Genomic DNA, 144179 nt, shown 5'->3' with positions numbered 1-144179 from the left:
TTATGTAAAGGGGAAGAGAAGTCAAGGAGTTCTGTGGAACCAAATTGTCCTCTCAGAACTAAAACATAGAAATGTCTATGGTTTGGGAAAGATGTATTCCAAGCTTCACAAGTACATTTTCAAATAAAATAACTCCCCGTAGACTAGCCAGGGAATTTTTTTTAAATAATTACTTATACAACAATTAAAAAATAGATCTGCAGGTAGTACCTTGAGGCACTGTGACAAAGACATCAGTCTGAGTTAGAAAACTTTCCGAGAAAGCGGTAAAGATGCCCACAGTTTGTTCCCAGCCCTCATGTCTGTGCATCTGGTCCAGATTCCTGATTTGTGTTCCTGTTCCTCAGACGGAAAGCTTGTCCTGAAGCTCACCTAATTGGATAGGGTTCTAACAACCTCACTTGCCCTTCTTTTCCACAGCCTGGGTCCACTTGCTAAGATCCTGCTTAAAATCTGGCAGACTTCCTAGCAGTCCTCCCTGATGCTGCCAACCACCTAAGTCAGAGAAGTAGGAGTGTTCTTTCTAAACAAACGTTAGTGCTGCTTAGCGAAGGGGGCTGCAGCTCAGTGAGCTTACAGGAGCCTAGCCCCTACATACTTCAGTCAAGATTATTGCCAAACCTAACTGAATGGCAACACTGACTTCATGTTCTGTCATAGCATCCTCTTCTTTCCTTCACACAATTAACCAGAATTTGGATTCTGTATTTAGTGTGTGTCTCTCTCACAGACTTATGTCCCTCTGTTACGCATGGCGGGTTCCCGATCTCCCTTTGTACCTGTTCAGCTTCATGGGCTGTGACCTGAGCAGTGGCACAGGGCCCACCTCTCAGGAGCACCCCACATGTGGTTTACTGCTCTGCTGCCAGCCCTTTGATTTTTTCAAAACAATTTTGCCTTTGAACCTGGGCTTTGTAAACAAGGTCTGATGGGGCAGTGGGACATGGACACGAGCAGCAGTGTGGACATATGCAGGCTCAGGCCCCGGGAGCCTCACAGGTAGGGCCAGGCACCGAGCGATTGGCATGCGGCCCAGCACATTCTCACAGGTCTCGGGGCAGTCTGGGGGAGCTGGGGAGCGCAGACGATGGCAGTGACAGTGGCTACAGCAGCAGAAACAGCAGCGGCAGTGGCACCGCCATGGCTGAGAGGAGGGGCTCTTCGAGGAAGCAGCATGGGGACTCATGGTGGGAGGCTGGCCGGGGAGCCACCACCCCTTCCCCCACTGGGCAGCAGCTGTGCCGGTATTAACTCCCCAGACTGCACCGTGACCGCAGCCGCTGATACTTGGGCAGTAAGCTTTGTCAGGAAATTATTACAGAATAAAAGCATGGACATGGACATGGACATTGCATGTGTCGATTACTCAGGAAGTAAATGACTCAGAGAATTATTAGAATTCTTCAGTTTAGAATCTCCAGCTTTGAAAACAGACACAATATTGAAAAGCAAATATCTACAAGCTTAGAAGTAGAAATTCAGTGTGATTGTTGCATTTAAGAAAAAAGTACATTGTTGTTATAGGAAGCTTTGAATGAACTAATTTTAACATGGAAGATAATTTTATAATTAAATTTCCCTTATAAGTGAAGATAACAATAGAATGCAGAAACAGGTGTTTTGAATTCTAAACAAATCATGAAGCTGCTTTTGATCTCTCGTATAGTAAGTTACAAGAAATGTCAGAGAAAACTTTATAATACCATTGTATAAATTTATATTTAAAATTAAATTCAGATGACACAAAAGTGATTTGTATGAGGAGTTAAATCTCTTTAGAAATATTGTTGCCAAAGAATCATTGACTCTATAATGTAGTGAAATGTAAATGTAATACTGTAATGTAGTACTTCAACATAATTTATCAGAAATTCAGCCTAACCTATAAAATTTGTCACAACCTATAAAATAAGATGCATCAGAAAAATATTTAACCTCAAAATTAAAAATTATCGAAAATTATGTGACCTTGCATTTGACAAGAGCACTGATATAGTTTTCAGTTATATCATTTGAAAATGAAATTGTCAAAAGGATATATTTTGATGGCTTAACAAAAAAAATTGGCAGAAAATGTGAATAACCTTGTATAAATTTAGATACTATTTTTAAAGTTTTATTTATTGTGCTATATAAAATTATGACAGTTAAATATTATTTTTGCTAGTTTTGTGTTTATGTTGGTATTCATGCATCACTATTTACCCCATTACTTTATATTAATAAAATATTTTTAAAGGTAACAGCTTTCTATTTTAGTATCTTTAATGGCACTTTTCCCCTGCTTTTTTTTTTAATATGTTCTGTTAATCAACATACATTACATCACTAGTTTTTGATGTAGTGTTCCATGATTCATTGTTTGCATATAACACCCAGTGCTCCATTCAATAAGTGCCCACTTTAATACCCATCACCTGGCTAACCCATCCCCCACCCCCCTCCCCTCTAGAACCCTCAGTTTGTTTCTCAGAGTCCATAGTTTCTCATGGTTCATCACCCCCTCCGATTCCCCCCCTTCTTTCTTCCCCTCCTGCTATCTTCTTTTTTGTTGTTGTTGAACAAGAGGTCCACATTTTCATTTTGCCTTGAGCCCTGCAATCTCTGCATCCAACCCTGTTGTGAACAGTATGATTTCAGTTCCGTACCCTTTCTCCTCTTCCTCACCTCCCCTCTCAGAGCTCTCCTAGCCAGTCTCACTCCTTGTCCCTCCTAATCCTGCACATTCATGGTTCATTCCTGCCTTCTTGCCTACCAGTCATTTGAGTCACATTTGTTATTCCAGTTATAACAGCATATTTGCAATCATTTTGAAGACTTATTTTTGCTAACTCCTTCACATATATTACCTAATTAATTGTCACCATTACTCTGTGGGATAGGAATTTTAGCTTAATTTTATAGACAGGAAAGTAGAGGCTTATAGTGATTAAATGTTTTTTAATGTCACACAGCTCATTGGAGTTTGAAATCTCGTAAAATGGTGGGAACATCAGATTCCAAGTTCTTTGTTTCTTGTATGAGACAGGACTGCAGTGGCTCATAAGTGGTGATCTGTTGCTTCCAGGGTCCTTTGCTTTATGGAGTCCCTCTCCTGAGACTTTCATTGTCCTTTTAATGTCGCCCATGACTCCAGAAATGCTCTTGTCCCATTCACTGAGATCCAACTAGTTCCATCTGAAATATTTTTCCCACCTTTTTCATTGAGTAAATGTCTTTTATTTTCCATGACACAGCTCAAATATGCACCTCCTTTTTTCAGTCTTGCCTGATTCCCTCTCCCTCACCAGGTAGAATGACCACACCCTTCCCAACCACACAGTCTTCTCTCAGAGCCTGTGCACTGCCAATATGCTTAAACAGTGACTTATTGGTCTCCAGTATGGGACGATTGGGCTGTCACAGATAACAAGTGTATCTTAATTTGCCTTCATCTTGCCAGCACTTAGCCCAGTTCACTCAATGAATAAATGATGAACAAATGAGCCAATAATAAAAGGGAGAAATATTCTACCTTATACTGGCGAATTATTACTACTGCCATATCAATTTAGTAGTTATCAGTTTTTAGTCCTAACTACTGTTTATGTAAGTCAGTTTATACCTCACAACAATGCCATATTCATGAAATCGTTATTTCTTTCAACACAGCTCAAGAGGTTAAGTTCATTGTCCACTTTCAGCCAGCTACTAAAAGATAGAGCTGTAATTTGAACTCAGAGTCTTCAATTCTGAAGCCTGTGCTCTAAAGAAGATGTGTTTGGGGAGGGTATATGCTATGGTGAGCGCTGTGAATTGTGTAAGACTGTTGAATCACAGACCTGTACCTCTGAAACAAATACTACATTATACGTTAACAAAAAGAAGAAGATAGTAGGAAGGGTAAAATGAAGGGGGGGAAATGGGAGGGCAAGATGAACCATGAGAGGCTATGGACACTGAGAAACAGAGGGCTCTAGAGGGGAGTGGGGGGGATGGGTTAGCCTGGTGATGGGTATTAAAGAGGGCACCTATTGAATGGAGCACTGGGTGTTATATGCAAACAATGCATCATGGAATACTACATCAAAAACGAATGATGTAATTAATGTAGGTGATTAACATAACAATAAAATAAAACTAAAAAAAGAAGATGTGTTTCCTCATACTCTGCGTTTATTAAAGCACTTGTCTTACATAATGCAGCCTTTCATTTAGGTTAGCCCTCTGTCTTAGGAAATAGACTGAAGTTCCCTGGAACTGAAAATCTGTATCGGTATCTCCTTCCTATGCCCAGTTAGAAGTCACCTCTCCCATCCAACCCCTAATGATTTTGCCTGGATCCAAGCTTGCACATTTTTTATTTTTTCTTTGATTCTGTCCATACTGTTGTGGAGTCTTAGCACATAAGGAGAGGAGTGGGAGGCCAGCACCTTTCTCAGTAGGTCCATTCAGGTTCTTGGCAGCAGGCATCTTCCTGGCAAATAGAAACCTGGCCTGGCATACTCAGAGGTCTGGGAACTCAGTAGTTTCACAACACCCATGCTTTCCCTGGTTCCTTCCTGACAGTTTGTATTCCCTCTTTGGGACATGTACAGTAGACAGAAAATAGCCGAAACTTGGTCTGCCTAATTTAAATTTTAGATATATAATTGTTTCAGAAAATCTAAAATTTATATTGGGCTGGGGCGTCTGGTGGCTCAGTCGATTAAGCGTCTGCCTTCAGCTCAGGTCATGATCCCAGGACCCTGGGATCGAGCACCGCGTCAGGCTCCCTGCTCAGTGGGGAGCCCACTTCTCCCTCTCCTTCTGCCCCTCCCCTCCTGCTCATGCTCATGCTTTCTCTTTCTCTCAAATAAATAGAATCTTAAAAAAATTTATATTGGGCCGAATAAGAGATGTAGAAGGAACAGAGAAGGAAAGATAGAAAGTCTAGTCTCTCTGCCAAAAGATTTCAAATTTGTAATTGAAATGACCACTGTAGCTAGTTTCTTATAAAATCTTTTTCTATGACATTTTATTTGAATTTGATATTTGGTAGTAAATCTTTTTTTTAATGCTGAATTAGTTAAGTATTGTATTTAAGGAAGCTTCTCAAAGGACGAATCATCTACAGTTCTCTTAATGTTTATGAGATACTAATAAAAGGTAAATTTGCAATTAGGGCTATATTTTATATGAATTTAAATACAAGACTAATATTTATGTGTAGTGAGAGCAATTCTTCCTTTGGAATGGTAAATCTTTCTTTTTTTTTTTTCCACAGGACAGCTGATCCTCTATAGTACCCTCCATCATTTGTCAGATTTAACAACCCAGAGTAAATAGCTTTCTGAAAAGTAACTACAGGTCCATCTTGTTGATCCCAATTTGTCAAATGTTGCAATGAAGAAAGTGCTAAGCCTTTAGGAAGGGTGTGAAGAGATTTGTAATTTATCTAAAACTCTAGACCAAGACTCAGAAATAGATATTCTATCTTGCGTCTATATAGTTCCTCTTGACCTAAGAGTGGGATTTCTTACGTCATATTCTATGATACAATTGAAATTTTAAAGTCTTCTGTCTTTCTGATATTATTTTTCATTGAAGATACATTGAGGAATTTTCTTAATGTTCATGTCACCTTTTTGAGGCATCAAAGGTATAGAAAGGGTAAAATATATTATACTATACCATACATTTAAAGTTTATAGCAAAGGCAAGATTGGTGTTCAGAAATGTTTGGCAACCAAATTCACTTTATAGCAAATAATGGGAGCAAGAGTGATTGAGGATCCAGTGACCATAGAAAATGTCTACATAATGCTGGATGATGGCTAGATAACAATATTTAAATTCAGTCAAGATGTGGATGTTTTTATATATTCTCAAATAAGAAACAACTCTTAGTAAGCTGATCTGACTGACATATTTTCTAATTTCAGTTATAATCATTTGATAACTTGAGACCTTTCTTAGGCAGTTATTGCTTCCTGTTAAAAGGAAGAACATGTGCTTACATGTGCTCACATGTATATGTGAATCATATCTGTCATGCAGTTTCTTAATAGATGACCAGGTATCATCTTTCTGATACCTTCATTTATTTCCCCAGCAAAGCCAAAGCAACTAAGGTTCAGTAGATTATTTTTCACAACAAAACTCTAAACTCTAAACTGTAGCATTGGCCACTTTCTATACATATTAAGCCAAGCTCACCCCTACTATATACACTGGCTACTATGTACATGCTAAGGGGATAAGGATTGAAAGTAGGGCAGTACTGAGCAGAGAAACCAATAGTATGTGAAGCTGGATATAACACTGTTTACAAAATACAGAAAACTGCAGCTGAATTAATAGAAAGCAAATTTGTTTTATAGCGATCTCCTTCATGTATACATCATGGGTCTAGTTAGATTCTATGTCACCACTCAACCTCTTCTCAGTAGTGTCTGTAAAACCTCAGGGACTGTTTCCTTTATTCAACCTCTTATTCAAAAATTAAAAATCATTCTATAGACCAGGTGCATAAGGAAATGGAGAGCATAAAAATGGAGACCACAAATTTTGCATATAAAACAGACTTATAGCAGAAGAGAGAAGGTAGGACTACAAAGAAAGCAAAATTGGAAAGAACAATTATAGTGCCGTAGTTTTTTAGGTGAGAGAGAGATCATCTCTTGGATGATAGTGGTGGATTGAAAATAGGATGTGAAGACAATAGAATTTTAAAACTGATGTGATGAATGTGAAAGAGAGTAATTGGATTAAATGCTTGTTACAAAATTATGAGAGCACATTTAAAATAAGATAGCTTGCAATTATAATCAGTAAATATATGACTATCTCAAAAGCCTAGGATTGTAGATAATAATGCTGTAGTGTATACTTAAAGTTTTTTTACCATTCCCACCCCCGAAACTCCCCTCTGGTAACCATCAGTTTGTCCTCTATAGTTAAGAATCTGTTTCTTGGTTTGTCTCTCTCTTTTTTTTCTCCTTTGCTCATTTGTTTTGTTTCTTAAATTCCACATTGAGTGAGATCATATGGTATTTTCTTTCTCTGACTTATTTCACTTAGCATTATACTCTCTAGTTCTATCCATGTTGTCGCAAATGTCAAGATATTTCATTCTTTTTTATGGCTAATATTCCATTGTATATATACCACATCTTCTTTAGCCATTCATCTATAGATAGACACTTGGGCTGCTTCGGTAGTTTGGCTATTGTAAATAATGCTGCAGTAAACATCAGGGTGCATGTATCCCTTTGAATTAGTGTTTTGTATTTTAGAGGTAAATACCCAATAATGCAATTACTAGATCATAAGGTAGTTCTATTTTTAATTTTTTGAGGAACCTTCATACTGTTTTCCACAGTGACTGCACCAGTTTGCATCCCCACCAACAATGCACAGTGGTTCCTTTTCCTTCACATCCTTGCCAACACTTGTTGTGTTTCTTGTGTTGTTGATTTTAGCCATTCTGACAGGTGTGAGGTGATATCTCCTTGCAGTTTTGATTTGCATTTCCCCTATGATGAGTGATGTTGAGCATCTTTTCATGTGTCTGTTGGCCCTCTGGATGTCTTCATTGGAGAGATGTCTATTCATGTCTTCTGTCCATTTTTAATTGGATTATTTGTTTTTTGGTATTGAGTTGTATAGGGTTTTTATATATTTTGGATACTAACTCCTTATTGGATAAGTTATTTGCAAATATCTTCTCCCATTCTGTAAGTTGCCTTTTAGTTTTATTGTTTCCTTCACTATGCAGAAACCAGAAACTTTTTATTTTGATGCAGTCCCAATAGTTTATTTTTGCTTTTATTTCCCTTGCCTCAGGAGACCTATCTAGGAAAATGTTGCTATGGCCAATTTTAAAGACATTACTGCTTGTGCTCTCTTCTGGGATTTTTATGGTTTCAGGTCTCACATTTAAGTCTTTAATCCATTTTGAGTTCATTTTTGTGTAGGGTGAAAGAAAGTGGCAGTTTCATTCTTTTGCATGTAGCTGTCCAGTTTTCCTAACGCTATTTGTTGAAGAGACGGTCTTTTTCCCTTTGTATATTCGTTCCTCCTTTGTTGAAGATTAACTGGCCTTATAATTTGTGGGTTTATTTCTGAGTTTTTTGTCCTATTCCATTGATATGTGTCTGTGTTTATGCCAGTATCATACTCTTCTAGTTACTACCACTTTGTAATATAACTTGAAATCTGGAATTGGTTTACATCCAGTTTTGTTGTTCTTTTGCTTTGTCTATTCCAGGTCTTTTGTGGTTCCATACAAATTTTAGGGTTGGTGGTTCTAGCTCTGTGAAAAATTCTCTGGGCATTTTGATAGGGATCACATTAAATCTGTAGGTTGCTTTGAGTAGTATAGACATTTTAACAATATTTGTTCTTCAAACTCATGAGCATGGAATGTCTTTCCATTTCTTTTTTTTTTTTAAGATTTTATTTATTTATTTATTTGAGAGAGAGAGTGAGAAACAGCACGAGAGGGGAGAGGGTCAGAAGGAGAAGCAGGCTCTCCACTGAGCCAGGAGCCCGATGTGGGACTCGATCCCAGGACTCCAGGATCATGACCTGAGCTGAAGGCAGTCACTTAACCAACTGAGCCACCCAGGCGCCCTATGTCTTTCTATTTCTTTGTGTTGTCTTGAATTTCTTTCATCAATATTATATAGTTTTCAGAGTACCAGTCTTTCACCTTTTGGTTAAGTTTATTCCCAGGTATTCTGGTATTTTGGTTTTTTTTGTACAGTTGTAATTGAGGTTGTTTGTTTTTTTTTTTTAAAGATTTTATTTATTTGAGAGAGAGAGAGAGCACATGAGGGGGGGAGGGTCAGAGGGAGAAGCAGACTCCCTGCCGAGCAGGGAGCCCAGAGGTTGTTTTCTTAATTTCACTTTCAGCTATTAGTGTATATTTCATTATTAGTGTTTAGGAATGCAACAGATTTTTGTGCATTGATTTTATAGCCTCTGACTTTACTGAATTCATTTATCAGTTTTGGTAGTTTTTTTGGTGGGATCTTTAGGATTTTCTATATATGGTATCATGTCATCTGCAAATAGTGAGGGTTTTACTTCTTCCTTACCAATTTGGATGCCTTTTTTTCTTTATGTTGTCTGATTACTGTGGCTAGAAATTCCAGTACTCTGTTGAATAAAAGTGGTGAAAGTGGACATCCCACTGAACATCCCAGTGGACTGTAGAGGAAAACCTTTGTTTTTCACCATTGAGTATGAGGTTGGCTGTCGGTGTTTCATATAAGGCCTTTATTATGTTGAGGTGTGTTCCCTCTAGATCTATTTTGCAGAGTGTTTTTAGCATGAATGGATGTTGTACTTTGTAAACTTGAAATTCTTAAAGGAGTAATCTTAAGTGTTCTCACCACCCACACACACATACACACACACACACAGTAACTATGTGAGGCAATGGATAGGTTAATTAACTTCATTGTGATAATCATTTCACAATATGTAAACGTATCAAAACATCACATTATACAACTTAAACAATTTTATTTGCCAATTAACCTCAATAAAGTTGAGAGAAAAAAATAAACCCAGAAGTGGGAATGGGAAAGAGCAAAAATTGAGAGTGATTCAGAGGTGGGGACTGACAAAACATGAGTGGATATAAGTCAAGGAACAAAAATTCTTAGGTGCTATCAGGTGGTATCAGTTGAACTGAAGAGACATGAGGTACAGCCTGGCAGGGAGAATGAGTTTGCCTAGAAGAGATGTGATGGCTTTGGGGAAAATGGAATAGACAAAGTATTGTGATCACATGCAGATGGAGAACAGGTTCTGTGATGGTGATGGAGTGGGGAAGTAGAAGGTAATAAAGTTATTGTTAGAAGGTAGCCCTCACATTTCCCAGGAATAGAGAGGTAACTCATTTTGCAGAAGTAAAAATTACAGTAGGAACACTTTTCATGCATCTCTCAAAAGAGGGGCAGCAACTTCCTTGGCGGTAAGGTCAGGAAAGAAGCCTTTGTGGCTCAGCCCCATCCAGGGGACTCTACTTCAGTCGGTCATCAGGAAGCAGGAATTTTTGTTTTCTCTATATGGGAGCCTTCCTATCTGGGTAGGTAGGCTTTAATTCATGAACAAAAGCAGTAGGAACCTCATTACACCCAAGCCTAAGCTATATTCTCCAATTCAGCACCAACCATCATAAAGCATCATCTCTCTCATACCTTCCTAAATTTCTCAATTGATTCTGAACTTGGGTGGAAGCAGGATGTAATTGTTACCACCCCCAATTCTAAGAGCCATGATGAAGAAAACTTTTGAAGTGGAGAAATTGTGAACATCTGATGATATTCAAGGTGTGGCCAGCAAATGATCTGATAAAGAAAAAGGTCACTGAGTATGAGGAAGTCAAGAATCTATATACTGAGTTAGTAATATTGTAAGTTGTTAGCATGATGCTCAAGTCCCTAAGGAAGATTTCAGGAATTAGATAGATAAGGAAATACAGGAGCATATCATCTAGGACAGAAAAAAACAATAAAATGTTGGTGAGGGTGTGAAATAATGATAGATACCATACACTTGTGTTGAGAATGTAAATTGATACCATATGGTTTGGTGTTATCTGTAAAACTTTAGATGTGCATATCCTATGATTTTACAATTCTGCTCCTAGGTATCTACCTTCAAGAAACAACCACACATTAAGACAAAATACATGTTCAAATATGTTCATAGTTTTGTTAGCAATAGTAAAAACAAATTGTCGAAAACTGCTCCCATAGATTGTAGTGGAATATTATACAGTAATATAGTGGAATATCATATCACAATAAAAGTGACCAATCCTCAACTAAACAGCATAGTTCTGAACCAAAGAAGCAAGGCAAAGAAGTATTTAAAGTATAACTCATTTAAAAAGTCAAAAACAAGGCAAAGAAGTATTTAAAGTATAACTCATTTAAAAAGTCAATATAATCTATATTATTTATCAAATCATTCTTGACTTTTGTTTTTCTTCATCCCTGTCTTATGGGCTTCTCAGCATTTTTTGAGAAAGTTATAAATTTACAGATTATAATTCAAGCTATCTCATTTTAAATGTGTTATCATTATTTAATCTATTATCACAAAAAAAATCATACAAAAACCCCCGCATAGCTGAGATAGAGAATCACTTTGTAGTGATAGAAAAACAATGAAAGGAAACAAAGATGATGAGAGTAACAATATTCCAACAATTTTGTTGTTTATGTCTAAAATTGTTAAGTGACTTCACCAAGATTACTCAGCTGAAATAGAACTAAAACTTGAATGCAGGTTTTTTCACTCCAGATCACTGGTTCTCAAACTTTAGTAAGCAATCTAATCACTTGGAGATCTCATTCAAACTCAGAATGTTGGGCTCATCCCCAGAGTTTCTGCTTCAGTAGGGCCTGAGATTCTGAACTCCTAACATGTTACCAGGTAATGCTGATTCTGAGGAGGACTAACTGGTTTAGATAATGAGAATAATAAGAGTTATCTTACAGGATACCACACATACACATTTAAAAGATGAATAATTTCAAATATGTACAACAGTTAACATAGTGCTAGGCACGTAATATTCACATCATAAATGTCACTTTTTATTATTATTACTGTTCCTCTAGAAGAAACTCTTAGTGAACAATGGGTTCACCTTGAATGGTCATGTGAAAGTCCCACATGGTATTCCACCTTCCTCCCTTTTTCCACTGCATCCTCCCAGGCTTTTCATCTTTTTACATGTAGATGGGCTTTTTTCCTCCTTGAACTTCTCATTCTTCAGAGGAGAATCTAAGAGATTTGTAAACTGCTCTTTACTACTAGAAATTGCCTTCCATGAAATATCTTTGACATTTTGCCGTTAAACACCACCTTCCCAGCAGGACTGATGAAAAGAACAAAAGGATTGAAAGGGTCAGAGCCCCATTCTGTTGCATTAAAATGAGAATCTGATGAAGTCACAGCCAAGCTAAAAATTCTTCAGTGGCTCCTTCCCAAGAGGAAGACTCAATCTTCCCTGTGACCTGCCCTTGCCAACTTGTTCTACTTCCTCACACATCCCTCTCCTGCTTCCCAGCCCTTCTTAGGCTCACTGAAGCTTCTGAACCTAGGAGTCCCTCCTACTTCAGGCTCTTTCTCACCTTGTTCCCTCTGACATGATCACTTTATCTTTCATCCACATGCCTGTTTATTTCCTACTCATCCTTCCACATCCGTTCAACAATTATTTCCTCAGGAAAGCCTTTTCTAATATTCCAGATTAGTTCAAATCACTGTTTATGCTCTGGAGCACCTTCATCTTTGATTTCAGAGCATTTATCATCATTTGTAATAGTATATTTTTGTATATGATGATTTGATTACTATTTGATTCCCTCACTACAACAATATTTAATGGAATTTTCTGTGATAATGGAAATCTTTTATAATATTAAACACTTAAAATGTGAGTAATGGGACTGAAGAACTGAAGTTTTAGTTTTATCTAATTTTAATATCCATAAGTGGCTAATAGCTACCATGTTAGACATCAGAGTGCTAGACTGTAAGCTCATACAGAAAGGAATCCTAACTGCATTGCTCATTTCTGTATTCCCAGCTTCTATCACAGTGTCTGATAAATGATATGATCTCAGTAAATATTTGTGAAGTGAATGATCTAATGGCCATATATTTAAATACTATAAAAGAGTTGGACGTCTTTTTTTTTCTTCTTCCATTAGAATAATTCCCTCTGTTTTGTTTTTTTCTTTTAAGAAGTTAAAACAAACAGGGACGCCTGGGTGGCTCAGTCGGTTGAGCGGCTGCCTTCGGTCCAGGTCATGGTCCCAGGGTTTTGGGATTGAGTCCTACATTGGGCTCCTTGATGAACAGGGAGCCTGCTTCTCCCTCTCTCTCCCTCTGCTTGTGCTCTCTCTGTCAAATAAATAAAATCTTAAAAAAAAAAAATTAAACATTGGTGACACTAAGAAATGCTTTTTGTGGAAATTCTGAATTGTTTAAACCTTGCAAGAGGGAAGTATGGCTTATATATAGGTAATATCTATTGCTTCAGTCCACTGAGAACACATTTTAAGATTCTTTGTAATTTAAAAAAGTTATTTTATTTGCAACTATTGTTTTTCTCTTGGTTAGAATTTTCTTCCAAGTAGTTCTTATTTCTCATTTACTCAGAGCATTTCATAGGTTTGAGCTATCATTTGACAATTTAACATAATTTCTTCTTTATGAACACACGATGTTAAAGTAGAAAATAGCCATATGATTATAATTTATAAGTAAGAAATACTTTATTTTCTAAATATTATGCCATTTGCCTACATTTCCAAAAATTACCTCAAAGCATTCAATGATAAGGAGCTGTCTTGAATTAAAAATGCCCAGTCTCAATTTTTGAAATTTTACTATATGGATGGCAAAACTTTAGGTAACTACCCAAAGAATCTGAATTAACCCCTGCTGCACACTCAGAGGTTCTCATAACATGGGTTTTGCCTATTCAATGTATTTGTCCATTAGTACAGTTGCCCATCAGGAATGTAGAGTAAAACCTAATGCCTTTATCCCTGTAGGGAGGGTTACCTAATAATCCTACTGTTCCTAACTTCCTTGAAGACTTTGAGGTTCAGGAGGCCAATATTTATTTCACTTTGATGGCAGAGGTTTGTTTTGGCAGGAATTCTAAAGAAATTCTTACTTACCTTCTTGCTTATGACTGTAACTATTTCCTGAGTTTGAGATTAGGGTCATAGGGACTCTGCTACAGACTGTTTATTAAGAGGGCAGGATTGTGTGCAACTGCTTATTATTTTTCTGGGTCTGTACAGTCTATTTAAAGGTCGTCTTCCTTTACTTCCTATAGTAAGTCAGCCAGAAAAAAAAAAGATGATCTTAAATTCTCAAAAATATCCTTTTTTTTTTTTTTTTGTATTTTCTTTGCACTTCTAAAAAAGTGCCCTTCTGTGATAGTATATATTTTATCCATACTTGGCGTCTGTTTTCAGTATATGGACCATAGGAAAGTTGCCACCATGAAAATTAAATATTACAAAATAAGATTAATGTGAAAAGTTCAACCTTAACATCAAGATGTAAGAGATCAGGCAAAGATGTGCAGAATCAAATTGAAGAGAAAGATTTGTTCTGAGTTAGGCAAGAATGGATTATACTCAGTTAAATAGTCATTTTCAATATAAAATATATATATCATCAGTCAGAAGAGGGTAGGTGGGGTAATATCTATGGAAACAAGAAAAAGAAGAATTGCAGAAGCAAATGTTGGCAGTGCCCATTCCAGGGAATTGAACCTTGACATTTCCTTGGCTTGGCATCCCTGTAGGAGGGGAGAACTTGATCACCAAGAAACCACCTGGGTGTTTAAAATGGCTTCATATTTAATTTGCCTCCAGGGAAAAATGTATAGAGAGGCTGGTATGGGTATCTGGCTCTCTTGACAGCTATATTTCTAACAAGTAATAAATGACTTGGCCTACGGTCTGTGCCAACATTAGATTTTTGAGCAGTAAACTTGACAGTCAGTTCTGAACCAAAAACATTTCCCTGGTCAATAGGTGTGCTAGCTTCAGCAAATAAAATACAAAATGCCAGTTACATTTGATTTCAGATAAATAAGGAATAATGTAATGATCTAAAAATGTCTAAAAATCATTTTTCATCTAACTTTCAAAACTGAACAGAGAATCCTGTATTCTGTCTGATAACCCAACTTGGTGAAAATCTGTGTGTATTGCCAACTTGCCTAACTTACAAGTCACCCTCTGGCATCACACTGGTATGAGCTAATATTTGAGGGTGAAGCAATGCCCTGCATTTGATAAGGTTTATGATTCTTTTCCATACATTATCTGATTTGAGCCTCACAATGAATATTTGCCTGTCCTGGCATCCATGACTATCATGTGTTCAATATCATGAGAATAATGAGACCCTCTACTTCTGGTCTACTCTCTTTTCCATCTGACTGCCTATCTTAGTGGATGCCTTATTTCACATCATTTGGTTAGCTGTATGTGTTTCTCTCTTGACTCTCACTTTGAACACTTTCTCCAACATCACTTTCAAAGAGCCAGTCATTTTATTTGCTTCCTAATTAATAAGGAGGTGAATTGATACATAATGCTTTTCATGGGAATATAACACAGAGAAATAGAGGTTCAGAATATGTCCCAAGCAAACTTTTGGTTTGGCAGACATTAGCGTTGGCACCTTTGAGTGTGGTTATTTTCTAATTCAGAAGTCTTTTCATTGCTACCTTTCCCAAAGTACTAAAGATCTGTTGCAACTGTTGTTCCAACTTTTCTTTCCAAACCTTTTTTCAAGACCTTTTCACTCAAGTAACCTAAGGTAAAAAGCACCAAATAATGGGATTAATTAAGTTAAATGAATGCATGTGGGCAGCTTGTAGGGAAGAATGATATGGTACTTTACTATTTAGAGTGGGATCATTTCAATTACTTTGAAAAGACTGGCATTTGATCTTTATGTAAGATGGAAGGTTCTAGGAATGTTTATAAACTTCCTTTAAAAATTATTTAGATCAACAGGTAAACTGTCAAAAGCAGTGAATCCTGTCTGAACAGGGAGCAGGACACAGAAGAGGACAGTATGATTCAGCCTTTTTTTTTTTTTTTTTTTTTTTTTGCACAGAAGTTAAATGAATATGCAGCCAGCAGATCTATTGAGAAGCAAGACTTGTAGCTTCGGTGTCTGAAATCTGTCCCTGATTCTAATGACTCATTTTGTGACTCTGTGCAACTTATTAACTTCTCTTTATTCTAATCTCATCTGCTGGAAAAGAAATTTAATAATACACGATTCACAGGAAGTTATAATCCTGAGTCATTAGTGCAGGAATCTGTAGAGAGAAAATATTGTTAGCTGGTAGAGAGGGAGTGATAAAAGTAATTCTGAAAGGCAACATCTGAAAATCTGGAGACAGTAACAAAATAAACTTATAGTGCCACAGTTATGGTTAAAAAACTAATTTAGAATCAAGAAGTTGAGTCACTGGAGACATATGAAAATGGAGAGGCCCTGTGGGAAGCAGGGACAAATCGAAGCTCTACTGTGCCTTGTGGCATGCTTGTTTCCAGTGCCCCTGTACCCCCTTCCCACGACCACTCTCCTTTTTGCCTTCCCTCTACCTGCCATACACTGCATTCTACTGAGGGATTCTCTCTTTCTCTTTGCCACCCTAAACCTAAAACTTGTTCTGGAATGCTTTTTTGTGCTAAAACAGATATAAAGTAGTAAGTCTTTTACTGGCTGGCAGCAGAATTCCTTCTGAGAAAATAATATTTTTGGTTTAATATTTGAGAAAGAAAGGTGAAGCCTGCAAGAATAGGTACGAAGGAGGCGACTAAAGTATTTGTCAAAGAAATGATGTTGTGAGGCGAAGGAAGCCTGGAGGAGGCTGAGAAGAAGAAAACAGAAGGTGGTGGAAAGCCAGTGTCTGAATTGGTAGCAAGGACAGAGATACTTTTTGTGTGTGTGTGATTTTTTTTAATTATGTTCAGTTAGCCAGCATACAGAGAGACTTTGTAAAAACTTAGCTATCTAATATTCATTCTTAAGCCCTTCACATTTTTGTGTTCTAGAACTAGCCACAGCAACGCGGTTTGTGCTTTTATCTGTGTGTGGAAGTGGAGGAAATGGGTCTGAAATGCAAGCCCAGGTCACAATAAGCAGAAGCTGGACAGCTGGTGAAAAGTGAAATGATAGATTATTTAAATGAACTCCGAGGAAATGGACTTTTGAGGCTAGAGGTGACTGAGAAAAAAACCAAATACTTCACCTCCTCCAGAATATCCAGTGATTTCGACCACAAACAGAAAAGGGTTTCAGCGCATTTTGCTTTCATCTCCACAGACTGGTCTCTTAACAACTCTAGGATTTAATTTGGGCTCTCAAGCCCCTGTCTCGGGTTGTATGACATGGGGCAGAAATCTGGCCACCCTCACCTCCCTCTTGCACTCCCCAGTCTGCCCTCACCTAGCCTGCTTCTAGTGGCAAGACCAGAAAAGGGTTCCTTTGAACTATGAATTGCACAGCTGAAAAAAAAAATGTTCTAAGCAGTTGGAAAGTCATTTATCTAAAGTCTCACTCTTTGGAAAGATATTTCTATTTTAACACAGATCAAATAAAATGATAGGAATTGTGTGGAATAATTTCATGTGCAAGGCTTTCCAGGGATGTGGGGGCAAGTTGGAAAAGTGTTCACAGGGTGGGGCTGTTAGATGGTAAGCTAGGTGAGGAATCCGCAGTGTCAAGCCTGGAATTTGAAGTCCTCCCAGTGGCCCCTGGCGTTCCCTGGAGGAGCGTTTTCTAAATTCTATTTTGGCAGGAAAAGAGAATAGATTTTAAGAAGAAGAACTGTAATTTGAATCCAATTGCTGACCTTTAACACTGTATTCTGCCATCCGAATATTTTAAAGATCTTGAAGCTTAATAAGAAGATTCAAGTATTATTATACTGTCCACTGAAGATAGAGTTGCTACAGCTTACACTGTTTTTTGAAAGAAGTATTATGTTTTGCTGTGGAATGCTAATAATCTCTTAAATAGGAGTAAGAGGTACCAAGAAACTGTTTAGTTCTCTTCAAATAAGAAAAGGTACAATTTTTCACTTAAAAAATTAAGATTTTAGGGGCGCCTAGCTGGTTCAGTTGGTGGAGTGTGCATCTTTTGATCTCAGGGTTGTGGATTTGAGCCCTATGTTGGGTATAGAGAATATTTAAAATCTTTATCAAAAAAATTAAGATTTTATTCCTGTTCCTTCCCTTCCTTCAAACTGCTTTTTAAAAGGCTACTTAACATTCTTAAACTTCTTTTTCAAAGGTGATACTTTTGAGAACTGAGTTCAGGATTCTTAAATTTCTTTTCTATCATTTGGTGCTGGTAGAGATCTCCTCACTTTAAAAAAATGATTTTTAAATGACAGTCTCACAGCTCATTTTTAAATAGCCTCTTTCCATTTCTGCAGAATTGCCTTGGAGTTCAAACAAAATTAGTCACCCAAGGAAAAAAAAAATCACAAGCCATTTTTATGCATTATCCAGAGCAGAAATTTAATTTAATGGCACTGATATAGAAGAACTCCTTCATACAGCAATTTTAAAAGTCAGTTCCTTTACTTTTATGACAGTTAACAAGCTCAGTTTTCTATGCAGATGAAATAATAATGAGTGGTAAATGAATGGTCCTCATATATGTATGGGAATGGGATGCTGGTGGCAAGGGAAGGGGGTAGATGTGATGTCATAGGGAGAAATAATTCTTCCTCCCACCTCCCTGGGATTAGAACAGTCTCCATTACCCCACAGCTTTTTTCTCATCCTCTGCCTTTTGTTTGGAAGGATTTTCCTATGGGACAATGGAGGGTGGCAAAAAGGGAACTTGAAATGGTTTGAAATTTCTTTCAAAGCCCTAACTGGTTATCCCCACCTTACATCTCTTTTTCTCACATTACAGAGAACTTAACCAGGGTATGCTGTTCTGATCCAAGTCCTATGACCCCTTTCTGCCGTGAGGGTCCTTTCTTTGACTCCTACACCTGAGGATAGATCCATTACAGAAGTAGATATATGTGTCTATATATGCATATGCCTCAAGAAGAAAATTTACACTTTTAGAATAAGTGACAATACTGGTCTAAGAGCTCTCTGTTACATTTGATATGATCTCCTCTATGGTTCATAGGACCATATTTCTTCAACAGAACCCCTTTTTATTTGTTTTATTCAATATAATTAATTTACAGTGTTAGGAGTTTCAGATATGCAATATAATGATTCAACAATTCTATATATTACTCAGTGCTCATCACAATAAGTAATCCCCTTATCTATTTCACTCATCCTCCCCCCACCTCCGCCCCACAGTTTCCCCTCTGGCAACCACCAGTTTGTGCTCTGCATTTAAGTCTCTGGTTTGGTTTGTCTCTTTTTCCTTTATGCATTTGTTGTGTTTTTTAAATCCTACATAGAGTGAAATCATATGGTATTTGTCTTTCTCTGACTGACTTATTTCACTTATTATACTCTCGAGGTCCATCTATGTCATCATAAATGGCAAGTCTCAAGTTTTTTTTATGGCTGAGTAATATTCCAGTGTGTGTATGTACATACCTTTTTTATCCATTCTTCTATTGATGGACACTTGGGTTGCTTCCATATCTCTCCTATTATAAATAATGCTGCAAAAAACAGGGGTGCATAAATCATTTTAAATTTATGTTTTTGTTTTGTTTGGGTAAATACCTAGTAGTGGAATTACTGGATTATATGCTAGTTCTGTTTAATTTTTTGAGGAACCTCCATACTGTTTTCCACAGTGGCTGCATCAATTTGCTTTCCCAACAGTGTGAAGGGTTCCTTTTCTCCACATCCTTGCCAACAAACGTTATTTCTTATAGTTTTGATTCTAGCCATTATGACAGGTATGAGGTGGTATCTCACTGTGGTTTTGATTTGCATTTCCCTGATGATTAGTGGTGTTGAGCATCTTTTCATGTGTCTGTTTGCCATCTATAATATGTCTTCTTTGGAAAAATGTCTATTTAGGTTACCTGGCCATTTTTTTTAAAGATTTTATTTATTTATTTGACAGAGAGAGCACAAGTAGGCAGAGTGGCAGGCAGATGGAGAGGGAGAAGCAGGCTCTCTGCTGAACAGGGAGCCGGACGTGGGGCTCGATTCCAAGACCCCAGGATCATGACCTGAGCTGAAGGCAGCCACTTAACCGACTAAGCCACCCAGGTGCCCCTACCTGGCCATTTTTAATAGAATTATTTGTTTTTTGGGTGTTGAGTTATAAAAGGTCCTTATATATTTTGAATATTAACTCCTAATTAGATATATCATTTGCAAATATCTTCTCCCATTCAGTAGGTTGCTTTGTTGTTTTCTGGATGGTTTCTTTTGCTGTGCAAAAGCATTTTATTTTGATGTCATCCCAATAGTTCAATTTTACTTTTGTTTCCCTTGCTTGAGGAACAATTCTAGAAAAATGTTTGCATGGCTGATATCAAAGAATTTACTGCTTATGTCTTCTTCGAGGAGTTTTATGGGTTCAGGTCTCACATACAACTCTTTAATCCATTTTGAGTGTATTTTGGTGTATGATATAAGAAAGTGGTCCAGTTTTCATTCTCCAAGTTGCTATCCAGTTTTCCAAGAACCATTTGTTGAAGAGAGTGTTTTTCCCCATTGTATATTGCCACCTTTGTCATAGAATAATTGACCATAAAAATAGTAGGCTTATTTCTGGGCTCTCTGTTCTATTGATTTATGTGTCTATTTTTGTGCCTGTACCATACTGTTTTGATTCCTATAGCTTTGTAGTATATTTTGTGATCTGGGATTATGATTTGTTCTTTCTCAGATTGCTTTACATATTTGGGGTCTTTTATAGTTCCATACAAATTTTAGTAGTATTTTTTTTAGTTCTTTGAAAAATGTTGTTGATATTATGATAAGGATTGTATTAAATCTGTAGATTGGTATGGTTGGTATGGACATTTTAACAATGTTTGTTCTTCCAATCTAAGGGCATGGACTATCTTTCCATTTGTTTGAGTCATCTTCATCTTCTTTCATCTGTGTTTTATAGTTTTGGAAGTAGAGGTCTTTTACCTCTTTGGTTGAATTTATTCCTATGTGTTTTTATTATTTTTGGTGCAATTGTAAATGTGATTGTTTTATTTTTTTAAGATTTTATTTATTATTTGACAGAGAGAGTGAGCACAAGCAGGGAGAGCAGGAGAGAGAGAAGCAGGGAGCCTGATGCAGGGCTTGATTCCAAAATGCTGGGATCATGACCTAAGCCCAAGTCAGACGCTTAACCAACTGAGTCACCCAGGCTCCCCTGGTTGTTTTCTTAATTTCTCTTTCTGCTACATCATTATTGGTGTAAAGAAATGCAACAGATTTCTGTATATTAATTTTGTGTCCTGTGATTTTACTGAATTCATTTATGAGTTCTAATAGTTTTTGGTGGAGTCTTTGGAGTTTTCTGTATATAGTACCATGTTATCTGCAAATAGTGAAAATTTACTTCTTCCTTACAAATTTGGATACCTTTTATTTTTCTTGTCTGATTGCTGTGGCTAGGATTTCCAGTACTGTGTTGAACAAAAGTGGTGTGAGTGGACATCCACTTCTTGTTTCTGATCTTAGATGAAATGCTCTCAGTTTTTCACAATTGAGCATGCTGTTAGCTATGGTTTTTTCATATATGGTCTTAGATATAGTCTATCTAAATCTTTGTTGAAAGTTTTTTATTATGAATGGATGTTGTACTTTGTCAAATGCTTTTACTGAATCTATTGAGATGATCATCGAGTTTTTATCCTTTCTCTTGTTAATGTGATGTATCATGTTGATTGATTTACAAATATTGAACCACCCTTGTATCCCTGGAATAAATCCCACTTGATCATAGTGGATGATATTTAAAAATATATTGTTGGATTCTACTGGCTAATATTTTGTTGAGGATTTTTGCGTCTTTGTTTATCAAAGATATTGGCCTTTAGTTTTCTTTTTTTGTAGTGCCTTTATCTGATTATGGTATCAGGATCATTCTGGCCTCAGAATGAATTTGGAAGCTTCTCTTCCTCTTCTGTTTCCTGGAGTAGTTTGAGAAGAATGGATAAAAACTCTTCTTTAAATGTTTTGTAGTTTTCACCTGTGAAGCCATCTGGTCCTGGACTTTTGTTTGTTGGTAGTGTTTTGGTTACTGATTGAATTTCCTTGCTTAGGAATTGCTGTTTAAATTTTCTATTTCTTCCTGATTCAGTTTTGGAAGGTTATGTTTCTAGAATTTATGTTATTTCTTCTATGTTGTCCAATTTGTTGGCATGTAATTTTTTATAATATTCTCATAATGCTTTGAACAGGCTTCTGGTTTCATTCATATATTCTCTTGGGGCTTGGGGGGAGATCTTTTTGCTTTTTTTTTTTTTTTGTCTCTATCATTTATTTCTGCCCTAATCTTATAATTTCCTTCCTTCTACTGACTTTGGGCTTTGTTTGTTGTTTTTATAGCTCTGTTAGGTGTAAGGTTAGGTTGTTTGAGATTTTTCTTGTTTCGTGAGGTATTGCTGTAATCTTTCCACTTAGAACAGCTTTTTCTGCATCCCAAAGATCCGGGACTATTGTGTTTTCATTTTAATTTATCTCTTTTTTTTTTTATTTTGTCTTTGATTTCTTGGTTAACTCAGTCATTATTTAATAGCATGTTATTTAGTTTCCCTATATTAATGTTTCTCCAGATTTTTTCTTGTGATTGATTTCAGTTTCATACCATTTTGATAGGAAAAGATGCATGATATGATTTCACTCTTTTGAATTGATTGAGACTTCTTTTCTGGCCTATCATGTGCTCTATTCTGGAGAATGTTCCATGTGCACTTGAAAAGAATGTGTCTTCTGCTGTTTTGAGATGGGATGTTCTAAATATATCTGTTAGGTTCATCTGCTCCAGTGTGTCATTCAAAGCCACTGTTTGTCAATTTTCTGTGTGGATGACCTACATTGATGTAAGTAGGGTGTTAAAGTCCCCTACTATTATTGTATTACTGTCAATTTCTTACCTTGTGTCTGTTAATAGTTGCTTTATGTATTTAGGTGCTCCCATGTTGGGTGCAAAAATATTTACAATTGCTATATCTCATTAGATTGTTCCCTTTATCCTTATGTAATGTCCTTCTTTGTCTCTTATTACAGTCTTTTTTTAAAAGTTTATTTTGTCTTTCTCTGATTGACTTATTTCGCTTAGCATAATACCCTCTAGTTCCATCCACGTCATTGCAAATGGCAAGATTTCGTTGTTGTTTTGTTTTGTTTTGTTTTTGATGGCTGCATAATATTCCATTGTATATATATACCACATCTTCTTTATCTGTTCATCTGCTGATGGACATCTTGGCGATAGACATGGGGGAGGGTATGTGCTATGGTGAGCACTGTGAATTGTGTAAGACTGTTGAATCACAGACCTGTACCTCTGAAGCAAATAATACATTACATATTATAAAAAAAAAGAAGAAGAAGAAGATAGCAGGAAGGGAAAAATAAAGGGGGGGAAATCGGAGGGGGAGATGAACCATGAGAGACTATGGACTCTGAGAAACAAACTGAGGGTTCTAGAGGGGAGAGGGGTGGGGGGATGGGCTAGCCCAGTGATGGGTATTAAAGAGGACACGTATTGAATGGAATGCTGGGTGTTATACACAATCATAGAACACTACATCAAAAACTAATGATGTAATGTATGGTGATTAACATAACATAATAAAATAAAATGTAAAAATATATAAGGTAAAAAAAAGTTTATTTTGTCTGATATAAATATTATTACCCCAGCTTTCTTTTTGCTTCCATTTGCATGGTAAATATTTTTCCATTCCTTCACTTTCATTCTGCATGTGTCTTTAGGTCTGAAGTGAGTCTTGTAGGCACCATATAAATGGATCTTGCTGTTTTATTCATTCAGTCACCCTGTCTTTTGATTGGAGCTTTAGTCCATTCACATTTAAAGTAATTACTGATGTATTATTGCCATTTTGTTACTTCTTTTATGGTTGTTTTGTAGTTCTTTGTTCTTTTCATCCCTTGTCTTTCCTTGTGGCTTGATGGCTTCCTTTAGTAATATGCTTGGATTCCTTCCTCTCTTTTTTGCCTATCATGTTTTTGATTTGTGGTCACCATTAGATTCATATATAATATCCTATGCATATTACAATCTATATGAAGTTGATGGTCGCTTAAGTTTAAACCCATTCTAAAACACTAAATTTTTACTATAGCCCCCCCATGTTATGTATATGATGTCATATTTTACATCCTTTTATTTTATTCCTTGGCTGATTTTCGTAGATATAATTGATTTCCTGCTTTTGTGCTTTAACCTCTGTACTGGTTTTATAAGTAATTAATCTACTACTTTGATTACATTTGTATTTACCTGTGAAAGTTTTTCCTTTCATACTTTTCTTACTCCTGATTATGGCCTTCTCTTTCCACTCTAAGATTTTTCTTTAACATTTCTTATAAGCCTGGTTTAGTGGTGATGAACTCCTCTAACTTTTGTTTGGGAAACTCTTTATCTCTCCTTCTCTGAAAGATATCCTTGCTGGGTAGAGTATTTTGTTGCATGTTTGTTTGTTTCTTTCTTTCAGGACTTTGAATATATCATGCCACTGTCTCTGGCCTGCAAAATTTCTGCTGAAAAATCAGCTGAGAGCCTTATGTGGTTTCCATTATATGTAACTGTTTTCTTTTGCTGCTTTTTAATACTTTTTGCCATTTTAGTTATTATGTGTCTTGGCATGGACTTCCTTGGGTTGATTTTGTTGGAGGCTTTCTGTACCTCCTGGATCTGGATATCTGTTTTCTCCAAATTAGGGAGTTTTCAGCTGTTATTTCTTCAAGTAAATTTTCTGCTCCTTTGTCTCTCTTCTCCTTCTGGGATCCCTATAATGCAAATATTATGCTTGATGATGTCACTGAGTTCCCTTAACTCACTTTCAGTTTTTTTTTTCTTTTTTGCTATTCAGCTTGGTTGATTACTCTGCCCTCCAGCTTCTGATCCATTCTGCTTCCTCTAGTCTACTATTTATTCCCTCTAGTGTATTAATTTCAGTTATTGAGGTCTTCATCTCTGATTGGTTCTTTTTTATATTTCTCTATATCTTTGTTGAAGGTCTCACTGAGATCCTCCAGTCTTTTCTCAAGTCCATTAAATATCTTTATTACTATTGCTTTGAATTCTTTATCAGGTATATGGCATATCTCTGTTTCATTTAGCTCTTTTGATGTGTTTTTGTCCTGTTCTTTCTTTTTTTTTTTTAACTTTTTTTTTTTTTAAGATTTTATTTATTTATTTGACAGAGAGAGAGACACAGCAAGAGAGGGAACACAAGCAGGGGGAGTGGGAAAGGGAGAAGCAGACTTTCCACCGAGCAGGGAGCCCGATGCGGGGCTCGATCCCAGGACCCTGGGATCATGACCTGAGCCGAAGGCAGATGCTTAACGACTGAGCCACCCAGGCGCCCCTGTCCTGTTCTTTCTTTGGGATATATCCCTCAGTCTCTTTTGGTCTGTCTGTGGTTGTTTCTATGTATTAGGAAAGTCAGTTATGTCTCCTGATCTTGAAAGTAGTACCTTATGAAGAAGAGGTCCTGTGCTACCCTGTAGCCCAATGTCCCCTCTTCACTGTAACCAGATGCTTCAGGAGTGTCTCCTGTGTGTGTTTTGTGTACCCTACCATTATGGCTGAGCCTCATTTGCCTTAAGTCCAGTCAGCTGCAATGACCCAATTTGCCTGTTGTGGGATGGGTTTAGAGACTATCTGGGGCCACTGTGGGTTTGTAATTGGGTGATGTCAGACCAGATGCCTGCCCCCAGTCTTTCTTCTGGGGCTGCAGTAGCATCAACCTACAGGGTACTCTCTCTGCCTTGTCCTTTGAAGAGGCTTTTGTTGGTGGAGAGAACTGGCAGTTACCTCAGATCTCTGTCCCCAGTCCCTCTGTTGGGGATGCTGACACACTGATCAGCAAGGCACTTTCTCTGCACTGCCAGTTATAAGATTTGGCTTCTGGGACTGCAAACTGGTATATGGATATACCCCAGGCACTTTTTCAACTGCCGCTTCTATGCTGAATCTCTACAGGGTTGTTTACTATGCTATCTCTTTCAGGGAAGAGACTCAGTTTCCTCTTGCCCTTCAGCTCTCCCAGAGTTAAGATTGCTGATTTTTAAAAGTATCTGAAGTTAAGCCCCATTGGTTTTCAAAGCTAAATGTTATTGATGACTCATCTTCCCAGTGTGAGTCCCCTGTTTCTGGGGTGCCTGAAATGGGATCTGCTTTCCTTTCTCTGTGTTTGTAGCATCCCTCCCATTTGTGGTTAGTCTCATGGGGCATTTGGTTCCCAACCATGTTATCACCCCTCCTACCCTTTTCAGTGTGGCCTCCTCTCTATGATTGATTGTGGAAAGTTTGTTCTGCCAGTCTTCAGGTCATTTTCTGGGTTGGTTTTACTGATGGGGCTGTTATCTAAGTGTATCAATGGGACAAGATGAACTCAGGATCCTCCTACTCCACTATCTTCGCAGAAGTCTAACAGGACACATTAAAATACATATATATATATATATATATATATATATATATATATATATATATATGGAAAATGAAACTATGAATAAAAATATTTGACTTTTGCAGCTCTAAAGAGAGCTGACTCTGGAGGCTGACTGGCCACCCAGTTTACCTCCCATCTAGGCCCAGTTTCTAGGTGTGTGCCCTGGCAAAGTCTCTGAGGTTCAGTTTCCTCATTTGTAAAATGAGATGATAGCATACCATAATGAGAATTAAACAAGTAAATACATTGAAAGTGCTACTTGACAATAATGTTAGCACTAATAATTACTATTTCCCTAGAATTAAGCATGAAATAAACTTTTGGTTTTGATTAATAGACATAGCTACTTACAATTTGCAAGTTATTTCAATATACATTAGTCCATCAGATAGTTGCAAATATTGAGTGGAGGTATTTAGGACTTATGTTTTCATTCCCATTTTATAGAAACCTAAGGTAACCCCCACCCCCAAAAAACCCACATCACATTTAAAATTTAAAATAAATTATTTATAGGATGATTTATACAAAGCAATGGAAATAAGCCAAATATAATCAAGAAAACATAATATTAAAAAAATCCTATTGACATCTTTAAGACAACTACTGTAATAATACTTTTTCAAATGTCTTTGTTAATAATTTTGTGAAAAAGCATAAAGAATTAAAGAAAAAATAAAAATATGAACAATTGCAAATAGAATTTTAGGTAAGAATGTCAAGTATGTGTGTGTGAATACATAGTCACACATATATTCATACACACACACACACACACACACACGAGTTAAACTTTGCCCAGATTGAAACCACAATATAAAGATGCCATACATAGCTACCTACCACAGCCCCCACTGCCCCCTCATCTGAATTAAAACTACTTATCCAATTTTAGATAAAACACTAAATTGATATTTTTGTAAAATGCCTAAGATTAACTGAAGTAAAATCAGAATGCTATGCTATTTTTTAGCAAAACATTATCACTTGAGGAAAATTTCCCAGCTTGTCCTTACATTTTCATAAAGGAAGCTTTGGTAAAACTGCTGATAACTTCTCTTTTTCATGTAAGCAATACACAGCCTTGGGACAGAATGTTAGGAGACCCATTTTGGTCCCAGCCCACATTGCTCTCAGGTGCGGGTCCTGAGGTCTACTGAAAATAGATCCCAGAAGGAAGTGGGTTTTTCTATCTCCCTAACTTGTACTCATGCTAGATGGTCTGGCCTTAATTCTATGTCACATATTCTTCATTGCTCCATTTGAACTTTCATCTGCTTGTTTCTCCCTGGGATTGTTGGCCCTCCAGAGCAGTTAGTCCCATCCCCCCAGACACAAAAGAAAAGGATGCTTTTAACTAATTATTGAAGATATACATACTGCTGTTCTCTCTACCCATGTGATATTCTCCTGAGGGACACTCTTCCTATTCTACCTCCTTCTACCCTCATGTGCTCTACCCTGTCCATCAGGTCTACCATTTCACCATGACTTGGGATTATGAGACGGAATAACAGGAGAGGGGGACCCTGTGACAATGTCTGATATGACAGAATCAGATAGGTTTCTGAGGAGAAGACCACACCAGGAAACCATACCACAATACCACACACATACCATACCACAGTAAGTTCTTCATGAAGGCCATTTAATCTGCACAAGTCACTCTCAGCTCCCTATAGCCTGGGCCTGGAGACTCATTGACTGAGATTGACAAGTAAATGGAAAACTCATCTGTCTTTGAGTACTAGAGGGTTTGATGCCGTCTCTGATTCTAAAAAAAGAAAAAAAAAAGATGGAATAAGTAGCTTAGCTGTCATCAGTATTTTTTTCTGCTCCTTGTTATTGCATCTAATTATCTTGTCTTGGGGCTATTTTAGAAATGAAGGATTATAAGGCTTTTGAAAGTCCATGATTTTAGCCATTAAAATAATAAAAATGGCAGTGTAACAATGGTTACTAATATCAACCGAGTCTCAAAGATGTGAGGTCTTCTGTTCTTTGAGTACATTATTTCATTTATTCTTCATAATACCACCATGGGAATGTTTTTCTCCCATTTTATAGATGAGGACACTGAGGTTAAAGAAGTAAAGTAACTTACAAGGCCAATTATATATTGCTGTATAACAAATGAGCCTAATCTTAGTGGTTTAAACACAACAGTCATTTAATTTGCTCAAACATCTGCCATTTGGGCACTGTGTGGTGCCCATATTTGTTTCAAGCTGGATTGATGCAAAGGTGGGGACGACATGATAGCTGGGGACTAAGGCCTGTGCACTCGTCTGGTGGCTGATGCTACCAGTTGCTTGGGTCTCTTGGCTGGAATGGCCACATGTGATTTCTCCATGAAGCTGTTTGACTTTCTCAGATCATGGCAGCTGGGTCCTAAGAGTGAACATCCCAAGAGATAAGTGGAAGTTGCTAGTTTTAAAAGCCTGGGCCTGGAAACTGGTACAGTGACATTTGCAATAGTATTCTCTTGGTCACAGAGCCTAGATTCAAGGTAATGGAGACAAAGAACTACCACTTAATGAGAGAAATATCAGTGAATTTAGGGGCCATGGTTTAGAACTTGCACACTTACTGGTATCATGCAGCTATAAGTAGAGATGCTGGGACTCAACCTTTCAATTTTATTACTTCAAAGTTCTGGTTCTTAATCATTTTTCTAAATCACCTAAAAGCTAATTTTAGATTAAGGAAGGGGAACACTTAAAACAGAGTTCTGTACTGCTGTCCTGCCTGGGCCCACCTGACCTGCCCAAACAGCAGTGATGACCTACTTTCTCTCTTCCAGAACAACTGATCCTGTTGACCCTACCTGGCCAGCAGGGACATACCCACAAATGTCACTATGCCCTGTCCCTCCAGCCCAGCCCCACTTGCCACCAGTAGCTCCCTCCTGTCCTTCCCCATATATACCTGGAGCCAGAGCCTGCCCCAGCCACCTGGCCTCTGAAGCTGGAGGCAGCTGTACTGGGTGGATGGGGGCCCTGAGCACCTTGCCACTGCTCAGCTTGCTGCTGCAGAATGGTCTTTGATGAGATACTCAGCCCGCCCAAACCAGCTCCTGACACCCCCGATCCGAGCTGAGTTTTGCCCAGCCGCTGACCTGCCCAGTCCACACACCCTTGCCCTCACTTCTTTCTCACCCCTAGTTCTTCCAACTCTGCTTGCTCCCACTGGCTGCATCTTATCCAGTGTTGAGCCTTCTGTTTTGATGACCACACCTTACAGAGCCAACAGGGAGTAGGGCTGCTATATCCTGGGACTGAGCTTGCTATGGAGGTTGGTTTCCCTTTTCCCACCTGAAGCTTCAGGCTGAGGCTGCAGGGTAGGGAGCTCTAAAGCACAACAATATGCATAGTGTAGAAATACTAAGAGCTATAGAGTGGCCAATCCCTCATGTGCAGCCAGGGACTCCACAGGCTCCTGCCATACTTGGATGCACACAGCTCAGGGAGGGAGGGTCCAGTGGAGGTGGTGGCATGCTTCAGCCCACTGGGAGTAGGTTCTTAGACTCTGTTCCATGTATAAATTCTCCAGAGGGTTGCTCCCCTGAGCTCCCCTTTTTTATGAAAGTGAAGACTTAGTCTTACCATGTCCACCCTTGCCAGGGCCATACAAGGTTGGGGAGGAAGAGCCACCACATCCATTGGATCAGGGCCAAGCCATGACCCTGTCTGCCTATCTCTATTAAAGCACTCCCTTGTGAAGGAAAACATTATGTATATATGTATATGTATGTGTGTGTGTGTGTGAGTTCTATGAATGCTTGTATAAAGTATCCCTCCAAAATTACAGCTTAAGCAGATATTGGAGTTAGAGGAGAACTTGATGTGCTTCCTTCTGCCTCCCCTATATTCTACAGACCTGGATGTTCAGGTACCAGTTAGTTACGTGACATGGCCATATTAGCCAGTGGCTGTGCTGGGACCAGAATCCAAGCCCGTGCCTTCTCTACTGTGTCTCCACATGGGTGTACATTACTTCCTTTATCCACTTTGGATATGGGTAACTTTTTATCCAAATAACTACCATCTATGTAGTGCTTTACAATATGATTTGTGCTTTTATCTTTACGATCTTGTCTAGGATGTCTGTCCTAGCCCACTGGGACAAGGCAGGAAGATAGAAGCAGAGACTCTAATGGCCAATTCAGAAAAATCAAACCACTGATTTTCAGGCTTTGCAATATTATGCTAGAAAATAAAGTTATAAATCAAGTGTCAATGAATAGTATAGTGATTAGAAGCTGATAGAAGAAAACTGGCAGTGAGAGAATTGATGTATGGTGAACAAGGCAGACAGAGGTGTCCTAATGTGGTGTGGTTGCTTCAAAATGAATATCCTGGGAGTTGGGATTCTAGTGGCTGCACCCCTGTTAACTATAACCACCAGGTCAGACCCTCAGTAGACTACTCTGAGGTAGGTAAGTTCTGATATCCCTGTATCAATTTCCTAGGGCTGCCAGAATAAATTGGCCCAGACTGGGTGTCGTAAAACAACAGAAATATATACTGTCACAATTTTGGAGGTTAGAAATCTGAAATGAAGATGTCAGCAGGGCCACACTTCCTCCACAGCCTTAAGGGGAGAATCCTTCCTTGCCTCTTCTAGCTTCTGGTGGTTGCTGGTGCCCCTTGGCATTCCTGTATGTCTGAATCCAAATGTCCCTCATCTTAAAAGGACATCAGTTCTTAGATGAAGGTCTGCTCTAATGCAGTATGATCTCATCTTAACTTGATTGCATCTGCAAACGCCCCACTTCTAAATAAGGTTACATCCACATGTTCTGGATAGAATATGAATTTGGAGAGGAATGCTCTTCAACTCAGCACAGCCCCTTTTAGAGAAGTGGAGACTGAGGTCTGGACAGGTTAAGCGGTTTCCCAGATCATTCAGAGGAACAAATTGGAATTTAAAACCGAATCTTCTGATTCAAATTCTGTGTTTCTGCTGTCCCATAAAGTATGAAAGTTTTGTGATGTTATTTGATTCTCCATATAAAGCCTATAAAAAAAATGCTGCAGCATGAGTATTATCTATATTTTCACTAAAAAAGAAAATGACATCCTTGAACTTTCTGCCCCTTTGTTCCCATAGCAACCTGTTATAAGTCTTTCATAAGTGTTATCACTTTACTGTATTTGCCCAATTATTTAACTGTTTCTACTAAAAGCAGAGGAAAAACAGCATTGGTGGTGGCTCTGGCAAATAAGAGGGAGACAAAAGGTCCTGCCTTTGTCACATAGTTTAGATACAAAGCTTGGACTTGAACCCATTCTCAGCAACCTTGACTTCATTTTACATGTCTCCTCAGAGTCCAACTTCCCCAGCTATGCACAGGGCCACTCATCCATAGGTATCATCAGGCACAGTGCCTATAATTGATGAATTTTATAAAGGCCAGCAAAATGTTAGACACCTGGAAAAATATTACCAGCCACAAAATAAAAGAACATTACAAAACTAAATGCAATGCAATATGTATTTTAAATTGTGATAAAATATATGAACAAAATAACTGCAATAATTATTACAAAAATAATTGTGCAAATCAGAATTGATCTAACACTTTGGTGCATTCTAATTTACTTACTATATAATATGGGATAGGTGGGGGGTGTCTCCAACAGTAAGAATGCCTCAGGCCTATAAAGATCCTAAAAAGGCCCTGATGACCACATTAAAATCATTTGATTTTATCCTCATAAATAGGAATCAAAACAACTCCAGATTGTCTGGCATATGAGATGGGAGAGTGTGAACAGCTCTTTTTTTTCTTTTTTTTTTTCTTTCATCACAAGTAAAGCTGCTTCTTCTTCTTATATAACCATCTTACTCAGGCTCAGTAATGCGGCATTTGGTGAGGTCGTCATGTACTATTTGTGGCTCACTTAATCCTAGTGTTCCTCCCGGGGATAAGCCTAACAGAGAGATGCTTCATCTTGGTGTGTTTTCCTGTGAAATTTTTGATCCAATTATCTTTTAATCTTTTGCTGCACAATGTGTTGGGCAAGCAACTTAGCAGCGAGAGCCCTTGTCTATAATGACAATTAACCCAAGAGACAAGATAACTGAAAATATTTGAAATCAAAGACGGTAATTCTAAACAGAAGAAAGCTTTATCATTTTCTTATCTCTCTGTTCCAGATGACACCCAGATAGCTAAAAGAACAACTAGATTTTAAGGATGTTATCAGTTTTCTTAGAATTAATTTTGGTTCCAGCTCCCCCTATATTCCCATCTATGGAATAAAAGTCTTGGTAATCCCTTCAACATGAACATTTTCATTAATGTTCAAAGGCGATCTCTGACATCGATGTGGACAACACAGTTCCATATTGGAGAATCTTAAACTCTAGTTGGCAATGAGAGTTTCTTTTGTTTAACTACAATAAAAGCCAAGGATGTAAGGTGACTCTACACTTTTGTCACAATTTCTTAGCCTTCTATTGACTTTCCATCCTTTCTTTGGGCTAAACTCTTACACCATGATTTCAATTATTCTCTTGCCAATCTCCTCAGCTCCCTCAGCCCTCTGGCCTTCCTCTGTGCAAGCTTCACAAATCCCTGACCTATTTTCATCCCAGGATCTGTCACTTGCTTCTATGGGAAGTCAACTGAGTATTATTCACCGAGATCCCCTGCTGCCCCACAGAGTTACCACTTGCAATCTGCGTTGGGGGATTCCTCCTTCTCTTACCCTTTTATTTATCTTTGGTCAGCAGCCTATCCCAGTTTCAGTGAATCCTCCAAACTTTCTCTTCAAGTCCTCATCCCAACACACACACTCATCAAAAAGCTCAACCACCTCCATATAAGCATTAGGCTTGAGCCACCTCAAGTTTCCTTCCCAATTCCCAGAAATCTCTCTATAGCCACACCTCTCCCTTTAGTCTGAGGAAAAGGTGTCATACCCTTTGACATAAATCTCCCATCTGTGCTCTTCACTGAATCCATCTTCATTTTCTTTCTGTGTCCCAAAACTGAAGCTGCAACGAAGTAGAAGATAGAATTCTTATTTAAAGGATAGTAAGAAAAACAGACAAGAGAACCCACATGGGTAACACAATATATGTCATTTTGCTCTTCTTGCTACAAGAATATCTACTATAGAATACTGGGGCCAGAAAAAAATTTCCAGGGAAGGTGATACCTGAACCAAACCAAACAGGATAACAAAAGTTCTAACCTGGATAAAAAGGAGGAAAAAGACCATCCCATGCAGAGCAAGTCTGTTTTCAGAATCATGAGAACAAAGGAGGGCTAAGCTAAAATTGAGTTACCTAGGTTGAGTGGAAAACAGTGGAATAAGACAAGTACTTAATGATCAGACTCTGAATATGGCATACAGACTAAGAAGCTTGGGTTTTTATGCTGATAGCACTAGGGAGCCATTGAAAGTTTCTAATAATGAGAAGGGCACAATCACATTTGCATTTTAGAAAAAAACATTTGAATGCAATGTAGAAGATTGCCGTGGGATAGGCATAAGGGTTTGAACTAGCAGGAGACCAGTTAATAAATTCACAGTAACCCAGGCCAAGAAAGACAATAGGGTGAACTCTGCATTGCTGCCTTGGAGTGACAGTGGGAGGGGTGCCTTCGTATGACACCAGTACCCTCAAGAGCATCAGACATCCTTAACTACAAAATCTCTGCTATGGATGTAGATGCTGGTCCCCTGGCCTTGTGAAGGTTCAGCAGCAGATTTCACTGCTGAAAACCAGGACAAAAGTAAATAAAAGTTGTAGACCCCACAGAGGAACCAAACTGGGTTTCTAAAACCTATGTGAAGAACTGACAAGATCAGATGTGAGTGTGAGAATGTGTGTGTGTGGGGGGGGGGTAGGTGTGTATGAATGAGGTATAAAGATTAATGGATGGAGTTGAAGTTCCTGCAAAAACGGGCAAAGGCATGGGGAGGAAGGAGTTATAGCAACTAATCTTATATTCATTTACACTTTTTGTTGGAGTGCACCCTCAGAGGAAGCAATGAAGGCATGTCACAGTCTAATCTCCTTGTCAACCTAATCTCCAAGTAGATATAATATATGCTATAAGGAGGAAAACTTGAATTCAGAATGCCCATGGAAAGATGTCACTGGCTAAAGATTTATCTATGATAATAAAACGGAATCTCTGGATATGTAAAACATGACTTCCTACAGATCTTCACCAGAGTTCTACCAGCCTGGGGTATAAAATGCAGATTTTTCACTATTTAAACATCTCCTGCTACGTGAAGTAACCTCAGGAATCTCACTTAGAGACCTCACTTGTTCTAAACCAGAGATACAGGTTTGCTGCAGGGTGAAAGGACATGGCTGACTGCCCTCCAAGTCCCCTCTGTGCCTCCTGATTGCCTAGTCCCTTGATGTTAATAGCAAAGCTTGATACTAGGTAAGATCTGTGAGTCTGATTTCACAATCCAACCCTATGTATTATATCTGAGAAGCACTAGTAAAATAACGATTTACTAATCTTACTATATGCCCAGTTTTACTTAAGGAATGTTTTGTTCAGGGAAAAACAGGTTACACTTAAATTTTCTGGTTTCAAGTCTAGCCTGTTTGACCAAATCAAATGTTTCTTTATCCATTCAGATATTTCTGACTGATTCATCTAATTGAATGTGAATTTTTATCCATGGCATCTCTCAAGCTATCTCCACTAACCTGGACCAGTGAGAGTAGTTCTGCCCTCTTCCCCCAACAAGATAATCTCTGACTTGTTTTCAGTACATTACCAGTACAAACAAAATGTATGTTAGTGCATGCCTTCATCATCTTGTTTCTCATGTCCCAACTGGAAGGAGTCCCGTGGATTAGAGTAAAAATATCTGTAAGAGAACTTGTATGCAAAGCAAGTATAGACACTGCTTTAAATCCGCAAGATAAAGCAAGCAAAGCTATGCTTTCTTCTCTAGGGCAATTTAGGCTAGCAGTAAGGCAATTACTGCCCATAGCAGAAGAAAGCTGTCCCCACAAGTAGGCAGCCTGGGAGCTGTGAATTAACTTTTCAACACCTGAAGCATAAGTTAGAGAAAGTTAATGGCTCTTCTTTGAGAATAATAAGAAAAGCCTGGAGTTAGATGAGGTCCCTTTCTTCACAGTAATTTTGCACATTTTAATAATTAGTATTACATCAATATTTATGGTATCACAATAAAGAGGCTTATTTGGGGGGAAATGTTTGATCATGTGCATATTCTGTTCACAGTTGTCCATGACTAGAGAGAGCTCCACGTCAGGGCAGGGACAGTTTCTCTGCCAAGGCATTCTAAATCAATGCATATTGCCTGGAAGAAATTAGGCCACTTGGGAAGAACTAGCCTTACAACCCTAGACCTAAAATGTGATGCTCATCTTAAACAGCAGGTCATTTCATGGAGTGATGCTATGGCGCCTTTCAAGTACATTTTTAAAGACTAGAGGGTATCTCTGATACTATATCCTTCAGTGGTTTTCAAACATTAGGGCATATTCAGTGTTCATGGTGTTTACTCCCTAACACATGATGAATATACTTCTTTTCTGTGGTGTTCTCTGGTGTTCCTTACAAAAACCCTAAACACTAGACTAACCATGAGAAAAACATTAGAAAAAATGCAGATTGAGAGAGAGTCTTCAAAATATCTGGCCAGTACTCATCAAGAGTTTCAAGATGATGAAAAACAGAAAGACTGAGAAACTGTCATAGACCTGATAAGGGGAAGGAGACATGACAACAAAATGCAGTGTATCTTGAATGGGATTCTGGAGCCAAAAAGGACATGAGTGGAAAAGATAAATTGAATAAAGTGTGGACTTTAGTTAATAGTAACGTTAGTACCAGTGCTGGTTTCTTAGTTGTGACAAATGCACCATAGTAATGCACTATATTAACGAGGGGAGACTGAGTGAGGTGTACATGGGATCTGTTTGTACTATCTTTGTAGCTTTTTTATTAATCTGGAAGTATTGAAAAAATAAGTTTAATGATGCCCATGGAATATCACAGACATTAAATCAGAATCTCTGGGGGTATTGGTATTATTTTAATCTCCCAGGTGATTCTCCTCTGCAGCCAAATTTGGGAATTGCTGATTTAGATAGAAGTCAATAAATGACTTTCCTACTAAATCTAACTTTCACTTTTCACTTTTAGTTTAGGTTAATGAACTCTGTAAAATATTAGTACCAGTCACTTAAAAAGGAAAGTAGAAACAGAATAAATTCATACAGTGGCTTTTAAAGATTACATTCTAGAATAATCATGAGGTCCATATGCATCTCATCTATTCTTTTACACTATCTTTAAAAACTTGTATTGGGGAGAGCTTTCTACCTGGGGAGAATTTTATGACAAACAGAATTTAGGCAATTTAGATAATTGCACAAGAGCCCTCTGTACCTGGAAGGTCATGTGCAAGTGGGAAATATGTCCCTGTGACACATCTATAAAGTCTTTACTCCAAAGCGTAAACTTTTCTTCTACTTCCTGTTAGTTTTCTAAGAAATTAAGGCTCACTTGTAGCATCTGTCTCATTTTCCATCTCCATATTGTGTGGATAAATCTTCCCAATAGGGATACACTAAAAGTAAAAAATAATTCTAACTATGGGTCACTCAAATAAGAGAAACATTTTTACTTCTAGTTAAGAAAAAAAAAAAAAAAGACTTGTTGTATTAGGAGAGCTGATATTGAAAAGACTAGCTATTCAGTTGGCTGTTAGAGCATCTCCCGATAGTCCCTTTAGTAGTGGCTACATGGTTTTTCAGATTCAGCATTTGACCTATGTTGAGTCATGAGGAAAGGGAATTAGTAGCTGGAATTCTTCCAGTGATGTGGCAAATTATTCTGGTCCCTGGCCAGCTAGTGCCAACCAGTTCACTTGGATAGCCCAGTTTTCTGATTTCTGCAGATCTGCAGGATACTTTTGGAAATGGTTCCATTTCACCCCTTCCACACTCTTTGGCTAATCTTTGTAGACTGAATGCCCACTGGCAATTTTGAAGGAGGGATCAAGTCTGCAACTGATGAGACTACAGCTAGTATCAGAAAGTCTGGCATTTGTTGTCTCCACTGTAATTTTTAGTGGCATCACAGGCAAACATAGGAATATAGAAAGGTATATCAGGTATTATGGAATTGCAATATCCAAGGAGTGAGCATTAGGAATACAAGGTACCTTTTTCACATCTAATGTATTTTTTCTCTTGTGAGTGAGTTTCCCATAATCTTTGAAGGCATTTAAAAGTGTTACTACCTGGTTTTAGGAAACATTAATATGACTTAGGCATTCAGAGAGGGAGGGAGGGAAAGAGAAAAAGTCAGCATGTTTTGTATGCAGTAAACTTGTTATTCAGTTTCCATGCCTTATTTAAAACCCAGTCTTAGGGATTCTGTTCCCTTAGCAGGTCATGTGAACATACCTCAACCCTGATGCCAGGCATTATTCACTGGGCTCAGAAGAGGACACCTGGTTCAAGATGACTCACTGATTTTCTCTCCTGGGAATCTGCAATTTGGATCCAGAAGTTCTAGTTAATGTAATAGGAGCTTTTAGTGTGCAGCCTTCCATGTTCAAAACAGAAAGAGGCTAGATCTACAAAGAGGCAAATGCTCAGGAAGATGCTAGCAAGGTACTGAGTGATAGATATGCATGTGAAGGGGATGAGGGAGAAGGAGCAAGAAAACCTGGAGACTTAAAGAGAATGGAGACTAATTTAGGCCCTAACTGCTTGCTTCTTGCAATTCTTGCCCTTAAATTCCATAGATTATCCTTGTATGCTAGTAAAACTTATTTTGCTTGTTTGCTTCTGTGTTTTAATCCAATTTGCACAAGAGTGTTACTCTCAGCAAAATGATTCCCAGGAGAGTATGCATACAACTCGTAAGTAATTGAAGCATTCCTTCCAAACTACAATACCTTTCATATAATTTTTGATACATAAATTTTCTATTCATCGTTCAACATTTATTGTGTACTTAAATTATAATATGTATAACATATGTATATGAAATATGTATATTCATATATATGTATATATATGTGTATATCCATTTTTTTTTTTTTAGGGAACACCCTCAAGACATCCAACTATTAATGCCAATTATGTTCTGCCCATGTTAAAGAACCAACAAAAACTCCCTAGTAATATGTCCTTTGCATAGTGATTAAAAACATGGGCTCTGGTGCCAGACTGACTGAAATATTGGAAGGATTACGTGAGTTAATTTATGTGCAGAACTTGGAACCATTTCCCACATATAAGCATTCAAAACTAGTATAGCTTATTATTATAATGTTCATTATAATTGTAACTATTATAATAATAATAATGGTAACTTTGAATGCTTATTATATATCATTATTAAAAAGTTGATTTAGGGCGCCTGGGTGGCTCAGTTGGTTAAGCGACTGCCTTCGGCTCAGGTCATGATCCTGGAGTCCCGGGATCGAGTCCCGCATCGGGCTCCCTGCTCGGCAGGGAGTCTGCTTCTCCCTCTGACCCTCCTCCCTCTCATGCTCTCTGTCTCTCATTCTCTCTGTCTCAAATAAATAAATAAAATCTTTAAAAAAAAAAAAAGTTGATTTAGTCTCTGGAGAACTTGTTAGAAGAGGGAACTACAAACCTAAAAGAGCAAATCCCCCTTTTCAAGGACCATAAATCTATTTTTATTCAAAAATCAACCAAAATCAAATATAAAAGCACTAAGATTAGAATGAAGGTTTCTTCCACTTGGGAGCCAAATTAATGGTAGAACATGAATTTGAAGAAGGTTGGACAAAATTTAGTTTAAGTGCTGCTTAGAGGTTGTTTGGCAACATGGAAAAAGACATCAGCCAAGACCCTGTGACTCCAAACACCTTGTACTATTTCATAAAAAGTATGAAAGGACTGTTGGTATCCCTTTTGGAAGAAGTCTGAGAACAACGTGGGATCAAGAGTAACTGATATGGCCAGAGACTTGAGAAATATTAATAAGAGCTCAAACCAAATGCCTTCTTGATTATGTGGCCAAAGAAACAAAGACTATAAGAGTATATCCTTTTTCCTATACATCCATCTTAAATTTACTCTCTTAACCAGTAGAATACTTAAGATAACCATGCATCATTATTTAATATGCTCCCTAAAGAGTTTAAGAATGTCTTAGAATAAGTATGGGTAAACTGTTCTATAAACTATCAGACTGTAAATACTTTAAGCTTTGTGAGCCATTGTTTCTCTTTTGCAACTACACATCTTTTCTTGCTGTTATAGCACAGAAGTAGCCATAGACACTTAAGTGAATGAGTTTGGCTGTGTCCTAATAAAACTTTATTTACAAAAACAGGTGATAGATCAGATTTGGCCTATGAGATATTGTTTGTCAGTGCTTGTCTTAGAAGATTTCAACCACTTTTCCCCTACAACTCTCACTCCCTTTAAGTACTTACTTAGAGACTTGGTTGGCACTTCAAAATTGTTTAATCTCTAATGATTGATAGAGCAAGAAAGTCCACACCACTAGAGCATGTATTTAAAGAGGATGAAGGCAAGCAATTGGAATGGTCAGCTTCAGGTCATGTCTCAATAATGGCATGGAAGAGGAGAGACAGGACATGCTATTGCTCAGATTATCATGCATGTGCCACAGTGGTTCTTTAATGAATCTGGGGGTTAGAAAATAGAACTATAACAGATCAAGCAGAGATAGTCCTACTAAGGTAAAACTGGAGGAAGGCAGCATAGGATAAACTCATTGAATAGGGCTAATTGACCAAAGGAAATAGGTCAGTCATAATATAGGGCAGTCACTGGACTGTGAACATCACAATGACAGAGAATATACTTCTTCATATATTTGGGGCCCTAACACAGAGGCTGCACTCAGAAACTGTTTAATAAATGTTCACTGAAGTGTATCAAGGCAACAGGGAATACAATCTAACCATACCAATAGGGGGATCCAGGTGGTGGTCATTAAACACTGTGCCTATATGTGTAAGATGTCTGGCTCAAAAGATGACAACATGAGAACAGAGTCTAGTCCTAGAAAATAGAAATATAAAAGCCAAGCAGAACTTTGTGAAGTAGGAAAGAAGAGAGGAGGAAAAATCCAGGCACTATTCCAGAGTATGTCAACACTGGAAGAGAAAGAGTCATTGGAATTAAGGTGTCTTGGGAAAATATGAGCACTTATGTCCACAGTACTGGATTCCCAATCTGGTTGATAAAAAGGAAACTTAAAGGGGATCCAAAGGAAGTCAAACAAGGAACCCATAGATCTTACTGGAACAATGACTTCTAAGCCTAGAAGAGATTCTTAGCTTCAAAACTCAATGAGGTTGATGATATAGTATCATAAGTCAGGGAAGATGGTTAGGGAAGAATGGAACTTATAAATATGGCTGTTTTATGGATGTAGGCAATAGTTGAAGAGGAAATGTTGAGTTATTAAAACAGAGTGTAATCCATTGAGATCATGAAACTCAGAGTCAAATATCTTGGATTTAAATGTTGACTCTGCCACTTATTGCTCTACCACATTTAGTTGTACTCTTAAGTTATTTAATATATTATCTTCAGTTAGCTTTCCTATAAAATGGGCATAAAAGTAGCACCTACCTCTTAAGATTGCTATAAAAACATAATGAGGGAAATATGCAGAGTACTTTATGTATGGCTATATAGGAACTTCTCAGTAAAGGAAAGACTTTATTAAATAGGAAAAGAAAAAATAGTAGGGATATAGGTCTAGCATTTCCTATATTAGTATTTGTTAAAATATATTTAGATTTCTCAAAGTATAAATCTAGGATTTACATTTTCTTTTCTACATTTTCTTTTTTTTTTTTACATTTTCTTTTCTATTTTGGCAAGAGCCAGAACTCTTGGACTTTGCAAATTTTGCTAAAAGCAATTTCCAGGATAGACTGGGAGCCTCCAGCAAATCAGAACCCAATCTATGGGTTCAGGTTGAAGTTTAGAGACTGCTCTACTGTGAGGTAGACTGGCAAGTTTGCAGCTTGAAGAAAAATACATGAGCTCCAGCACTGCAAGGAAAAACTTTAATTTTTCCTAAAACTTTCTCAGGATCAGCAACTCCTCTGTCCCTTAGATTTTTCCTGAAACCAAGAAATGAGCCAAACAGGAAATAGCTATCCTTAGAAGGCTGTCAACCAGTCTTGTGGGCCTGTTATGATTTTAATCTGAACCTTTGGAGGGGTCAAGAGAACACTAGTGTGGCCTAGTATTCAGTGTATCAGTAGATTCATCAAACAGGACCTTTTACTCTTTTTTTTTTTTTTTAAGATTTATTTATTTGAGAGAATGAGCACATGTGAGACAGGGGAGAGGAGCAGAAGGAGAGAGAGAATCTCCAGTAGACTCCCTGCTGAGCATGGAGCCTGACACAGGACATGGGGCTCGATCCCGCAACCCTGAAATCATGACCTGAGCTGCAGTCAAGAGTTGGCCGCTTTACCAGCTGAACTACCCAGGCGCCCCCAGGAACTTTTATTCTTTATGGTTTTCTGGGGCACAGTGACTTCTCCCAGAAGGCCTGATTTGGATAGAAGATGGAAGAAAACTCAATATAGGGAGAATGTCCTCAGTCTCCCATACCTCCCCAGCCAGAGTGGGCTTCAGAGACTTACTTCAGAAAGTAAGTAACACTAGCAGGTGGCATATTGCCTGATGCCAACTGCCTTTTGGAGAAAATTAAAACCAGAACCCAAGTGCTATGAAACCTTTTCATAAATGGCATGTTCTTTTTTCCACATTTTTCTAGATGTAAGGTGGATTGAGCTTCCAACTGAGCTCTGTTAAACATTTCAAATATGTCTTCATTGTGATTATAAGGCACTTAAAACATCTTCCAGGCTATCTTTGTGATAATATTTAATTCATACCAAATTTAAATATCATCTTTAGTTTCCTGAATTGAGAGGCAAAAAGTTCAAATAAGAAAACAAAACTTTTAGATTCCATGTTCTCTTATTTGAAATGATTGAACATAAGATCCACAGAGCCTCCAGGCATTGCAACACTTAAATTATGCTTTCACCTTGCAGAATCAATATGGTCATTTGTCATTAAACAGTTACTCAGAAGGAAAATATCAACAGCACAAGGACATTTCATTTGAATTTTCTCTTGGACCTCCTACATCAGAATCAATATGAGTATTACTAAAAACTAGTGACAACTTGGCTCCCCCCAAAACTTAGTTAACTAGAAAGTTGGGACTCAGGAATCTGCTCCTTGGCAAAGATTCCTGCAGATTCTTGTATACTATAAAATTTGAGAATCAATGATTTAGGGATTCTGTTCTGACACTAGGTTTAATAGTCAACAATATTTTAAAAGTAAAATTACATAAACTTTCTAATTCATTTTTATCTATAATTTCTGTCACTTCACTGTTTGTTTTATTATATTAAAATATTGCATTACTGGGGCACCTGGGTGGCTCAGTCATTAAGTGTCTGCTTTCGGCTCAGGTCATGATCCCAGAGTCCTGGGATTGAGCCCCCCATCGGGCTCAGTGGGAAGCCTATTTCTCCCTCTTCCGCTCCCCCTGCTTGTGTTCCCTCTCTCACTGTGTCTCTGTCAAATTAATTAATTAATTAATTAATTAATTAATTAATTTTTAAAAATATTGCATTACTAAAGCCAAATAAAAATTTTAATTTTGAACCAAATATGCAAAATTTCAGTATCTTTTTCTATCGGCACCATATATAGTATTAACTGGAAATTTCAAAAAATAATTACCTTGTCTTTCACAAGAAAAAAAGGAAAATTTAATAAAAAGACATGAAACTATTATCAAGCATTGGAAAATAGGAGCCAACGGACTCTTATCTCTCATAAAAGGAGCACAAATGAGGTAAACCCTATAATTTCCCTGGCTTCACTTCAGTAGACTCTTCTAAGAACGCAGTTCTGGGAGGAGGGACTGAAACAGATCAAGGTAGTTTTGTGGAGTTGAGGAAATAGAAATTCAACTGTGAGAAAGTTGAGGCAGAAAGAATTTTCAGGCCAGGGACCTGGAAGGAGTGAGTTATACAGAGGGAGTACCTCAGAAATCTGTATAGAGGTCTACTTGGGTGTGTTGCTAAAGACCAAGTTGTATATACGTAAAGTGAAGTTCAGTGATACCAAGCAACAAACAAACAAGATTATTTACTACACAATTCCTGAGCTCACACAGGGGTAGAAGATACTCATGTTCCAACCAGCCATAGAGTAGAATGCTCAATAAAAATTCAAGGTATTTATCAGAGACCCAGGGGTCAGACCTTAGTAGTAATGCTACACTGGACAAAAGGCTGTTCTAAAACTTTTCTAATAAAGATTAAAATTAACCTAAAAAGATCAAGTTGATTGGCAAGTGATTTACTTGCCTACCAAAATAAACTTATAATTTTTAAATAAAGACAACAAAATTCAATATATGTATATATACAGGTATATATACCTGTGAAAGGGAGGTATATGCAAAATGACCTCCAGAGGCCAAAGGGGCTATAAGACCAAAGCATGACAAGTCCAGCTTGATGAGAAATGGTTTATTAAGGGGACTTGACAGAATCCTGTCTTAGGCAGCTGCAAGATGAGTAGATCTCTGTAACCCCACCTCCCTTAAGACCTGCTTTTATAGCCCTAGAAGCTGGGAGTACATGCTGAGGAACCACCCAGGAAGAGAATGTTTAAGAATAGGTGTGTGTCCTACTCATGTCTCTAGGGAACACCAAGGGTGTTATGCCCTAAGGGTGTACTTAAAGATAGTAGTTAAACAAAAGGAAAGAATGTGGAAAGGGGGAGGGGGTCTGTGCTCAAGAAGCTTTCAAGTCACAGAATGGTCATCTTGGTAGATTTAAGATACTGTTAAGTCTGGTTCACACTATAGATATGATATATATAATCCTATCACAATGGCCAGAATATGATCCAAAATTAATAGAATGTAAAGACTTGGAAAAATGTCATCTATAACCATCTATGTAAAAACAGGCATAGAAATGATAGAAATTAAAGAATTAATAGACAAAGACCTTAAAATTAAATATATGTATATTTATATACATATTACATATATATGTGTGTGTGTGTGTATATATATATAGGAAAAAATAACTGGGTAGACTTAAAAGTAAACTTGTACTTAACACTGAAGAATATATCAGTGAATTTCAAGTCCTAACAATAGAAGCCATCTAAACTGAGGCACACAGGAAGAAAGAAAGAAAACAAAATGTAAAAAGCCTCAATGATTTGTAGAGCAACCTCAAGTGGTCAGACATACATGTCATTTGAGTATAAGAAAACAAAAAACAAGAAAAAAAAAATGAGTGGGCCAAAACAATGTGTAAAAAAATAACAGCTAATTTTTTTTTCAAAGTGATGAAAATTCAAGAAACCAATGAACATTAAGCAAGATAAACAGAGAAATCATACCACTGGAAAACAGTGATAAAGGGAAAACTTCAAAGCAGCTAGAGAAATAAGTCACAATACATATAGCAAAACAAAGATAAGAATGATCTCTGACTTTTCATGAGGAAAAAAAAAAAAGTGTATATCAGTAGACGAAGTTATTACTGACAAAGTTGCTGAAAACAATTATAATTTTACATGTAGTAAAATATCCTTCAAAAGTAAAAGGAAACCAAAAACATTTTTATACAAACAGTACCTAAGAGAATTTGATGTCTGCAGACCTACACTATAAGATGTATTAAAGCTCTTTAGATGGAAACCTGGATCTTCAAATATTGATAAAGAATGTAAGAAATGTTTAAAATGTGCAAAAAATATTTTAAAAAATTCACTTTAAAAATTCTTTAGATTTGAGGCTATAGCATAAGACTTATAACAATGAATTGTAATATATATGGAGGTAAAACATATGGCAGCCATAGCACAAAGAAAAGGAGGGGGAAATGGAGGTATATTGTTGTAAGATTCATACATCATACATGAAGCACTGTAATAATATTTGAATATAGACAATGATATATTAAAGTTGTATATTGTAAATCTTAGAGCAACCACTAAAGAGCAAAATAGAGATACATCTTATACGCCAAGAAAGGACATAAAATTAAATAATAAAAAATCAGAAAAAAAGACAAGGAGAAAAATGAGGAACAGAAGCAACAAGTATAAAACAAATAGAATGATTCTAGACTTAAACACATCCAGATCAAAAAGTAAATATAAACATTCTGTGTAACTCCAAATAAAAGGCAATGATTATGATAGACTGATAAAAGGGCAACTATGTTCTGTTTATAAGAAACACATTTAAAACATACAGCACATATATTTTTAAGTAAAAGGATGAAAAAATATATACAATTTACTAATCATAAGAAAGTGGCGGTGGCTATTGAATATCACAAAAGTAGACTTCAGGACAAGGAATTTGACCGTTCATAAAGACTAATGCTTAATAACAATAAAAGGGTCAATTCATTAAGAACAAAAGTGCTAAATGGTATGTACCTAACACAGAAGCTCCAAAATTTATGAAGCAAATACTCATCAGCTTAAAGGAAAATAGACAAATCCAGAGTTATAGTGTAGAATTTCAACATGTTTCTCAGTAAAACAAGTAGGTAAAGATATCAGTAAGGATATAGATAGTTTGAACATCACTATTCACCCACTGAGCTAATGGACATTTATAGAACACTTCACCCAACAATAGCAGAATAGATATATTTTTCAAGTGTACACAAAACTTTACTAAGATAAGACGTATGATATCATAAAATTATTCTCAATAAATTTTAAAATGATTGAACTTACACAGAATATATTATCTGACTACTGTGGAAATCAATAATAAATTTAAAAAGAGATACCTGAAAAATCCCCAAATACATGGAAATCACTTTTTGGGATGGTGGAAATGTTCTAAACATTTGTCAAACATATTGCCTTATATTTTAAAATGGGTGCATTTTATTGAACACTTACTAATTTGATGAAATATTGACTAAAAGTATACATAAAAAATATTCATTTGACCTTGTTAAAGTGTTACAAAATTTTTATTACTGGCCTCATCTTATAAAGAGATTTATTTGTACTCTACTCATTTCTACCTTCAACATCTGGCTCAAATTTTTCTTATGCTGGAGAAGAATTCTGGAACTTCTACTCCCCACAAGCTTGGGGGCATGCCACTAACCAGTGGAAGTCTTAGGGGAATAGCCATGGAGTAAAGGAATGACCAAAAAACCTCCATGTTTTAAGACATGAAACAAAACCCCAGAACTTTTTACCATTTCTCATATATTAAGCTCTTTTTAATATTTTCCCTTTTCTTTCCATTTTATCATTAATATCTTCTACTGACCTCTTTTACTACTTGTTAATCCTTTTTTCTGATTTAATCTACCTTCAACCCATAGTGAGCTCTTAAATTATTTAGTTTTCATTTCTAGAATTTTCATTTTATTCCTTTTTAAAATAACTCTCCAGTGAATTCTTTATCTTATCAAATGTTTTCTTGAACCTATTAATTGGAGTCCTTTCAAGGTCCATGATTGTTCACTCCCCAAAATAGATCACCTATATGTCTGTTTCTAATATATGTATAAGCATTAATAAAAGGGGGGGGATCAATTGATAGTAACAACAGATCAGTAACTGGCTGCAGCCAAGGGCAGATGGAATAAGAGAACTGACTATAAAGAGGCAAGTGGAAATTTTATTTTATTTTATTTTATTTTTGTGGGTGGGATGATAAAATGTTCTGTATCTTGATTATGGTGGTGGTTACATTTATACATTTTCTTCTGGTCTTGTACTTTTTAGTTATTCACCTAATGTTAGACATTTTATGTAACTACAACTAAGCTACTCATCCGTACATGCATTCATTCTTGCATTTATTCCAGCAATATTAAGAGCTTACTACATGCCAGTCCTTTCATTAGGGACCCAGCAATAAACAAGACAGATACAGCTTCTGCCTCATAGAACTTTCATTCCTTGATGGTCTTCTATTTCCCATAGTTCTTTGGGCCTCCAGGTTTTCTCACTCGTTTGTTTACATAAAATGCCATGCGGTTTCTATCTGTATATCAAATTATAGACACTTATTCAAAGTCAATTTTATGCCACAGCCTAAATGAATCCTTCCTGTGCTTGAAGTAATCTCAATCTAGTCTGAACTCTCATGTTAAATTATTTGTTCCTCTAATGCTATTTGTGCAATCTATCTTGCATTATTAATGAGGTAGCCTATCTGACTAGACTTCCAATTCTTTAGGTGCAAGAATCTTGTCTTACTCTTCTGTGTACTTCAGTATTTAGAAAAGTGCCTGGGTCATAGTAAATAGATATTGATTAAATGAATGAGTACATAAGTATGTCATTGTAACGTGTATAAAATCATGGTCTGCATTTTCATATTTTCTACTTAGTAATTCACCAGATTCTCCACTTCTAATTATTGAGTTTGAGTCACTTATAACCCTACCATGTCTAATTCTAGCTTGCAGCTTCTATGATACTCTATGCTCACAAACCAGATAATCAAGCTTATTAAGGACTGTGTATTAAATAAATGTAATTAGACACTCAGAGAGAGTGTAATGACTTTTCATACATTAAAGCATGGCTTGAGAGTTTGGGTTTTAAATCTAATAGTTCGGAAGGACTATTTTGTCAAAATTCACATTTGGGGCTACATTTTGAAGAATAGGCAGTGGTTTCCAGAAGTCTGACCTCCATAAAAATAGGGTACTGCATTGCTAGAAAAATTATTCCTTTTGTAGAAAATGGTCATTCTAACACTGGATATGTGTGCTCTCTGACAAATGAGTTCTAGTGTTCAGGACTCAGAACCAGACAGCTGTCACAGCACCACTGAGGATTCCTCTAAATTGCAGCAGATGGTGCTACTTATTTGGCCATCTAATGCTATTCTGAAGTATCAGTTGGCCAACTGCTGTGGTGGAGGTATGAAAATAGGAGATTTATTTAGAGCCAGAGGATGCAAGCACAAATGTTTTGGGATGCAGAATTTAAAATGATACAGAAAAATTGTATACAACAAACTGCCGAGCTGGCTCTATTAGAGGGTGTGGCTATAAAGCCCCACCCTCAAATGAAAGCAGTCATGGAAAATACAACTTCTTTGGTCAGCTGTACTATAATCTCTTCCATGCCCTTTTCCCCTGAGACACACTCATGCTCACAGGCATACTCACACATGCACACAAACAGAGCACATGTATTTCTACACATACAGTTGCTAATCAGTCTGACATTTAAATTTAATGCCTCTTAGGAACCAGCTGGGTCACCTGTGGCTACTCTGGAAATATGCACAGCATGTGTCAGTGGCCTACATCAGAAGTGAGAGCCTTTCTCAGCTCGGGCTTTAAGGTAGCAGCTGCAGTCCTATGTAGCTTTTTCACAGCACACAACAATCTGGGCTTTCTGCATTACAGGGATATCAAATATTCTGGTCATGCCTTTAGTCATCTCCATAGCAGCTATGGCTCACTCCTTACTGGAATTACATCTAGTTAAACAACACTCTGCTTAATTTTTTTAACTCTAATTTATATTATTAACTATATATAAAGTCTAAAGATAACTTATAATAACTATTAAATAGAATACTAGTGCATTGTAAATTCTTTTTGTAAAGTCAATAAATTTCTACTATGCATATAGTGAATTTCTTGAGAAAAATGAACTAATTATTCAACTAAACAGCAATTTAAATTGGTATACTATGTTACCTGAAAGGATGTAACTTATACACAGAAAACTTAGAGATTATTTCCAGGCATATGTATTGGAGACCCAACATATATGTGGGACATGAACTGGAACTACAAAAATGCAAATCAAAATGGCAGATTAAAATAAATTTAAGTAAATCAGTGGATCAGTTGTGCATGGTTTATCAAGAAAAGTGAGACTGTCGTGGATGAAAAAGCCTTTAAAACACAAAAAGAGTACCTAACCATGGAGAAGAGGAAGGCCCCCAAACTGATCAAGATCAAAGGCAACTAGGAACTCCCAGGGAGGATGGCAGAGTAGGAGGATCCTGAGCTCACCTTATCCCATGGACACACTGAGATAACAGCCACATCACTGTGACTAACCCAGAAAGCTACTTGAAGACTGGCAGAAAACTTTCCACAGTTAACTGTAGAGAGAAGACCACATCAAAAAGGGTAGGAGGGACAGAGACACAGTTGGGAACCAAACCCCTATCAAGACTAACCACAAATGGGAGGGGCACCACAAGGACAGAGAAGCAGGAGGATCAGACCCTGCACCAGGCCCTCTAGGTATGGGGGGCCTGCACTGAGAGCATTTGACTTTGAAAACCAGTGAGTCTTAACCACAAGTATTTACAGTTATCAGGGCTTAGCTTGGGTACTTTAAAAATCAGGGGGCTAGGCTCTGAGAGAGCCATAGAAAACTGAGTCCCTGTCCTTAAAGAGCCAGTATAACAAATAACCTGCCTGAGATACAGCATGGAAATAGCAATTTGAGAAGCATCTGGGTTATGCTGAAGGTGATTTATTTACTAATCTCAGAATGTGCGCTGGAAGAGCAGGAAGCTTTAGGAGACTTCTCCAAGAACAAAAGTGCTTGTGGGCACCATTTCTCCCCCATCCCTATCCTAGATAGCTGGACACTTGCAGGAACCAATAATTCACCTATTTTCCTAGCACTGCATGTCCCACCTCCATGCTCTCCTGTGGATATGCCCACTTGGCTCTCATCCCTCCAAAGCAGCCCCTGCCCCCCCCCCACACCCAGCAAACAACTCCAGCAGGGACCTGAGCCACTTCAAAGTGACTCCTGCCCCTGGGAGAGGGGAGGATAACCACATATACCAATGTGCCCATAGTCCCAGGAACAGAACCTTTAGTCAGTACAGTGAGTACCCTGCTGATCAATCTGACTGGGTCAGGCATCTGGTATGGCTGCCTGCATAGCCCACCAAGGAAAGCCTCTTAAAATACAAGGCAAGCAGAGTGCCCTGAAAGTTGGTGTGACTACAGTCCCAACAGATGGATTAAGGGCAAGCATCTGGTGTGACTGCTGACATTGCCCAATGTACAGCAACTGTGGCAGCCCCAGACTGGCACCTTAACAGCATAGGGACAGAGTCGTGCCCAGTGTACCCACAACAGATAAAGTGGGCCATTGCAGCCGACTGGACTGAAGGCAAATGAAGCTTAGCTACAATAGTAGGATACACATGACCTACATGGGAGACACCTATGAAGTACTTGGTTCTGGTGAACACAGGACAATAAATAGTAGACTAGAGGAAGCAGAACAGATCAGTGATCTGGAAGACAAAGTAATGGAATGCAACCAAGATGAACAGAAAAAAGAATAATACAAAATAAAAATAGGTTAAGGGAACTCAGCAACATCATCAAGCATAGTAACATTTGCATTCTAAGAATCCCAGAAGGGGAAGAGAGAGAGAAGAGGGCAGAAAAATTCATTTGAAGAAATAATGGCTGAAAACTGACCTATCCTGGGAAAGAAAACAGTATAGAGATCCAGGAGGCAGAGAGAGCCCCCAACAAATTAACCCAAGGAGGTCCACACCAAGACACATAATAATTACAATGGCAAAAAGTAGTGATAAAGAGAGAATGTTAAGATCAGCAAAACAGTGACATACAAGGGAAACCACATAAGGCTCTCAGCTAATTTTTCAGCAGAAATTTTGCAGGCCAGAAGAAAGTGGCATGATATATTCAAACAAAACAAAATAATCAAAAACGCAGGAATGTTAAAGGGAAATCTTGGAGTGAAAGAAAAGGCTACAATCAGGAGTAAGAAAATTACAAAGAAAAAAATTCATAAGTAAATACAAACATAATCAAAGTAGTAGAATAATCACTTATAAAACTAATACAGAGGTTAAAGCACAAAAGCAGTAAAATCACTTACACTGACAAAAACCAGTCAAGGGTTCACAAAATAAAAGGATGTAAAGTATGACATCATATACATAAAACGAAGTGGAGGAGTAAAAGGGGTTTTAGAAGGGGTCCAAATTTAAATGACCATCAACTTAATATAGACAACTATATGCATAAAATGTTGCATGTTAACCACAAAACAAAAACGTATAATAGACACAAAACAAATGTTAACCACAAAACAAAACACAAAACAAATGTTAACCACAAAACAAAAACGTATAATAGACACACAAAAAATAGAAATCCAAGCATGTCATTAAAGAAAGCTATCAAACTACAAGGGAAGAGAGCAAGAGAAAAATAAAGGAACAGAGAAGAACTATAAAAGCAACCATAAAACAAGTAACAAACAGAGGACATTGCACTAGTAGGGCACTACAGGACTTCTTCTTCATAAGGCCACTACTTTTAAGATTAGGAGACATGACTTTCCTAATACATAGAGACAAACACAGAGTTAGACAAAATGAGGAGACAGAGAAATATTTTCTAAATGAAAGAACATGACAAAACCACAACAAAAGAGCTAAATGAAACAAAGATGAGCAATGTGCTTGATACAGAATTCAAATTAATGTCATAAAGATACTCACTAGCCTTGAGAAAGGAGTGGAGGCAATAAGTACATGCCTATCAATAATTACTTTAAATGTGAATGGACTAAAGCTCCAATCAAAGGCACAGGGTGGCTGAATGTATAACAAAGCAGAATACAAACGAACAAATATTGTTGAAATGTACATGCTACCCAAAGCAATCTACAGATTTAATAGGATCCCTATCAAAATACAAACAGCATTTTTCACAGAAATAAAACAAATAATGCTAAAATTTATATGGAACCACAAAAGACCCTAAATGGACAAAGCAATCTTGAGAAAGAAGAACAAGGCTGAAGGTGTCATAATCCCAGATTTCAAGATATACTACAAAACTGTAGTTTCAAAACAGTAAGGTACTGGCACAAAAATAGACACATCACTGGAACAAAATAGTGCAGGAATAAACTCATATGGTCAATTAATCTTTGAAAAAGGAGGTAAGAATATATGATCAGGAAAAGAATATACAATGGGGAAGCTGGACCACTTTTTTACATCACATACAAAATAAATTCAAAATGGATTAAAGATCTTAATGTAGGATCTAAAACCTTAAAACTCTTAGAAGAAAGCATAGGCAATAATTTCTTTGACATCAGCCATAGGAACATTTTTCTAGATATGTCTTCTCAGGCAATGGAAACAAAAACAAAACTTAACTATTGGGACTGACTACACCAAAATAAAGAGCTTTTGCACAGCAAAGAAAACCATCAACCAAACAAAAGGGCAACCTATTGTATGGGAGAAAATATTTGCAAATGATATAATCCACTAAAGGGTTAATATCTAAAATATATGAAGAACTCATATAACTCAACAACCACCCCCCCCATAGTAATCTGATTAAAAATGGGCAGAGACCTGAATAGACATTTTTCCAAAAAAGCCATACAAATGGCCAGCAGACACATTAAGGTGCTTAATATCACAAATCATCAGGGAAATACACATCAAAACCACAATGAGATATTACCTAACACCTGTCAAAATGTCTAGAATCAAAATGAAAAGAAATAATTAGTATTAGTGAGGACATGGAGAAAAGGAACCCTTGCACATTGTTGGTAGGAATGCAAGCTGGTGTAGTCACTGTGAAAAACAGTATGTAGATTCCTCAAAAAATTAAAATTAGAATTACCATATGATCCAGTAATTCCTCCACTGGATATTTATCCAAAGAAAATGAAAGCACAAATTTGAAAAGATACATGTACCCCTATGTTCATTGCAATATTTTTTTACAATAATCATGATATGGAAACAACTCAAATATCTATCCGTAGATGAAAGCATAAAAAAGATTAGTATATATACACAATGGAATATTACTCAGCCATCAAAAAAGAATGAGATCTTGCCATTTGCAACAACACAGCTGGATCTACAGGGTATAATGCTAAGTGAAATAAGTCCGAGCAAGACAAATACTATAGGATGTCATTTACCTGTGGAATTTTAGAAAGAAAGAAAGACAAAAAACAGACTCTTAAATACAGAGAACAGACTGGTGGTTGCCGGAGGAGAAGTGGGCAGGAGGATGAATGAATTAGATAAAGGGGACTACTGATCTTGATGAGCACTGAGTATTGTATAGAATTGCTGTATCATATTCATACCTGAAACTAATATAACACTGTATGTTAGTTGTACTTCAATAAAACAGATCAAAAGCAACTAAAAATTGAAATTGCTTTAAGTATGTACATACACGGGCTCCCTGCTCAGCAGGGGGTCTGCTTCTCCCTCTGCCCTCTTCCCTCTCGTGCTCTCTGTCTCTCATTCTCTCTCTCAAAAAAAAAAAAAAAAAAGTATGTACATACATATATACATACATAAACTCTTGCAATAAAAATGAGAATTGTCCTAGCAGGACCTTGTAGCATTAAATGGGTAAAACTTTTTAAATGAAAAAAACAGGGGTGACTATCAGCTACAGAATAGATGGAGAGAAGACACCCATACAGAGTGCCCTGGGAACCAGTGAGCTAGAAGCAGATAGGCCTGTGAATGCTTTTCTCCTTGTAGTAGAAAATATTATCAAGGATCTCTCTACCAAATTATCTTTCCAGTAGGTTCTAAATCCTTGAAATGCCTGTAAGAAAATTTAGGAGTAAAAGTGTCTTCCATACTATTAGGACAGTAAGAGCCAGCAGAAATAACAGACTCCAAGCTATTGGCATTTATCAACACAGTTTCTTGTCTGACAGCTACAGTCACAACTGATGTCCTTTTGTACCAGGTTAACTCTTTGCCCTGACTTGAGATTTATGGCTCAAATTGTTTAAATCCTATTAATTTCTTTTCGTGAAAAAATCTATTGCTGACTTGCTTACTGACTTATTTCCTGACTGGCTGGTTCAACTTCCACCCCATCTCCTATCCTTGCTACCATCCCTTCTACCAACTCTCATAAGGTGAATTAGGCCTGATACATAATTTGCCATTTACATTTCAAGCTTGTGAACTATACCTGTGTTGTAGCCCATTTCACACTATCTGGAAGACACGCTATAGACACAGATCCAAAATGATAAAATTGTAACATACTTAGGTCAAAATTGACAAACCAGACTTAGAGAATCTGTATTATAATGGTTAATATTTATGGAGTAAGTACTAAGTGATAGGGTCTGTTTTAACTTCACATGCTCACATTACTTAATTTTCTAACAGCTCTTTGATTTAAGTAGTAATTAACCTCATTTTACTAATGAGGGAGCTGAGGAACAAAGAGATTAAATAATATACCTACTAATATACCTACTACTGCTAAAAAATGGCAGAACTAGTATTTGAACCTAGGCAGTTTGGAGTCAGAGCACCTCCTATTAACTATTATGTTGTATGGGATCTTCTTGAGAAATGAAAAACATTAAGAAAAAGAATCATGGTGGTATTAAGACAGTGTATAAGTTATCATTGCAAATTACAATCTTCAAGAATATCTTTAGAGAAGAGCTTAGCCAAGGGCTTAGCTTGGCTGAGGGCTCGCGTGGGTGCATGTTGGATACACTCACCATCCTGAGAGGACCCGGAAGAGCAGACTGGTTCTGGAGGCCCCGGGGTCCTCGGGAAGTGCACTTGCTGGCTTACTGAGGTCGCCTGGAATTCCAGTGGGATACCATGGGCTGATCTGAAGGAATTACTCACTAAGCAAGGGACGCTCAACTGCTAAATGAGCCTCACGTGTTAGAAGAACAGAAAGAGTGGTCTCCATGCCCTACGTGGGGCTTGAACTCATGACCCTGAGATCAAGAGTTGGATACTCTACTAACTGAGCCAGCCAGAGATCTGCATGGGGAAAGATTTGTTCATGCAGAGAAAAAGAATAGAAATGGCCACACCATAGGAGTGCCCAAAGTGGGACACACTAGAGTCGCCAAGATACCAGAGGAAATGCTACAGTTTCTACAGGAAATTGAAGAAAAGAATAGCAGCAACTCTATGAACAGAAAAGCGACCACTTTCTGGAAGGTAGGACATACAGAGAAGTGAATACCAGGCAATATACAGGAACATAGACTGCTGGGGGAGGGAGCCTCCGTCAGCTGGCTACCAGCAGCGGAGTATAAAATGGGAACTTTTAGAAGTCTGCTCCACTTAGGGACATCACTCCAGTGGCTAAGCAGGGGGTGGAACCCTCACTGGGACAGTGTGATCTCAGGACCTCGGGGTCACAGAAAGACCGGGGGTGCCTGAGTGTGGCAGAGCGCCCTGGTATTGGAGCAGGGAAGCGGCTGCAAAGACAGAGCCGAGGAGTGGGCTCTCAGCTCGGGGTTGCCATAAACCATGATCCACGGCACAGTAAGGCCACTGCTCTTCCAGCAGGGACCCAACAAGTGGCAGATCTGGGGAGACTCCCCTTCCTCCCCGGGGAGAAGCAGCGTGGGAGTGCACCACAGGAATCTGCTGGGTTTGGAGACTCCAAATGGGGTCATGTGCCAGAGATAGAAACTCGTCCACAGGCCGGGTGAGCACGGAAGATTCTTTAGTCTTTCAAAGTTAATTTTTTAAATTTTTTTTCAATTTTTTTTGAATTTTTCTTTTTCCCTTTTTTAACCAACATCTTATCAAATCCTTTTTTTAAATCTTTTTTAATTTTAATTTTTAGAGTCATATTCTATCCCTTCATTGTAGTTAACCTTATTTTTTGTATATATATGTTTTTCTCTCTTTAAAATTTTGGGATACAGTTTCTTCTAACACACCAAAATATACCCTAAATTTCTAGTGTATGGCTTTGTTCTAGTCTCCTGCCTAATTACATTCTCTCCTTTTTAAAAAAAAAAAAAAAATTCTTTTTTCAACCAACTTCTTATCAATTTCTTTTATAAAATCATTTATAATTTTCATCTTTACAGTCATATTCCATCCCTTCGTTGTATTTACCCTTATTTTTGTACATATATAAGTTTTTCTTTCTTTAAAACTTTGGGAGGCACTTTCTTCTAATAGACCAAAATATGCCCAGAATCTAGTGTGTGGCTCTGCTCTATTCACCAGCCTGATCATATTCTATTTTTTTTCTTTCCCTTTCTTTTCCCCCCAGTTTCAGGTCTCTTCTGATTGTTTAGTGTATATTCTTCTGGTGTCATTGTTACCCTGTTAGCATTTTGTTCTCTCATTCATCTATTCTCCTCTGGACAAAATGACAAGATGGAAAAATTCACCTCAAAAAAACAAGAGGCAATACCAACTGCCAGGGACCTGATCAATACAGACCTTAGTAAGATGTTGTAACAAGAGTTCAGAATGACGGTTATCAAGATACTAGCTGGGCTTGAAAAAAGCATGGAAGATAGTAGAGAGTCCCTTTCTGGAGAAATAAAAAAGAACTAAAATCTAACCAAGTCAAAATCAAAAAGGCTATTAATGCACTACAATAAAAAAATGGAGGCTCTAACTGCAGGATAAATGAGGCAGAAGAGAGAATTAGTGATAGAGAAAACCAAATGATGGAGAATAAAGAAGCTGTGAAAAAGAGAGATAAACAATTACTGGATCACGAGGGCAGAATTTGAGAGATAAGTGATACCATAAAGTGAAACAATATTAGAATAATTGGGATCTAAGAAGAAGAAAGAGAGAGGGGCAGAAGGTATGTTGGAGCAAATTATAGCAGAGAACTTCCCTAATTTGGGGAAGGAAACAGGCATCAAAATCCAGGAGGCACAGAGAACCCCCCCTCAAAAGCAATAAAAATAGGTCAACACCCCGACATCTAATAGTAAAACTTACAAGTCTCAGAGACAAAGATACAATCCTGAAAGCAGCTTGGGACAAGAGGTCTATAACCTACAACAGGAGAAACATTAGATTGCCAGGAACCAATCCACAGAGACCTGGCAGGCCAGAAAGGACTGGCATGATATATTCAGAGCACTAAACGAGAAAATTATGCAGCCAAGAATACTATGTCCAGCTAGGCAGTCATTGAAAATAGAAGGAGAGATAAAGAAAACTTCCAGGAAAAAAAAAAAACTAAAAGAATTTGCAAACACCAAATCAGCCATACAAGAAATATTGAAAGGGGTCTTATCTAAGCAAAGAGAGAGCCTAAAAGTAACATAAACCAGAAAGGAATAGAGAGAATATATATTAACAGTCACCTTACAGGCAATACAATGGTACTAAATTCATATCTTTCAATAGTTACCCTGAATGTAAATGAGCTAATTGCCCCAAAAGACATAGGGTATCAGATTGGATAAAAAACAAGACCCATCAATATGCTGTTTGCAAGAGACTCGTTTTAGACCCAAAGACACCTCCAGATTTAAAGTGAGGGGGTGGAAAACCATTTACCATGCTAATGGACATCAAAAGAAAGCTGGGGTGGCAATCCTTATATCAGAAAATTAGATTTTAAACCAAAGACTATAATAAGAGGTGAGGAAGGACACTATATCCTACTTAAAGTGTCTATCCAACAAGAAGATCTAACAATTGTAAATATCTATGCCCCTAACATGGGAGCAGCCAATTACATAAGCCAGTTAATAACAATATCAAAGAAATACATCGACAACAATACAATAATAGTAGGGGAATTTAACGTCCCCCTCACTGAAATGGACAGATCTTCTAAGCAAAAGATCCAACAAGGAAATAAAGGCTTTAAATGACACACTGGACCAGATGGACTTCACAGATATATTCAGAACATTCCATCCCAAAGCAACAAGATACACATTCTTCTCTAGTGCCCATGGAGCATTCTCCAGAATAGATCACATCCTAGGTCACAAATCAGGTATCAACCAGTACCAAAAGATTGGGATCGATTCCCTGCCTATTTTCAGACCACAGTGCTTTGAAACTAGAACTCAATCACAAGAGGAAAGTCAGAAAGAATTCAAATACATGGAGGCTAAAGAGCATCCTACTAAAGAATGAATGGGTCAACCAGGAAATTAAAGAAGAATTTTAAAAATTCAGGGAAACAAATGAAAATGAGAACACAACTGTTCAAAATCTTTGGGATGCAGCAAAGGCAGTCCTAAGAAGAAAGTATATAGCAATACAAGCCTTTCTCAAGAAACAAGAAAGGTCTCAAATACCAACCTAACCCTACACCTAAAGGAGCTGGAGAAGGAACAAAAAATGAAGACTAAACCCAGCAGGAGAGGAGAAATAATAAAGATCAGAGCAGAAATCAATGAAATATAAACCAAAAGAACAGTAAAACAGATCAACAAAACTAGGAGCTGGTTCTTTGAAAGAATAAGATTGATAAACCCCAGCCAGACTTATCAAAAAGCAAAGAGAAACAACCCAAATAAAACCATGAATGAAAGAGGAGAGATCACAACCAACAGCAAAGAAATACAAACAATTATGAGAACATATTATGAGCAACTATATATCAGCAAATTACACAATCTGGAAGAAAGGGATGCCTTCCTAGAGGTGTATCAACTACCAAAACTGAACCAGGAAGAAATAGAAAACCTGAACAGACCCATAACCACTAAGGAAATTGAAGCAGTCATCAAAAATCTCCCAAAAAACAAAAGCCCAGGGCCAGATGGCTTCCCAGGGGAATTCTACCAAACATTTCAAGAAGAATTAATACCTATTCTTCTGAAACTGTTCCAAAACATAGAAATGGAAGGAAAACTTCCAAACTCATTTTATGAGGCCACAGTTACCTTGATCCCAAAACCAGACAAAGACCCCATCAAATAGGAGAATTACAGACCAATATCCTTGATGAACATGGATGCAAAAATTCTCACCAAAATATTAGCCAACAGGATCCAACAGTACATTAAAAGGATTATTCACCACGACCAAGTTTGATTTATTCCTGGGCGGCAAGGTTGGTTCAACATTCATAAATCAAACAATGTGATACAGTACACTAATAAAGGGGGTATAGATCAGGGGTAGAGCATTTGCCTGCAGTACACTAATAAAAGAAAGAACAAGAACCATATGATCCCCTCAATAGATACAGAAAAAGCATTTAACAAAGTACAGCATCCTCTCTTGATTAAAACTCTTCACAGTGTAGGGATAGAGGGTATATACATCAATATCATAAAAGCTATCTGTGAAAAACCCACAGCAAATAACATTCTCAATGGGGAAAAACTGAGAGCTTTTCCCCTAAGGTCAGGAACACAGCAAGGATGTCCACTATCACCACTGCTATTCAACATAGTATCAGAAATCCTAGCCTCAGCAATCAGACAACAAAAAGAAATAAAAGGCATCTGAATCGGCAAAGAAGTCAAATTCTCTCTCTTTGCAGATGAATGATACTCTATGTGGAAAACCCAAAAGACTCCACCCCAAAACTGCTAGAACTCACAGGAATTCAGTTAAGTGGCAGGATATAAAATCAATCCACAGAAATCAGTGGCATTTCTATATACCAACAACAAGAGAGGAGAAAGAGAAATTAAGGAGTCGATCTCATTTAAAATTGCACCCAAAACCATAAGATACCTAGAAATAACTCTAACCAAAGAGGCAAAGCATCTGTACCAGAAAACTACAGAATACTCATGAAAGAAATTGAGGAAGACACAAAGAAATGGAAAAATGTTCCATGCTCATGGATTGGAAGAACAAATATTGTGAAAATGTCAATGCTACCTAGAGCAATCTACACATTTAATGCAATCCCTATCAAAATACCATCCACTTTTTTCAAAGAAATGGAACAAATAATCCTAAAATTTGTATGGAACCAGAAAAGACCCCGAATAGCCAGAGGAATGTTGAAAAAGAAAAGCAAAGCTGGTGGCATCACAATTCCGGACTTCAAGCTCTCTTACAAAGCTGAAATCATCAAGACACTGGCACAAAAACAGACACATAGATCTGGTACTGGCACAAAAACAGACACATAGATCAATGGAACAGAATAGAGAGCCAAGAAATGGACCTTCAACTCTATGGTCAGCTAATCTTCGACAAAGCAGGAAAGAATGTCCAATGGAAAAAGACAGTCTCTTCAACAAATGGTGTTGGGAAAATTGGACAGCCACATGCAGAAGAATGAAACTGGACCATTTCCCTACACCATACACAAAAAATAGACTCAAAATGGTTGAAAGACCTAAATGTGAGATAGGAATCCATCAAAATCCTAGAGGAGAACACAGGCAGCAACCTCTTCGACCTCAGCCACAGCAACTTCTTCCTAGACACATCACCAAAGGCAAGGGAAGCAATGGCAAAAATGAACTATTGGGACTTCATCAAGATAAAGAGCTTTTACACAGCAAAGGAAACAGTCAACAAACCGACAGAATGGGAGAAGATATTTGCAAATGACATATCAAATAAAGGGCTAGTATCCAAAATCTATAAAGAACTTCTCAAACTCAACACCCAAAGAACAAATGATCCAATCAAGAAATGGGCAGAAGACATACAAATGGCCAACAGACACATGAAAAAGTGCTCAACATTGCTCAGCATCAGGGAAATCCAAATCAAAACCTCAATGAGATACCACCTCACACCATTCAGAATGGCTAAAATTAACAAGTCAGGAAATGACAGATGTTGGCAAGGATACGGAGAAAGGGGAACCCTCCTACAGTGTTGGTGGGAATGCAAGCTTCTGCAGCCACTCTGGAAAACAGTATGGAGGTTCCTTAAAAAGTTGAAAATAGAGCTACCCTATGACCCAGCAATTGCACTACTGGGTATTTACCCCAAAGACCCAAATGTCGGGATCCAAAGGGGTACGTGCACCCCAATGTTTATAGCAGCAATGTTCACAATAGCCAAACTATGGAAAGAGCCAAGATGTCCATCAACAGATGAATGGATAAAGATGTGGTGTGTGTATACACACACACACACACAAACACACGCACACACACATAATGGAATATTATGCAGCCATCAAAAGAAAGGAAATCTTGCCATTTGCAACAATGTGGATGGAACTAGAGGATATTATGCTAAGCGAAATAAGTCAATCAGAGAAAGGCAAATATCATATGATCTCACTGATATAAGGAATTCAGAAACAAGACAAAGGATCATAGGGGAAGGGAGGAAAAAATGAAACAAGATGAAACCAGAGAGGGAGACACACCATAAGAGACTCTTAATCTCAGGAAACAAACTGAGGGTTGCTGGAGTGGTGGGTGGTGGGAGGGATGGGGTGGCTTGTGATGGACATTGGGGAGGGTATGTGCTATGGTGAGCGCCATGAATTGTGTAAGACTGTTGAATCACAGACCTGTACCTCTGAAAAAAATAATTATATGTTAAAAAAAAAAAAAAAGAAGGTAGTAGGAAGGGAAAAACAAAGGGGGAGGGGAAATTGGAGGGGGAGATGAGCCATGAGAGACTATGGACTCTGAGAAACAAACTGAGGGTTTTGGAGGAGAGGGGTGTTGGGGGTGATGGGTTAGCCCGGTGATGGATATAAGGAGGGCACGTATTGCATGGACCACTGGATGTTATATGCAATGAATCATGGAACACTAGGTCAAAAACTATCGAGGTATGGTGACTAACATAACATTTTAAAGTAAAATTTAAAATAAATAAAAAAGCTCTTTAGATTACTAACATAATAAACCTGTATGTACTCATCAAGAAATCAGATTCTAGAGAGACTAAGTAACTTAGATTGAAGAGTCTGTAGTTACCCATATCTAGATTGAAATCAATGAGAGAATCTCTAATGACAGGTGGAATGTTAGAAAGCTTCCAAAGCTTTTAGGAAATTGAAGTGTTTGCTATTTTTAGTTATCAGGTATATCTTTAGTTCTATTCGATCCTAAGCTTCAAAGTGAGGCAGATGTCCATAGAAGTTATATGCCTATAGATAGTTTAGATATATAATTGGGATTCCTGTTCTTATCAAGGGAGGAGATAGTGTTATTGTACCACATATAATGAAAATCCATGGTTGACTGATGAGGGCAGTGTCAATAAAACACCACATTGAGCTGAAAATAATAAGATTGTATGGTGGGTTTGGTGTAACCTTAATTAATCATCAATTGGCACTGTAGTTCATTATATAAAGACTATGCAGCAATTCTAATATCCTGGGGTAAAGGACTAGGGACAGCCCACAAGTGGATAAGTGTAGTTAGACATAAGTTAACATTGTGCATGATGGTTGGTGTTATGATTTGAATGTTTGTGTTTCCCAAAATTTGTGTGTTGAAAACTTAGTGCCCAATATGATGGTATTACGAGGCAGGTGGTGATTAGGTCCCAAATTAGTGCCTTTGTAAAAGAGGCCCAAGAAGTCTACCTTGCCTCTTCTGCCATGTAAGGACACAACTGAGAAGTCAGCAGTCTGCAACTAGGAAGACTGCTCCCAGCACTCTGATCTTAGATGTCCAGCCTCTAGACTGAGAAATAAAATTCTGCTGTTTATAAAGCACCCAATCAATGATATTTTGTTAAAGTAGCCTGAATGGACTGAGACAGTTGACAATTTGTTTTTACTTATGTTTTTCATGTAACAGGGTGCTTTGTAAGTCTGTCTGTCTATATGTCCTGAAGTTAATCTGGGTAGTCTTCTCATGAAGAGAGCATTTTGCCAGGATTACTGCTAGAAAATACTGTTGAATTAGGAACATATTTGGAATGAGTGAGGATGTTCTGAGTTGATAGTAGATGGCATTGTGAAGAAAATGTTAATATTTGCATATTTTTGCCTGCTTAGAGCTGTCTGAGCAAAAATTGCTGGCAACATGGGTTAAAGGATGATTTAATAGCAATACTAATATAGAAACCCCTAGAAAAATTTAAAGATTTATTTTCCTGAATGTCTGTATTTACATTTCATAGAGTAATAAAATCTGGAGCCATTTGTTTACATTTAAACAAGTAGTTGTTATAAATACCTAGGGATCTTCTCCATCTTTCCCCAGAAAGAATTTGTTTTCATTAGAGAGAAAAATTTTCTCTTCCTGTTTCTGGGAGAGAAGTTCCTATATAAGCTCTAAAATGTATATCTTTGGAGTTCCTCATCTATAGTCTAAAACCCCCTTTTGTGCATGCAGGTGACATCTGCCCTCATTACCTTACCCTAGAGGGGAAAAGAATACTAATGCTGAGGTTGTTATATAAGTGAATAATTTGCCTTTCTCTGAAGCAGAAATCTCTAGGATAAAAAAAAATACAGATAATAAAAAACTTACCAGTTATATTGTAAGTAATATTATTCTAAGGTCTGATTAACCAGTATGTTTGTTCTACATGAATGCCCCCTAGAACAATTGCTTCTCAGATTTGGTTGTGCAAGACGTTCATGGGTTGGGTCACTTAAGTTTGAGAAAAGTGATGTACCATATTCCTCTCTAGGATATTTACAAATTGGGGTCTGCAGACTCCTATAATAAAGAAATATGTTCAGTGTTGATTTAGGACTTAGAAATTAGAAAATAGAATGACCCCATAGCATTGTCTTATCCCTCTCAATGTGTCAAAAGAGTATCTGGAAGTTAGTGCCATATTCATGGGTTTATTTTCTGCCTAAATGTCCTGAAAGAGTTATAAGTTCATGTCATCTTTTATCCCATTTTCCTCAAAGTCATAGAAGAAATCATTCTACTGAGCATCTAAAAGCAATGAGTATTCAAAAAGAGCAGTGCTTTTCAATACTGACAGCACATTAGAATCATTCCAGGCAGCTTTAAAAAATACCAGTGCCTATGTCCCAAATCACACCAATTAAGAGCACCTCTGAGGATGAGTCTTGGAATCTGTAAGATTTAAAAGCAGTCCAGGTGACTCTAATGTGCAGCCAGGGTTAAGAACCACTGATAACAGAGTAGTGGCTCTCAAACTTTAATGAATGTGGGTATCATTGGCATATGAATGTAAATATCTGAAGAACTTATTATTCAGCAGGTCTGAGGTAGGCTAGAAAGCTCCTTTTTAAACAAATATTCCAGATGATTCTGATAAAGTTCCTCAGTGACCACACCTTGAGATACATTGTTATAGGCCTACCATTCTGCCTGCTTCTCGACAGTTAATCAAGAATCCCATCTTTTGGAAAACAGATTTTCCAACTCTCCCTATTGTACCTCTCAATCCATGTCCATTTGCAGGCACAAAGGGTTTGAAATTACTTTAAAATTCTAATAACAATGTCCTGTCCCATTTTTAATGTCCCCAGCAGAATTCTAGATGAAGATGAACAGTCTAACCCCCAGCAACTAGACTCAGTTGTAAGAAAAGCCCAGGCACCCTAGGAATATTCTCCCTTGAAAATTCCTAAGTCTAGCTTCTCAAGATAGTGACTCCACCTGTAATATACCTGATTTAGACCTCATTGCAAATGGAGGAGAATGAGGCATGCATAAACATGAACTTCTTTCAGAAAATATGAAAAAATAAAAGCTTCTTCTTTTGGTATTGCTCAAGTAGTTCCTATCAAACCAGTATTCTGTAAATAACAACTATGAACTCTAGATGGAATATAGAAAACAACTACTCAAGAGACTGGAGAGAAAACAAAAATGCCCAGACATCAGAGGGCAGTCAACACATAAAAGAAATTGTATAAGGTAAGTTTACCATTTTTCATATTTGTTAGACTAAGAGCAGACTGCCATATTGGCATGCAAAGTGGATAACACCCAGGGAAGACACACCAGAATATGGAGGAAGCAGAATACAGAATATGGGAAATCCATAGGACCTGGAAAGTGAAGCAGAGAATCCTAGGAAGAAGAGAACAACAGGGGAGTCCCAAATTCTTCAAATAACTCTGTTCAAATCTCTGGCTAACCCTTCAACTATACATTCAAGCTCCCAAGTAGCCCAGTTAAGGCTTAAAAAAAATGGAACTATAAATTCAGTTTGTAGTTTCTCTTTATAGGACTGTATCAGAATCCAAAACTACAACACCTGATTCATAATATCCATCTTACATTCCAAAATTACATGATATATTAAAACTACAAGAATATGACCTATTTTCAAGAGAAAAAAATAAAGTCCAAACTCAAGATAATGCAGATGTTGGAATTACCAAAGGTTTTAAAGCAACTTTTTGAAATATGCTCAATGAAGTAAAGGAAAATGTAATGTGTTAAAAAAAATTAGAAATAATCTCAGTAGAGAAATAGGAATATAAATAGTAACTAAGGGTTCTGACAAGTAATTCCAGTGTGTGGAGAGGAGGGGTTTCCCCACACATACAAGCAATTCTCAGACACAGGCTGGATATCCTACAATTCAGTTCAATTCTGATATTATCTACCTGAAGATAGTATCAGATTCCACAGTTTAAGGGCTCAGTCCTACAAAACTGCCCCCATCTCAACTTCAGAGGCCAATTACAAGTCCAGATTGTCACCTGGGCTTCTGACCCATCGGCTATAAACTGAAGATATCAATGACGCATCGCCTCTCCCCCCCCACCCTGCCCCGACCTCCTGCTCCTTGGGTTCCATTAATTTGCTACAGTGGTTCACAGAACTCGGAGATCACCAGTTTATTATAAAAGGATCTAACTCAGGAACAGCCAAATGAAAGATATGCATAGGGCAAGGTATGGGAAAGAGGAAAGAGCTTTCATGAACTCCAAGTGCATTACTCTCCAACTCTCCATGTGTTCACCAACCTGGAAGCATATCCTTTTGGAGGTTTCTTTACATAGGCATGATTGATTAAATCATTAGCTATTGATGATGATTCAACCTCCAGGCCCTCTTTTCTCCTAAGAGAACAGGGGGATGGGCCTAAAAATTTTAACCTTCTAATCATGTGCTTTGTTCCCCCTGCTAGTCAGCCCCCATGGTTACGTTAAGTCCAAAACTCATCTCACTAACATAAACTCAGGTGTGGTTGAAAGGGTTTTGTTATGAATATTAGGACACCTTTATCACTCCTATAACTTAGGAGGTTCCAAGGGTTTCAGGAGCTCTGTGCCAGAAATGGGGACAAAGACCAAATATATATATATAATGCTTTAATTGGATTTAATCACAGTATCACAAAAACCAAATGGAATTCTAGAAATAAAAACAAAAAAGCAGTATTGGATATAAAAAATTCTGTGTATGTGCTTAATAGCAAAATGAAAATTTCTAAAGAAAGAGTGAATTCAAAGACACACCAATAGAAATTATCCAATCTGAAGAAGTATAAGAGAAAAAAAATTAATAATGCCCCAGAATTCTGTGGGGCAATACTAGAAGATAGAGAATACATGTTAGTGGAGTCCTATAGGGGCTTTCTGAAAAAACATTTGAAGACATATAAGAGCCAAAACTTTCCCAAATTTGGTGAAAGAAAAATTTATAAAGATTTCAGCAAACCCCAGGCAGAACAAGCACCAACAAATGCCCTCAAGTATACCAGTAAAACTGCCAAAGGTCAAAGATAAGATCTTCAAAGCAACCAGAGAAAAATAACATTGAATACAGAAAAACAAAAATTCAGTCAACACTGGCTTCTCATTGGAAATAATTGAGATGCAAAGACAGCTGATATGTGCAGAAGATGGCTCAGGAATAGATACAGGAGTGGGAATTGGGGAAATACAATAATTTAACAGAGCCATCGAGGTTAGAATGAAGAAAATATTGAAAACTCAAGATTGTATGATATGACTAAATATTACAGATAAAAACGAATATAGGAGAGAAAATTCCACCATCAATCATAGAACAAAGGAGGAATGACACATTAATGTGGCACATATCACCATAGAGCCATACACATATAATATCCCAAGGTTATGTCTGAATTGGGACTTGTACAGTGTTTCTCCCATACTATGGTATCATATAAAGAACCCTATGTTCTCCACCCACCCTCCTTCCCCAACTATACAAACACTTCCATTTACCTAATGAGAATAGCTCTACAATGCTAGTTCTGCTCCATCTGTACTATATAATATAACTATATATTTCAAAAGCCTCTAATATTTATATACTTTAACACAATAATTTCATTTTGATTAATTTAGTCCAAGGAGAGAATGTAAAATGCAAACAAATATTTATATAGAAGAATATTCAACAGAATTTTATTTATAGACATCTTTTGGAAATGGTATTAACAGAGTAATACTGTTAAAGTAACAGAATTACTGTATGGGTAATTTGCAAATATTTCACAAGGACCATGTATATTTAATAATTAAAAAAAGAAATAAAAGTAGAAAAATAAATATAGTTCCTAGAGAAACCAAGACTGTCCAGCTGGGAGCTGTAGCTAAAGTAATGAGACATGGTAGGGGAAAGTTGGAGTCTAGGTGAGACAGTGCATCAGCAACTAGATAAGGAATCAAAAGCCCAGGCATATATTGCTAGTAGTATGAGTCAGGACACTCATGATTTAGGAAAATCAGAAAACTGGCAGGCACGGGCCACATATATATAAGCAAAGGAAGATCAGATAGATAAAACAGGATAGGTAGCAAGTGCTCAAATAGAACGTCAGAAACAAGGAAAAAATGAAAGTTACATTACTGAGGGCAAAGGGACACTGAGCTCCCTAGCCGGGAAGCTTCCTATGTGCTCTGAGCTAGAATAGAAACCGACTTGGCCATATAGAAAAGCAGATAAATCAGTAAACCTAACAGGAAAAAAGTAAAGATGGAACATGATTTCTGAAATCTTTTATGTAGTTGACACCAGAAAAGAAAGAGACAAGAAGAGAAGAAGGGAGAAGGAAAGAGAAAAAAAGAAAGAGAATATAAATGAGGTTAAGGGTCTCCAAAACTTGCTGGATAAAAGAGCAAACCAAGGCAGAAATCAGGGCACTGGGACTGTACAGATCTGCAGTGTGGCTTATTCACAAATGTATGATCCAAAATGTTACAAATGAAAGAAGAACTATGTTAAACTGTAGATTATATATATTTAATATCTGTAGTAAATACAATGCTTATTATCTTTCATTTAAGATAGAAGCAGAAGAACAATCTATATCCTATTTCTGTTATAGGAATGTATAAGCATTTATTGTATTTTTCAGACTACTTTTCACTAAAATACTGCCATTTGTTTCCTTGCTAACATTCTACACTAGAAATGCCAAGTATCAGAATTTGCTGACTATATATTTTTGATCTGTTACAAAAGTCTGCTACAGGTTCATCCTTTGGAAAGTTCACAATCACATAAATGAAAATTTACAATCTATTCTTCACTTTAACTAATGCAAAGTGAATGGAGAATCTATAGATGTTTTCCAACGTCTTTACAGCTTTTCACAAATTGTCAAAATTGTCAAAAGAGACACTCTGGCCCTAGCACTGTGACTAAAATGCCTCCCTCCCTCCTGTCAATGTTAATAACAAAATAAAGTTCCTATGACAATTTCTTTCAATTTAGAGTTTATCTCAGTCAAACATATTAATAGTTATATTCAGTTCATATAAAATTAACCACATTCTCTGTTCAAATGTTTCTGGAATTGACCTAGAATGTCTGCGGAGATAATAAGAGTAAGGTGAGTGAAGTAGTGAATAGTATAACATAGCCTAATTATATACGATACTTCCATTCACCTTAATTTGAGAAAAAGCAGAAGCTGGATGGAATTCAAAAGGCAGCAGATTGAAAATGGATAAAAAGACTTTTTATGTGGTGCATAATCAGCTTTCAGAATTCACGGCTGCAGGATATTTCTCAGGCTAAAATTTAGTAAAGTTTCAAGATAAGAATAAGAATGGCATCTGTGGGTACACTAGCTGGATGTGAATTTATGAAAGCCATCAATCCTCATGCTGGTAGCCATAAAATCATCACCAGCTGGTGCTGGGATGGAAACCCTCCCTGTGGTATCCCACTGCACAATTGGCCAGATGCATGATGTGCTGTTGTTGTTGTACAAAGACAAAAAGAACCCAGAAAGCCTGAGGCATTAGCCTTTGCAAAGGAAAGACTGTGCATGTGATGGAAACTTTCAAGCAAGCCATGAGCTGTGTTCCTGAGTCTCACAGTAACCTCCTCTATCTGTTTTTTGATCAAATGCCATTTCCCTCATCATGGTAAAACACAATGATTCCTCCTTTCCACGGAGTTTATTCAGTGTTATCACTCAATCAGTGTACACGTTATTGGTTAGAAATGCAGGTAATTTCTGCTGTGAATAACCAGACCAACTTTCATTTAAAACTGGCAGGTCCCAAATGTCCCCTTTTTAAAGTGGTTACAATGGTGACAGCGGTCATCTGGGCTTTTGTTAATGGACAGCATGGCAGGTCTATTTGTTGGCATCCTCCCTGACACCCTGAGCCATTTAATTCTGTCTAACAGATTCAGGCCATGCTCCAGATCTCATAAAAGAGGCAAGAGAGAGTATTGATCCTCCTATTACTGTTGGTGATTTACCAACCCATTCTTTTAGCAAATTTAAACACACACACACACACAAACATTCACCACTGAAGTCACAGCTGCTAGATGGAAGAGTAATGAATGATTATTTTCTTATCTCTCCTAAGCTCTATAAGTAACTTCTCTTGTGGATTCATGACAGTTCTGCAGATTTAAGACAAATAAATAATATCTTTTCAACCTGGGGTCAAAGAGTTCCTAAACATGGTAATAAAAAATCTGCTTAAAATAAAAACTCATACATGTTGAAAGCATGCTGAGAACTGAAATTGGTGAGCTACAAATCACATTTTTTGACCCTTCTACAGTCTAAAACAAATTTGAAATGTGCTATTTTAGAGTAGCCTAACAAAATGTTACTAAAAGGATAAATAATGTATAAGTGAACATTTAAGTATATTGTTAAAATCATGACATGACCTGCTTCCTCCCCCAAAGCCCAGATGTTCATCATAGAGATTGTTCCTCTTAAATGTTGCAGCATTAGGACACTCTGCTGACTTTAAGCATGTTGCTATTGTATAAACTGCTTTTGAATTTTATCTCCTTTCCCAAATTTTTTTTCATTGCTTTATATACTTATAGTATTTTTGCCCTCAAAACATAATTTAAGCAAGTTATTTTATTAATAACAAAATACCACAGACTGGGTAGCTTAAGCAACAAAGGCTTATTTTGTCCCAGTCCTGGGGGCCAGATATCTAAGATCAAGGTTGGTTTCTGGTGAGTCTTCCGTTTCTGGCTTACAGATGACCACATTCTTACTGTGTCCTCACATGGCCTTTCCTCTGTGTGTGCATAGAGAAAGAGAGCGAGCTCTGGTATCTTTTCCTCTTCTTATATGGGCACTAGTTCTATCAGATTAGGACTCTACCTTATGACCTCATTTACCTCCTTAAAGGTCCTACCTCCAAATATATGAATATTGGGGGATAGGACTGCAACATGAATTTTAGGGGGGCACAATTCAGTCAATAGCAATCATCTTTTTTTTTTTGCTTAGTCCCAAATAATTTTTTGCCTGTGTAAGAGATATCAAATTTTCTCTTGAGGTGTATGACACTCAGCATTAAGATAAATGCCAATTCTTAGTAAATTGAAAAATATATCTCAGATTCTTAAGGAAATTCCAAAAGAAGAAGTTCTAAACATGTGTTGAAAAATTCAGCATTTGCCAAAGTAAAGATTCCAAAGATGACTACATCTGTAAAGAACAACTCATAAAAATTAATAATTTGTATTTCTTCATTAAAAAATTCCATTCTATACTAGTGCTTCATTATGCTATAGAAAAAAGTTGGTGCAATGACTGAATAAGCTCCAAACAGCTTCAAACATTCCTTCTGCCAATAACAACTATAAACTCTGAACAAAATACCACAAACAACATCTTGAGGGTTTTGGAGAGGAAATAAGGCAGGCAGATTCTGCAAAGAAGTTGCCATTAGGAAAAAGGGAATAGTACTATATATGTTTTCTGTTCCTATGGACTTGGCTCAGTGAGGAGTGGCTAAAATTCTAATGTTCTGATAGAAAGACCACCATCTTTATGTGGAACCAGGGAATGAAGGAACCACCAGGGCATGATGCCAACAACCAGAGATGATGGGAGAATGGGATGGCATCATGAAAAGAGATCCAGCAAAGGGAAATTCCTAAATTGTGCATATATACTCTGCCCCAGTCTTTGGATAATCCCTAAACTATGTATGAATAAGGAAAGCTACTAGCAGACCATCCAAATATAAAAGAATTAAACTTTGATTTGAGATGTCACCTACCAGAGTTTGCAGTTTGAATCTACCAAGTTAATTGCCTTCAAAACCAAAAACATAAATACTATTCTGAGGAATATAGTAGAATCTAGAGCTACACAGAATTAAATTTATAATGTTTAACATGCCATCCAAATTATGTCACATACAGATAACCAAGAAAGTTTGAATCATTTTCAAGGGAAAAGACAGTCAATAGAGCCCAACCCTGAGATGATAAGAAGTTGGAATTCTCAGACAATGACTTTAAAGCAAGTGATATATGTATATCCAATGATATGAAAGAAAATATACCTGTAGTAAATAAGACAATAGGAAATAATAGCAGAGAAATAGAATACATAAAAAACAACAAATTGGAAATTTTAGAAGCCAAAAATACAATATGAGAAATTCAAATGTCACTAGTTGGACTTAATATTAAAATGGAGATGACATAGAAAAAATTCAGTGAACTTATAGAGAAGGCAACAGAAATCATCCAATCTGAAAAAATAAAGAAAAGAGAGAAAATAGATTAAAAACAAAAATTAACAGATACACAGAGACCTGCAATAGATCAAAATATCTAACATGTGTGTAATTATAAGCCAGGAAGAAAAGGAGAGTGAGGGGGACAGAAACAAATCCGAAGAAATATTGGCTGAAAAGTTTACAAATTTAATGAAAGCCAGATTCAAGAAGCTCAGCAAATCCCAAGCCGAAAGAATGCAAAAACTCCCCAACCCAAACCCTGACAAGTATATCATGCTGGTGGAAAACAAATGATAAGGAAAAAAATCTTGAAGGCAGGAAAACATACATACATACCTAGATACATATACATACAATGAATAACAGATAACATAACCAGAGAACCTGCATCAGAAACTGTAGAGGACAAAGACAGTGAACAATATTGCTTAGCAAAGCAAAAAAGAAAAGAAAAAAATCAATCTGGAATTCTCTATCCAGCAAAAATACCTATCAAGAATAAAAGAGAAATAAACACATTTTATATAAAGGAAAATGAAGAGTATTAGTCAACTTGTAGACCTACACTAAAAAAATTTGAAGTTCTTCAGACTGAAAGTATATGAAACTAGGGAGAATTTCAGATCTTCAGGGAGAAATGAAGAACACAAGAAACAGTGAATGACAGGCTATTTATTTATCTTAATTTCTTTAAAATGAGCATGACTACTTATGCAAATTTATAAAAGACATCAGAAGGGTAGGGAGAAAATGGTCTAAATTACAAGGCTTCTACATTTCATTTTAAGTTATATTAACTCTGATTAGAGAAAACATTTTGGGTGAAAGTAGAATTTTTCTCATTGAAATATTATTCATCCATTTAGCAACATGATTTTAGAAATTGTCACCCACACCAAATATATTTGGATTTTACTTAATTTCTAAATTTATTTGCTGCATCAGCAGAAATACTAAATTGTAGTAATACAAGAGTATTTTCTACCAGTAGGGCCAGGATGACACATTTACAAATAATTTAATAATTTACAAATAATTTAATAAGAATGTAATGATAGGAATCACTCTTTCAAAAAATCCTTATGGAATGTCATAATGGAAAAAAAATATATATTTGAATTCCTCTATCACACACACACATATACACACATGTTAATAAGAGCTAGATTAAAAGCATATGAAAAGGGATGGAAACATTTTAGCTGTCAAATAAAAACATGCCTTGTTTTAAAACAAGACAAAGAAAACACTAAAAATGAAATAAATTAAGGAAAAATGGAAAAAAGTATTTACATTGGAATGGTTTTGTATCAAGAAATATTGTAAAATACATAAAACACAATTCAGAAGCTAAGAGAGGAAAATTAAAACTATCCCTAAAAGTCAGTAAAAGAAAAACAGTTAAAAGGAAAAGATATGAATAGTTACAAAAGAGATAACCAAAATAGTCAATAAACAGGTGAATATATATTATCTATTAATAATCAGTGAGATTCTAGTTAGACCACAGTGAGATAACATCTTACCCCATCACATTAACAGAAATTAAAATACTTGACAATACCACATTTTAGTAAGGATGAAGAGTAATGGAACTCCTATATTGCTGTGATAGGTAAATTGGTAAATTTACCACTTTAGATAGCAATTTTTCAGTATCAGATAAATTAGATACAAATATGTTACTCTTCAGCAATTTCACTTATAGATATACATCTATAAAAAATTATTGCACAAAGGCATATGCATAAGAATAATTATTGCAGCACTACTGATAATAGAAAAACATCACTGAAGGGAAATGAATCTACTATATTACCTTCATAAAAAAGAATGTTATATGGCAGTGTAAAATGAAAATTAAGACAGGTAAACTTTTACAGATCAACATAGATATATCTCACAAGTATAATGTTAAGCAAAAACACAAGCTGTATTTATATCAAATTTTAAAACATAGAGCAAAACTATATATTGTATGTGTGTGCACATAGCTATAGTAAAATCATCAAGAAATGTATAACATTGTAATGATGAACACTAAATTCAGTATAGTGATTTTTCTTGGAAGGGATGATCAGGGAAAGATACATGCAATAGCAGAGAGGACAGCCAGAAAGCTATTAAGCTGGTCCTCACAAGAAATGATCATTTCAACTAGAAAATTATAGAGCTGAGATATGAATCCTGCTTTTTTTTTTTTTTTTCTTAACTTGCCATTTGAACCTAATCCACTAGTAAGGGATCTCATCCTTAAAGAGTAAATGTTTCTCTTTTCATTATGTGAGAATCCTCACACTGAGCCTAAGCTTCCCTCATTATCAGAAAAAAGCCCCTGTCTCCTCACCTTGTCACATGACTATACAACAGCACACAGCTATCATCAGCATGTATAATTAGCACACTGCACAGCTATTTATACAATGTTCACACAAAGCAGCAATTTAAAAACATATCAATATAATAGATTTGGTGAAAGCTTAACTTGTGCTAAATATCTGAGTCACAATTTTGGCAATAAAACTTTTCTGCATGTCCTTCCTTCTCTAATATGTAGTGCTGAGAAATGAGGCTTCATTAATATTTTCTGTAAACTCAATATCTGGCCACATTTCAGATCCCTTCAACGGTTCATTTTTTAAATAGTACATTTTACATCTGAAAAATTGCTTGTCTGGATATAATTCCCTAAAAATTCTCTGCACATATTTCAATGTGATGCCTATCATCCAGGGATTTCAGAATTTTTCAGTCATGTTGACACACTAAACATGCATATATATTTAGTAAACCTTTTTTTTTTTTTTTTACAAGGTACTCGTACTTTTTAGACAATAGTTCATAAGTTTTCTTTCTTAGAACTGTGGTACTTGGGAGCAAGTGCCTCTGAATTTGCTGTGGATAACCTGAAAAGGTCAAGAGGAAAAAAAAAAATTTTTTTTTTAGTTTCATCCTTTTCTCTTCATAAAGAAAAGTTCAGATATTTGATTATTGGAATTGCTCATATGCACTTGAATAAATTCATTTTCTAATGGGATAAAAAAAATTTGAAGGCCACTGCTCTGCACATGGAGTTTGAGCTCCAAACCAAATTTTAAGCATAAGCGCTTATTCAGATCATGGCATCCTGTGGGTCAACATTGAAGCCAATAGGTAATTAGCCTAAAGGAAGATTCACTCCCGGGGAAAACAATTCCTTTGAAATCAGCCCTAAAACAAAAATTATAAAGCTCATAGGAAGATAAATATTATAAAAACACCCTACAGCAGTAATTTGAAGAACTTAACATCAATAAAACAGATAGTACATGTATTTTAAATCCTTAATTAGTGAAGACATTCAAGAACACAAAATTAGGTGTATAAACAAAGATAAGTGGTTTTAAAAAAGTGAACCAATGTGAAGGCCCAGTGAGAAATAGCCACAAAATCTCAGTAGACTATATATAGTATAATGGCATATATGAAGAGAAGATTTGTCCTTGGAACAAAGCACTGAGGAAATCTTTCAAATGCATCACAGAGACACAAAAGGAACTTTAAAAATGAAGGAAAACTTAAAAGACAATGAAGATAGAAAAGTTTAAAATCCTTCTAGTGGTGGTCGTAGAAGAAATGAATAAAAAATGGTATTGAAGCAAAAGGATATCTATTAATTTTTTGAGATAAATAAAAACATGTATTCTCAAGTTGAATTGGCTTATCATATACCAAGCAAGATTGAACAATTAAAAAAAAAGAAGGAAGGAAGGAAGGATGGAAGGAAGGCAGGAGCCTAGATATAGTAAAACCATAGGATTTTAAGAAAAGTCTTAAAACTTAACAAAGAAATAGACAATGTAAACAGAAATTAAAATTTAATTGTGCCAGGGATATATTTATAATGTCTTGGCTCCAAATTCATACTTTATTACCTGCTATGTAGAAACAGATTTAAATATTTTCTTTTGCTAGCTGACATGATGCTAAACTTTGCCAATAAAGGGCACTGGAGAAACATAGCAGGAAATTTTTGGATCAGTGTGCTTTCTTATTAGTCTCCTATAGTAAATGTCCAGCTTCTACAACACAGATGGCTTCTCCAGAACCTGGCTCCTGCAACAGCTGCAGCTTCCCCAAATTCCAGCTTCTGCAGCACAGTGCAGGGAGCTTTTCCAGTGCCGCGCTCCTGTACTACAGATGGCTTCATCAACACCCACCTTCTGCAGTGCTCAGTTGCCAGCAGCACCCAGCACCCAAGCAGCTTCCCTTGGCACCTCTCTTGGACAGTGTAAAGTTAGAGAACGATTCACAAAACCATCCTCCCTTCTGAAACTAATTGCAAGTTTGGGGATCTCCAAGACCACTTTTAGTTTTGATAATTCATTAAGAGTACTTGTAGAACTCACCGAGAGCTGTTATACTCACATTTATAGTTTATTACAATGAAAGGATATAGATTAAAATCAGCCAAGGGAAGAGATGCATGGGGCAGAGTCCTGGAGAGTTCCAAACACAGTGCTTTCAGTTGTCCTTTCCCAGTGAAGTCATGGTCATTGTTAACTCCTCCCAGCAATGAATGAGTGACAATATGCTGTGAATATCACCAACCAGGGAAGTTCACCCAACCTTTGGTGTGGAGATTTTCTTGGATCACATAGACATAGTGGACCACCTGTATGGCTAACTTTGGTTTCTATCCCCTCTGGAGGTTGAGCTGATATGACATGGCCCAAAGCCATAAATCACAATGTTAGACTATCCAATATGTTTAAAAAAGATACACTTATCAGGCAGAATATTCCAAGATCTTAAAGAGAATATATCCCAAGAGTCCAGAGCAAAGGCCAAACCTCTCTTCGGTAAGGTTCGATCTTTACTACACTGAATAGCTTCATAGCAGAGTGCCTCTAATGACATGACTCCCCACAAATAGCTTTCCTTGGCACCCTACAAGGTAGATTTCCAGAAATTTCCATCCACTGTGGCACCATCAAAACTGTGATTCAGTGAGTCATGAATGTGTACAATTCAACAAGGTCTGAATCTCAACCTGGCATTAGAAACAATTTCTTATATTTTTTATTCCTATATTGTTTATATTTTGCTTTCCTCCTCACTATCAAATTTCTTGATATTCCAGTCCCCTGTCACAGTTGATGATCCTTTATATTAAACTTTTCCTATTCAAATTTCTGTGTGGGTTCTGGCCCCTGAAGGCTTATGATATACTGATTAAGTACAAACTTTATAGCTGTCATGAGTCTCCAGAAGACAGTGGAAAATATCTTCATAATGCTCATTAAAATTAGCCACCAACATCAAATTCTATGCCAAGCAAAATTATATTTTGAGAATGAATAAAAACATTTTCTGACATTCAAAACTAAGAGATTTTATTGAAAAGACTGTCATTAAAAGAACAACTAAAGAACTTATATCTATATGGATGAAAATAAACCCAGAAGTGAAGAATATGATGCAAGTTATAATAGTATACAGAAAAATAATTTTATACTACTGATATATATAAATTAAATTTTCCCCTCTCCTACCCACCCCTCTCTTATTCCAAGTGTGTGTGTGTGTGTGTGTGTGTGTGTAAAACCAAACTAGAACTAAAATTATAAACAATCTCATTCTAAAGTTTTTATGGAAATATAAAGGACAAAGAATAGTCAAAACAATTTTAAAACACAAGAACAATGTTGAATGACTAACAACTGATTTCAAGATTTATTAGAAAGCTACAAAAATAAAAGTACTGTGGTATTGGAAAAAAGCTTAAAAAATAAATGGAATAGAGAGTTCATAAGTATACTCATACATTTTTGGACAACTGATTTTTGACAAAAGTGAAATGTCAAATCAGTACAGAAAGAATAGTGTTCTAAATATATAGTGATGGAATATTTGTATAGCAATATTAAAACAATTAACCTCAATTTAGACTTCATACCATATCCAAAAATTAACTCAAATAGGGTAACAGACATAAATATAAGATCCAAAACTATAAAACCTCTAGAAGAAACCAGGACGAAATCATCCTGATGCTGAATTAGGCAAAGATTTCTTCACTACAGTACCAAAAACATGATACTTAAAAAACAAACTGAAAATTGAACTCTATAGAAATACAAAATTTCTGCTCTTCAAAAGGCACTCTTAAGAGAATGAAAAGATAAGCCACAGATGGAGATAAAATATTTCCTAGCATATATAAAACAAAGGACTTGTATCCAGAATATAAAGAACTCTCAAAAAATAAACAATGGAAAACAACCAAATCAAAAAATGGCAAAAGATTTGAATAGACACTTCACCCAAGAAGGTATATAAATGGCAAATACACACGTGAGAAATTGGAACTTTTACTTCTGGGAAATGGAATAGATGGACTTTTCCCTTTTTCTGCTGCTAAGTATAACTGGAAATACTATACATTATTTATAAAAGGAACTTAAGCAGACTCTGAGAGGTAAGGAGAAGAAAGCAAACCAGCTAGACCCTTAGGACCTGAGGAACAATATGATGAGAAGTTCCCTGGGTTTTCTTTTTAACTCACATGTCCCAGTCTTGAGAAGCCAGAAACCTGGAAATACCTACAGGCACAAAAATAAAGGCCTTTTGAAAATCTGTTCTCTCTAGGTAAAGTTCAGGAAAGGGACAGCCTAGCAAGACAGAAAACTTCAAGATAATAACCTCTCTACTTTAACCAAACACTAGTGAAAAAACTGTGGCCCCATGTGTATCCTCCCCAGCAAAGGCTGAGTTAGGAGCCTACACTTTTATGTTCAGGAGACTGTAATGAGGCACCCAATATCCTTGCCAGGTTGGTAGAAGAGAAGGCCAAGTAGGAAGCTAGGATTTCATCCCTTTCATACAGTAACAAGGCAAGTCTTCCTCCCTCTAGTGTCAGTGGGACCATGCATCGAGTCTGGAATTCTACCATCATCCAGTGATAATGAGGTCACCCTGACCACACTGTCCGTGGAAATCACAAAAGGAGCTAGAACTCCTACTCTTCCCCTCCCTCAGTTGTTAATGGAGGCTGAGTGGGAAATCTGCATTTCTATCTCCATCCGGCATTAATGCAGTAGTACCTCCACTAAAAAAGCTATAAGAAGAGATAAACTCAAAAAGCAACATAGATAAATGAAAATGGAATTGTAAAAAATATTCAGGTTATTCAGAGTAAGGCAACAAAGAGAAAACAGAAATGAAAAATAGAAAAAAAAAACAGGAAAAAAAGCAGACTTAAAAGCCCTAACATACCAATAATTACCAATATAATTACCACTCATCTAGATATGCAAATTAAAAGACAGACTGGAATAGAATAACATGGCCCAACTGTATGTTGTCTGTAAGAAACTCCCTTGAAATACAATAATATAGGTAGGTTTATGAGTAAAGAATGTAAAAAGTATTTCACACAAGCACTAATCAAAGGAAAGCAGGAATGGCTATATTGATACCAGATGAAGTGACTTCAGAGTAAAGATAATTACCAAATAGACAGAATATATGATAAATGTGTCAATCCACTGAGAAGACATAGCAATCTTAAATGTTTATGCACCAAAAATAGAGCTGCAAAATATATGAAGTAAAAACTGATAGACCTGGAAGGAGAAATATAAAAATTCACAATTACAGTTAGATGTTTCAATGCCCATTTACTCAAGAACAGAAAAAAAAAAAAAAAAGATAATCAGCAAGGAGTAGAACACCTCAACAATACCATCGAACAAAAGGATCTAATCAACATTTATAGAATGCTACTCATCAACAGTGAAATACACATTCCTTTCAAGTCCCCATGGAACATACACCGATATAGATTGTATGCTGGATCATAACACAATCTCAAGGAAGTATGTTTTCCAACTACCATGGAATCAAACGAGAAATCAACAGCATAAAGATAACAGGAAACAAACACTTGGAAACAAAACAACATACCCTCAGTAATCCATAGTTCAAAGAGGAAGTCTCAAGGGAAATTTTAAAAATTTGAAAAATGTAAATAAAAATACCACTTATCACAGTGTGTAGGACACACTAAAGCAGTGCTGAGAGGAAAACGTAATGGCACTAAGTGGATACACTGGACAAGAAGAAAAGACTCAAATCAATAATCTAAACTCCCACCTCAAGAACATAGAAAAAGGAGAGCAAAATAAACTGAAGACAAGGAAAAGAAAGGAATAATAAAGATAAAAGCAGAAATCAGTAAAATTTATATAACAGGAAAAAAAACAGAGAAAATCAATAAAATAAATAACTGGTTCTTCAAAAAGATCAATACATTGACAAGCCCCTACTAAGACTGACAAAAAAAAAAAAAAGGAATCCACAAATTACTAAAGAACTAGAACAGAGAGTACTCCTACAGAGCCTGCAGATATCAAAAAGACAATGAAGAAATATTAGGAACAAACCTATATAAATTGACACATAAATTGACAACTTAGACAAAATGCATTAATTACTCAAAAAACATTAACTTCCACAACACGCAATTTGAAAGACATAACTTGAACAGCTCTCCTAAGAAAATTTAATTTGTGATTTAAATACTCTGCTAAAATGGGCACCTGGGTGGCTTAGTCGGTTGGGCAGCCAACTCTTGGTCTTAGCTCCAGTGGTGATCTCAGGGCTGTGATCTCAGGGCCCTGGGATTGAGCACTGCCTCTGGCTCTGCACTGAGCTGAGGTGCCTGCTTGGTTCTCTCTCTCCCTCCCCTTTGCCCCTCCCCCAGCTCTTGCACACACTCTCTCTCAAAAAAATAAAAATAAAAAAATAAATACTCCAGCAAAAGAAACCTCCAGACCAGATGGTTTTAAAGGTAAATTCTACCATACATTTCAAGAAGAATTAGTCTGAATTCTACACAATCTCTTTTGGGGAGTGGGGGGAAGAGGTAACACTTCCCAATTTATTTTATGAAGCTAGTATTATCTTGATACCAAAATCAGACAAAGAAAATCCAAGAAAGAAAGAAAAAAAAAAAAAAACTACAGACTAACATTCCTTGTGAGTACAGATGAAAAAAACCTTAACAAAATATTCAATAGAATTTAGCAATATATAAAAAGAAATTGTATACCATAATTAGGTGGGGTTTATTCCAAGACTGCAAAACAGGTTCAATATTCAAGTTCACTCAATGTAATCCACCATATTAACAAACTAAAGAAGAATAAATCATATAATTATATGAATCAATGCAGAAAAAACATTTGAGGGCGCCTGGGTGGCTCAGTTGGTTAAGCCTCTGACTCATGATTTTGTATCAGGTCATGATCTCAGGATCGTGAGATTGAGCCCTGGCATGGAGCCTGCTTAAGATTCTCTTTCTTTCTGCCCCTCCCCCACACCCTTTCCCTCTCTTTCTCTCTAAAAAAAAAAAAAAAAAAGCATTTGAAAAACTTTAACATTCATGATAAAAATTCTCAGAAAAATTAGAATAGAGGGAACTTCTTTGACTTGATAAAGAGCATCTAAAAACAACCTATAGCTAACATAATACTTAATGGAGAAAGACTGAATGCTTTCCCCCGAAGAATGGAAATAAGAAAAAGACGTCTGAGCTTACTCCCCTTATCGAGCATATTACTGGAAGTTCTAGCCAGTTTAGTAAGGCAAGACAATGAAATAAAATGCATACAAATAAAAAAGGAAGAACTAAAACTCTTATTTGCAGTGCCATCATTGTCTATACAGAAAATCTCAAGGAATCTACAAATAAAACAAAAAACTCCTAGAACTAAGTACATGCAGCAATATCACAGGCTACAAGATAAATATACACAAATTTATTGTATTTACATATACTAACAATGAACACAAGGACACTGAAATTAAAAATACAAACAACTTGTAATCATTCAAAAATGAAATATTTAGGTTTAATCTAACAAAAAAAAAAAATACATAGGCCTAAATGCTGAAATGTTGGTGAAAGAAACCAAAGAAGATCTAAATAAATGGAATAATGTACTGTTGTCATGGAACAAAAGATGCAACTTAGTGAAGATACCAATTCTCCCTAAACTGGTATAAAATTTAACTCAATTTCAGGCATGGTCCTAATAAAATTTTGTAAAAGGAGGAATAAGAATGGGACTGAGGATGCTATTTCAAAGGAATGAAAGTTTTCTGTGTATTTTTCTAAGTCATAAGTATATATGTATGTGTATATTTACGCAATTTCAGAAGGGAAAATGGAAAAGTATATAGGATAGCTCCGCCCAATGTGGAGTTCAATCTCACGACCCTGAGATCATGACCTTAGCTAAAGTCAAGAGTCAGACACTTAACCAACTTAGCCACCCAGGCACCCCCTATTGATACAAATTTTAAAAATTTTAACTAATGTTAACAGTTTGAAAGCATTGACATTTGCCTATATAATTTACTGTTCAAAAAAAGTAATGCTATGAATAAACATGCTAGCAAGATTAGCTATATACTTTATAAGTCCATAAAGATGGGAGTGTCATGCTGGGATTTCATCTTTGTTGTCAGTGGGACCCAGGTTCAAATCCCTCATCCACTATGGGAAGGTGCATGACTCTAGACAACTTACCTTCTGTCCTGAGCCTCAATGTTCTCATCCTGTGCTACCACCTAAGTTTGTTTTTAGGACTCAGTGTAGTAACACATAAATGAAAACTAATGTATTAAGTAACCAGCCCTTACTGAACATCTAATAAGGTGAAGTTATTCTAGTACAGCTTAGTACATGCATGAGTAAGTTTACTTTTTATAAAGAAAATTAGTAGACTCACAAAGTACTTATTTTTTAAATGACTTGTTTTTTATTTATTTGCCTATATATTTATTTTTGCCAATGATTTTCACAACTTGGGACACTAAGAAACAGTAGCAGTTTGCACAAATATTACCTGGGATACACGGAGTTAAATGATATGCTTTCAAATAATACATTTTTTTTTTAAAGATTTTATTTATTTATTCATGAGAGACAGAGAGAGAGAGAGAGAGGCAGAGGGAGAAGCAGGCTCCCCGCAGAGCAGGGAGCCCGATGTGGGACTCGATCCCAGGACCCTGGGATCATGACCTGAGCCGAAGGCAGACGCTTAACCATCTGAGCCACCCAGGCGCCCCAAATAATACATTTCTATATTTGTAGAGAAATGATAATCCTGTGGAACAAAAAGCCATCCTGAGAAAAAGCAGAAGCCCCCCAAAAAGTGTAAAGTGTCTTCTCTGGATCCATTCCTTTGATCTTGCTTTTAAGAAACATTAACTACAGTTTGTTTCTTATGGTTGCCTCCTTTCAAATAAACTAGCGGATGCCCTTTCAACCCGTGTTTGTGGTGAGACTGTGTTTTCACAGAAGTCTATTATCTGGAAGCCTCCTTATCAGTGCCATGGTAAACACCTGGAATTTATCATCGTTGTCTCCAGGCTGAGGAAGAAATGGTCAACAATCACAACTAAGATGTATGAAGTTTTAGAAAGTCTTTTAAAGTGACAGGTGACCACATTCTGACTGGTTCCTAAACAGAACATAACAGCAACACACACCGTTTTTCATATATTCAGGCCAGCATAGCAGAAACAAAATGCCATGCACTTAAGTCGTATGAGGAAGCCTAGAATGTAAATATGAAAAGCGTGAGCATTTTTATGGCTTTCAAACTATAGGAGATAAGTTGTATCTTTGTGTGAAGAGAGAGGTTTTCATCACCACCGGGCCTTGACAAGTAGCTTCCGTGCAGCGTGGCAAGCTGAAGGCCGCTAACACTGCCAGCATCCTGAGTTTGCTCAAGCCTTGTGTTCTGTCTGAAGGAGAGTTTTATACCGTTGGTTAAATGAATACACCAACAAACCCATAGGTCTCCCGAGTGGCTACTGATAAAAAAACAAGTTTGATAAACGGATTCTCTGCCTTCTGCTTCCACGCTGCTTTTTGAATACTTACTTTTCACCAGGATAGGAATTCTTGTCATCTGCTTGTCCTTCCTCACAAAGCTGCACCTGCTTTACTCTTACCAAAACATGACTTCCGGTTTCAGTTTGCCCTACAAAGCATAACTCTTTCCACACATATCCTAGGCCTGCTCAGCATTGGTCCTTCTCTTCTCTACTCATTTTAAAGATGGGACAGGAACAGATACAACAACCTATATTGAGTAATACTTGATTATTTACCAACTGCTTTCATGTGCACTATCCTGTTTAATCCCCCCTGTAACTGCGAACTTGAGGTAATTACCCAATTTAACAGATGAGGAAACCGAGGGAGTAGAGATGTTGAGCTGCTTACCCAAGATCACACAACATCTAGTTCTCTGCTTTGCTCTTTGCTTTGTTCTCAATAGGGGGTGTCAGGGCAGCAATGGGAACCTAGACTCTCCATAGGTATATGTAGGCCATACTGTTCTTGCCCTGACTCTTCCTTGAATCCGGTAGTTTTCAATATATTACCTTTGAATCCTCATGACCCATTTCTACCTCCATTACAGACTTGGTCTACATAACAATTCCTAGCACCCTAGAGACCCTGGATACATGTTTGTTGGAAAAAAAAAAAACAAAACAAAAACAAATGGATGCATGAATACACATATATAATAAGTAGTTTATGTGTTTATTCTGTTGCTTAAAAATCAGATGCTCTTACTCTGATTCGGCAATTACTTTTTGTCCTTAAGAAGTTATTGTAGAGGTCTGTGCAATTACATGGTGAATGGTTGCATGATAACATAAAATGTTACCAAAAAAATTACCTCTTTATATGGTAAAGTCTTTTTCTCCACCTTGCCAAAATCATAGTTCCAAAGTAAAAGGAGGCTTGAATTTTTATTTATTTTGCACTGTGGAAGTCAAACAGATTATAAATCATGCGAATGCACAGACATGCATGCAGCTCCAACCATCCTATGTACTTTTCCATTTTCCCTTCTGAAATTGTTTCTGTCAATATTTTGATTTAGATCCTACCAAAAGGGGAGAAAGAGAAAGATTTAATCAGAAGATTGTCAAATGCCTACATATGCCTAAGAATTAGTGGATATTATAGTATTTGAAGTTTGATACATGTAATTCTTGACAGATGCATCTTTTACAAGCATTACTTTTTTTCTACAAATTTATTTACTTATGCAAATTCCAGATACAATTTCATATTTTCAGCAATTGTCTATTCATGTCATGTATGTGTGTGTGCATAATTTATATATTTACCGTCCTTCCCGAATACCAGTCTAGGCCTGAACATCAAATAATAGAGACCTATTTTTTTTAAATTTAAACACTGAATTTTAGATATGCAATTATAGGCATTACAGACATGGAAATAGACTTCAAATAATGAAAACCTTAAGACCTTTTCAGGCTACAGGTAGGCTACAAGTAGGCATGAAGTTTTGAAGTTTGCATGAGTTAGTATGTGACTTCTTGAATGAAAATCATTCATTCAAAACAATTCAAAAACAAAACAATTCAAAAAAATTGAATGAAAAAAACATTCAATTTTGCAGAATCCTGAGACTCAGCTAGTTGTATCTCTAGGAAGGAGGATATGGTTCTTTCTGTGCGTAGTGATGCTTATGGTAACTTCTTCTGAGTGCTAATTATTAAAGCCTATCCATGAAGGTTATGCCTCTAAAGCGTGAGTGATTTAAGGGATTTCATAGTCTGGTTTCAAATTTCTTTACCAGCCTCATCTTCCTCTGTTCTACATATGAACTCTCAGCTTCAGCTAGGCCAAGCCACAAACCATTCCTCTGCTTTCCAATGGTTATCAGATTGAACTGCTTATCTTTGATATGTGTCATTCTCGTCTATATGTCTTTATCCAGGGTCTCTACCATGACACTCCAGAAGGGCAAAGATTATACCTTATATTTTTAGTTCCTTCCTTCCAAAACCCAAGTACCTCCCCCCAGCTTAGACTATTTATTTTAAGTTATAGTAAGAGCTCAACAGTTAAGTAAAACTCCATACATTTTGTGATATACATATGAATAAACACATCAGATAAATAAATTATTATTCATTTGACCAGAAATAAATAAAACATGTAAACAATTTTTGATTTCTCTCTGGAATAGAATGAATCAGAACAGGGTATTTGGTATCATGTTTCCTATCAAGCAGGTGATTGATTAAATGTTTCATTTTTCAACTAGTTTAATCTGATTATTTTTATGGTGACTGGGTTCTAGAACTCTCTCTTCCTGCCTGTCTCATAGTGGAGGTGGGAGAGAGCAATGTGATTCTTATCCTACAAAAAGGAATCAATTGTTGATTTCAGAGGAAAAGAGATGAATTGGAAAAAAGGAAAAAAAAGATTCTGGGGTGCCTGCGTGGCTCAGTTGGTTAAGTGGCTGCCTTCAGCTCGGGTCATGATCCTGGGGTCCTGGGATCGAGCCCCACATTTGGCTCCCTACTCAGCAGAGAGCCTGCTTCTCCCTCTCCCTCTGCCTGCCACTCTGCCTACTCGTGCTCTCTCTCTCTCTGTGTCAAATAAATAAATAAAATCTATTAAAAAAAACAGATTCTGCTTCTCATCCATGAACTGAGAGTAAGAAAGTAACTCAGGAAAGGTGCTAAGGGGCAAGTTCATTGCATTGAGGCATTTTTGGTGAGTACAGATTAGATATGGAAATACAATTAGTAGTAAAAATAGTTCACTGGTACATTTAAAGGGTGAAAAGAAAGAAGTACTAGATATTTAGTTGTGTTTTACTTTGTGAAAAACTATTATCTGAAAATCCAAATTGCAAAACAGAAAAAATGAAGAGACCTGTATTAGCATTATGAAATATCATGATGGGGTCATAAATACAAGGATTTTTAGAAGTCAAATTGAATAAATCAATAAATATTTCTTGATAATTTACTGCAATTAATAATAAATGGAATGAATCATACACACACACATGCATGCACCCTAAAAGTGTATTTTAAACATCATGAATCTGTTAATTTATGTTTAACAACATTTTTGTTTAGTTTAGACTTTGCATAATTATTATTATCAGAATAATAGCCACACCTTTTTGTCTGCTATATATGACATATTTTATATATGTTTCATTTAATCTACAACTGTCTATTCTATAAGATAAGGAATAACATCCCTAATTTATGGATGATAAAAATGAGCCTTCAGAAATTTAAGAATCTCACCTAAGTTCATTTGACTGGTAAATACCAGAACTGGGCTTGAATCTATGTTTTTCTGATATGATTTGAAAACCAGAGTCTCTGTCCAATGTCATGTTTCCTCTCCTTGGAGAAAGTATTAGTACTACCAGATTTTGATGACAAAGTTATACAAATATTAATTTTAAATGGTATGAAACAGGTATGTTTGGATCAATTAATATCTAGATGGATAAAATTATTTTAATGTAAACCTAAGGAGATGTATCTAATTGCCATAATTCCATGTTAAAAGATGATTTGCATGTACATATTTTCTAGTTTAAGCAATATACTGTAATAATTACTTGGATGACAAACTTCATTAAGAATATCTTAAATAACTGCATGACATTTGGCTAACACATTATGTAATAAATGTCTTATTGAATTTAAATTAAATTCCTATTTGAGCAACCAAATTGAAATTACAATCTGGCTGATGAAATAGGAAAACCTAAATTGTAATGGGCAAGCATGCAGAATTACTTGACAATGGGAAACTCTAGGAAAAGTTCACAGAATTACAGACCATGTCCACTCTCTTTAGTTTACAAATAAGTATATATTTGTGATGATTATGCTTAATTAGTATTTTAGAGCTAAAAAAAATTAGCCATCATAGTTCAGTATTTTCCTTTTGAGGAAAATGAAACCTAAAGGTTAAAAGACTTTTCCCAAAGTCACATAGTTAGGGAGAGAGAGTATTAGGTTTATAAACAATCTCCTGTATTCTCAATAAAAGTTATTTCCATTGCACTATATAGTCTCTTATATTTAAACAGGGCATATAATAATGACATATTGCCTGGTCCATAACAGTATTAGTGCCCATTGAATATCATTAGCCTGTTTTCAAAGGTTTGCTTAGCCTGGCTTCCATTCTTTAGTATTATCTCCTACACAAGCACAGGCATCACCTGGGATCTGAGATTCTGCATTTCCAAAAAGAATCAGAAGCTGATACTGCATATGTGAGGACGACCTATAAACCGCAGAGCCTTACAATTTACCTATACTTTTCCTATATGTCAGACAATCAGAGTTTATACCTTCCCCAGGGGTTTACTGCTTCCATGGACCTCCAACTTGAATGCCCTCTTCCTTGATCTACTTATTGAAATTCTATCCAGCCATCCAGCCATCCACTCACCTATCTATCCATCTAATTACCTAATACCATTTGTTCATGAGTGCATTTCTTGGTCATTGCTTCTTGAAAATGTTTATTCTGGCCATCCCAGCTTTCCACATCTGTATGTGGTCTACCTGAAAAGTCAGCTCAGTTTAGTTCCCTATTTAATCTCTAGATTGCTCTACAAACACAAGGTTCAGGTGATGGGTAGTTCTCAGCCCTCGCTGCATATTAGAACTCTTTTAAATACTAAATCCAGGTCCCATCCTTCAGAGTCCAACTGAATAGCCAGTTCTGGGGTGAGACACAGACACTGGTATTAAAAAAAAAAAAAAACTCTCAGTGACTCAAATGTGAAGCCAAGATTGAGACAAATTGGTTTGTCTATGTGACCATACTGATCCTAATTTATATTCCAGTCTTAGAGGTTGGAAAGAAGTTATTTTAACAGGTGGCACATTCAGACACATGTGTGGACAAACCTCCAGAGTTGACAATTTGTTAGGTTTTGTGAGAGATCAAGGCTTTTGTATAAGTTGCTAATAAAAGTTAATTTAAAAGAAAGGGGGAAGGAAAGAATGAAACTATACCAATCCTAGCAAGAGAGTTCAAAATAACACCAGTCATCTTCCTACATTGTTATTCTTTGGCCCAGCAATGACTGCCAGACTCTGGGATAGCTTCCAGATTCCCTTCTAGAGTATAGTATCTCATGGGGTTAGTCATGGAAAGGGGAACATGGACGATAGCTAGCAGTAGTCTTGGAGATTTCTGCTGTTAGTCATGAAATAGATCATGTACCAAATCCAAATGCTACAACAAGGAATGGAAAATAAGATGTGAAAGCAAGAAGGTTCAAAATGTCAACTAGTACATGGGGAGAAGGAAGTAGTGTGGGAGCTTGGAAGGAATTCTTGTGCGTGGGAGAGCCCATGAATATAATGGTGTGTGTGTCTGTGTATGTGTAAAGCAGTAACGAAGGTTATATGGGGTACTCCAAAGGATCAAGGGCCTAAACTTGAGCAAATACCAACCTCTACTCCTAATGCACCAGGCTCATTCTAAACCTGTTGTTCCTGATCAATTTCCTAGTTACAATAGACAACCTAGTCCCACTGCAATTTGTATTTCTGACTATCATAACACTATATTATTCTAACATTTTTAAGGAATCATTTTCATGTCTCTTACATTAAAGTGCAAGAGTCTTTGTCTCACTCATCTTTGGATATGACAAAGTACCTGGTACAGTTTGTTTCGATTAATAAATTGGCATACAGTAAACATTGTTCTCTCTATAAACATTGCATCATTATAATTTTTGGTTTGGATATCTATGCCTCTCCTTTCTCATCCTTTATTCCGCCACATTTTTTTTTTCAAGACAGAAAGGCAAACCTCCCAAAACACAATAAAATTCTCTTCCCATCCTTGCCTGGAAAACTCTTAAAGATTCTTCAAAATATAATCACATTTGTCCTCCTCTGTGAAGCCATCTCCAGCATCTAAGTTAATATCTCATCTCTTCCCTGGGTACTATAGCTAGATCTTAGATAGGCTTCTATTGGTGGAAATATCACATTGTATTTTAATTACTTAATTGTACATTAATGTCTCACACTAAGCTGTCAGTTTCTAGAGGAAAGGGACCACTTCATTCATCACTGCATTCTCAGCATCCTGGAACATGGTAGGTACTCACAAGTATCTACTGAATTGAAATGAATATCTTTGTATAAAACACAGCCAGCTCTGTGCATTTTATGTAATTGATGCTTCACTAAAATTTATTAAATAAAGCAGGTAAAAAATGTAAAAAAAAAAAATCAGTAATCATTTGAAAACAACTTGCCCATAATTAAGACAGTGCTTTCCTCTGTTGATATTTATTGTTGTTACATAAATAATAGAATTATGGCTTTGTTCTTGTATCTCTGCACTAATGAGAACATGGGACAATCTTCCTATACTGTAGTAGCTATACTGATAAAATTCACGTGAAAAAAATTCTTCTCAATCAGCCAGGACATAAGTTAAGATGCATTTGTATCTATTAACTTTGAGTTAAGTGTCTCTTTGCTAGACAGGTGGCAACTGCTTTTGTGCTCCTCTGAATATGAACAGCGTCTAAAATTTAAATCTCAATTGATGTTTCAAAGGTTCTTGGGTGACAGTCAGTTAACAGAAAGGAGAGTTTACTTGCCAAAGGGTGATGGATTCAGTGAAGTTATGAAGCATCTTTAAGAAGACATGGCCATTTTCCATGTCATTAGATAACTCCCTATATTTCTATCTTGCTTAGAATGGGTTGCCAACCATTTTCTTTCATCAAGATCATTCTTTCAAATAGAGATAGCAATGCAAATCTACATACAAAGGAGAAATATTGAGTGAAATACAGATGAAGTTGTAACCAAGAATACCCACAAATATCTACTTATTCTCTTAAATGCTGATTTTCAGGGCTATTCTTAAGATGATTTGGTTATCTAAGTAAAGTGAATTCTGCATAGAAGGAAGACCCCTTTCCTCTCTAGCCTCTGTATCACATTCATAATCCATACTCAATTGTCCTTTAAAAAGTGAATGGCTCTGGAAAAGGAGACAAGTTAAGCCTTACCAGTATTTTATACTTTCTTTATGCATTAGTCTCTCATACCATTTTATAGGAACTACTCTTGATGATAAAAGTATGAAAAGCATACAACCTCATCAAATTCCCAGCGCAATGAGATGAGATGAGGATACTCTGAAGAGGGGATGACAGGTGGAGGTGGAAATGTAGAAGTAAACCTCTAGTATTTTGCAGCCTGACCAGGGCCAATCTTTTTGTAAACAAACAGTAAAGTAATATACTACTGTGCACTTTAAAATTCATTTCTTTGAAATATATTGCTTTTTCTATAAACTAAGTCTCACAGAATTCTCAGAGGGTAAGAGCCCCCCAGAAAAAATCCCATTTATAAAAGCTAAGTAATAAATAGCTTTCATTGAGCATTTGCTTAGTGCCAGGGAAAGTACTTTACATGAATTATTTTATAAATGAATAGTCATTCATTCATATAGTTCACCTGTTCTAGCTACCTGAGCTACATCAGTAAGCAGCAATGACAATCAAAAGTCCCTGCTCTTGTGGATCTTAGGCAATAAACTTAATAGACAAGTATATGTTAAAGGTAGTCGTGCTATAGAAATAGCATCACTGTAGAATAGGGTAAGGAAGACCAAAAGTAAAAAGGCAAGATTTAACAAGAAAGTTAAAGAAGATGAAGGACAAAGCCAAGAGGACATCGGGGGGAAAAGTGTGCCACACAGTGGGAAGGTAGAGCAAAGGCCCTAAGACAGGAACATACTTGATGTGTTGGAAATTAGAACAGCTAGTGTGTTGGGAGGCTAGAGTGGCTAGAACAAGATGATGCATGAGCAAGGAGAGTAGTAGGAGAGGAGGACAGAGAACTAACTCAGGACTGGGATGGTAAGGGGGCAGGTAATGTAGGGCTGTGCAGGCCTTTGCAAGGTCCTTCATTTTACTTTGAGATAAATGGATATTTTGCAGAGTTTTGAGCAGACACACAATATGATCTAACTTTTTATAAGTCCTGCAAGGAGGTGAGAAACGATGACTTCTTGGGCCAGGGTGATAGCAGGAGGAGGTATAAGAGGTGCTTGGATTCTAGTTATATTTGAAAGTAGAACCATATAATTTCCTCATGGGTCACATAGAGAATATGAGACTATAAGTGGGTTGTTTCAAGCCTGGGCGAACAGAGGTAGAAGTTTCCACTGATGAGATGGTGAAGGCTACATGATTTGGGTGACAATCAGAGTCTATCTTGGACTTGTTAAGTTTGAGCCATCTACTATATTTCCAAGTGAAGATGTCAAGCAGATAGGTGTATACTCAAATCCGAAGTTCAGGAAAGAGGCCTGGGTTGGAAACAGAAATGTGTACCTATTGCATATGTGAATGGTATGTACACACACACATGTAACAGGGGAGGACAGAAGATGGCTGAGTATTGAGTTCTGAACACTCAATGGTCAGGAAGAAGAGGAGGGATCAGCCCAGGAGACTGGGAAGAAATAACCAGTGAGGCAAGGGGAAAACCAGGAATATGTACTGTCCTTAAAGCCCAGAGAAGGAAGTACATTAAGGAAAATGGAAAAATCAACTATGTTTAAGGCTGCTTTTGAATTAAAATAAGATGAAAGCTAAGGAAAGACCTTTGTCTTTATCAACATGGAGGTAATTGATGTCATTATTGAAAACAGATTTGATGAGTCAGAAGAGGAAAGCCTCACTGGAGAGCTTTAAAAGAATTCTTTCTACATTCATGGCCCATATAGTATGCATTAAATAAAGATGTTCTTGAAATTGAAGTAGGAGGAAAATTCAGAGAGCATTTAATTTATCCTAATGTAGAGAGCTGATGCACATAGTACATGAGAAACATAGTAATCCTATTGGCCAAGGGCATGAGCTCCAGGGAGACCCACTGCCAGGTGACCCCTGGTGATGGTTCACTATTTTCTGGCTATTAAACAGTAGTCAGAGTCCTTAAACTTGGTGCCTGTATATTAACAGCACCCTTCCCATGAACATTAGCTATAAGCAGTAGTCTCTGTGTAGCGTGAGGTTCCTCTTCTCTGTGAATTAAGATCTAAATGACAACCATTTGTTTACTTGATAAAACTAACACAATAGTGCCCATGCCTGTGGTTATTTAATATGAAACAAAAGGTGATCCAGGATAGAGCTTTTGTGAAAGTACAAGTCAGGAAAGACTGATGGAAGAAGTTGGTGGCTAAAAGAGTTTAAGTGCACATGCATGTTTAGATAACAACTGCATGCAGAAATCACCAAATGTATGCTTTCTTAGAAATCTGTCTCGTAGCAGGCTGCATACTAGTTATCTGTGAGCTTGGGTGAAGTGTTCAGAGTCCTCACATGCATGCCCAGCTCTGTGTCCAGTAACACAATGAGAATGACACCACTGAGATGTCATCTAGTCAGAATAGAAATAGGGAAGTTTAGTAAATTATGCACCCAAACAAAGTATTCATATTCATCTCATCCCTTTTAAATTCCAGTCTCAATTATGCTTTAAAACATACACTTTATTACAAATACCTCCTCATAAGGAATATGGGGCCTCTGACTTGATCAATACCAGGGTCTTTCTGAATGAAGATGGTCCTTGAAAAGCTGCATATGTATTTTTTTTAATAAAAGTATCTTCCTCCTCTGAGCAGGGCTTTGAAAGGAGGGTCAATAGATCAACCTCAGCCATGTGCAATTTTCATTTATCATTGCCAGTAACCCTAGGTTCAAGGCTATCCAAAGACTGCCAGACTGATTTGGTAAATCTCTGTCAAGGGAGAGATTATGATTTTTACAGTGCATCTGGAAAAGGAGCCAAGTTTATTATCTATCTATCCTGCTAGGTAACAAACTGTCTATAATATTCATCTTTCTCCTTCAATCCCTCTGGGCTATTTTGAGTGAAACTGGTAACAAATTTCTGCCATCTGACTATTCCTTGATGTTTTCTAAGGTAATTAAACCTGCTTTCAGCAAAATTCGTCACCATACTACAGGGTTGGAAATTTACAGAACCATGGTATAGACACAGGCCAAAGTCAGGTCTTCTGAACTTCAGCATTGTTTCTGCTATAATAGGAGGGGGAAATTAATAGTAATTACAGTCTCAATTAGTTGCATAATACCATGCATATCTCATCAGTCTATTATGTTCTGAACAGGCAAAGAGAATAGAGTCACTTAGAAATCAGGATAGTTTCTAGGGAAGGTATGCTAATCCTGATTCATGTGACCTGGGAGAAGCAAATGGGGCAAGAGAATCTTCCAGGAGTAAAAAAATAAATAAATGTTTATTAAAAATTAGCTTAGTCAACTGTTTGGCAATCTGTCTGGTCCTCATCTCTAGGTTCTATGCACAAGTGGAACAGGATGCTCTGTCCAGTAAATTGAGAAAGTGTATGAGACATCTGAACTTTATACATTTTATACATTTTAAGGTTAGGGGAACATGAGGATCTTTTAGTCTAAACTTATCATCTTGCAGAATACCAAGGCCTGGATACATCTGCCTATCAACTTCTAAAAGTATTCTATTTTTTAGTGTTTCTCTGACAATAACAGTGTCCTAACAAATCCAGAGATTAGAGAAAGAATCAGGAAAGCTTTCTCTTACTATTCTAATCCACAGAATCTTGGTATTATTTTGAATCCTCGGACCTCAAAGAAATTTTTGCATCAGCCTCCAGCTCAGGCACCCCTTCTTCCAGGCATGCACCTAAGAGATCTTCATCCTCTCCTCTCTAAGCCAAAGAAGCAATATGACATACAGGGGGACATAAGTATGAATCCTGCTTCCCTAGAATTAGGCATCCAACCTAAGACATATCACTGGACCTGTGTGACTCTCAGATTCCTTAGCAGCAAAACCAAGGTAAGAACACCTTCCTGCAGAGTTTTTGTGAGGGTTAAAGTGAGGTTATTTACACAGAAGTACACAACACTTATAGAATAGCTAAGGGATGATGCAGAGATAGGATGTTGTGCTCACGGACATACGTGTTTTGGGACAAAACAGACTTGAGTCCAATTCCTAGTTTTGGTACTTCCTGGCAGTGTGGACTTGGGCTAGTTACTTTATCATTTAGGGACCTCACCTGCTAATTCAGAAAATGGAAATGATGGCTCTTCTTCATAAGGCTGCACAGAGTAAGGGTGATTAATGTACGTGAGGCACCTGGCCCAGTGTGCTTCACAAAGCACTCAGACATGTAAACTGCTGTCCGTGTTTAAACCTAAGGATGTTTTTGACTTCAAGACTTTGTCCTGAACTTCTGTGTCATGCTTTATATCCATTTTGTTGGCTTTGAGAACCCTATATGCCAACGACTTGGAAATGCCTTTGGGCTCTCATTTTAACTGTTTACTTGGCGTTGCTGCTTAGAAGTCTCACAAGCATCTCAAACTTCACTGGAACCAAACTGAACTCCCTTTACCTCACCCAGCTCTGTTCCAATCCCAGTAGTTCTTATTTTGGGGAAATGGTATCTCCATTTACCCAGATGATCAAACCAAAAATTTTTAGAGAATGGCCTTTCCCTTTTGAAGTTGATAAAATATGGACATCTTTGGCCAATGGCTCCCAGAAAATCATGAATCATTACATCCAATTTCTACATTACAAAAAAACAAATAGCAAGTAGATTATATCTAAGCAAAATTATGTAATAAAATATGGTCTTGGTATTTCATATTTTCCTTTCATAGATATTTTCTCTATAATCTAAAATATTAATACCTAATATCTCTTCCTTATATGTTTATTGGTAACTTTTTTCTAGTTATGGACCCTCTGTTCCTGAAACTTCTTTTCTCCCAAAATGTATCTACTTGGGTGAATGTTTGTTCAACGAATAGATATTACCTTCCAGGTAGCATTCTATGAGCTATTTATTCATAGGCTGTTAGGCACTTTGTAGACCAGACTGACAATACTTTTATGTAATATGTAGATGGCCTATTACACTTTTGCCTAATTTGTTTAACGGAAACATCAGCCTAAATATAAGGATAAAAGTGAAACTTGATGAAAGCTTCAAAGCCACAAAATTTTTTTAAAGCAACCAGCATACTCAAAGCATTAATCACTTTGGGACATTAAATCAGAAATGGGATTTATTTCTCCCCTTGGCAATTCATCTGATTCTATGTACCAAGAGAAAAGTCTTAAAGGAAATAAGCCTTTTATGTACCACCACTTGAAATCTTCTGCTAAACTTTTAAATGATTTTTGTATTATACAACCATGCCCATATTCATCCAAGAATTGTAAGAAGTCATTTAACATGCAGAGATTGAGAAAGTAAATACCAAGTCTGGGCTTTAGGAAAAACAGTACTTCAGCCGAGGTAAACGCGTTTGTGGTGGAGAAAAACAAGGCATTAAAAAAGTGTGGAGGTGATTAGTGTTTCTGCTTTGAACTTGATGTGGTGAGACTGTCTCTAAACTCTAGGTGGGTGGGAAAAAGCTGAGGTTCAGGCTGACACAGGAAGTGCAATTCTCTGCAATCTGCACAAGAACATCTTGTTTTTCATTTCAGAATCTGGTACACAAGTTTCCTCCTCGTTAGATGGACACGGGTGGCAGTGCCTTGCAGGAGTCCTGCTGCAGGTGTTTGAGAGCATGGACCTTCACAAGCATACACACCTTACACTCTCTCAGAAACTAATATTCCCACAGTACTTAGAATCATATCCTGCTTCTTAGTTCAATCCTCCCAGCCTTTTGCAAGAGATGGGTGACTTACCATGTTTACCTCAGAGAGAAACAGAAAAAGGTGAAGAGGAAATGAAGCTGAGTCTTAGCTTTGAAACTGCCACCTGAGCAATTGTTCCCAGGCACCTGCATGGCTCAGTTGGTTAAGTGTCTGCCTTGGGCTCAGGTCATGATCTCCTGGTATCAAGCCCTGTATTGGGCACCCTGCTCAGCTGGGAGCCTGCTTCTCCCTCTCCCTCTGCCTGCCACTCCCCCTGCTCATATTCTCTCTCTGTCAAAATAAATAAAATCTTATTAAAAAAAAAAGAAATTGTTCTCTAGAAGCCAACTGAGTTCCTGAAAGTTGATTTTTATATTACCCACAATAATCAGTTGAAAATGAAAGTGCTGGGCAACATACTAGTTTTGCTTTTATTTTGCCAGATAACATGTTTGATCAAAAATAAGGAGCAACAAAATTAGCAACTGTATGTTGAATGATGTAGCTTGCCAAGCAACACCCTGGGTTTCTTATGTACATTTTTTCATTTAATATTTACAATAACTTTATAACATGGATGACAATGAAGTTTCAGAATTTAAGGCAGTAGGGTTATGATGTTCTTTTATGAAAATTTACTGAACTTTTATTTATATTTTAGAGAGAGAGAAAGAGAGCAGGAGAACAAGCACGGGCGTAGGGGGGTTGTGTGTGGGAGCGGCGGAGGGTAAATAGAGAGAATCCCAAGCAGTCTCCCTGCCCAGTGCAGAGCCTGACGCAGGGCTTGATCTCACGACCCTGAGATCATGACCTGAGCCGAAATCAAAGACGAAATCAGAGAGGGAGACAAACCATAAGAGACTCTTAACTACAGGAAACAAATTGAGGGATGCTGGAGAGGAGGGGGTGGGGGGATGGGGTAACTGGGTGGTGGGCATTAAGGAGGGCACGTGATGTAATGAGCACTGGATGTTACACGCAATGGATGAATAACTGAACTCTACACCTGAAACTAATGGTACACTATATGTTAACTAACTGAATTTAAATAAGTTAAAAAAAAAGAGTCAGATGCTTAACAGATGAACTTATAAGGAGGCCCTTTACATTATACTTGGAATAAATCTTTTATAGAGAAGTTCCTATGAAACTAAACACAGAACATTACTTTATCACCAAAGAATATCACAGCAGTTGAGATGAGGAAATTATACTAGGGTGCCTTGCTTTATCTCAAAAAAATTTTTGAAAGCTCAGAATGTCAAGAAAAGTTTAATTATTATTTCATGATCCTGATTCATGAGATAAAAAGTAGAAAAAGTAGAAAATTTTCACCCAAAACTGCCCTCTTTTTCCCTTATATTTTTTGTCTTTGGTTATGTCTCTTTTATATAGAAATGAATTAATTACTCATGAGATTTATCTCATTCAATAGTGGAAAGTAAATAATAGCTCATATAAGTTTTAGAAAGTATGGAAATAGGGAATCTCGCTTTACTCGGGACTATTTATAGACAAGAATATAAATAAATACATTCAGTCTTTTTTCTAGTTGGGTAGGATGTATACATAGGAGAGATCCAAGGAACTCATAGGTCAGAACTTTAGCGAAGGGAGGAACAAGAAAATAGGAAGTGGTATTGCCTCCTGTGTGTGTGTGTGTGTGTGTGTGTTCAACATGCATATTATTAAAGTATAAACCCCAGAAGGTGGGGAAATTGGTCCAAACTCCAGAGTACCTTTTTTGGACATTGTCTCCCCTCAAGAACTATTTATTATGTTTATGAAAAAAAAATGTAGTATATATATGTACATATTGGGAGTGGTGTATTTTTCCATTATTTTTCAAATATACCTATTAATTATGGGAATACACAACAGAAAAAGAAAAAGTAACTCATTCCTAATTTTTCCATCTACTGATAATATCTACTAGTATTTTGCTCTATCCTCTTCCAGCTTTATGCCTTCTCTAATATCAAATGGCAAGTTAATAATCTTTTCATGTTTAAAAATAGTTTAAAATCTTCTAATGCATCCATTGCATATCAGTTTTGGTATATAGGTAAACCTTAATTTACTGATTGAATCCTCTATTGTTGGCTACTTGGATTATTTCAAATCTTTTATACTCTACACAAATATTCTAATTGCTAAATCTTCTGGCATATTCATATTTCTTTCCTTAAGATAAATATGTAGATTTAACTTTCTCTACATAGGTCTAAGCATATATACTTATTAAGGTTTTGTTTTCTATTGGAAATTACTGCCTCAAAATGCCTGAGCTGTGAATTCACCTTATACTGATACATAAAAATCCCCCATAATCTTCATTTTATCTAAATTCTTATAATAATATAATAAAACAGCATAGTATTTGTTTCTGGTGGCGGCTTTCACATAACAGAGTTTTCATGAACTAATGTATAGTTGTCCACAATCTGAAAGACAAAAACACATCAGATGGTATATGGACTACAACTCGAGTCTTGATTTATTACTTTCATTGGGATTGTGGCCTCCTGTCTACATTGTTATAGAAAGGAGAAATGTGTGAGATTAGAACAGGGGACAGCAAACTTATCTGCAAGGGGCCTGACGGATGCTTTAGGCTTCACCGGCCATAAGATCCCTCTCTGTCCTACTCAGCTCTAATGTGGTCAGTCCTGGGAAAACAGAGGTAGACAAGATGCAAATGAATGGGAGTGGCTGTGTTCTGATGGATCGGTGTAACTTACAGAAAGGCTTGCAAGTCAGAGCTGCCAACTTCTGCAATAGAATACTGGCTCTTTGCCTCCCTCATATTTATCTCAGATGGATGAATGGCCCAGAAAAATGAAATTCAAGAGCTTTATATTATTTATTATTGAGCAGTGTTGCTCTGGAGGTCTAGTCTCCACAACCTAGAAAGAAACATGATGCTATCTGATGTTCTCTCCATCAGTCAGCTTTCCTCTGGATTTCACCTAGACACCTCCTCTGGGACTCACCTCTCTAGAACAAACACCAAAGAAGCTTTCAAAAAAAGCAAAAACAAAGAAATCTCAGCCTATACCCACAAAGACAATTCAAAATGCCTTCTGATACAACTGTATCTTTTAGCCTCACTGCTCACATGCCCAATTCACAGATCTCTGTTTCACTTAGTTTTAGAATTCATCCAACTTTGTTATTTTGTCTCAATTATTTCATCTGCATTTCCCTCCACTGTATTTTACTTCTTAAACGCCAATCTTAAATTTTACCGTTGCATTTGTCTTGGCTCTTCCTAACATAGTAACCTGCCAGCACAATTTTTTTTGTAGAATTTCATCAAATGTAAAATAATAATAATAATAATAATGTTTCAAGTCTTTCCATGTAGCTTCTTGCATAAGGAGAAAGTTTTTATTTGTTCTCTACATACATCATTAGGGACCTCCATGTGTAGATCCAATGCTGATTGTATGGGCGGCAGAGAAATGTAAGACTTAGGACTATTCTTTAAAATGTTATAGTTAGTTCAGGGTCAGCAAATAAACCTATGATTACAGTAGAATATAAGTCATGATTTAAATATACACAAAAGCAAAAGCAAGGTGCAACTAACTCAAATTTGGAATTTGGGAAATGTTTCCTGGAATAAGAGATGCTTAATGTCACTCTTGAAGAATAAATACGATTTAGGGGGGAAGGGACTTCAAGCAAAGGGTACAAGAAGCCCAAAGATCCAGGAATAATAGAGAGAATGACCACATTTGTGGGAATGGATCTTGCTGATAAAGCCGAAGCCAAGATCTGTGGAGTGGGCATGGTGGATGGGTGTTAGGCAACCAAGGAGGGCAATGATCCATCTGTGAATTGCTTTGAGTTCTAGCCTAAGGAATTTGTACTTTGCCCCAAGGACCATAGAAATCTTTCTCTATTAACCTAATTGGGAAAATAAAAAAGAACTTAAGACCTTGTGTTTAATTGACAGAACTGGGCAGAGAACCAAAAGTAAATTAACTCTACACAAGTCTCAGGATATATTGGTTCTGCTGAGCCTATTTTATAAAAGCTTTTACATCAAGGTGAATGGAAATGATTTCTTGGAGTATTGAGTTCCCCTAGCGAACTACTACTAGCTCAAATACTTAACTTCTATCTCTGCATTGAGCTGTGAGTTCTTTCAGGACTAGGACAAGGGCTCACTCAGAGAAGGCATTCCATAAACATGTATTAACTGGATGTTTTACTTCTTTCACTATTGTTTTAAGATTCTCATCTCCCTCCACTAAACAGTGTTCTTGATTTTTTCCCACATTTTCTTCTTAAGTGTAAAAGATGATGGAAATACAATAAGAGGGAGAGGAACTGTAAAAGAGAATTTAGTGATTGAAGGGCCATCTAACTTTATGGATGAGAAATCTCATCCATTGGTGTGGTGTACTTGTCAGGGTTCCATGCAAGATATGACAGTAGTGATACTTCACTTATTGTACAACAAACAGCGTGCCATGCACCATCTCATTTTCCCCTACAACAATGCTGGCAAGGTCGATATCATTGCTCCTATATTACAAATAAAAAAAGAAAGAGTCGTGGAGAAGTTAAATAATTGATCTAACTTTCCAGAGTTACCAAACAGCAGAGTCAGGACTCACACCCAGTCCTTCCCCCATTCATATACCCCTTCTCTAAAGGAGTGTTACTCATAGTGTGGTTCATGAGCTGACAACCCTAGCTTGTTAGAGATTCAGTGTCTTGGGCCGGACCTCAGATGCGATGAATCAGAATCTATAGTTTAACAATGTCCCCAGGTGATTCCCTTGCTCATTAAAATGTCTAGAAACACTGTTCTAAACTACTATACTACACAGCTGAGGCTCATAGCTGAAATTTTCAAGTTAAGGAATGAATGTTATAATACAAATTTATAATGTTTTATATCTTGATCCGAGTAGTGGTTACACAGGTATATACATATATTTAAAAATCACCAAGCTGTATCCTTACTACTGGTCACTCTATGCACTTTATTAGATGTATGTCATACCTAAATAAAAAAATAATAGATCTGTCAGCATATTTATTAATTCAACAGTTACTTTCAGAGAGTGTGTGCTGGCAAAGTCTGGTGCTAGACACTAAGGATTAAGCACTAGAGAGTGAGACAGAGATAGATTGGGAGAGAGGATGTGTTTCTACATGGAATATATTGTGAAGAAAGGGAGATAGATAGAACACAAAGTATTATAAAGCAGATTTTTAATTATAATAGGTGCTATGAAAGGAAAGACCATGTATGTAGTATGTAACAAGAAGGTCTAATTTAAATTGAGAGAGTCAGAAAAGGTCTCACTGAAGAAGTGATGTTTAAGTTGGGATCTAAAATATAAGCAGGAATTATCTTGACTAATAGTCTAAGAAAGAATTTTTCAGGTGGAAAGTAGCATATTTGCAGGTGCTCAACTGGGAGAAAGTGTGGGACATCTGAGCACACAGAAGGCTGGGATAGCTAAGATGCAGTGAGTGAGGAAGAGAATGGCCAGAGCTGATGCTGAAGAGACAGGCTGTGGTGGGGGCGGGGGGACAGGCAGCACATACAAATATTTGAAGATCATTTTAGGGAGTTTGAGAACATTTTCTGAACTATATAGCAAGCACTACTGGAGATTTTTAAAGCTGCAAAGCAATATTATATACTTTACAGTTTAAAAAATTCACTCTGGCCTCTGTGTGAAGAACATTTTGGAGGGGGGACAAGAATAGAGTGGGGAGAGCAGTTAAGAAGCCATGCAGTGTCCTAGGCAATAGCAGTAGCTTAGATTAGGGTGTTTGATATAGAGATGGAGAGATCTAGATGAATTCAAAATACATTTTGGAGGTACACTCAACAGCTCTTGGTGATTGAATGTGGGTGGTATGGAAAACATAAGTGTTAAGGGCTCCCAGGTTTCTAGAGTATGTTGGGGGTGGGTGGGGAGTGGAGAGTACAATTTTACTTGGAGATATGTTAAATTTGAGATACTCTTAAGAAATATAAGTGGAGATGCCAAGTAGACAGTTGGATATATTAGTTTGGAGCTCAGAAGAGAAATTGGAATTGGAATATGAATTTCCAAGTCTTTTTCCTAGGGATGGGATACAGAATAAAAAGTGAAGGAGTCTTTTTTTCACCTATTTATGAAGAGGGCCCGTAATTAATACATAAGTAAAAGTGTTAAACATATTGTCTAGGTGATAGATATTGCCCAAGATCTATGCATTAAAACAGTGAACAAAACTTTAAAGCCAACAATTTGGTAGAGCATCAAAAATTAAAAAAAAAAAAATCTGCATCTAGGGAGAGTCTGTGCATAGAATTTCTAGACTGTAGTCTTCTTGAGGACAGACAGCCATACATTTCCTTGCACATGGTAAACTTTCAGTAAATGTAATTAAATAAGCAGACAAAGAAACCTATCAACAAGTAACACAACGTACTGGCAAAGTAAAAACTGTGGGATATGGTTATTATCCTGGTATTGCTGCTAACTAATTTTGAGCAAGCCACTTAAAGCATCTGGGTCTCAGTTGCCACATTTGGAGTATGTTGGAAATAAAACAGATGAACTCTGAGATCCTATCCAGTTATAAGATTTATGGTTCAACAGGATCCTGTATGAATAGTGCTACCCCATATTTGCTCTCCTCCATATGCCCTTAGGACAGGGGAAGGGTAGTTACAAACTGGGATAGAAGAAAATAGAGTGCCTTGGTTAGAGCTGTCTCATCTACTCAGGAATATAAGGCAGGGGAACAGAACTCAGGCACCCTAGTGCCAAGTCCTGGTGCTTTCTACGACTCACAGTCAGGTTGCCTTTCAAAGATCCATTACATAGCAATGGGAAATTATTGTACTTCACTAGAAGCTGTGAAGTACAGTCAATCTTCATGATTCACACATTCTGTATTTTTAAATTCATCTACTTACTAAAATTTATTCGTAACCTTAAAATCATTACTTGTAAGACTTTTGAAGTCATTCACAGATGTATACACAGAGGTGAAAAACTTGAGTCACCTGCCATGCATATTACCAGCTGACGTAAACCAAGATGACACTCTGCCTTCTTATTTTAGCCCTTACGTTGTGAATTTAAGGCCATGTTTTTCATATCTTTGTGCTTTCTGTTGGTTATTTTGCTATTTAAAATGGCCCCCACGGGTGGTGCCTGAGTGGCTCAGTCAATTAAGCATCTGCCTTCGGCTCAGGTCATGATCCCAGGGTCCTGGGATCGAGCCCCACATTGGGCTCCTTGCTCAGTGGGGAGTCTGCTTCAACCTTTCCCTCTGCTGCTCCCCCTGCTTGTGCTCTCTCTCTCTCTGCCAAATAAATAAATAAAATCTTAAAAAAGAATGGCCCCCAAGGGTAGTGCTGAAGTGCAAAAATATGGTGTTGTGCCTTACGGAGAAAATACCTGTGTTAAATAAGCCCTCAGGCATGAGTTGCAGTACTGTGGGTCCTGAATTCAATGTTAATTAATCAAGAGCATATATTAAATAAGGCATATGGAAATGGAAACACACATAAAACCAGGTTATGTATTGATCAGTTGACAAAAATACTGTGACCAAAGTTTCTCAAGAACCTAACCCTGTATTTCTTCCATGAACAATTGTTCAGTATCTACCAATTCAGTGTTTGCAGTGACTTCACAGAACATAACTACCTCAAATAATGAGAATCGACATTCCTATGTGCACACCCTCCTATATGGCATTTAACAGGTACAGGAACATTAGGTCTCTAATTGTATTAGCTCACAGTTCCCTAAGCAGGCTGAAGTTAGAGTCCTGGTTTGTGGCACTTTCTTTAAACATATATTGAATGTATGCTACATGATAGGCTTGTGCAAGTCTTTGGGGACACAGGGTCATCAATCCAAACTGTGTGCCTGCCCCAAGGCACTGACAGTGTGGTGGGTGATAAACAAGTAGGATACTGCAACAATTAAGTGTGATTACTGGTAAGGTCTTGAAATGGTTAGATATCAGATGTGGCTACATGAAAGGACATGTTGTCAGCAGCCTTGGATGGAAAGAAGAGATCTGTTTTTAAAAAGGAGGGGAGAGGAGAAGAGAAGTAGAACGAGCAACTGTGGAATTCCAGTATTTAACACAGATTTACTTATTTCTGAAAAGTTTTTGAAGCCCTTTCTACCTCTAGGCTTCCAAAGTACAAAAATTGTAGCTATGGAAGAGAAATTGATCTGAGCTTTAATCAAGAAATTATTTTATGAAAATAACAAAAATTGCTTTGGAGAATTATTATAAAAATAAGTGAAATTATAAATGCAAAAGCACTATGTGACTTGCAAAGGCTTCGATGCATCAAAGTGGTATTTTTTTAAAAACAAGCTTATGTTTTAGAAGATTTAGATTTACAGAAAAATCGAGAGCATAGTATAGAGAGTTCCCATATATTCCATTCAGCTTCCCCTATGATTAACATCTTAGATTAGGATGGTGCATTCATTACAATTATAAGCCAATATTGATACATTATTAGAAACTGAAGTCTATCATTTATCCATATTTCCTTAGTTTTTGCCTAATGTCCTTTTTCTGTTCCAGGATCCCCTCTAGGATGCTACATTACATTTAGTTTTCATGTCTCTTTAGCTCTTCTTGGCCATAAAATTTTCTCATACTTTTTTTTTTAAGATTTTATTTATTTATTTGAGAGAGAGAAAGAATGAGAGAGAGAGAGCACATGAGAGGGGGGACAGTCAGAGGGAGAAGCAGACTCCTCGCCAAGCAGGAAGCCCGATGCAGGACTCGATCCAGGGACTCCAGGATCATGACCTGAGCCGAAGGCAGTCACTTAACCAACTAAGCCACCCAGGTGCCCTTTCTCATACTTTTCTTGTTGTTGATGACCTTATCAGTTTTGAGGAGTTCTGTAGGATGCCCTCATAATTGGGATTTGTTTGATGTTTTTTTCTTATGATAAGGCTGGATCTACAGGTTATTGCAAGGAAGACAGTGTTTGTTTTATATATTTGTAATACGGTTAGATTTTCTTGTCATATTCTGCATTCCTTCCTGAGATCCCCTAACTTCTTCCTAAATGTTTTTTTCCTAAATTGAATAAAGTTCACTGTTTGTGCTGTAAATTTCTATGGGTCTTGACAAATGCATAATATCATGTATGAACCATGACAGTATCATAGCTTCACTGCCCTAAAAATCCCCTGTGGTTTACCTATGCATCTCTCTCTGGCTCCCCTTCCACCATGGGAACTACTTATCATTTTATTGTCTCTATAGTTTTGTCTTTTCCAGAATGTCGTACAGTATAGATCACTGAGAGATGTCTTTTTTTTTACTTATTTGAGAGAAAGAGGCAGAGGGGGAGGGAGAGAAACCCAAGCCAACTCTACACTGAGCAAGGAGCCCAACGCAAGGCTCGATCTCATGACCCTGAGATCATGACCTGAGCCAACACTAAGAATTGGTTGCTTAACCAAAGATGTGATGTCTTTTGAACGTAATTATTTTAAGAAAGTTTACAGTTGCCAATCGCTTGACCTAACTATATTTTATTTCTTATATTTTTAATAAAAATTTATTTCTTAAATAATTTCCTTTTTCTGTGAAATTGTTTTCTCTGTATGAATATTCAGGAAAATGCTTATTTCTCCTATAAGTCTATTCTGCTGTGATGAATTTTTCTATGGTAACTATTAGTTTTACCCAGGCCTCTTTAAAAAGTCTGTGAATAAAATGATCATTGATCTTGTTACTATAGGGTATACGTGTGACTGGTATTGGTGCAAAAAGTAATGTAGAAACTAAAATGCTTTAGGCACCTGGCTATTTTAAAAGGAAACTAAAGTACAGATTCCAGACCCTTCATTTTCCTACCAAAAATGTGGGTTGGTCCCCAGTTAAGTGGAATATTAAGCTATACAGAGCACAGAATTCCACAGTCATTTTAAAAGTTATGGACTGCATTCTTCATTTATGACACAGTATCAGTATATTGATTGTAAACTTTAATCAAAAGCAAAGTCTTTTAACATTCAACCTAAATTATCTTAAGAAATGAACATCAATAAAAACCTAGTTATATATGAATTGGAAGAGCATCCTGACATGATGGTTCTTTCCTGTTAGTCTATGGATTTATATATATATATATATATAAAGGAAACAGCAGTTGCCATGGCAAACTTCTGGCTCTGTTGAATACTGGAACGTGGCATATAAACCTAGGATTTGATGAAACTATGCAATTTTGAAGTGAACAGGCATATTTTACATTGCCATTCACCTTATGCTGGTTTAGATTCTAGAAAGTACAGCTGTCCCATTTAACACAAAAGAACAGACATTTGAGTTTAAGAAACACTAAATATTCTTGAAATCACAGACTGAATTTTTAATATCATGAATCTAGAATTCTAATATTTTTAGGACATATAAATTATTGAACAAGAAGTTAAAGAAATTATCTATGTCTTTTTTCCAGAGGCTGATTTCATAAGAAAAGCTGCCATTACATTAATAAAAAGAGTGCTTTCTCTGCATTTAGATCAGAGATTATAAAATGTAGTTTCAAATCTCTTTCAGTACATGAGGCCCATTTCATATATATCCAGAGCTATCCAACTGGGGTAACTTTTTAAGTTTTTTGGTCATTGAAATTCATTTGTATTCATCCCAATATTCAGGAGTATAATAAATGCGTGGTATTCATGTTGATGACATATACTCCATAAAAGTTTAATTGTCATTCTGCATTAATTAAGCCTGAATTAATGAACACTTTCAAAGTTTTGCAACAGTTGAATCACCAGTTCTCATCAAGCGTGACTGAAGCAGAATTAGCTCATTCTGAATGCGAAAGTGATCCAAAAGAAAGAAAGAAAGAAAAGCAAGAGAGATACACAGAACCTCACTCAATTATAATATTGAGTAAGCTGAGTGCATTGGCAGAAATGACAAATTCCAGGTAGAATCTAAATCTAAGATCAATATCTTTGTTTTAATTGCTGTAAGTAGACTATGATTTTTTTTTTTCTGTTATGTGGTAAGTTTTGAACACTGTAACTCGAAACGTGCCTGCATTGCTCCATGCTGGGAAAGATGTCTACATTCAGGGCTCTCTGACCAGTTTAGAGTGGTGGGTGGTTGGGATTGGCAGGGTTCAGGACACATGACCCAAAATATAGCACCTTGGCATACTGAATATTTCAAACTGAAAGAATTTGAGAACTGGCAGGTACAAGGACGACTTTCTGAACTTCCCCTGAAGCAGGTCACAAAACCCTCTTGTGAGGTGTCCTCCTTATACCTGGAGTAAGGGAACATGCTTATCTCCAAGACCCTGAGAGGAATCTGAACAAATAGGCCTTGCTGTTTTCCCTGGTTTACTACACTTAGAACAACAACAAAAAAGTTATCAGCTATCACATTTTCCCACACATTTCCATTCTTCCTCAAACCTAGCATAAAAACACTCAGGTTTAACCACATCTTAGGTCTTCATTTCCTTATGAAGGCTCCTGTGTCATGTAAAATTTATATTTAATACATTTGTATGTTTTTCTCTTATTAATCCGTCTTTTGTTATAGGGCCCTCAGCTAAGAACTTAGAAGAGTAGAAGAGAAAGATATTCTCCTCCCCTACATGATTTAGGGTGAACTAATACTGTAATACTCCTACCCTTTCCTCATTTAATTCTATCACCCATTTTTAAAGGGAAACATAGTCCCCCTTTCTAAAAGTGTCAAAAGTGAGAATTAAAGGTGTGCCATGACGCATCCAACTTGTCAATGGCAGAACCAGGAAGCAAACACAATATTTCTGACTAAATTTTATCACCTTCTCCTCCCTGGATACCTAATGCTGCCTTTGAATAAGATAGAAAAGATTACTGAAAATTGAAATTATCTATACAGGCTACTGTCTGCATTAACATGACTTTACTATTCTGCTGTCCTTACCAAGAAAGCTTTAGCATTCCAGGAAACTCTTAGGAAGATAAAAGTTGCAAATTACTTTATTAAACAAATTCATTATTCTGATGAACAATTATGAATTATTCATTCCAGGAATTCCAAGTCTTCAATAGAAAGCAACAAACAACAGTTTGCATCCCAAGACTAAACCTTTGCATCAAAATCCTCCTCTTCCTGTGTCTACCAATTCTACACTATCAGTCATGACCTTTACCCAATCCTATTCAAGCATACCTTCCCCACACATGTATCCCACACTGATTTCAACATAATTTCAAAATCATACACCAGACTTCAGTATCTTAATAAATGTCCCAATGTTGTTCTTCTCCCTCTGCAATGCTACTGAGACTGTTGGAGGTAGTGTTCTCCCTTACCATGGTAAGCAATAAAAATTTTTTGTCTTATCAGCCGGTTATTTTTGTGATATTTTGGAGAGCTAGCTTTTGACAGATAGGAGAAGTTGGCTTAGATTAAACTAAAAGAAAATGTGAGTTTATTTCAGACATACTGAATTTGAATTGCAAGTGGAACTTACAGATAGAAATGGCTATTTGCCTTTCAATATGATCTCAAAAATCATACTCTCTAGGAGCTTCCTCTAATCCCCTGTTCCAAATCTGAGTTTAATATCTGTGGAACCAGAGAACCCTGGGCATACCTCATCATCCTATCACTTTGCAAAGGATCTGTATACTACATGTAGCACTTACAAAGCATAAAAATGAAATAAAACTTCATTGCTCCTACCCAAGTTCTGGAACATCCTTATTAGCATTGAAGCTACCTGAAGGCTCCTGTCCGTCTCTTCCTACTGCCTTTCCCAGCTCTTAGAAATATCACTGTCCTGTTTGGAGACTAAGAGCTATCTTTTAAAAACAAAATTTATTCTGTCATATATGTATGTCTGCCTATACTTCATTTTTAATCTTTAGAAAATGGAATCACATGCTCTTCTGTAAGTTCCCTTCTATACTAAATATGATATTTCTGATACTTACCTCTGTTGTAGGTAGCTATAGGACGTTCATTTTTTTTATTATGTTATGTTAGTCACCATACAGTACATCATTAGTTTTTGATGTAGTGTTCCATGATTCATTGTTTGTGTATAACACCCAGTGCTCCATGCAATACGTGCCCTCCTTAATCCCCATCACCAGGCTTACCCATCCCCCTACACCCCTCCCCTCTAATGTTCATTTTTATTGTTGTTTTTGTGGCACTTCTCACATGCTTGTCAAAAGTGATAAAAGTTATAATTAAGTTAGAGATGATTGCCCTAGAAAGATAGGAATTCTTCTTAGGGAGAAAAAGAATACTTTCCTTCTTTAGGATGATACCATGATTGACCTGTATCGATTATGAAAAGAGAAGCCCCTGTGCAAGATCAGGAGAGGGAAGCCTGAGACAAAGGGGCTAAATGGCACTACTTATATGCCATGGGGTTTGTGGGGTTTGTAGGGGCTGTGGGCCCACTGCTGGAGAGGGGAGAGCTCCATGGAAGAGAGGAGATCCTCACAACTAAGGTAGGAGGCTGAGACTTGTAGAGAAGGATACCAATGAGAAAATGCCTACCAAACATCAGTATTTCATTGTTTCCCCTTCTTGCTTTCTGTAGTTCCCCTCCGTTATGCCCAGTACTTGTGTAAAAGTCTACTACTGGCAAAAGCCGGTATTTGTAGGACTTCAGGATATGAAATAGGAGAGGCAGTGATGATCCCTGTGTGGAGACAGGACAGCAGCTCCAGGAAGGAATATGTCCTTAACACTAGACAGGAATTTGAAGCAAGTGCTATCCAGGTATATGAAAGAGCCCTGGGACTGCTCGAAAATGGGGCGGGGGGGGGGGCGGTGGATCACCGAGCATCCCACAGTATGTGCGATGAGGGCCAAAGTTATATTGTCTAATGATTAAAGGAAAGTGTGAGACTCTAAGTGCTAGGGGAATTAGGGACTGATAATTACATAGTGAACTGAAATTGTTGGGTTTTCTATCTTCCCCATAGGAACTCTAAGGACTAGTTTATGCTTTTTCTCTCCTTATGTCTCTTTATTATATATCATGAATGAACAAATGAATGAATGAATGAATGAATGAATGAATGAATGAATGAATGAAGAGAAATGAATGAACACCCTTTGAAACAGAAATAAAGACTCCAGAAAGATCAAAGCTGACGATTAAGATATGGAGTTCATCAATTAGAATTTAAAATGAGTTGCAGATGAAAGAGAAAAGGCCATCTAGAGAGAAGAGGAAGGTTGTCAGTTTGAGGAATAGCCCCATTAGGTTAGGAAGTGAAAGTGCCCTGCAGTCTGCGTACAGAATCCACCATTTCTGCTGAGTTTACCATCAGGCTGACACTTGCCCTAACCTCTGACTCATGGAAACTATTTGCATCAAAAGTCATTCTCCATTGAACAGAGTTTTTTGGTTGCCGTGGTAAGAGAGGGACAAAATAGCTGAATGCAAGCAGAGCTGTTAGCCATCCTGACAATCTTGCTTCCCTCTATTGAGTCCTCCTGTGACTAAACTTGCTAGTTACCAGTCCCAAATAGAGGTTGAGTTTCCTTGAAGAGTTTTTATTTTGTTTCTGTTCTTAAACCGTGTTGTCTCCAGGCCTTCCTCCCCTATTTACTTTAATTCTTAAAAGAGGATTTATGATACAGTCTCCTTGATCATTCCACCTGGCTAGTGTCCAATTCCAAATAGAATATTCAAAATTGAAAACATATTAGAGGAATAATTATACATTACAGAGAATAAAATATCTGCTGTCTTAATCCTTGAAGAAACAGATATTCATCTCCTGAAGGACAAAACAATCAGTGTTCTCTGGAATATAATAAGCTTACAACATTGCATTCAGACATGGCACCGAGGAAATCTATAGAGTTTTGCTCCTAAGTGTGGTCTGTGGGCCAACAGCACTAATATCAACTGAGAGCTTGCTAGAATTACAGACTCCCAGATCCCATCCCAGACCCGCTGAATCAGAATCTTCATCCTTATAAAATTCCCAGGTGATTAGTATGCATACAGATTTTAGGAAACATTGTTCCAGAGTATTGAGGAGAAACTTCAGGGCCTACCTTGAGGGAGTAAAGACCTCTGGAAGATTCAAAGCAGGGGTGAGTCCTCTGACCCTCTCCAACCTCCTCACCACCAGAACAGTGTAGTTTTGGTCTGATTTTTTTTTAAGTTTTGAAGTTCCATGTTAAACTTTAAAAATGTAATCTCTTGCTTAGGGAAAGTTTGAAAGTCATCAAACAAGTGAGTTTAAAAGTACCCTAGAGTGGTGGTTCCCAACCTGTAGATCTGGGGATCCTAAGCAGACACACACACACACACCCCTATCTGCTTTGTTTGGGGCCTGAATTCTCAGTATCTTATACTATTTTAAAAATACACATAGGTGCCACTAATATTAATGAACCATGTTCATTTCAAAGTAGAAATTTACAAAAGAAGAAAAGGAGGAGCTAACAAAAGCTTGATAATGGTCAGCAAATGGAGGAAATAGAGGAGGATGAACACTCAACTCAAATCTAAATCATAGAAACTGGATGAAGAAAGATTTTCCTCCTGTGGATGGTCAGCAGCAGTAAATATTCAGAGAAGAGAAGCAGGAAAAAATGTGTCCTAGGAGACATTGCAATGTGACGTCTGTGCACTTCTTCAGTTGTCAGTTTATTTGTCTGTCACAGGAAGCAGTTTGGCGGGTTCTGTCGTTTTATAGCCATAATAATGTTCTGAGCCAAACCAGCTGCCTCGGCCTGTTGCTGTGACCTCAGAGGCAACAGATGAGGACTGAGAAAGGAACATTGGATTTGGCAATTAGGTGGTTCTTGGTAACCGTGGAGAGAGCAGCTTTATTTGAATAATAATATTGAACACCAAACTGCGAGGGGGTGAGGAAGGGAAGTTAGCAAGATGGCAAATTTAGATACTCTTTCACTCTAAAAAAAGGTATACTAAGGGGGAGAAAAGAGAGTAATTTGAAGAGAGACCAGGTTTTAGGGACTAATATTTTTTTTTTAAGATTTTTATTTATTTATTTGACAGAGAGAGACACAGTGAGAGAAGGAACACAAGCAGGGGGAGTGGGAGAAGGAGAAGCAGGCTTCCCGCAGAGCAGGGAGCCCAATGTGGGGCTCGATCCCAGGACCCTGGGATCATGACCTGAGCCAAAGGCAGACGCTTAACGACTGAGCCACCCAGGTGCCCAGGGATGAATATTTTTTAAGGCAGTGAAAAGCTAAGTGAATTTGTAAATTGAAAAAACAGAAACAATAGGAAAATTGAAGAGGAAAAAAATAAGGTAGTAGGTGATAAGACTCATTCTCATGGGAACCTCAATGACATAGGTAAAAAACCAGAATCATTTCTGCTCTATTCTACTTATGCAAACTATTTTATTATGAATTTTTTAACAGATAGTGAAATTGAATTTTTTTCAGTGAATATCTATATGCCCACCACTATGTTCTGCATTAACATTTTGCTCTGTATTATTACATGTCTATCCATTTATCTACCCCTTAATTCTTCCATTTATTTTTGATACATTTTGAATAAATTGCTTTCCACTAGAATCTGTATCATGAATTTCATTAATTAGAGTTCAGTACTTGTTTACAATATTTTTTCTTTTGAGGTAAAGTTTATACACAATGAAATGCAAAATTTCACATGTACATTTGCTGACTTTTGACCAGTGCACACATCTGTATAACCCAAACCCCTATCAAGATAGAGACCTTTCCTATCACTCCAGGAAGCTCCCTCATGTCTGTTTCCAGGCAATCCTCACCCACACCCCCAGAGTCTACCACTATTGTGATATTCTGATGTTTTTCCATGTAGATTAGATTTTCTAGCTCTAAAACTTCATGAAAATGGGATAGTACCAAGTTGATAAGGCTTCTTTAACTCAGGCATAAAGTTTTTGAGGGCCCTTATTTTGCCTGGTGGGTCAATAGCATATTCCTCTTTATTGCCAAGTGGCTTTCAGTTGTGTGACCATTCCCCCAGTGATGGACGTCAGTACAACTAAAGCTGCTATCAACGTTTTTGTACAAGTCTTTTTGGGGACATATATTTTCATGCACCTTGGGTAAATATTTAAGAGCAGAATTTTTGGGTTTTAGGGTTGTTGTATGTTCAAAGAAACTGAGATACATTTTTCCAAAGTAACTGTACAATTTTACACTCTCACCAATAATGCAGGAGAGTTCCACTTTCTCCAAACCCTCTCTAATATTTGATATTTTGGGTCTTGCCATTCTGCTGGGTGTATAGTAGTATCTCACTATGCTGATAATGTCAGAGTTTCATTTTATTTTTTGGTATTGGAAGGTCATCTCCCATAGCATTCATGTAAACTCATTAATATAGCACTTTTTTTTAATAAAGATTTTATTTATTTGACAGTGAGAGACACAGCGAGAGAGGGAACACAAGCAGGGGTAGTGGGAGAGGGAGAAGCAGGCTTCCAGCCGAGCAGAGCACCCAATGTGGGGCTTGATCCCAGGGCCTTGGGATCATGACCTAAGCCGAAGGCAGACCGTTAACGACTGAGTCACCCAGGCACCCCAATATAGCACTTTTAACAGAAGATTGAAATTGCTAGTCTGTAAATTTATCCCCCACCTAGAATAAACTGTTTATAGCCAGGGGCCATGTTCTATTATTCTTTATTTTTGCTCTAGCATTAGCCCAGTGACTGTGTTCAATAAACGCTTGTTTAATTTAATTGAATCAAATGTGTTCCCGCTGGCAATTCTATCAACGAAGAAGTCAGCATGGAAGCTTCTTCCTCCCCTTGTCTCCATTTTTTAGGAGATCAGTTGGCCAGTGGCAGTATGAGTACAGAGAAGAATGACAGTCATAGGAGGGGAAAACAGCATGGTATGTTCCCACTGAAGACAGACACAGGCTGGCAGTCTACTCTACCTAATATTTAGACATATTCTTCAGAGCAAAAACTTGCATATGAGATGAAAGTTGTTTTTATCAATTATATGTCAGCCATCTGGACTTTTGCTAACAGATACTACAGACAACTACAATGTGGACAATAATCAGAAACTAAAACATAACTTCCAGGGAATAACAAAGGGTATTTTATTGCCTTAAAAACAGCATGAAGCTGAATGCTAGAGGCTGTTTTTATTTGTATGCAGTAATTCCCAAGAAATGTAATGAAATTCTTGAAGCATATTATTGCTCTAGTGACATACCAAACACACACACACACCCACACACACACACACACACATCCTGTAACATAGCTTTGGCTCATAAGCATCCGAAAATAATCACATACCATGCTTTTGAATTCATTCATATAGGAGTAAAGCATTTCTTGTCAATTCACTCTTAAGAGCACTTGGATGAACTGCAAACTTTATAGAAACATGTGAAGATGATAAATGCAGAATGATTTATGAAATTATAATAAATCAAGAATTATTTTGCTATAACAGTGAAATGTGTGGTAGGTCACAAACATTTTCAAGTAAAAGGGCTATTATTGGCATTATTGCTAAACACATCTCGTCTCGTTTATACTAGAACAGTATTTTTCAAGTACATACCAGATATTAGCATATAGCCATGTACCAAGATCATAAACGTGGCATTCAGAATATGATGTCTGAAAAAGCAGCAATTCTGCCTATTAGAGTCAACTTTGTGTTTCTTCTCATTCCTCTGCTAAGGAATGAGATCATTCCTCATAACCACATAAGATGAGTGATGGGAAGGGTCTCTATCCTCTGCTATTCACTGTAAGATGGAAGTCAAATCAGGAGAGGGAAAGAGTGGGTAATGAAAAAATGTTGAATGCCTACTGTGGCAAGGTCTGCTAGTTGTCCACAAAAAGGTTGTTTTTCTTTTTGTTTTTTCTTCCTGGAATGTCCTCTGGAACTGTTGAGACAAGGGCTGTATTTTGTAGCTCTCCTGGCATCCACGAATAGCCATATATTAATTCTCAACAGAGGAATATAAACAAAAGTGATGTGTACTACCTCTAGGCCAAGACTTTTAAAAAGAAAATAAGTCTCCCCCATCATCTTCCTTTCCCTGTAATGGTCCTGAATCACACATAGAGGAAAGTGACCTCATTACCAGGAATACTTGCACTGGACTGTTACATGAATGAGAGCGCTTATTTAGTTAAGCTACTGAAGTTTACCAAATATAAAACTGAGACCCAGTGACCTCAGTGGCCCTAACGGCTTGACCAAGTTTACACAGCTAGGAAAAAAATTAAACAGGCTAGCATTTTAACCTAGGTTTGCCTGGCTTCAAAATCTATACTCTACATATTGAATGGAGCACTGGGTGTTATATGCAAACAATGAATCGTGGATCACTACATCAAAAACTAATGATGTAATGTTTAGGTGATTAACATAACATAATACAATAAAATTTTTAAAAAATTCTGTACTCTACAAATCCATCCATACATCCCTGTAAGTCATAATATAAGCTTTACAGGAGTGTAAAAAGTTCTAGCTAAGGTCACATAGGTCTTTAAGCAACAAACTAGGGAAAGTAGACCCAATATTCTTTTCACTAGACTATAAAACAGAAGTGAGCAATATTTGTTAAAAGAATGCTCAACTCACATGTACCAATTAATGCAAGGAAGCAATCCTTATTATGTTTAGAATTTATCCCTCACTTGATTAAAGAAAATTTTGCCAGTGTTTACTCATCTAGAACAGGAGTTGTGCACATCACTTTATCTGATTGCTCATCTTGCGGGTCTTCTGTTTCATGTATTTACAAGACTTTTACTCATTTGAATCAGAACGTTTTGCCAGTATGTTTTCATTACGTCATGCATAAAACACTGTAGAGTAAAAATGAAACTTTCCAACATAACATCATAAGTTGCAGGCACTCGGAAAAATTTTAGAGCCCTACTATATAAGCTTATTTTACAGATAAGGAAATTGGGACTTAGGGAGTTTAAATGATTTTTCCAAATGTATGAAACTAATTACAGTAGCCCCTCCCTTATATTCCAAGACCCCCAGTGGATGCCTGAAACCATAGATAGTACCAAACCCTATATGCCCTATGTTTTTACTCTACATACATACTTGTGATAAAGTTTAATTTATAAATTAGGCATGGTAAGAGCTTAACAACTAATAAAATAAAATAATTACAACAATATTCTGTAATAAAAGTTATACGAAGGTGGTCTCTCTCTCAAAATATCTTATTGTACTCTACTTGCCCTTCTTCTTCTTGTGATGATGTGAGATGCTAAAATGCCTATATGATGAAATGAATTGAGGTGAATGACATAGACATTGTGACATAGCATTAGGCTATTACTGATCTTCTGACAACACATCAGAAGGAGGATCATCCACTCCCAGACCACAGTTGATTTCAGGTAACTGAAACCTTGGAAAGCAAAACCATGGATACAGGAGGACTATCACACTGACAAAGCTGAAACTATATCATGAATAATATTACCTTTTTTTCCACTTTACATCTTAATTTTAGAACTTTTTGGATAACACAAATACACTAAAGTTAAAATCAAGAAATCATAGAAATTAATGAAAAAATAATAAGGCAGTGTTTGTCAATTGGGATGTTCTTCATGATAAGGAGGAAGTCATGGTAATCATGAAAGTGTGAGAGAAAAAAAACTATGTAAAATTGGCATTAATATTCACTAATAAATATTTAGTATAAAGCTAATTCCATTACTAACACTTCAAATAGCAACTATCTCTATTACATTCATGATTCTGTTGTGGTTATAATCTTTTCAAAGCTAAAAGGAGGCTTTGTTCTAGCAAAATAAAGTATAAGCCTCTTTATTTTTCATTTTACTAACATGATTTCTATGCAATATCTTCAAAAACCACCATGTCAGAATGAAACTTCTCATAAGACTTTTGCTCTTGCTCACTTCACAATTACCAAAAAAGTGGTAAAATCTATGCACAACACTTATTTCCAATTTCAGTTTAAGGAACCAGGATGTGAAGTCATAAATCGTTAGTGTCTGTAACAATCTTGCTGGATGTGCACCAGCATGGCAAGTCCTGGAGAGCTCAATTAGCCCAAAGCTTTAGCTGCTCAGGATTTATATCAGTTACCCAACAGTGGGTGTTTTATGGGAAAAGTCTTCCCGGGGGTTTCTGAAAACTTCATTGCTAAACTGCCAGTGATAGAATAAAAGCATGTTTGGTATTGGCCTTCCAGATTGAAAATGAGCAGTTATTTTCACACTATTATTGAAAGCCTGACAGATACAATGGAACAGAGGCAACCATGAGAGTTCTATGATTGGGCATGGAAAACTGAAATAGGAGAGATGAATAAAATCTCAAGGCAAAAAAAGAGAGTAAACTATTAAATTGACTATCACAATGAGGTATATCTTTCTTTTCAGCTTACTGAATTTGGTGGACCTGAAAGTGTGTGTTCAAAGACACTGTTTCATTGTGTTTTAAGAAAATAGGGAAATTAAGTACAGAAAGGCATAATAGTGGATATAATTAAGACATCAAAGAGTCCAGTTGAGCTGGGAAGGAGAATTCTTAATGAAACCAAGCTCTAACTTTATAAAGCCACAATCTGATAATTTAATGGGGGACAACATATCCAAAATAACAGGATCAAGTGATTTGTTTGTGATCTATGCTGCAAAAGGTGAGAATCTATTACCTCATTTTACTTTGTATTGTATTTATGGAGAAGGAAGTTATTTTTTAGTCATAGCTGAAGCCAGAAACTTTCAGCTTAGATCTCAGAGAACACTTAGCTTCCTCACCTTCCCAAAAAAACAAGGATTTTAGCTAGAAGCAGGGCACCTGCAGAATGTTCAGTAGTTACTGGTCTAGAAGAGTCACTTAGGAAAACTTGCCTTATTTTTTTTAATTAATTTATTTAAGTAAACTATGTTTAAACTGGGGCTCAAACTCATGACCCAAGATCAAGAGTCAGTTGCTCTACCAACTGAGACAGCCAGGTGCCCCGAAATTTGTCTTGCTGAATTCTCTCATTTTTAGTTACCCAAATTCAGTTACTTTCCTATTATAGACCTTGCTATTACTCTATTGCTTTATGTCTTTATAATGCAGCACTCTTAATATCTCTGATACAGCTGTTGATCCTCAGTAGCTATAAAGTCTGCTTATAAGTCCCAATCTCTTTTTTCACAGCCATCTCTCCTGTAATACTCAAGTTATAAGTTACTTTGCTCTAGCTTACATATGGCAGCTGGTTTTTTAGAGAGAGGGGCTATTTGAAGTTGTACAGGGGAGACACCTGAAGCTGCAAGACCATGAGGCGTTTAGAAATTTGAGTACACTATCAATAATGATAAAAAGAGCAGATGTCATGGTCGAAATCTTCAGACACATCGTCTTGCTTCTAAAGGCAGCAACATAAAGTGGTCAACCCAGATGTTTGGCTCCCAGTGGCCACCTCAACCCTTGAGGTTAAGTCATTCTTGGCTAACTATACAGCCACAGAACAGGCCCAACCAAGCACCTGGATTCTGACGGTGAGGAGGAGTGGCAAAGGGATACCTCCTGCAAGTTATCAGTAATCTCTTGCCTCCAAAGATTAGACACCTAGTCTCTTCCAATAAAGAGTAAACAAAAACAAAAACAAAAACAAAAAACCTCTGCTCTCCTCAGCTGTGCTACACACAACACCCGTTGGAAGAAAAAATGAAAACAAAACAATGGAAACCATATCCAATATATCAGTGTGATCATGGAATAATGTAACTGGAGTTGGATACTTTACAAGTATAATTGTCCTTGTGGGCTGTGATTCTATAGATGTGAGAATAGAAAGTGACTGCCATTAGCTTGTTAAATGCTTTGGTTAATACAACAGGATGCTTACTTTCCTCTGAGCATCACGGATTGTTTTGATGCAACATGACGCTGGCACGCAGATGTCAGGCAAATTATGCCTTTTAGATCTGGCCCAGGCCTTGCTAAATTCCATGGAAATGTGGGCTGATTTTCCATTCCAAACTGGCTAGGGCAAAGCAGAGAGAATTCTGAAGGAGGTATCTTGCAAGAAGAGTGTGTCTCTCAATATAATTTCCATAGCAATTTAAGGAAATGATGTGGGGGCGACGAAAGGCAGCGAGTTGGTAGAATAATTGCTCAGATTTGACAGGGTGTTGGAAAGCTGAAAGCACAGTTTCGTGTGCATAATATTAACCTCCACGCATTTCCAAAATGGCCTCTTTATTCAACAAAAATATTCTCAACATCTATGAATAGTTATTCTGAAACTGAGTGGCATCATGACAGGTCAGAAAATGCCACAGGGCATAACAATATATATTTTTCAAACCCAGTCTGAAGCTTCTCGTAACATCAAGTAAGGTGGTTTTAAAATATATACTAATATCTCTCAAAGATTATAAATTGTGGTTCCTTCTGCTTTCTGTTTTATTAGAAATTCAAGGTGACAATAGTCAAAATAAAATCAGACTATGGCTATACACTAAGGTGAATTTTTTTTTCCACTGAAACATGAAATTCAAACACTTTTAGAATGGTGAGAATTTGGTTGTTAGACAGAATTAGCCTTCTATTAGCTAGGCTGTGTCTATCAAGGTGGCTGTATGTGTTACAGAGAAAATATAAAATAGAAAATATTTTAGGTAATAACCATGAGGTTGAGTGAAGCGACTAAAGCATTATATCTGAAATCAGATACAAAGGGGTGTTGATCCCTGTTTTGCCACTCATCAACAATGAGAATTAAGTGAATCACTTAATCTCCTGAGATTCCATTTCCTCATCTGTAATAGCAATACTAATACCACCTTATAGAATTACCATGAAAATCAGTAAGAGAGGTGAGGCTTCTCCCACAGGACTAGATTATGGAATATACTCCATAAATGCTTCTTATTATCATCCATAAAGAACCATATACTCTTCTTTATTCTGCCTACCCTGTATAGCTTGAAAAAAATTTATAATTTATTGTCCATCAATTTGTGATTCTTATTTTTTCTATCATTAAAAAAAATGAGTCAACTTTCAGTGAAACAATGTTGACCAAATTAATATTCTTAACTTGATAATGTAACATATTTGCTGTTTCACTACCTCTTTATGCTATAAACAAAACTTGATCTTTCTGAGAATAATAGCTCAAAACTTAAATTTAAAAGTAGACAGAAAAAAAAGGTATTACCCACATTATTAAATTCACTTTGATTGAATGAACCAAAAGACTTTTAAAAAGCAGATTCTAGGAAATAAGTTTTAAAGAATATGAAATTTTAGTTGAAATGATTCTTATTTTTTAGAGGAGAAAATAAAGCTCAACACAGATTACTACCAGATTTCTCTGGTTTACATGGCTGGAGAACTCTCAACATCATATGGAAAGATGTCCAAATTCTTACTGGACATTCAAGTCTGCTCATAGCTTTGTCCCACTGGGCCTTCTACCTCTGTTGTCAAATGTCTTTTGTATACACCAGTGTCACTCAAGATGAGCTTCTCACTTTATACACATCTTAAGACCTCTGTGGATATGATAATTATATTTAATTTTTTTCCAGAATCTTCTTTCCCATTATCATGCCATATCCACATGCCTGAATCATATAAATTCCTAAAATATTAGAGCAAATATCCTCTTTCCCACAAATCCATCCTAAATTCATATCCTTTCTCTGAACTCTTACAGAAATTCCCCATCTTTCTTTTGACAGATCATGATTAGAGCTATTTCTTTTCCTTGAGTTATGTTTATGTATCTGTCTTTCTAGTAACTTGTGTCTTTCTATGAAATTACTCCTTCAGAGCAGGAACCATGTGACTCACCTTGATGTGAAGAGTCAGCAAGATAAAGTTGAAAGGTGCAGATCTTAGAGAAAAACCTTCCTGGCTTGGAACCATGTTGTTTCAATGACCACTTTGTAACCTTGAACAAATTACATCTTCTTAGCCTCAACTTCTTTGCATAAAAATATGAATAATAAAAAAGTGAATAAGTGTATTCTCCCTCAATGTGAAACTATAAGAAAACAAAATAGGACAATCGTTCTACAAAGTTTGAAACTGTAATTTTCTAATCAGTAGATCCATCAAAGAGCTATATCTGATTCCCTAATATTTACCAAATCTTCTTTTCAGAAAACCAAAGGAAAAAATTGAAAACAGCTTGCAAGGAGGTTTAGACCAGCAGACAGGAAGTCTTAGCTACAGTGGTCCTGGCTCTATCACCTGATGGCTGAGTGACCTCAGGCAAATCCTTCACCAAAGTGAAGGATGCGAAATATTAAATTCTTATAGTTTTTCTCCCCCATCCCTTCCCTATGGAAGTAGCAATAGTCCAATTCAAACTGTAGGCAAGGAACAAAAACCAAGAAGCAAGCAGAAGTGCCCAACTCCCTTTTCAGGGTCAGAAGACTTCAATGTAGACCATTCCATGCAACAAGGCATCAAAATTTAGATGCCACTTCCACAATGAAGCCTTCCTTAAAACCACCATCTGTCCCATTGGAATGTCCTCTAAAAGGCAACTTCCTTATGTACTCCTCTTGTCCACTCATCACCTTGTATTCTCATTATCTATCTAATACGTCTTTCTCCTCACAGACTATGGACTGCTTTAGGGTATGGTCAGTGGTATTGTTATTCTCATTATTTCATAGAGCTCCTGGCTCAAATGTTTCCTTACAAATGAGTGAATGAGTAAACAAATGAACAAGTAAATGAAAAATGAGTAGATGAATAAAAAATCAGAAGAAACAAAGAAGTTACAAGAGCCCCGAAAAAATGGAATTTAAAATACATGTAATGCCAACAACATTTAACCTGGTTGTTTGACGCTTAGTATGTACCATTTTGTCCTATGCGAATGATGGAAATTACTGTGTTCAAAATAGTTTAGTTTTGAGTTTTCCTGTTTTGCCATTAGGGAGTTATGAGATAAAGGATGAAATAGACACCAGCTTCTGCTGCATGTCCATCTGCTTGATCTTTCCAAGTGGTAAGTATCTAAGTGCAGACTAATTTTGCCATCTTGCTTTCTGATAATTTAATTTTAGGCTTTCCCAATAATGAACATTGGTCTTTCCATTTAAGAAAGTATTTTACACATCACACTACTTTAAAAACCTTATTAATGATGTCTCATCAGTATAAATTACAAAATATTTTTTAGTAACAACAACAGAGGGAATTCTTTTAGTATGTTTTGGTTAGGAAGTTGACAGCTGCTGAACTGTAGTACACTCAACATCAAATACCAAAATCAATTCACTTTCAAAATACCAAAGTGTACATAACTAGCTGAATTCTGGTAACTACATTATATCTGACAAAGATCAGCAAATTGGTAGACAGTGTCTGATAAAGGTTTTAGCTCCAAGATGTCACACATTTTAATGAATTGATGATGACTATCATCAACAGATGTGTAAAACTACTAAAAGTAGTTACAAAAGTAATTAGCCTTGGGAACTAAGATTAAATATAAGCAAAACTAACTGTTTACCCAACAATTTTGGTGTGAAATAGTTCTTAAGACATTTTGAGGACTTAACTGTTGAGAAAACTAAACTTTCTTAAAAAAATGTTTGTGCTACTTTAAAAATGTGCAATTGCTAAGTACATAATTACTATGTGCTAGGCACTATTCTAATTATCTTACACTTATTAACTCATTTAATTCTTACAACCACCTATAAAATAGGCATTATTATTCCCATTCTACAGAAGAAGAAACTGACAAAGTTAATTTCTTACATGAAGTCATATGGCTAAGAAATTGTAGAACTACTAATAATAGACATAATGTGATATTTGTCGAAAAGGTAAGTTGTCATTGCTAGTCTAGGTTCTAGTCTAGCTGACACTAGTCTAGTCTAGCTGCACACTAGTTCTCACTTAGGCAAGATGCCCTCTTTCTGCAACATGCCTGTAACATTCAGCCTTTCTTCCCATACTCCTAACAAAACCTGCTCAAAGACATTTTATCTATACTGATAAATTCCTACAGGGACCCATCTCAGGGTATTTGCATAATCAAGGAGAAGAAAAAGTGCTCCAATGAATCGGTTTAGTTTTAAATATTAACAGATGAGATAGGGAAAAACATCCATGATTGTCCATGGGAAAGGGACATTTTCAGGGTTTCTGAAATCACGTGAACAATCTGGTCTTTTTGGCATTGGCATTCAGTTGGCTTAGCAACTGACTGTGTCATACTCCACAATAGGGGAACAATATTATCAAAGACACAATCTATTCTGAAAAGATCGTTATGACAATTATCAGTTGCACTGTTCATGTGTTTGTCTCTAAGGTAGATAGGATGCCTCTGTCTAGCCCACAAGTGGATGCACAGGACCAGGTCATGGAGGAATAAGCAGAGATAACTCCTGACCCAGAGTACACACAATAAACAAAAGCCCCTGCTGGTGGAGTGAACACTTTGCAGACCCCAGGCTTGATATTTTCCTCAAAACAACCCTAAACCAAAGGATTTAATTAATTAACCCAAGAGTCCAGAGCCAGTTTTAAGAGACATTTGAACACAGTCTGTCTGACTCTAATACTAATGGGAATCCAGGCTTCTTGATGTCTTTTTCCAGAGTCCCTGACTTTTGAGACATACCAACATACAATCATCCTGGTGAAAGAAAATAGCATAATTAGTGCAACCTGACATACTTAGTAAGTTGCATAATATTGTGCAGCTGTATTTGGGCCTGAAAAAATAATGAAAAATTTCCTGTGCTAGCACTAAATACTCCACTTGTTCCATTTCACTTTGGTAGTGCTTTCAAAGTCCTCTTGAAATTTGGGGCACTCGCTTGAAACTGATTTGATTATAGGATATACGGTTAATTGGCTTTTGCATTTGAATTAATTGCATAAATGTTCAAAGAATTTTTAGAAAGAAATGTGCTCAGTTAAAATTGATGCCATGGGAGACATCACAATTTTTAATATGAACAGTATTATTGTATTTCTAAGGAGATTTTCCTTCCTTCGGAACATTTGGATATGCAAGCCTGTGACAAATTCTGCTTCTTACTGTGGCTCTCAGCCAGGTGAAGCTGCATCACGTGTTCTGAGGCAAATGTCTCTTTGTAGATTCATTGATTGCAATCATCAGTAGTTTGCTGAAAACTGGAATGAAATAGCTATGAAATAACACATGCTTGTTTTATCTTTCCTCTAGCAGACAACGTCGTAGCTACAACTCTCTTTGAAATAACTATGGCACCATGCCCTAATCACAGTTTATGCAAACACCATACAGTTGTAGAGTGCTCCTCAAGAAATTTTCATACAAATTAATTCACTCAATTCTCAAGAACAACATGTGTGACTTAAACATGAAAGGAATTATAATAGCCATGCTGCAGACGAAGAAACTGAGGTTGATAAAAGCTGAATAACTTGCTCATGACCATAAAATGAAACAAATGTGTTTATTGTATAGTAGGTTGTGGACCTGTCATATAACAATCACAGTTGTAACTACTCATGGTTCCTTAAGAAAATATTTGTACAAATTTATAAAATTTGTGGTTAAAACGTTGAAAATAGTGCATGCTAAGACATGCTTACGTCTAAGTCCATTAGTCAGAAGTAGACCTACCTACTGCCCAGCATCTGCATTTCAACTTACTATTTTATTTTTTATTACTTATTGCTAATTTCACAAGGATCCAGATAAGTCAATACAAACTTTGGGTCATTCATTCATCAAAAAAAACCAAAAAACAAAAAAACCCAGCTTCTTAGTGACTCTGTGACAAGTGCTGTACTGGATATGGGAGAGACAGTGGTAAGCCATGCTGACTCAGTCTCTGAATTCAAAGAGCCTGGAGCTATGGAAAAGCCATTAGGCAAGAAATCAGGAACAAGGCATGATGAGAATTATAAAAGATGATTTTCAGGAAGCTATGAGATCTAACCTAGGGACTGGACAGGAAATCTCTCCCTGGGAAAGCTGAGACATAAAGAATAAATGAGTTGGACAGTTTAAAGAGAGAAGGGAAAAATATTATCTGTTTTATTTTTGGTTCTACTTTACTGGTTTTTGTGAAAGAAAACATATTGTGTAATAATAGTGTTTATAAATTTAGGAATTTGCGATGGTCTCAGGATGTGCTATTGTGAATGTCGAGGGTAGATTCTATCCTGAACTTTCCTCCACCTACTTAACTAGGATGGTTAGAACATGATGCACTTATGAAGTCGGGGATTTGGTTGCATTCTTAAATGATGATGTTTTTTCCCTGTCCTAAGCATGCAATCTGTGGTCATAACTCTGTCATAAGAAAGATTGTGGATGAAAGAGTGAAATTTCACTGCCAATGCTGGAAAAAAATTTTTTTTTGGAGTACAGAGGCTACTGATATCATATTTTTCTGTTTACCTTAAAGACATCAGCTTATTATACAGTTTATATACATATTATAAAAACACAGAGTCTTACATTTCTCTCTGTAGTGTTTGGAACAAAGAATTCATGTTAATTTGTATTGCTTCTTATAAACATTATAATTTTTTCAAAGTGTCACTAAGAATTTTTGTAAGATTTGCACTATATGTGTCTGAATATTCAGTAGTTATAGTCCAATATTTTACACAACATCTGTTGGAAATATCATTATGTAGCATAGTGAAATTCTAATTGATAACATTTTTAAAAGTCAAATCTAAATTTAAAATTTCTTTTTTACATATGGAAAACACCAGCTCAACACCAAGGATTATATTCAGGGAAAGTAGAGTACCTTTAGCACAAAAAAAAAAAAAAAAAAGTGTACAAAATATCAATTTTGTACCCCAGATTCTTGATATTGTTTGAGACATTTTACTTATGAGATCTTGGAATTATGCTTTAGAACATTAACAAATTTGTAAAGATTACAGAATGTCAAGATTGGACTTAACATTTTTCAGGTCAATGCTCTCATTTTATAAATGAAAAACTCAGGTTCAGAGACAAATGACCTCAGGTCACAATGCTAGTTAGCAGTAATGTTGGGACAATGCAGTACCTTGACTCAAAGTCTAGGTCTTCTTGGGAATCATCATGCTACCAGCTTTATATTTCATAGAAAATTAAAAATATTTCCAAGCAGACTTTCAGATGATTGTCCATTTTGAATGCATGCCTATGTTTGCGTAGTTTGTGAATAATGGTGGAAAAGATAACTCACAACTAAAGAAAATAGAAATCATGTTAACCAGTACTTCTGATCTTTGTCAGTACTAGGATGATTACTAAATAGTTTGGGAGTCATTGCAAAGATATCTTATGATCCATCACTGAAGAACAGGAAATGAACAAAACCAGTGGTAAGTAGAGATATCAATGTTCTTAATTAATCTGTATCTCTCTGTCCATCTATCTGTCTGCCTGTCTGCTATAATGAGCAATTTGCAAGGAAGTTGAAATTATTGTATTACCATGTAGAAAGAAACAGTTACTATAATTTTCTAAACTGAGTAGTTAAACCATTTCTTTTTATGGCTGTCTTCAGTGCCAGAGAATCTCAATTTTTGAAGGGAGGTGGGGGGTGGGGAGCACATACCACATTTAGCAGGCTATTTGGTGTATCTTTACTGCTAAATGGAGTAAATAAGCACACAAATAAGTAAATAAACTCTAAACCTGACCTCTTTAATCCAGGAAGAGGAAGAAACTGGATCTGTTCAAAGTATTGACATGTAAATTGTAACCGCTGTTAGACAATGGTCATCCTGAAAACTGACCTGCAAAAGTGAACAACAAAGAAGTCAAGATAAAGTAGCAGAATAACTTGCATGTGGATGGGAAGCATCAGTGGAAACTTTAGCTGGCAATACTCTTCTTAGAAGACCTTTCAGATAGGAGGACAGAGCAATGAATTTCTAACAAGCATGCAGCAGAAGGCTAGTCATCAGGATGAGGTAGGGCAGCGTGCATCTCTGGGACAAAGACTTTGCTGCACATCTAGGAGGGCCTGGGCATAGGAAGGTATAGAACAAGGCCTCAGATGATGAGTCATGAGACAAAAGTCCAGTTACTAGAACTACAGTACAAGAATAATTAAGGGGGAGGTAAGCTGAGGTTTAAGAAAATAGGAGAGTTCCTGACAATAGAACTGCCTGAACCAGGGGCGCCTGGGTGGCTTAGTCGTTAAGCATCTGCCTTCGGCTCACATCAAGATCCCAGGGTCCTGGGATCAAGCCTTGCATCGGGCTCCCTGCTCCGCGGGAAGCCCACTTCTCCCTCTCCCACTCCCCCTGCTTGTGTTCCTGCTCTCCCTATCTCTCTCTCTGTCAAATAAATAAAATCTTAAAAAAAAAAAAAAGAACTGCCTGAACCAAGCCCCACAGCAAAGTTTAAGCTCAGATAGGAGGGATTTAGCTTGCTCTGCCTTTACAACGTGAGTCTAAATTACAGTGCCCAAATAATGTTGCCTGGTCCTAAATCTATCTCCATTTTATATGCAAGTAAGTCATGTGGATATGAGTTTAGATGTGCACTTGCACCTAGAATTATGTTTCACATAATCTCAATTTTTTTAGATTTTTCTCTAGATTTTTATAAATCCCCTTTCTGTTTTATATTTGATTATAGTCACCATCTAAGTATGAAAATGGGTTCCATTTTCTATCCTGTAATTCATTTTGTGAATGGACTTTCCTTTATGCCCACTAGTTATTTAGCAAATTAAATTTGGTAACTTCACTGATATAAAAAATGACTGAATTCAGGATGAATTCATAAAATTACTCTCTGCTGTGTAATGTTGACTGACCACAGTCTAACAAATGCCTCAGTGACATATGCCCTTAAGTAGATATCTTAATTGCAGTATTTTTTTTCTTAAGATGAAAACCAGAAACAAAACACACAGGAAATAGAAAAACATGTTTTTGAGTTTCTGAGGCATACCTTAATATGACTCTGTTATATTTGTAAATTTGTATGCAAGGTCAAGGCTACTAAATTGTAGAAGTAATTCCTACAGCAAGTTGTTCAAACAAAGTAATAACACATTGCTGCAAAGAATGCAAAGCAATTTTTTTTTCACTGAACTTAACTAAGCCCTTTTTGAGAGATGTGGGAAATGAATATAAGCATTTCCATTACATGAATAAAAAGAAACAAAGTGCTTAGTAAGATTTCCAAATCTAGATAAATGCATGAGCCTAAACCAATTTAAAATGTGACACTCATACTGCATTTTAAACCTTTTATAAGCTAACTGATTTATAAACCACTGGATCACACTGCCAATTGGAGGGAAAATGTTACATTTCTTTTCATGCTATACCTCAGACTCAATGGGAAGGACAAAAAGTGTCCATTTGGAGTGAAGGAAATCTATGAAATCAAGTAAAAAGATGTCATTTTTTCCTATTGAATTAGCAAGGTAGTTTTAAGTCATAATAATGTAAGAACATGAGAAATATATTCAAATATAATCTTGGTTAAAATGTAATTAACATTTTTTTTTTAAAGAGCAAGATTCTTAACAAGCCCATGATGTTCCATCCAGTAATTTTACCTCTGGTTGTAACCTTAGAAAATAATTAGACATATGGACATGGCTCTATATACAAAGATATTCACTGATAGGTTATTTAATATCTAACACTAGAGTTTGCTTAAAAAATTTCTGAAACATCTATGTGATGGAATATTTTTAAGGCATTGAACATTCTTAATACTATGTAATAAAATTATATAATAGTAACAAAACTAGGATACAAAACAGCATATGTGTGAGTTGTGGTTGTTTGGTTCCAAGCAACAGAAACAAAGGTTAGCTAATTTAAGCCAAACGATATGGTGCAGAAGGAGGAGAAAGAGGACATGGAGAAGTAGAAGAAAGACAAAGAGGAAGATGAAGGGGAAGGAGAAAGGGAGCTAAGGAATCAGACTCAGAAGAGGCAGTATGGGGATCCAGGCAGTGGAAGCTAATTGTCAGCCACATCTGCTTACCATTACCATTTTTTTCCTGTCTTTGAATCTCTGTATTCAAAGAATCTGAGGAGATTTGGATTGGTGTAGTTTGAGTCAAGTTGGCTAAAAAAACTTCACTGGCGATGGCAAGATTTCATTCCTTTTGATGGCTGCATAATATTCCAGTGTGTGTATGTGTGCCACATCTTCTTTATCCATTCATCTGTCGATGGACATCTTGGCTCTTTCCATAGTTTGGCTATTGTGGACATTGCTGCTATAAACATCGGGGTGCACGTACCCCTTCAGATCCCTACATTTGTATCTTTGGGGTAAATACCCAGTAGTGCAATTGCTGGGTCATATGGTAGCTCTGTTTTCAACTTTTTGAGGAACTTCCATACTGTTTTCCAGAGTGGCTGCACCAGCTCGCATTCCTTGCAATGACATGGATGGAACTGGAGGGTATTATGCTGAGCAAAATAAGTCAATCAGAGAAAGACATGTATCATATGATCTCACTGATATGAGGAATTCTTAATCTCAGGAAACAAACTGAAGGTTGCTGGAGTGGTGGGGGGTGGGAGGGATGGGGTGGCTGGGTGATAGACATTGGGGAGGGTATGTGCTATGGTGAGTGCTGTGAATTGTGTAAAACTGATGAATCATAGACCTGTACCTCTGAAACAAATAATACATTATATGTTAAAAAAAAAAAAAAAGACAAAGAAGATAGCAGGAAGGGAAAAATGAAGGGGGGGAAATCGGAGGGGAAAACAAACCATGAGAGACTATGGACTCTGAGAAACAAACTGAGGGTTCTAGAGGGGAGGGGGGTGGGGGGATGGGTTAGCCTGGTGATGGGTATTAAAGAGGGCACGTACTGAATGGAGCACTGGGTATTATACGCAAACAATGAGTCATGGAACACTACATCAAAAACTAATGATGTATGGTGATTAACATAACATAATAATAAAAACAAAAACTTCACTGGCAGTTCTATCAACCCAGTATATTATAAACAAAATGACTAAATAATAATAATAAATTAATAAGAGAATTAATGTGATAATAGTTTCCTTTTTTTATTCTGTTTCCTAATTTTATACATTGAGAATTATTTTGTTTTCAGAAAAGTAACCATCAATTTATTTAAAAAGAATGTTTCATGGAACAGAGCAAAATAGGCTTAGGTAGGAACCTTGTTTTCCTTAAAACTCACCAATATGAGCATATTCCTAGATGTGTAAACCAGTATTATATTCTTCAATGAGTTTATTCTTTTGTCTGAAATTAGTACTGTATATAATGCCTCACATATAAATACTTTGCTCTTTCTCTTGTGTGTTCCCAGACTGTCCTTTTTTCTTTTCTTTCTAACATACAAATGAAATACGAAGTTTTATTTTACAACCAGCATGTTAACCTTTCATTTAACAGTTTTACTACTAATCTTAGATACATTAAAGTACAGCTTTTCTTTTTTTCACCTTTAAAATGTATCTTTTTAAAATACCGATTGATTACTAGAATATTTTATGGAAAATAAATTTATCTTTATATATTTTTTAAGATTTTATTTATTTATTTATTTATTTGTTTATTTATTTATTTGTCAGGGAGAGAGAGCGCACAAGCAGGGGGAGCAGCAGACAGAGGGAGAAGCAGGCTCCCCACTGAGCAGAGAGCCCAACACGGGGCTCAATCCCAGGACCCTGGGATTATGACCTGAGCCGAAGGCAGATGCTTAACCATCTGAGCCACCCAGGTGTTCCTAAATTTATCTTTAATTAATTGTAGGCAGTCTTACAAATAATGCTACAGTTTTGTTTTGTTTTTTTTAAAGATTTTATTTATTTATTTATTGGAGAGCAAGCGAGAGAGAAACAGCATGAGAGAGGAGAGGGTCAGAGGGAGAAGCAGGCTCCCCGCAGAGCCGGGAGCCCGATGCGGGACTCGATCCCAGGACCCTGGGATCATGACCTGAGCCGAAGGCAGTCGCTCAACCGACTGAGCCACCCAGGCGCCCTACAGTTTTTTCAGTTTTAAATTTTGGGTTGATTTTTGAGTTTGATTTTTCAGTTGATCTTGATACATTTTGACTATGATGTGTTTGCTTTTTTCCATTAAATAAGTAACACAGTAGTTGACTTGAAAACAAATTCTAAAGGAATTGAACAGGATTTGAAAACTGTTTTTGAAGTTTATTGGAAACTATCTCTTCATCCATGATCATAGCCTTGGGTGATTGTGAAAAAAATGAGTAGACCATGAGGAATCTAGACACAGAAGTAATAAAAGGGTTGTTTTTCTATCTTTTGAAGGATTGGAAGAAGGAAAAATATTTACCAGGAACAAACAATTGAAATTGATCTACATGTAACATTTAAAGTATCTATTTGTTATCTTTTAGACTTATAGAATTTGCCCAAAGGCAGGAAAGTGATCATTAATAATAATAGCTATCGGTTAAGATATTTTTAAAATTATTTTTAATCATTTTAATTCTATAATTACAATTTTTAAACATTAAAATTCTTCATGGTATTAGGCAAGTATTATGTAGGTATAAGAGAAGTATCACAGACCAGAAGTCCAAATCATTTTATTTTTGTCCTTGTTCTTTTATTTTCTGACTTGGTCACCTTATTTACTTAATCTTGCTAAGTATAGTTTCCTTTAGTGAAGAAATAAATTTAATATCAGCTGTGCCATTCACAACTCATAGGGTAATTATGTGAATGAGATAAAATGTAAATATGAAGATGCATGAAAAGCTATAAATTTTCATAGAAATGTAAGGTGATAATATTATTATTGCCATCATTATTATTACAATAAGGGTAAAATGAGAAACTGAAGTTTCTGAATTATCTACAGTTTCTGAACTATTGATATTTTCATTGAAGACATAGCACTTCAAAACCAAAGTAATTAAGCATCAATAATAGCGTTCTTGAGATCAATAAAGGAAGACATGTAAATCTTACAAGTTTTGATTTGAAAACATTTTTTAAAATTGATTAAAAAGCTTTCTTTAAAAAATGTATGGCATTTACAGCAGCTTCCCATGAATTCTTCATGATTTTAGTGCTCCTGAAAGGAGACAGATTGACAGTGCCAGCCACTGTTTATCTCTAGGAAAAGGCATCAGCAATTAAAACTTCTAAAGGCCTTGTCAAGGTGCCACCTCACAATGAAAGGATGGTGGTCTGGTCTCCATGGGTTGTTTAATTCCCTAGGGACTTCTGGAAAGGGGCTCATTTGCCCATGTAGTTTTCATGTCACAATCCATTAATGATCAAAATGGAGTCTGCTGATTTGCTTTACGGGTTGTGGGATAAGACCAGAGAGCAGTAGTGAGAGCACAGAAAGCCTGACAAGCCTGAGAAGGGAGAGGCCTCTATCTAGTCAGGCTGTATGAGGCTGAGGAGCAAACCACACAATCCATACAGGGGTTTGTCTTCCAGACCAGCGCACAGCAAACTTCTTCTGTAAAGGCCAGATAGTAAGTATTTTAGGTTTTATAAGCAACATACAGCCTCTGTCTCATAGTGTGTGTGTGTGTGTGTGTGTATGTGTTACAACCCTTTAAAAATATAAATATCATTCTTAACTAGAAGGCCTTACACAAATGCCTTTAACCCATGTGTTAGATTTGGCCCATGGGCCTGGTTTGTGGACCCCTGTGGTAGAAAACAAGATTTATTCATGTAAGGTATGGTTTACTGACTACCAAAATATGCTGTTATCTCCCTCCAACCTTCTCAAGCCTCCTCAAGCTTCTGCTCAGAGATCCATATAATTAATTACTAGAGCTTTATATCTCAGTCTTAAATTTCCCCTTCTAAAATGAAAACTGTAAATCAGTGAAAATTTAAAAACCTTTACCTTTACCCATGATTTAAATATATCCATTCCTTTCCTTTAAATTAAACCTACCTACACCTCATGCTATCTCATACTATGCCCCAGTTAGGACATAAAAGCAAAGCCAGTCACATACACTTGTGGATATTCCAGAAAGATACCAAGAACTCTTTTCATTTATGCTTCCCTGGAGCCTGAGGCATGCCCCCTTTCTACAGGTCCTGAAATCCTGAAACTTTTCTTTCCCTATCTGAAACTCCTTTGATTCAGTTATTCTTTGTCTCGTATGTTTTGGCTTCTGGTCCTTGGTACCTGGTCTATGTCACTGTGATCTCTTCTGTCTTCTCTGGAATAGCCATCTCTTAAAATCTTAAGGGAGAGGGGAGAGGAACAAGATGGCGGAGGAGTAGGAGACCTAAATTTCATCTGGTCCCAGGAAGTCAGCTGGATAGGGATCAAACCATTCTGAACACCTATGAACTCAACAGGAGATCGAAAAAAGAATAGCAGCAATTCTCTGGACAGAAAAGCGAACACTTTCTGGAAGGTAGGATGTGCAGAGAAGTGAATCCAAGGCGATATTCGGGAACATAGCGGGGAAGGGGGCCTCTGTCAGCCGCTTCTGGCAAGTAATAGAGCAGTGGAGCACAAAATCGGAACTTTTAGAAGTTGGCTCCGCTGAGGGAGGTCACTCCAGTGGCTAAGCGGGGGGTGGAACACTTGCTGGGATAGTGTGGTCTCAGGAACCTCGGGGTCACAGAAAGACCAGGGGTGCCTGAGTGTGGCAGAGCTCCCAAGTATCAGAGCGGGGAAGCCGGCTACAGAGATGGAGCTGAGGAGCGGGCTCTCAGCTCGGGGTTGCCATAAACCGTGATCCAGGGCACAGTCAGGCCACTGCTCCTCCAGCAGGGACCCAACAAGTGGCAGATCCAGGGAGACTCCCCTTCCTCCCCTGGGAGGAGTGGCACAGGAGCGCACCGCAGGGATCTGCTGGGTTTGGAGACTCCACACGGGGTCATGTGCCAGAGATAGAAATGCTCCGTCACAGGCCGGGTGAGCAAGGAGTGTGGCTGGAGACCGGGGAGATGAGTGATTGACTGCTTTTCTCTGGGGGCACACTGAGGAGTGGGGCCCCGAGTTCTCAGCTCTTCCAAGGCACAGATTGGGAGGCTGTCATTTTCACTCTCATCCTTCAAAGCCAAATGGAAAGCTTGCAGGGAACAAAAGCTCCCGAGAGCAAACCCGAGCAGATGACTTAGCCCGGACCAGGCAAGGGCGGGGCAATTCTGCCTCCGGCAGAGACATTTGGGAACCATGGCAACAGGCCCCTCCCCCAGAAGATCAGCGAGAACAGCCAGCCAAGACCAAGTTTACCAATCAACAAGAATGGCAGAACTCCAGCACTAGGGGAATACAGCACGTAGAATTCATGGCTTTTTTACCATGATTCTTCAGTCTTTCAAAGTTAATTTTTTTTAACTGTCTTTTTTGTTGTTGTTTTTGAATTTTTCTTTTTCCCTTTTGCAGCCAACATCTTATCAATCCCTTTTTTAAAAAAATATTTTTTATTTTTCATTTTTAGAGTCATATTCTATCCCTTCATAGTAGTTACCCTTATTTTTGGCATATATATATATATAAGTTGTTCTCTCTTTAAAATTTTGGGATACAGTTTCTTCTAACAGATCAAAATATACCCTAAATCTCTAGTGTATGGCTTTGTTCTAGTCTCCTGCCTGATCACATTCTCTCCCTTTTTTTAAAAAATCCTTTCTTTTTTTCAAACAAGTTCTTATCAATTCCTTTTATAAAATCTTTTATACTTTTCATCTTTACAGTCATATTCCATCCCTTCATCATATTAACCCTTATTTTTGTACATATATAAGTTTTTCTTTCTTTAAAATTTGGGAGGCACTTTCTTCTATCAGACCAAAATACAGCCAAAATCTAGTGTGTGGCACTGATCTATGCACCAGCCTGATCATATTTGATCATATTCTTTTTTTTTTAATCTTTTTTCTTTCTTTCCCTTTCTTTTCCCCTGGTTTCAGGTCTCTTCTGATTTGTTTAGTGTATATTTTTCTGGGGTCGTTGTTACCCTGTTTGCATTTTGTTCTCTCATTCATCGATTCTCCTCTGGACAAAATGACAAGATGGAAAAAATCACCTCAACAAAAAGAACAAGGGGCAGTACCAACTGCCAGGGACCTAATCAATATAGACATTATTAAGATGACAAAACAAGAGTTCAGAATGATGATTTTAAAGATACTAGCTGGGCTTGAAAAAAGCATAGAAGATACTAGAGAATCCCTTTCTGGAGAAATAAAAGAACTAAAATCAAACCAAGTTGAAATCAAAAAGGCTATTAATGAGGTGCAATCAAAAATGGGGGCTCTGATTGCTAGGATAAATGAGGCAGAAGAGAGAATTAGTGATAGAGAAGACCAAATGATGGAGAATAAAGAAGCTGAGAAAAAGAGATAAACAACTACTGCATCACGAGGGCAGAATTCGAGACCTAAGTGATACCATAAGATGAAACAATATTAGAATAATTGGGATCCCAGAAGAAGAAGAAAGAGAGAGAGGGGCAGAAGGTATATTGGAGCAAATTATAACAGAGAACGTCCCTAATTTGGGGAAGGAAATAGGCATAAAAATCCAGGAGGCACAGAGAACCCCCCTCAAAAGCAATAAAAATAGGTCAACACCCCAACATCTAATAGTAAAACTTACAAGTTTCAGAGACAAAGAGAAAATCCTGAAAGCAGCTCAGGACAAGAGATCTGTAACCTACAATGGTAGAAACATTAGATTGGCAACAGACCTATCCACAGAGACCTGGCAGGCCAGAAAGGACTGGCAGGATATATTCAGAGCACTAAATGAGAAAAATATGCAGCCAAGAATACTATATCCAGCTAGGTTGTCATTGAAAATAGAAGGAGAGCTAAAAAACTTCCAGGACAAACAAAAACTAAAGAAATTTGCAAACACAAAAACAGCCTTACAAGAAATATTGAAAGGGGTCCTCTAAGCAAAGAGAGAGCCTAAAAGTAACATAGACCAGAAAGGAACACAGACAATATACAGTAACAATATCACCTTACAGGCAATACAATGGCACTAAATTCATATCTTTCAATAGTTACCCTGAATGTAAATGGGTTAAATGCCCCAATCAAAAGACACAGAGTATCAAATTGAATAAAAAAAAAAAAACAAGACCCATCAATATGCTGTTTGCAAGAGACTCATTTTAGACCCTAAGACACCTCCAGATTGAAAGTGAGGGGGTGGAAAACTATTTACCATGCTAATGGACACCAAAAGAAAGCTCGGGTGGCAATCCTTATATCAGACAAATTAGATTTTAATCCAAAGACTATCATAAGAGGTGAGGAAGGACACTATATCATACTTAACAGGTCTATCCAACAAAAAGATCTAACAATTGTAAATATCTATGCCCCTAACATGGGATCAGCCAATTACATAAGCCAATTAATAACAAAAGCAAAGAAACACATCAACAACAATACAATAATAGTGGGGGACTTCAACACCCCCCTCACTGAAATGGACAGATCATCTAAGCAAAAGATCAACAAGGAAATAAAGACTTTAAATGATACACTGGACCAAATGGACTTCACAGATATATTCAGAACATTCCATCCCAAAGCAGCGGAATACACATTCTTCTCTAGTGTCCATGGACCATTCTCCAGAATAGATCACATCCTAGGTCACAAATCAGGTCTCAACCGGTACCAAAAGATTGGCATCATTCCCTGCATATTTTCAGACCACAATGCTTTGAAACTAGAACTCAATCACAGAGGAAAGTCAGAAAGAACTCAAATACATGGAGGCTAAAGAGCATCCTAATAAAGAATGAATCTTTTAAAGTTGTATTTGAGAGCTAGACTGCTAAAGTTTCAAATTCATGTCCTGCCATTTACTTAAAATGAGATATCATATTAAATAAAATTTAAAAAAAGAATGAATGGGTCAACCAGAAAATTAAAGAAAAATTAAAAATATTCATGGAAACAAATGAAAATGAAAACACAACTGTTCAAAATCTTTGGGATACAGCAAAGGCAGTCCTAAGAGGAAAGTATATAGCAATACAAGCCTTTCTCAAGAAACAAGAAAGGTCTCAAATACACAACCTAACCCTACACCTAAAGGAGCTGGAGACAGAACACCAAATAAAGCATAAGCCCAGCAGGAGAAGAGAAATAATAAAAGATCAGAGCAGAAATCAATGAAATAGAAACCAAAAGAAGAGTAGAACAGATCAACGAAACTAAGAGCTGGTTCTTTGAAAGAATTAACAAGATTGATAAACCCCTGGCCAGACTTACCAAAAAGAAAAGAGAAATGAACCAAATAAATAAAATCATGAATGAAAGAGGAACTATCACAACCAACACCAAAGAAATACAATTATAAGAACATATTATGAGCAACTCTATGCCAGCAAATTAGATAATCTGGAAGAAATGGATGCATTCCTAGAGGTGTAGCAACTACCAAAACTGAACCAGGAAGAAATAGAAAACCTGAACAGACCCATAACCACTAAGGAAATTGAAGCAGTAATCCACAATCTCCCAACAAACAAGAGCCCAGGGCCAGATGGCTCCCCAGGGGAATTCTACCAAACATTTAAAGAAGAATTAGTACCTATTCTTCTGAAACTGTTCCAAAAAATAGAAATGGAAGGAAAACTTCCAAACTCATTTTATGAGGCCAGCAGTACCTTGATCCCAAAACCAGACAGAGACCCCATCAAAAAGGAGAATTACAGACGAATATCCTTGATGAACATGGATGCAAAAATTCTCACCAAAGGGGCGCCTGGGTGGCTCAGTTGGTTAAGCAACTGCCTTCGGCTCAGGTCATGATCCTGGAGTCCCGGGATCGAGTCCCGCATCGGGCTCCCTGCTCAGCAGGGGGTCTGCTTCTCCCTCTGACCCTCCCCCCTCTCATGTGCTCTCTCTCATTCTCTCTCTCTCAAATAAATAAATAAAACCTTTAAAAAAAAAATTCTCACCAAAATACTAGCCAATAGGATCCAACTGTACATTAAAAGGATTATTCACTATGACCAAGTGGGATTTATCACTGGGCTGCAAGGTTGGTTCAACATCCACAAATCAATCAATGTGATACAATTTTAATAAAAGAAAGAACATGGGCACCTGGGTGGATCAGTCATTAAGCGTCTGCCTTCAGGCTAGGTCATGGTCCCAGGGTCCTGGGATTGAGCCCCACATTGGGCTCCCTGCTCCACGGGGAGCCTGTTCTCCCTCTTCCACTCCCCCTGCCGTGTTCCCTCTCTCATTGTGTCTCTCTCTTTCAAAAAAAAAATAAAATCTTTAAAAACACAAAAAAGAAAGAATGGGAACCATATAATCCTCTCAAAAGATGTAGAAAAGCATTTGACAAAGTACAGCTTCCTTTCTTGATTAAAAATCTTCAGAGCATAGGCATAGAGGGTACATACTTCAATATCATAAAAAGCCATCTATGAAAACCCCACAGAGAATATCATTCTCAATGGGGAAAAACTGAGAGCTTTTCCCCTAAGGTCAGGAACACAGCAGGGATGTCCACTATCACCACTGCTATTCAACATAGTATTAGAAGTCCTAGCCACAGCAATCAGACAACAAAAAGAAATAAAAGGCATCCAAATCAGCAAAGGAGAAGTCAAACTCTCACTCTTTGCAGATGATACGATACTTTATGTGGAAAACCCAAAAGACTCCACCTCAAAACTGCTAGAACTCATACAGGAATTCAGTTAAGTGGCAGGATATAAAATCAATGCACAGAAATCAGTGGCATTCCTATACACCAACAACAAGACAGAAGAAAGAGAAATTAAGGAGTCGATCCCATTTACAATTGCACCCAAAACCATAAGATACTAGAAATAAATCTAACCTAAGAAGCGAAGAATCTATACCAGAAAACTACAGAATACTCATGAAAGAAATTGAGGAAGACACAAAGAAATGGAAAAATGTTCCATGCTCATGGATTGGAAGAACAAATATTGTGAAAATGTCAATGCTACCTAGAGCAATCTACACATTTAATGCAATCCTTATCAAAATACCATCCAATTTTTCAAAGAAATGGAACAAATAAGCCTAAAATTTCTATGGAACCAGAAAAGACCCCGAATAGCCAGAGGAATGTTGAAAAAGAAAAGCAAAGCTGGTGGCATCACAATTCCAGACTTCCAGCTTTATTACAAAGCTGTAATCATGAAGACAGTATGGTACTGGTACAAAAACAGACACATAGATCAATGGCACAGAATAGAGAGCCCAGAAATGGACCCTCAACTCTACGGTCAACCAATCTTAGACAAAGCAGGAAAGAATGTCCAGTGGAAAAAAGACAGTCTCTTCAACAAATGGTGTCGGGAAAATTGGACAGCCACATGCAGAAGAATGAAACTGGACCATTTCCTTACACCATACACAAAAATAGACTCAAAATGGTTGAAAGACCTAAATATGAGACAGGAGTCCATCAAAATCCTAGAGGAGCACACAGGCAGCAACCTCTTTGACCTCAGCCGCAGGAGCTTCTTCCTAGAAACATCACCAAGGGCAAGGGAAGCAAGGGCAAAAATGAACTATTGGGACTTCATCAAGATAAAAAGCTTTTGCACAGCAAAAGAAACAGTCAACAAAACCAAAAGACAACCGACAGAATGGGAGAAGATATTTGCAAATGACATATCAGATAAAGGGCTAGTATCCAAAATCTATAAAGAACTTCTTAAACTCAACACCCAAAAACAAATGATCCAATCAAGAAATGGGCAGAAGACATGAACAGACATTTTTCCAGTGAAGACATCCAAACGGCCAACAGACACATAAAAAAGTGCTCAACATCACTTGGCATCAGGGAAATCCAAATCAAAACCTCAATGAGATATCACCTCACACCAGTCAAAATGGCTAAAATTAACAAGTCAGGAAACAACAGATGTTGGTGGGGATGTGGAGAAAGCGGAGCCCTCCTACACTGTTGGTGGGAATGCAAGCTGGTGTAGCCACTCTGGAAAACAGTATGGAGGTTCCTCAAAAAGTTGAAAATAGAGCCATCATATGACCCAGCAATTGCACTACTGGGTATTTACCCCAAAGATACAAATGTAGGGATCCAAAGGGGTACGTACACCCCAATGTTTATAGCAGCAATGTCCACAATAGCCAAACTATGGAAAGAGCCAAGATGTCCATCGACAGATGAATGGATAAAGAAGATGTGGTATATATACACAATGGAATATTATGCAGCCATCAAAAGGAATGAAATCTTGCCATTTGCAATGACGTGGATGGAACTGGAGGGCATTATGCTGAGCAAAATAAGTCAATCAGAGAAAGACATGTATCATATGATCTCACTGATATGAGGAATTCTTAATCTCAGGAAACAAACTGAGGGTTGCTGGAGTGGTGGGGGGTGGGAGGGATGGGGTGGCTGGGTGATAGACATTGGGGAGGGTATGTGCTATGGTGAGCACTGTGAATTGTGTAAGACTGATGAATCACAGACCTGTACCTCTGAAACAAATAATACATTATATGTTAAAAAAAGAAGAAGAAGAAGATAGTAGGAAGGGAAAAATGAAGGGGGGGAATTTGGAGGGGGAGATGAACCATGAGAGACTATGTACTCTGAAAAACAAACTGAGGGTTCTAGAGGGGAGGGGGGTGGGAGGATGGGTTAGCCTGGTGATGGGTAGTAAAGAGGGCACATATTGAATGGAGCACTGGGTGTTATACACAAACAATGAGTCATGGAACACTACATCAAAAACTAATGATGTAATGTATGGTGATTAACATAACATAATAAAAAAAATCCTAAGGGAGATTCAAACAATAGAATCCACCTTACTGAATGAGGATTAAATGAGGTAATCCAAGTTAGGGGCTTAGCATATAGCTGCTCAAAAATCAGTATTTATCAATAGGTAGAGGTAGAGGGAAAGAACATCATAGTTCCCAATGTCTGATGAGGTGGTGCTGAAGAAGTTTGGAACTCTTCTGCATTCACTCTTCCTTTGTTGGGAGCAAGAGCAGAGGACCATAGAAAATAATTATTTCCACAGTTTTCTCAGAGAGTCATCCCAGCCTCTAGCTCTGTTATCCAAATTAGCACCAACAAGTTCTAAACCAAGAGTAGAAAAATGCTTTGCCTAGTTGTCTGAGGAATATAAATACGTATTTTTAAGGGCCTTCAGGAGCAGCACTTTAGTTAAAAGAGTCTTTGTTATCGCTCCTCAAGATCCTGATTTCAGTTATTTTGGATGTATATGCAGATGTGGGATTGCTGGATTATATGGTAGTTCTATTTTAAATTTTTTGAGGAGCCTCTGTACTGTTTTTCATAGTAGCTGCGCCAGTTTACATTCCCACCAATGAAGTATGAGGGTTCCAATTTCTACACGTTCTGGCCAGCACTTGTTACCTTTGTTTGTTTGTTTGTTTGTTTGTTTTTAATAAGAGCCATCCTAGCAGGTGGGAGGTGATATCTCCTTGTGGTTTTGATTTGCATTTCCCCGATAACCAGTGATGTTGAATACCTTTTCATATTTCTGTTGACCATTTGTATGTCTTCCCTGGAAGAATGTCTGTTCAAATCTTTTGGCCATTTAAAAACTCAGGTCATCTATTTTTATTGCTATCGAGTCACAGGAGTTTCTTATATATTTTGGATAATAACCCCTTATCAAATATATGACTTGGCAATATTTTCCTCCTGTACTGCCATGTTCATTGCAACATTATTCACAATAGCCAATATTAAGGAAACAACCTAAATGTCCATCAGTGGATGAATGGATAAAGAAAATGTGGTGTCTACATACAATAGAATATTACTCAGCCTTTAAAAAGAAGGAAATCCTGCCATATGCAACACGATGAACCTGGAGGGCATTGCTAAGTGAAATAAACTAATCAGAGAAAGACAAATACAGCATGATTCCATTTACATGAAGTAGCTAAAATAGTCAAATTCATAGAAAAGAGGGGAGAATCATGGTTGTCAGGGGCTGGGAGGAGAAGGAAATGGGGAGGTATTGTTCAACGGCTAATAGTTCCAGTTACACAAGATGAATAAATACTAGAGATCTGCTGTACAAGTGTCTATAGTTAACAATACCGTATAGTTCAGTTAAAACATTTGTTAAGAGGATAGATCTCATATTAATTGTCCTTAATCACAAAACAAAGATAATTAAAAGAAAAACCAAAGGGGCATGAGGAAACTTAGAGATGATGAATAGCTTTATTACCTTAATTGTGGTGATGGTTTCATGGGTATAGGCATATATCCAAACTCATCAAATTATATGCATTATATATGTGCATGTTTTTCTGCAATAATTATACTTCAATAATCTGTTAATTTAAAAAGATATTTGTTGTTTCCCAGACTGCCATAGCTTTTCTCTTCCCTATCCTGACCCACACGCTTTAGAATGGCACAAAACCTACCTCACAATGTAGTCCTTACCACTGTTCAACATCCCCCCTCTTCTACGTGGACCCTATTGGTTCCTAAAAGTAACATATTAGTTCTTATTGCCAAGTGCCCCCATAATCCTTCATGCCGCTATTCTCTTGCATGTTATCTTCACATGAAATGCTCTTCCTCCCCTTTTACTGATCTTGTGATGCTTATCAGCAACTCTATGAAGTCTTTACTAGTTGTTTCTTCCTCTGTATTCAAATAACACTGTGCAAATCTATATTAGTATTTTACTCACTGTTTTGGAATTATCAGCTTGCATATTTGTCTCTCTCTCTGGACTGGGAGCACATCCTGGACAGGGATACTGTCCTATGCATCTCAGACCACTAGGATCCAATAGAGTATGTGGTATATGCTGAAGAGATTAATGAGTTCTTTATTAATTTTTTTAAAAGTTTCTGACATTTTTTTTAGAGATTTTTTGTTAAACTTGTGTTTAACTCTAGATGCAAATTCCAACTGTGTTTCTAGGCTATTATGTCTCTAACCATGTTTATAACATGCTTTCTGATCAGAGTTCAAGAGTCTCTTTATTATGTATTTTAATAGGAGCATCATTACGTCAAAGAGCTGGATTTACATAATTCTGACGATATCTATCCATTTAGAAAATATTTAATGCACATTAAATATATGGCAATTGCTAGCACTAGAAATATAATGAGATGTTTCTTGCCCTCAAGGAGCTCATAGGAGAGGGAAAGAGGCAGACGAGTCAACAATCCACTGTGATAAAAAGCCATTATACATGGAAGTACAGGTGCTATGGGGGCAAACTGAAAAGGTATATAACCCAGATTAAAAAAATAAAACATAGGAAGACACTGTGCTTTATTTTGGCACATGAATAAAGTTAGCTACTCCTCTGTGGTTCCAGTAAATCATGGGGAAATCCCTCCAGGAGAAACTACCAAATAGAAAATGCTCTAGCAGGTTTTCTCCCATTCCCACTAGACTGATGACCAACGAACACTCTTTTAGAACCATTGGACAGAATCCTGTTGCTCACTCTTCAGTGGCCATTTCTGAAAAATGTGTTCTTTAACATGAACAGGTCATATTGTTACAATTTAGAAAAAAATTGTGCAACAGACTGTACACAAATTATCAGTTATAAGTACCCACAAGTCTAGGTTTTATAATCATTGTTAACTCTTCTTATTTCTCTTCTAATTTCTCTATTACACATCTAAGGGCTCTTTTCTCAGCTAATGTGGTCTCTAGTAAAGAGAGATCTATTCTCCATTTCTTGTTTAGAGATACTTTTCTAAAAAGGTAATTAATCCAAGCCCTATTGGTACCTTTGTGGATTCTGTGCAGGAAAACATCCTCCCCCTGACAACACTTCCCGTGAGTCAGTGTTTGCTCTCTGAACTGCTTCTTTGCAATG

The sequence above is a fragment of the Mirounga angustirostris genome, unplaced genomic scaffold (assembly GCF_029215605.1).
Source record: "Mirounga angustirostris isolate CCGP_5_RB_7025 unplaced genomic scaffold, mMirAng1.0.hap1 SCAF_1, whole genome shotgun sequence".
Classification (NCBI taxonomy): domain Eukaryota; kingdom Metazoa; phylum Chordata; class Mammalia; order Carnivora; family Phocidae; genus Mirounga; species Mirounga angustirostris.
This window is presented reverse-complemented; position numbering follows the sequence as displayed.